The sequence below is a fragment of the Camellia sinensis genome, chromosome 15 (assembly GCF_055761805.1).
Source record: "Camellia sinensis isolate YWXY chromosome 15, ASM5576180v1, whole genome shotgun sequence".
NCBI lineage: Eukaryota > Viridiplantae > Streptophyta > Magnoliopsida > Ericales > Theaceae > Camellia > Camellia sinensis.
The window spans coordinates 76,203,504-76,347,682 of record NC_138975.1 but is presented as its reverse complement, the minus strand read 5'-3'; the positions used below and the strand labels follow the sequence as shown (position 1 = coordinate 76,347,682).

Below are 144,179 nucleotides of genomic sequence, written 5' to 3'. Positions count from 1 at the left end.
CCTTAAACAAAAAGACTGACTCAAGACAATGAGACAGACCCAAAACAAAACAAAGAACTGACTCGACACCTAAGCCAGAAATTACAAAACTGCATTCGCAAATGCTCCCAACAGTGCGTGCCAAATGCCACATCTGAAATACACCGGGCGCCGTCCGCAGGTGGTCCACCCCCTAATCACATACTTGCAGTATCCTCAAAATCCAACAATTCAACGGTGACAAACTTTGCTGAGGTGGGTGGGAGGATGACCTCATTGTCGATCAAATCTTGCACCTCGTGGCGAAGGCGGAAACAACCGTCAGTGCTGTGACCGGTTTGCTGGTGGTACGCGCAGTACAAGGCAGCATCATGTGTGAGAGGAAGATTCTTCGGGAGAGGTCGAGGCTCGAGGGGTTTAAGATGCCCTTTTTTAGCCAAAATTTGAAATGCCCTAGACAAAGGCATGTAGAGGGCATGAAAGACTGTGTGCCTTCGAGGCAGTACTTCGAAGTCTGAGGGTTCTTGCTAGACGCACTAGCGAAAGGGTCGGCAGGCACTGCCCTGACTTTCCGATCTTTTCCCGATGCAGAGTTGAGATCGGGAGAAACTGTCTTGGCATGACGAGGCCCATCCTGATTTTTCGCCTGGCTTGAACTGCCTTCGGTTGGAGTGAGAAAAGCATCATCCACAGCTTTAGCCACAACTGCGAATACTTGCTGCTTATTCATCCCCCCGGCTTTCAAAGCCTCGACTGCCCACAGCAGTTGCTCAACAGGATCAGCATCTGTTCTCACTTTATTCTTACCTCTAGCCTCAGCCTGATCAAGGGTTTGGGTTACTACATCAGAGCGAAACCCGGTTGTTGTTGACACGTCGTTGCTGTAGCTGGAGGCAACCTCTGGTTAGCTGAGCTCGATCACAATCCGCTCCAATAGTTCAGCCCAGACGGAACAGACATGACTGAATAACTGTACTCCACTACTGATCACTGTTCCCCAAAATCGCTGTCCCAAAACTGAGTCTGATACCCGTAAATATAACTGATTCCCTAAAACACTAATACTGATGCCCTCAGGTCTGGTACTCAAACTTGCAAACTGATTCGCGCATTCCCCTGTAGAGATACACTCTAAAAGCACATAGCAAGTAAATGAGAACCAAAACACCCCTATGCTGGGGTGGGGTTTCCCTGTCCTATTTTGTCAGGAGCTAGGGTTTCACTACGCACGCAGCGGTTTCAAACAACCTAACATCGGGTAAGCAACCTGTCCTAGTTTGGAATGGTCACTACGGATTTCGATATGCACTAGGTCGAATGGTCAAAAAGGGTGCCCCGGTAAAAACCGGGGTTTGTGTTCCCATACTGGCAGAGCCCGCAACCGATCAGCCTTATGGTCATGACTTGACAAGGCAAGCCTCTGGCAAACCGCTCAGGAATATCAGATGGCAAACACGGTGTCCTAGGCGCACCAATGCACATGCAATGCAAAGAAACACATAAGTGTAGTCAAAACAAGATATCATGAATTCGAGTCAAGTTCTCTAATCTCCCCAGCGGAGCCACCAGAAACCATAGACGTCCCCGAACGCCCCGAGAGGGTGAGTCCCGTTCTGTTCATATTGGGTTCACTACAGTTCAGGACTCTCAAATTGTCACGGTTCTTAATCTGAACCAAAGAGTCCAAATCCGGCAAATCGTTTTGGAAAACAGATTTTTAGAACAGAAGTGCCAAACATGGACTGCTTTGCCAGATACAGAGTCGCCACCTAAATATTTTATTTTGGAAAATTTAGGAAACCCTGACTCAGTGCCAAAGGCCACGTGTCCGTCATCGCCAAAGTTGCCTCGGCTCGGGAACTTGGGTACGATTGGGAAAGGTCAGCTATGAGCACCCCCTCTCGCCCGATCAAAGATCGATCTCTACTAACCGTGATATCTTGTTTTGAAAGCATTATGTGTTCCTATTCCGGTTATTAACCTAGAATTACTATGTGATGCGCACAGCAAAACAAGTATAGACTAAATTGCCTAAGTCGGAACAAAGTATCGCATTTCCGTTTGTCTGGAAAATGATTTGAATTTTGCTACTCGCTAGCAGGCTAAAATACGGATTTCAATGAATTATCCCAATTCAAACAATCCAACCTTCACCTACAGGCACTCATTCAGTAATATCACATAAGCACATAGCCACATGATAAGCATGCTGTCATGTTAATATTCACACTCATGCGAGATGCTAAAGCATAAATACTTACATCGTACTCCGTGCCAAAACAATGAACTAGTTAGTAATCATGCATGATCCTAGTTCATGTTAAAGTGGCTAATGCATCACATACAAAAATGTCATTAGAATGGGCTCGGCTAATCTAAGGATGACATGTGAAATACGAGAAATCGATGCACATATTCGAGTTTGGAATTGAAATACTATGCGGTTAGCATGATGCGCCGAGCCCGATGCACGCAAGACTGATAAATGATGCATGCATGCATAGCACAAGGTATGCTAGATTAAACGTGCCCTAATACTAACCATCAAAAGCAGGTAAGTAAAAGGGAGAAAGAAGTGGGGGTTGGAAGACATGCACACACGCACCCACACTTATTACAAATTCGCCCTCGCTCGGAGGGACCAAAAGAATAATATAGATTTAACTAACCTACAAGCTAATTAAATATTACAGACCACCCAATTAATTAACAAATCAATTAAGTAAAGAAAGTGATAAAACGCCTCGGGAAGAGGGTCCAATGCGTGCTCGGATTTGCTCGGAAACCCGTCGCCATGCACAAGTTGCCTCTGTTTTCCCTGCTCTGCTCCTCTGAAAATTGCAAAAGTCCCAAGGAGCACTCTATGGACACTGTGGAACACCACCGGCTAAGACAAATGGTCACCGACCATGGCAGGATGGTCATCGACCATTGATTGAGCTCTCGGCCACAAACTTTTTGTCGATCGGCACTCTATGTAGTCGACCGGCCATCTTTGTCTGCAGAAACCTGTTTTGACAGCAGCAGAGGGAAAAACATGGCATGGCAATGCATTTCAAGCAATGTTTGCACTAACCACACTCCTTATCATATTCATGACTCAAAGGAGCATGGTACTTGATTCTCGGACCACCAATTGCGCATTTCAATGCGTGATGGCCCAAGGAACCAAGTTGTGCATTTTGATTTCAAATGTAATGGAAACCAAACAAACAAATGAGGCCTAACTTCTATCATACTCAATTCAAGAGGCAAGGCATGCATGTCAAATACAACCTAAGCATGCACTCTAAACATGCAACATGAGCATGCAAATGAACATGCAAGGATGCAACTAACAAGCATGCAAAGTGTAATGTCAACATGCACACATGCAAGGCATATAACAAGTTAGACAACTTAGCAAGAGATGCATGCCAAACGCAACACTATTCAAGCATGCAACAACATGTCATGAACCAAGTATCTAAACATACAATCATGCATGCAAACATGGTTCGACACTTAAGGACAAAGAGGCAACTTTAAGCACACTTAAAAGGAGATAAACATGGGCATATAGCAAGCATGCTAGGCTCTGAAATTGCATAAAATAGAGGTGCCAAAGCAACTAATTTAAAGCAAGCAAAGCCAAAACTCAAGACAAGCCAAAGATGTATTGAACTACACTTAGCAAAATCAAACATGACATGATTTGAACAACCAAAATCAGAGTCTTAGCATGTTAAAACAAAGCCAAAAACACATCTAGATGGCATCTAAATGGTCTAAACATGCAAGCATACAAAATAGGCCAAACATGGAGCATAAGATGACAACCTTATAAAGCATTAAAGGGACATCAAATGCAAGCACACAAGCATGCCATGAGGACTGAAAGGATGCTATAAGTGGTTCTAAGCCACTGAAATGATGCAAGGATAGCATGCTAGAGGGTCCGATACTTAAGGCCTACAAGAGGGATTACATGGAAACTATACAAAGCAAATCATGGATGACCTAAACAACCAAAAACAGTCCTCAAGAACACTAAAACACGCAAAAAAGCTTCACAAAGCTAAGCCAAAACAAGTAAGCATAGTGGTCTAAATGCTAGATACATGTTAAGGCAATTTCATGGCATTGCAAGACAAGTATGCAAAGCAAGCATGGTGTGTTTGAACCAAGTAAAAACAGTGCTATATCATGGCAAAATAAGCACAAATAACACTTAAGACATGGCCAACATGAACTTAAAAAGGATGCTCACACATGAGGCAAAAATGGCCCTTTTTAAGGACAACAAGGAGAGGGGGTGGCCCTCTCCTTCTTAGGACCTCAAGGCACCATCCTCACCACTGAAATCGATTTCAGTGGTGAGGAGGCCCAAACAAGGTGGTCTTGGAGCTCACCCAAAATAGCACAAAATGGGGCCAAATAAGTCCTAAGAGGGGTCAAACGACCTCAAACAACAAAACACTCTCAAACAACTATTTAGAGCAGGCAAAAACAAGACTTTTATGTGTTATACACAGAGACTAAAAAAGGCTGCAAGATAGGAAAAAAGGCTATGCAAATATGAGATAAAAAGGGCAAGAATCTTACCCTTGTTGACCTTCTTCAAGAATGATGCTCCAGCAGCTTCTTCAAGCTCAAAACCACCCAAAAACACCAAGAACAGCCTTCTGGTCCCTCAGCAACCAAGGGAAGGTGTAGGACTAGGTGTTTGTGTGCAATAGTAAGACTAAACACACACACAAGGCAAAAGAGAGGGAGAAATAGAGATAGAATAGATACACTATACTAACCCTAGAACCAGAGCTCCCCTGGGATTTTTTGTCTAACCCTTATGGAGGGAGAAGAGGCTCCCTCTTATAGAGCTCACTCTTGCAAAGCTTCTCAAGTAAGCTAGTCAAGAGGGAGATCCCTCCATACACATGTATGGAGGGGAGCAAAGTGTATGCCAGCTAGCACAGCTGGCATAAAAATATCTGCAAAAGCAGATGAACAGTGGTCGGCCAGCCAAAAATGCAATTTGACCAAAATACATGGTCGGTCGACCATCTATAGTGCCGGTCGGCCAAACATTTGGCCGATGGCAACAAAACACAGCCGGTGGCCTCAAGCCATGGCCGGTTGAGTGTGGGGATGGCCAACAAGCCATTCCCTGCCCTCCAAAGCAAAAACACAAGTGTTTAGTGCGAGACCAAACACAAAACAGCTGAGTTGAGAGATCCTGAGGCAAGGCGCGCAGCCGAGACCTCAGGGAACTCAAGACAAACACAAACAATGATGATCACCGAGTGTTCAAACGGTGACGTCCAAGTCTTAAGGACGGTCAAAAATGGGGTGTCTATAGTATGCCAAAGTAAGGTACGATGCTTGGCCTAGGTGTGGGATCTAAGCAAGAGTAGTCTCGAGGACCACACTTAGGCAAATGAAGTCTGGAAACCTGGGTTTCCTCTTTAAGAACATGAAGAACATAAACATGAAGAACATGAATGCTAAAATCATAACTTCTTATTCAAAATCTGAGATTTCATGCTATGAGTTCAAAAACATGGACTTGGGTACCCATACTTCAAGATTTCATGAAAACAAACACAAAAACATGGAACTTGATACAAACTTTCGGATCAAAACATGATTTTCTTTCAAGAACACAAGAATATCACTTTCTCTTTCTAAAACAACTTTAAATCAATGCATGGCTCACGAATCATGCTAGATCATGCAATGTGATCATATCAATGTAAAGAACAAGAGTAGATCAAGAATCTAACCTCAAGACACGGATCAAACGGTTCAAACTCTAAGGTCAAGCTTGGAAATCTAGTTCTCACTCTAAAAACTCATTCTTCCTCTTTCCTGGAGCTTCTCTCTCTTCTAGGGCAAAGATATAGCAAATGATATATTTTCTCTACTGCCAGTTGACTTAACCCTCTGCTGGGACACGTGGCAACGTCTGGTTGGATCTCCTTAAAAAGGTGCCAGAATGACAAGACAAGAGTATGACAAAGTGTGTATAACAAGTAAGGTGGCATGAGCACTCTGACAAGGCACTGATCTCGGATTAGGACCTAGGCGTCGGCAAGTAAGGTCTCACTAATCTCGGCCAGGAAGGATAACACTTGGCCTAGCTGTCCCACACCTCGGCCTAGATGTGCCACACCTCGGCCTAGGTCATACCAGTCCAGGAACAAGATCACTAGGTGCAAGGATCAAAGATCTAGGACGCCTAGTTGATAACATCTCGGCCTAGATGATACACACCTCAGCCTAGGTGATGCACACCTCAACCTAGATGATGACATCTCGACCAATATGCCAGGGTGAAGGTGGAGGTCGACCAAAGTGGTTCCAAGGTGGTCCTACGTGTTGGCGTGCAATGGCCTAGGTGTAAAAGGCACAAAGGTATGACCTAGGCTTAACACACCAAGCAAGGAACAAAGCATACAAGCAACACTTAGGCAAATCACATAAGCACAAAACAAGACAGGGACCTTTACTTAGGCAAATTAAGTCAAAGTCCACAAATGCAAGCTTAACAACACAAAATCATGCAAATGCACATGAACGTGACTAGGACAAGAATGAGGGTTATTACATGAATTCTCCGCAAATTACTGTGTAAATTCCAAATAAATTTTCAGTAAATTACTCAGTAAATTTCACGTAAATTCTCTATAAATTGCTAAGTAAAATACTTAGTAAATTCTCAGTAAATAACTCAATAAATTAATTAGTAAAATACTCAATATATTATCATAAAATTCTCAGTAAATTTCCTGTAAATTTTCAGTAAATTACTCAATAAATTCCCTGTAAATTCTCAATAAATTACTCAGTAAATTAAAAATAAATTACTCAGTAAATTCGTAATAAATTCTCAGTACATTAATCAGTAAATTCTTAGTAAATTACTCAGTAAATAACTCAATAAATTCCTAGTAAATTCTCTGTAAACTCTTAGTAAATTCCTTATAAATTCTTAGTAAATTACTTGGTAAATTCTCAGTAAATTACTAAGTAAATTTTTAATAAATTAATTAAAAAATTCCCAGTAAACTACTAAGTAAATTCCGAGTAAATTCTCAGTAAATTACTTAGTAAATTACTCAGTAAATTTTCAGAAAATTCTCAATAAATTGCTCAATAAATTACTCAATAAATTCCCAGTCAATTCTCAGTAAATTACTAAGTAAATTTCCTGTAAATTCTCAGTAAATTACAAATAAATATTCAATAAGTTACTAGTAAATTATTCATTAAATTCTCAGAAAATGACTCAATAAATATTCTCAGCAATTTAATCAGTAAATTCAAAGGAAATTCATAGTAAATTACTCAGTAAATAACTCTGCAAAATCCTAGTAAATTATCAATAAATTACTCAGTGAATTTTGAGTAAATTTTCAGAAAATTAATAAGTAAACCACTCAGTAAATTTCCTGCAAATTCTCAATAAATTACTCTGTAACTTTCCAGTAAATTCTCAGTAAATTACTCAGTAAATTCCGGGTAAATTTTCAGTAAATTCCAAGTCAATTCTCAGCAAATTATTCAATAATTCCCAGTAAATTACTTAGTAAATTCCCAATAAATTACGCAGAAAATTTCCAGTAAATTCTCAAAAAAATTCTCAGTAAATTCTCTATAAATTACTTAGTAAAATACTTAGTAAATTTCCAGTAAATTCTTAGTAAATTACTCAATAAATTCTGAGCAAATTGCTCTGTAAATTCTAAGAAAATTTCTACCAAATTCTCAGTAAATTTCCTGTTAACTCTCAATAATTTACTAAGTAAATTCCAAGTGAATTCTTCGTAAATTACTGTGTAAATTTCAAGTAAATTTTCAGTAAATTACTCAGTAAATTCCACGTAAATTCTCTGTAAATTACTAAACAAAATACTCAGTAAATTCCTAATAAATTCTCAGTAAATTTCCTGCAAATTTTCAGTATATTACTCAGTAAATTCCCTGTAAGTTCTCAATAAATTACTCAGTAAATACCTAATAAATTCTTAGTAAATTACTCAACAAATTCAAAATAAATTACACTATAAATTACTCAGCAAATTCGTAATAAATTCTCAGCAAATTAATCAGTAAATTCTTAGTAAATTACTCAGTAAATTTCCAGTAAATTCTCTGTAAACTCTCAGTAAATTCCTTGTAAATTCTTAGTAAATTACTCAGTAAATTACTGAGTAAATTTTCAGTAAATTTTTAATAAATTATTAGTAAATTCACAGTAAATTACTGAGTAAATTCCTAGTAAATTCTCAGTAAATTACTCAATAAATTTTCAGAAAATTCTCAGTAAATTGCTCAGTAAATTACTCAATAAATTTCCAGTCAATTCTCAGTAAATTACTAAGTAAATTCTCTGTAAATTATTAATTAAATTCTCTGAAAATGACTTAGTAAATTCTCAGTAATTTAATCAGGAAATTCTCAGTAAATTACTCTACAAATTCCCAATAATTTATCAATAAATTACGAGTAAATTCTCAAAAAATTAATAAGTAAATTACTCAGTAAATTTCACGTAAATTCTCAGTAAACTTCCTAGTAAATTTTAAGTAAATTATTCAGTAAATTTCCACTAAATTCCTAGTAAATTCTCAATAAATTACTCAATAAATTACCAGCAAATTACTCGGTAAATTCTCAGTAAATTACTCAGTAAATTCCCAGTAAATTCCAAGTCAATTCTTAGTAAATTATTCAAAAAATTCTCAGTAAATTATTCATTGAATTCTTAGTAAATTACTCAGTAAATTTCCAGTAAATTATACAGAAAATTCTCTATAAATTACTAAGTAAAATACTTAGTAAATTCCCAGTAAATTACTCAATAAATTCTGAGCAAATTACTCTGTAAATTCTAAGTAAATTACTCAATAAATTTTCAGCAAATTCTCAGTAAATTTCCAGTAAATTCTCAATAATTTACTCAGTAAATTTCACGTGAATTCTCCGTAAATTACTGTGTAAATTTCATGTAAATTTTAAGTAAATTACTCAGTAAATTCTCTGTAAATTACTAAGTAAAATACTCAGTAAATTCCCAATAAATTCTCGGTAAATGACTCAGTAAATTAATTAGTAAATTATCATAAAATTCTCAATAACTTTCCTGTAAATTTTCAGTAAATTACTTAGTATATTACTCAGTAAATTCCCTATAAATTCTTAGTAAATTACTCAGTAAATTCAAAATAAATTGTACTATAAATTACTCAGTAAATTAATCAGTAAATTCTTAGTAAATTACTCAGTAAATAACTCAGTAAATTCTCAATAAATTCTCTGTAAACTCTTAGTAAATTCCTTGTAAATTCTTAGTAAATTACTCAGTAAATTCTCAGTAAATTGCTGAGTAAATTTTTAATAAATTCTCAGTAAATTACTAAGTAAATTTCTAGTAAATTCTCAGTAAATTACTCAGTAAATTTTCAGTAAATTCTCAGTAAATTGCTCAGTAAATTCCCAGTCAATTCTTAGTAAATTACTAAGTAAATTCCCTATAAATTCTAAGTAAATTGCAAGTAAATATCCAGTAAATTATTCATTAAATTCTCTGAAAATGACACAGTAAATTCTCAATAAATTACTCTGCAAATTCCCAGTAAATTACTCAGTAAATTCCGAGTAAATTCCCAGAAAGTTAATAAATAAATTACTTAGTAAATTTCTTGTAAATTCTCAGTAAATTACTCTGTAACTTCCCAGTAAATTTTCAGTAAATTACTCAGTAAATTTCCACTAAATTCTCAGCAAATTCTCAGTAAATTCTCAGTAAATTACTCAATAAATTACTAGCAAATTCCTCGGTAAATTACTCAGTAAATTCCCGGTCAATTCTCAGTAAATTATTCAATAAATTTCCAGTAAATTACTCAGTAAATTCCCAGTAAATTACATTTAAAATTTCCCGTAAATTCTTAGTAAATTCCAGTAAATTCTCTATAAATTACTAAGTAAAATACTTAGTAAATTCCCAATAAATTCTTAGTAAATTACTAAGTAAATTCTTCATAAATTACTCAATAAATTCTGAGCAAATTACTCCGTAAATTCTAAGTAAATTACTCAGTAAATTTCCAACATATCCTCTGTAAATTTTCAGTAAATTCTCAATAATTTACTCAGTAAATTCCAAGTGAATTCTCCGTAAATTACTGTGTAAATTCCAAATAAATTTTCAGTAAATTTTCTGTAAATTACTAAGTAAAATACTCAGTAAATTCCCAATAAATTCTCAATAAATGACTCAATAAATTAATTATTAAATTTCTAGTAAATTCTCAGTAAATTACTCAGTAAATTATCATAAAATTCTCAGTAAATTACTCAGTATATTACTCAGTAAATTTCCTGTAAATTCTCAGTAAATTCCCAATAAATTCTTAGTAAATTACTCAGTAAATTCAAAATAAATTACACTATAAATTACTCAATAAATTTGTAATAAATTCTCAGTAAATTAATCAGTAAATTTCTAGTAAATTACTCAGTAAATTACGAGTAAATTCTCTGTAAACTCTCAGTAAATTCCTTGTAAATTCTTAGTAAATTACTCAGTAAATTCTCAGAAAATTTCAAGCAAATTCTCAACAAATTATTCATAAAATTACCATTAAATTACTCGTTAAATTACTAAGTAAATTCTCAGTAAATTTTCAGCAAATTTTGAGAAAATTCTCTGTAAATTATTCAGTAAATTTTCAATAAATTTTCAGTTAATTACTCATTAAATTACTCAATAAATTCTCAGTAATTACTTAGTAAATACCCAATAAATTACTCAATAAATGCTCACTAAGTTACTCAGTAAATTTCGAGTAAATTCCCCGTAAATTCTCTATAAATTACTCAGTAAATTCATCGTAAATTTTCTGTAAATTCTCAGTGAATTACTCAGTAAATTCTCAGTAAATTCTTTGCTAATTACTTAGTAAATGAATCCATAAATTACCATTAAATTCTCAGTAAATTCCCTTTAAATTTTTCGTAAAGTACTCAATAAATTATTCAGTAAATTCTCAGTAAATTATTCAATAAATTCCCAGTAAATTCTCAGTAAATTACTCAGTAAATTCTCTGTGAATTCTCAGTAAATTCCTGGTAAATTCTCAGTGAATTACTCAGTAAATTCCCAAAAAAATTCCCAATAAATTACTCAAAAAATTCCCAATAAATTCACAGCTAATTACTCATTACATTACTCACTAAATTCCCTGTAGATTACTAAGTAAAATACTCAAAAAATTCCCAGTAAATTACTCAGTAAATTCCTAGTAAATTCTCATTAAATTTCTCAGAAAATAACTCAGTAAATTTCCAGTAAATTTTCAATTAATTACTCAGAAACTTATTCAGTAAATTACCAATAAATTCCTAGTAAATTACTCAGAAAATTCTCAGTAAATTACTCAGTAAATTCCTAGGAAATTCTAAGTAAATTATTGAGTAAATTCCCAGTAAATTTTCAGTAAATTCCCTGTATATTACACAGTAAATTCCCAATAAATTCTCTATAATTTCTCCGAAAATTATTCAGTAAATTACTAGTAAATTGTTAGTAAATTACTCAGTAAATTTCAAGAAAATTCCCTGTAAATTTTCAGTAAATTAATTAGTGAATTCCTAGTAAATTAATCAGCAAATTATTTAATAAATTCCGAGTAAATTCTCAGTCAATTACTCAGTAAATTTCAAGTAAATTTCCTGTAAATTACTCAGTAAATTCATAGCAACATTCTCGATAAATTACTCAGAAAATTTCGAGTAAATTTTCAAGCAATTATTCAGTAAATTCCCAGAAAATTAATCAATAAATTCTCAATAAATTACTGAGTAAATTACTAAGTAAATTCCCAGTAAATTTTTCTGTAAATTCCCAGTAAATTCTCTATAAATTACTCTGTAAATTATTTTGTAAATTACTCAATAAATTGTAACTAAATTACTGAGTAAATTTCTAGTAAATTCTCAATAAATTAATTAGCAAATTACTCAGTAAATTCCCCGTAAATTCTGATTAAATTCTCAGTAAATTACTAATTAAATTCCCTTCAAATTCTCAATAAATTCCCTTCAAATGCTCAGTAAATTACTCGGTAAATTATTCATTAAATTCTCAGTAAATTCATAGTAAATTACTCAGTTAATTCCCAGTAAATTACTCTGTAAATTCCAGTAAACTATCAGTAAATTACTTAGTAAATTCTAAGTAAATTCTCAAAAAATTAATCAGCAAATTACTTAGTAAATTACTCTGTAACTTATAGTAAATTTCTAGTAAATTCTTAGTAAATTATGAGTAAATTCTCAGAAAATTAATCTGTAAATTTCTAGTAAATTCTCAGTAAATTCCCAATAAATTACTCAATAAACTACTTAATAAATTCCCAGCAAATTACTTAATAAATTACTCAGTAGATTCTCAGTAAATTGTCAATAAATCACTCAGTAAATTCCAAGTCAATTATCAGTAAACAACTCAGTAAATTACTCAGTAAATTCCCAATAAATTCTCAGTAAATTCTAATTAAATTCCCAATAAAATATCAGTAAATTACTCAGTAAATTCCCAGTAAAGTTTTTTTAAATTACTAAGTAAAATACTCAGTAAATTCCTAGTAAATTCTCAAAAAATTACTCAGTAAATTTCCAGTAAATTCTCAGTAATTTACTCAGTGAATTCGCAGAAAATTACTCAACAAATTCCAAGTAAATTACTCTGTAAATTCTCAGTAAATTAATCAGTAAATTTCCTGTCAATTCTGAGTAAATTACTCTTAAAATTTCCAGTTAATTCTCAGTAAATTACTTAGTAATTATTCATTAAATTCTTAGTAAATGACTCAATAAATTCTCAATAATTTACTCAAGAAATTCTCAATAAATTACTTTGTAAATTCCAAGCAAATTCTAAGTAGATTATAGTAAATTTCCAGTAAATTCTCAAAAAATTACTCAGTAAATTCCACGTAAATTCTTTGTAAATTACTAAGTAAAATACTCAGTAAATTCCCAATAAATTCTCAGTAAATTACTCAGTAAATTCTCAAAAAATTCTGAATAAATCCTCTGTAAATTTTCAACAAATTACTTGGTATATTACTTAGTAAATTCCCTGTAAATTCTTAGTAAATTTCTCAGCAAATTCTCAATAAATTCTCAGTAAATTACTTAGTAAATTGCAAATAAATTATTCAGAAAATTCTCCGTAAATTAAACAGTAAATTCCTTGTAAATTCTCAGTAAATTCTAAGTAAATTACTCAGTAAATTCTCAGTAATTTCTCACTAACTTACTTAGCAAATTACTGAGCAAATTCCTAGTAAATTCTTAGTAAATTACCTAGTAAATTCTCAGAAAATTCCAAGCAAATTCTCAATAAATTACTCAGAAAATTACTCGTTAAATTGCTAAGTAAATTCCATATAAATTTTCAATTAATTCTCAGTAAATTCTCAGAAAATTGTATGTAAATTACTCAAAAAATTACCAGTAAATTACTCAGTAAATTTTCAATAAATTAATTCTCAGCAAATTACTCAATAAATTCTCAGTAAATTCTTACTAAATTACTCAGTAAATTTTGAGCAAATTCCCTGTAAATTCTCAGTAAATTACTCAGTAAATTCACAGTAAATTACTGAGTAAACTCACAGTAAATTATCAATAAATTCCCAACAAATTCTCTGTAAATTACTAAGTAAAATACTCTGCAAATTCCTCACAAATTCTCATAAAATTCTAAGTAAATTCCCTTTAAATTCTCAGTAAGTTACTCAGTAAATTCCAAATAAATTATTCAGTAAATTCCTAGTAAATTCTCTGAAAATTCCCAGAAAATTCTCAATGAATTAGTCAGTAAATTCCTAGTAAAATACTCTGTAAATTCCCTATAAATTCTTAGTTAATTACTCATTACATTACTCAGTAAATTCCAAGTAAATTCTCAGTAAATTCTCCGCAAATTACAAAGTAAAATACTCAGAAAATTTTCAGTAAATTCTCAGTAAATTACTCAATAATTCTCATTAAATTCCCTGTAAATTTGTGGAGACCCTAATTTTTGGTAATTGCACTTGAAACCCTAAGCATTAGGTTAATTGCATTTTAGTCTCAAATTTCATAAAATTTTACAAAATGGCCCAATAAAGAATAATTTTTCTGTACTTTATTTTGTATTATAATTAAATCCTAGAACACCACTTTATAATTGGAAATACTCTAAAACTTGGTTTTTATTTATTACCTCCTATTTTTGAAATTAATTCATACATTTTATTTTGTTTTAGCCTATTTGAATATTAGTTATTTGAATCTTTAATTATTTATTTGAGAAAATAAATATCTTTATATAAATATTTTTATTATTTATTTTATTCTTTATTTGAGCCAATTAGTTGAACACAAAATATCTAGATATTTATTATTTTCCTTAGTCATTAAGCAAGAGGGTAGAATGGCCTTTTTAACCCAATTCATGGCCTATAAAATGAAAGTCTTACCTTAATTCCACACCCATATTTCAGCAGCCAAGGAGAGGGTGAGAGAAGGAGAGTGTAATTAGAGGGAAGTAGAGAAGAAGAAAAAAAAGAAAAGGAAGAAAATTGTGCCTTCTAGGGTCAAGGTAAGAACACGCCCCTCTCATGTCTTCTCCAATTCTTTCACCTATCTCATCCTATTGTCTAGTATGTCCTCTTGTGTTGCATATTAATGGTAAATAGGCTTTTTGATGTGTATGAAAGTGTAGGTATGATCTAGTATCATTGTCTTGCAAATTTGTCAAATTACGCACTGCTGCAATTTCTCTAATTTAGAAGAAATATCAAATTTATTTATTTCTCAATTCTAAGTTTAGTGTAGTATATTTGGTGTGTTTAGAGCTGGTGATAATTTTATTAGCCCCTCATTGTGTGTTTTTAGGGCTTGGATATTTTATTTAAAAATCTGGTCCTGAGTCTCTGAAAAACAGTCCACTTCTTGCAATTTTATAAAATTCCAGAAATATCATCTCATGTTGGTTCTTCTGTCAAAATTTAGAATTTTGAGTCCTCTTTCCAATGGAATTTATTTGGGTGAAAATCATTGGGTAGATTGAGAGGAAAGCAAGTTTTCCCAAAGGGTAACAAATCTGGACAGGTTTTTGAATATAGCTTGTAGATGAATTTCTGGAGGTGCTGTGCAAATTCTAAGAATTGGAATTGAAACTAGACAAGTTAATTATTATTTTTGTACAATTTCAGCCCCTAATTTGACCTAGAAGTATTTTTCCCAAAGCATTCTTGTTAGCCCTGCAGAACCGAACAGTGCTGGAAATGGTGTTTTATTGTGTTATTTGTCTCTAAGCATTTCCAAGCATGCCTAATGTTATTTGCTTGCCTTACCATACCTATGTATGACTATCATGGGCTATGTTTCCTCTCTTAGGTTTGTCTCATGCTCTTTTATATTACCGAATATGACTAACTTGCTTGGGAAAAGATCTAATAAATGGAAAATGGAAAGGAGTTGGTAATGGGTGATGTTCACCCTTGTGCTTTAGAATGATTTATGTAATATACATGTGAATGGGATTAAGACCAAATGAGTTAAGTCTTGCGCAAGTGGTCTAAGCGAGCCCCTAGGTTGACACGGATGTATTCAGACTCTATGCGGTGGTTTTAGGGTGTAAGCGAGCCCTTTGATATGGTATGTGTAGGGTGTAAGCAAGCCCTAGGCACGATTTGGGTGTAAGCGAGCCCACTTGTTTGACCGTCCCTTTTGAGGTCCATCAATGTCACTGACCGGTAAATAACCGAGATGTGGGCATAGGTGGTAAGGTTTGCAAAGCAGCAAAAGGGGGAGTTCTGAATAGTCCGATGTTCAATCCTTGTGGTTGGGTAGAAGGATCTCGTTGGGGGATTCTAGATATCTAGTCTAACTACTAATTCATAGAACCTTATTGTAATGTTGTATGTTATGTTACCCGATTTGTTCTGTACATGGTTGATTGGTTGATAAAAGATATGGGGTTGTGTGTGTTTTTATTGAGCATTCCAAGCTCATGGCGTGTCATGCTAGGTGATGAAGCAGTTTACAATGGTGAAGGTTAATTCGAAGGCAAATAAGATGAAGTGTTGGAGCTGTGGTTCATTTGAAGACTTAAACTAGTTGTTGTTTTTTTTTTCTTTTTGACTTTTGGTTTGGCAATTTTTGCTAATCCTGTAATGGAACGTAAACGAATTATCTGTGATATTAACTCTGGTTATATATGTATATTAAGATGTTTTGGTTATCTATTCTACTGGTGTTGTATTATTGTACGTATTTAATGGTTCAAAAGTTGGGGCGTTACAAAATTGTCATTAAATTTCTCGAAAAATTATTCAGTAAATTCCAAGTAAATTCTCAGTTAATCACTTAGAAACTTGTTCAGTAAATTCCTAGTAAATTCTCAATAAATTCACTACAAATTACTTAGTAAACTACTCAGAAAATTCCCAGTAAATTCTCAGCAAATTACTTTGTAAATTCCCAGTAAATTACTCAGTAAATTCCAAGAAAATTCTCAGAAAATTCCCAGTAAATTCTTAGTAAATTATTCAGTAAATTGTCAGTAAAGTACTCAATAAATTAGAAGAAAATTTTCAGTAAATTCCCAGTAAATTGCTCTGTTAATTCCAAGTAAATTCCCAGAATATTCTCAGAAAATTACTCAGTAAATTACTTAGTAAATTACTCAGTAAATTCTCAGTAAATTTTTTGCAAATTACTCAGTAAATTCCCAGTCATTCTCAGTAAATTACTTAGTAAATTATTCATTAAATTCTCAGTAAATTACTCAGTAAATTTCCAATAAATTCTCTGTAAATTACTAATAAATTCCCAGTAAATTACTCAAAAAATTACCAGTAAATTCTCTGTAAATTACTAAGTAAAATACTCATTAAATTCCTAGTAAATTCTCAGAAAATTACTAAGTAAATTCCCAGTAAATTCTCAGCAAATTACTTTGTAAATTACTAGTAAATTCCCAATAAATTATCAGTAAATTACTCAGTAAATTACCAGTAAATTCCTCAGTAAATTACCAGTAAATTCTCAGTAAATTTCAAGTAAATTCTTTGTAAATTAGTAAGTAAAATATTCAGTAAATTCTCAGTAAATTCTAAGTAAATTATTTAGTAAATTAAACAGTAATTTCTCATAAAACTACTTAGTAAATTCTAATAAAATTCTCAGTAAATTCCCTGTAAATTTTCAGTAAATTACTCAGTAAATTCCAAGTAAATTACTCAATAAATTCACAGTAAATTCTCAGTAAATTCTTAGTAAATTCCCAGTAAATTCCTAGAAAATTCCAAGCAAATTCTCAATAAATTACCTAGTAAATTACTCATTAAATTACTTAGTAAATTCCTAATAAATTTTTAGTAAATTCTTAGAAAATTACACAGTAAATTTTTAGAAAATTCTTAGCAAATCACTCAGTAAATTCCCAATAAATTCTCAGTAAATTTCTCAGTAAATTACTTAGTAAATTCCCAATAAATCCTCTGGTCATTACTCATTAAATTATTTAGTAAATTCTCAGCAAATTACTCAATAAACTACACAGTAAATTCCCAATAAATTCTCAGTAAATTACTCAATAAAATACTCAGTAAATTCCCAGCAAATTTTAAGTAAATTCTCAGTAAATTATTAAGTAAAATACTTAGTAAATTTCCAGTAAATTCTCAATAAATTACTTAGTAAATTCTCAGTAAATTCCCTGAAATTTCTCAGTAACTAACTCAACAAATTACTTAGTAAATTCTACGTAAATTCTTAAAAATTACTTAGTAAATTCTCAGTAAATTTCTAGTAAATTCCCAAAATATTCCCGGCAAATTCTTTGCAAATTACTCAATAAATTACCAGTAAATTCTCAGTAAATTACTCATTAAATTACAAAGTAAATTCCCAGTAAAGTTTTAGTAAATTCTCAGTAAATTCCCAGTAAAGTCTCTTTAAATTACGAAGTAAAATACTCATTAAATTCTCAGTAAATTCCCAACAAATTCTCAAAAAATTTCCAGTAAATTCTCATTAATTTACTCAGTGAATTCCCAAATAATTCTCAATAAATTACTCAATAAATTAAGAGCAAATTACTTAGTAAATTAATCATTAAATTCTCAGAAAATGACTTAGTAAATTCTCAATAATTTACTCAGTGAATTCACAGGAGATTCTCAGCAAATTACTCTGTAAATTCTCAATAAATTACAGAAAATTACTCAGTAAATTCCACATAATTTCTCTGTAAAGTACTAAGTAAAATACTCAGTAAATTCCCAATAAATTTTCAGTAAATTAATCCATAAATTACTCTGTAAATTCTCATAAAATTCTGATTAAATTCCCTATAAATTCTCAATAAATTTTTCAGTAAATTACTCAGTAAATTCTATATAAATTACACAGTAAATTTCTTAGTAAATTCCCAGTAAATTTGGAGTAAATTCTCAGTAAATTAATTAGTAAATTCTCTGTAAATTACTCCGTAAATTCCTAGAAAATTCTTAGTAAATTACCCAGTAAATTCCAAGTAAATTCAAAGCAAACTCTTAGCAAATTATTCAAAAAATTACCAGTAAATTACTAGTTAAATTACCAAGTAAATTCCCAGTAAATTCCCAGAAAATTGTATGTAAATTACTCAGTAAATTCTAAGTAAATCTCTCAATAAATTACTTAGTAAATTTCTAATAAATTCTCAGTTAAGTACTCATTAAATTACTTACTAAATTTCTAGTAAATTCTCAGCAAATTATTTAGTAAATTCTCAGTAAATTACTCAATAAATTCGTAGTAAATTTTCACTAAATTACTTAGTAAATTTCGAGTAAATTCCCTGTAAATTCTCAATAAATTCACAGTAAATTATCAGCAAATAACCGAGTAAATTCCTAGTATATTACTCTGTAAACTCCTAGTAAATTCTCAATAAATTCCCAGTAAATTCTTTGTAAATTACTAAGTAAAATACTCAGTAAATTCCTTGCAAATTCTAAATTAATTTCTCAGTAAATTCTCAGTAAATTCCCTTTAAATTTTCAGTAAATTACTTAGTAAATTCCCTGTAAATTCTTAGTAAGTTACTCAGTAAATTCCAAATAAATTACTCAGTAAATTACTTTGTAAATTCTCTGTAAATTACCCAGTAAATAACTTAGAAAATTCTCAGTAAATTACTCTGTAAATTCTCTGTAAATTCTCAGTAAATTCCCAGTGAATTAGTTAGTAAATTTACAGAAAATTCTCAGTAAATTACTAAGTAAATTCCCAATAAATTCTTACTTAATTACTCATTACATTACTCAGTAAATTCCTAGTAAATTCTCAGTAAATTACGCAGTAAATTCCCAGTAAATTTCTAATAAATTATTAAGTAAATTACTCAATAATTCTCAGTAAATTCCCAGTAAATTCTCATTAAATTTCTTAGAAAATTTTTCAGTAAATTCCTAGTAAATTCTCAGTTAATTACTCAGAAACTTATTCAGTAAATTTTCAGTAAATTCTCAATAAATTCACCGCAAATTACTCAGTAAATTACTCAAAAAATTCCAGTAAATTCTTAGTAAATTACTCAGTAAAATCCAAGAAAATTCTCAAAAAATTCCAAGTAAATTCTCAATAATTTCTCAGTAAATTGCAAGAAAATTCTCAGTAACTTCTCAGTAAATTAATTAGTAAATTCCCAATAAATTACTTTGTAAAGTCCTAGTAAATTCTCAATAAATTCTCCGCAAATTACTCAGTAAATTCCCAATCAATTCTCAGTAAATTACTTAGTAAATTCCGAGTAAATTCTCAGTAAATTACTCAGTAAATTTCCAATAAATTCTCTATAAATTACTCAGTAAATTACTCTGTAAATTCCTAATAAATTCCCAGTAAATTATTTAGAAAATTCCAAATAAATTCTCTGTAAATTACTAAGTAAAATACTCAGTAAATTCCTTGTAAATTCTCAGAAAATTACTCAGTAAATTTTCAGTAAATTCTCAAAAAATTGCCCATTAAATTACTCTGTAAATTTCTCTTAAATTTCCAGGAAATTACTCAGTAAATTCCCAGTAAATTACTCAGTAAATTACTCAATAAATCCTTAGTAAATTACTCAGTGAATTCAAGGTAAATTATTCATTAAATTTTCAAAAAATTATTCATTAAATTCTCAGTAAATTACTCGGTAAATTCTCAGTAAATTCTTAGTAAATTCCCTGTAAATTACTCAGAAAATTACTCTGTAAATTACCAGTAAATTCCCAATAAATTATCAGTAAATTACCAATAAATTCTCAGTAAATTACTCAATAAATTCCAAGTAAATTTTTTGTAAATTAGAAAGTAAAATACTCAGTAAATTCCCAATAAATTCTCGGTAAATTATTTGGTAAATTAATCAGTAAATTCTAATAAAATTCTCAGTAAATTCCCTTGAAATTTTTAATAAATTACTTTGTAAATTCTTAGTAAATTACTAAGTAAATTCTGAGTAAATTACTCAGTAAATTCACAGTAAATTCTCCGTAATTTCTCAGTAACTTACTCCGCAAATTACTCAGTAAATTCCCAGTATATTCTTAGTAAATTACTCAATAAATTCCCAGTAAATTCCTAGAAAATTCAAAGCAAATTCTCAGTAATTACCTAGTGAATTACTCAGTAAATTACTTAGTAAATTCCTAGTAAATTTTTAGTAAATTACTCAGTAAATTCCCAATAAATTCTCTGTTGATTACTCATTAAATTATTCAGTAAATTCTTAGTAAATTCTGAGCAAATTACCCAGTAAACTACACAGTAAATTCCCAGTAAATTCTCCATAAATTTCTCAGTAAATTACTCAGTAAATTTTCAACAAATTACTCAGTCAATTCCCAGAAAATACTTAGTAAATTTCTAGTAAATTCTCTGTAAATTACTAAGTAAAATACTCAGTAAATTCCCAATAAATTACTTAGTAAATTAATCAGTAAATTCTCAATAAATTACTCAATAAATTACAAATAAATTACTCAGTAAATTCTTAGTAAATTATTTAGAAAATTCCCAGTAAATTCTCAGTAAATAACTCAGTAAATTTGTAGTAAATTCTCGGTAAATTACTTTGTAAATTCCTTGTAAATTCTCAGAAATTTCTCAGTAACTAACTCAGTAAATTCCCGGTAAATTCTTCAAAATTACTCAGTAAATTTCCACTAAATTTCCTGAAAATTCCCAGCAAATTACTCAATAAATTACCAGTAAATTCTCAATAAATTACTCATTAAATTCCTAGTAAATTTTCAGTAAATTCCCAGTAAATTTTCAAAAAATTACTTAGTAAATTCCTAGAAAAATTTTCAATAAATTATTCAGTAAATTCCCAATAAATTCTCAGTTAATTACTCATTAAATTTGTAATAACCCTCATTCTTGTCTTAGTCATATTCATGAGCATTTGCATGATTTTGTCTTGTTAAGCTTGCATTTGTAAACTTTGACTTGTTTTGCCTAAGTAAAGGTCCCTATCTTGTGTTTGTGCTTATGTGATTTGTCTAAGTGTTGCTTGCATGCTTTGTTCCTTACTTGGTGTGTTAAGCCTAGGTCATGTCAAGCCTAGGTCATCTCAAGCCGAGGTCATCTATCATTGCCGTCTCAAGCCTAGGTCACACCTTTGAACCTCTTACACCTAGGCCATTGAGCGCCAACACCTAGGACCATCTTGGAACCACTTTGGTTGACCTCCACCTTCACCCTAGCATATTGGTCGAGATGTCATCATCAAGGCCGAGGTGTGCATCATCTAGACCGAGATGTGTATTATCCAGGCCGAGATGTTATCATCTAGGCGTCCTAGATCTTTGATCCTTGCACCTAGCGATCTTGTTCCTGGACTGGTATGACCTAGACCGAGGTGTGATACATCTAGGCCGAGGTGTGGCACAGCAAGGCCGAGTGTTGTCCTGCCTGGCCGAGATCAGTGAGACCTTACTTGCCGAAGCCTATGTCCTAACCCGAGATCATTGCCTTGTCAAAGTGTCCATGCCACCTTACTTGTTATACACACTTTGTCATACTCTTGTCTTTTCATTCTGGCACCTTTTTGAGGAGATCCAACTAGACGTTGCGACGTGTCCCAGCAGAGGGTTAAGTCAACTGGCAGTAGAGAAAACATATCATTTGCTATATCTTTGCCCTAGAAGAGAGAGAAGCTCTAGAAAGATAAGAAGGAGTTCTTAGAGAGAGAACTAGATTTTCAAGCTTGATCTTCACACCATGAACTGTTAGATTCGTATTTTGAGGTTAGATTCTTGATCTACTCTTGTTGCTCTTTACGTTGGTATGATCACATTGCATGATCTAGCATGATTCATGAGCCATGCATTGATTTAAAGTTTGTTTTAGAAAGAGAAAATGATGTTCTTGTGTTCTTCAAGAAAAACCATGCTTTGATCCGAAAGTTTGTAACAAGTCCCATGTTTTTGTGTTTGTTTTCATGAAATCTTCAACTATGGGTACCCAGGTCCATGTTTTTGAACTCATAACATGAAATCTCAGATTTTGAATAAGAAGTTATGATTTTAGCATTCATGTTCTTCAAGGGGAAACCCAAATTTCCAGACTTCATTTGCCTAAGTATGGTCATTGAAACCCACTCTTGCCTAGATCCCACATATAGGCCAAGCATCGTATCTCACCTTGGCCTACCTTTCATGATCACTTGCACCTTAGTCTATCTTGCATGCACACCTAGGCCGACCACCACGCACTTAGGCCAACCACCACGCACCTAGGCCGACCAAGGTACATCTCAGCAGGCAACCGCACACCTAGGCCTAGGAGACCACACCTCGGCCAAGACTCCGTAAGTTCACCCAGCTAGGCCATTTTTGCCTAGATCATCTCTGTGCATCCATTCCAAGACCTGGTTGGTACCCAGCATGCTTTTCCAAAAAGAAAAAGAGTGTTTTAACTCCCAGCATATTTTCCCTAGAAGAAAAATAGTGTTTTGACTCCCAACACATGTTTTGATTTATCTTGACTTGGTTTTGGAAAGAAATGTCAGGATCATTTATACTCATGTAAAGCTTGTTTTTGAGAATGCATTTCATACCCATCTTTGAGCATCTCTTCTTGTCTTCTTGAAGTGCATTCAATGGGTTTTATTATATACTTGTAGGCCTTGGATCCTTGCTTTAATCCCCACACCCGAAGAGATATGTGAGTGGTATTTTTAATAAAGTTATGTTATAATGTTTTGATAAAAGCTTTGTTTTGCTTTGTTTTGGAAAAGTATTTGATCAAGTATGAATGATTATCCCTTAGTTTTTGTATCAAGTATTATGTTTGTTTTGATGACATTCTTGGAAAGTCCTTAGTGATAAGGGACTATAATGCAACTAGTACCCTTGTTTGAGATATCTCCCTTGCCACTGACGGTTTTGTACGGGCGGGTTTGTCTAATCGATTCCGGGTCGATTATTTCCTAGTTTTTCCACCGATGGTTTTCTGGGTAGGTTGTCTAACCGATTCCGGGTCGGCCACCGACGGTCGTGAACGGGTGTGCTTCGATTCCGGGACGGTTATTGTGATAACCCTGTTCCGTATTATGCTAATTGATCTTTATTATGAATGTGATTATGTGTTTGATATGATTTTGAGTGCCATTTATATGAATATATGTGGTTTTGAATTTCTATCTGTTTGCCGTAGGAAAATCTATTCAACTTACTGTTATAAACTGAAAAATTGAAGGCCTTATCGGCCACAGAAACTGAAATTGATTGCGCCATTGTGATTAGCGTAATTTTTAGAGCCTACGGTGAAATTTAATCAAAAATTGATTTGGATCAAATTAAATAGATTAAATTGATGAAATAGTGCTAAATTAATTAGTGTTAATGGAATTTGATTAAGAGAGGCTATAAAAGGCCCATTATACACCTACATTCCTTTAGTTTTGAGCTCAAAATTAGATTTTACACTCTAGAGAGGGAGAGGGTCGACTCTAGAGAGAGAAAGGGGGAGAATTGTGCAATTTTGGCTCAAGGCTTAAGAATTGGAAGTTAAACTCAAAGAACTTGAGTGTTTGAAGCTCCTAGGTGAGTAATCAACTCTTAATTTATGAGTTGAATATGTAATTTTGTAAATTCAAGTGGTATGGTAGCTCATGGCAAAGATTGAGTTGAATATGAAGTTAGAACGCACATGCATGCATGAAATTACTATGAATCACCATGAATTGCCATGAAATTGCATAAGCTAGCATGAATAATGTTGAACATGGAGAATTGGGCACCAATCTTCACATGCATGCATAATTTTCATGGGTTTCATAATAATAAGTGTCATTTGTAAGATTTGAAAGAGAAATGAAGTCAAAAATTGACATGCATGTTTGATTATTGAAGATATGGAGCTTATATGAGGTTTGAATGCATGAGTTTTGATTATACAAAAGAAATGTTGAATAATTTGAGAATGTGACCAAGATTTTGAATAATTGGCCTCATATTGCTTACATCCTTATGCTATACATTGTGTTTCCACGTTTTTGGCCAAAAAACATAAATGTTGGACCTTTGAATATCAAGGTTGCACTTGAAGAACAATTCTGGAAAACCCATAATTTGGCATGTCCGCTCCAGTAGGGAAAGCGCCGCCCGAGCGTGAAATGCGAGCTCCCAGAATTTTTGCAGACATTGATATCCGCTCGAGTGGGGACATTCACGCTCAAGCGGAGAGCCATGTAGTGTGCCTTTCAGCTCGAGCATCCGAATTCACGCTCGAGCGTAAAAATGAGGCAACCAATACTTTTGCAGACCATGAGGGTCCGCTCGAGTGGCGGAACCCACGCTCGAGCGGCGACCCCTATTTTAGAAATTTTGTAAAGGTGTTCTGTGTTTCATTTTTCCGTTCTCTTTCATTTCTAAGCACTCTTAGGCATGCATTGAGCATCATAAATGAGTTAAAAGGATAAGAAAGAAGCCTAAGAGGGATGTATGAATTAAGAACGGATTGAATCGTTTATAACCCATTATGTTCATGAAATGTGTAGGGTCAAACACGAGGGCAAATCCATCAGCAGATCACTGTGAGTAATATCTTAATAAAGATATTTGAAGTATGTTAATTGTCCAATTGCTTACTTCCATCTAAGTCTTATAAGTTTGTTAAATCGATTGGGCCAAAGGCCGTTTGACATGAATGATTGGGCCAAAGGCCGTTTGACATGAACGATTGGGCCAAAGGCCGTTTGACATAAATGATTAGGCCAAAGGCTGTTTGACATAAACGATTGGGCCGAAAGTCGTTTGACATGAATGATCGGGCCGAAGGTTGTTTGACATCAACGATTGGGCCGAAGGTCGTTTGACATGAATGATTAGGCCGAAGGCTGTTTGACATGAATGATCGGGCCGAAGGCCGTTTGACATTAACGATTGGGCCGAAGGCCGTTTGACATGAATGAATAAGTAGGTCGAAGGTCATTTGACATGAATGAATGAATGAATGGTCTAAAGGTCGTTGGATACAATTGATTAGGCCAAAGGCAGTTTGATATACATGAATGAATTGGGCTCGAGGCCGTTTGTTAAGGAACGAAGTGGGCCAGAGGTCGTTTGATATGTTCGGGCTTGGATCGCCTAATGTACCAAAATGATGCACTAAATAGAATTCTACATGGGTCCAAGGCCGTCTGATATATGTGAATTTCATTCGCGTACCTTCTTTATTTGATATTATTCACTGGGCTTTCGCTCACGCTCATTCATGTTTATGTAGGTGATCAAAGAGATGTCCAAACCCAACCCCGGTGAAGTCTGTGAGATTGGTCAAGTTTTGAGAAGTTAGCCTTAGCGTCTCAGGCACGAGACTCGTCTTCGCCCTTTTGTTCTTTCGTTATGTTATATGTTGGCGAAAACAATGAATCACCTTTGTATATAAGTTTTGGCTTGGCTGACTGACTTTTGAATGATCCTGCGTATATAGAACTTTGTGTTATTTTCCCTTTTGGTGTGAGCTATTAATGAATACAGATATGTGTCATTTGATGTGCCATGTAAGCACGGCTCTATGGACAATTTGTAAGTTTGCTTCTGTTTGGCCCCTTAACTCTGATGGATTACGTTTTGTCTGGTTTGAGGCCGCATGTAATCCCTTGATTACTGGCTGGTTATGACCTTAACCCATAGGGGCGGGTTCAGGCCATGACAGAGTGGTATCAAAGCACGAGTTAATAACTCACACACTTGTCCAAATGAGCAATAAGCGTCTAGAAAAGATCTAAGATGCATTAATGTGTTAAGTATGCATATGAAAACATCGAGAATATACTTGAATGCTTCAATGTGAACGATTATGTGTTATAAGTTTGTGATTTGCTTGCATTCCGAATTACTTGAATATGTATGCTCTTTTGTATATGTATACTTGTGAATCCCTTTGTATAAAGTATAATGCAAGTCTAATTAGATGGTGAGAACAAGAAGTGATGAAATAGAGGAGTTTTCCACGGCTAGAATGGAAAGACTGATTCAGGAAATGGCAGAGACATTAAGGCAACAGCAACAGTGGCAACACCACACCCTCCGTCTCCTCCTTCTGTGCCACCTGTGCTAGACAATCAGAATGATGACCGAATAATAGCCCTCACCAAAGAATTTAAGAAAATGAAACCGCCACAGTTTCATGGAGGATTAGATCCGTTGAAGGCCGAAGCATGGGTTCTTGGCATTGAAAAACTATTTGAAGTGTTTCCTTGTTCAGAGACACAGAAAGTGCTTTTAGCCACTTTTACTCTTGAAGATGAGGCAAGAAGGTGGTAGATGCTAATGCGTGAAAATAATAAAGACATTGGTTGGACACCGTTCTTGGAAATTTTCTATGACAAGTATTTTCCATAGTGTGTTCGTGATAGAAAGGTGTTGGAATTCATGGAACTTAAATAGAACAACATAACTGTAGCTAAGTATGAAGCCAAGTTCACTGAATTGGCTAGGTTTTCACCACATGTGGTTGACACTGACTACAAGAAAGTGAGACATTTTGAAGGGGGACTCCGGGATGACATCTTAGAAAAGGTAAATGTTCTCAAACTGGAGACCTATATTGAAGTGCTAGACCGGGCCATAATATCAAAAGCCAATATAGCCAGACAAGCTAAACCAACGACTGACTAGAAAGGTAGCAAAAGACAAGGCTTCTTTTCAAAGAAGAAATTTTCAAAGAAGCAAAACACGGGCTCCTCAAGTATTTCGAATTCTTCCCGAGATACATCTCCTATGTGCAATATTTGTAGTAAAAGGCATCGTGGAGTTTGTTATCGTGTGTCAGGAGCCTGTTTTAAATGTGGTAAATAAGGGCACATGGCCAGAGATTATAACCAGAACAATGGAAAATTAGCTATTAGCTCAACAGCATCTATCCCGAAACCGGGAAATACTATGAGATCTACTACCGCCGAAGATACCGTGAGGCAAGGGAGAGTTTTTACGCTTGTTCCAGGATACACGGAATGTTGAAGCCGTTGTCTCAGGTACTATCTCTATATGCAATCAGGATGCTTTTGTGTTAATTGATTTTGGATCAACACACTCTTTCGTAACTTGTGCATTTGCATCTAGACTGAGTAGACCCCTAGAATCATTACCATATTTGCTGTGTGTGTGCGCTCCATCTGGGAAATCCGTGTTGTGTGCATCTGTCTATCAATTTTGTGACATGCGTATTGGAAATGCTATCCTATATGTAGATTTGTTGCCCTTGAACTTTAGACATTTCGATGTAATCTTGGGCCTGGACTGGTTAACTAAATATTGTGTCACCATTGATTGTGTAACAAAATGGGTTGTATTTAAACTACCAGAACAAGAAGAAATTGTGTTTGTAGGTAATGGGGTGGTGCCTCCACCTTACTTAATAGCTGCAATGAAAGCATGTAAATTGATCAGGAAGGGGTGCCAGGGTTACTTGTGTTATGTGTTATCTGAACAATCTTTGAATGTTGAATTGAACAGTATCCTTATTGTTAGCAAATTTCCAGATGTGTTCCCAAATGAATTGCCAGGGGAATTAGTGGATAGAGAGATAAAATTTACTATTGAAGTTGTGCCAGGCACTCAACCTATTTCTAAAACTCCCTACCAAATGGCTACCACTGAAATGAAAGAACAGTTGCAAGATCTGCTTGATAAAGGGTTTATCCGACCTAGTACTTCACCATGGGGTATACTCATAGTCAATCTATTTATATACGTACCCCACAAAAATTTTGATGAGAAATGCTACAAGCAGAGAGACTTACAAACAAACAAAGTTTTATCTTTTTAATGTCACCTTCTAAATAAAATGGTTTAGCCTCCTATACTAGTCCAAATTAAAAAGTCAAAATTATAAAGCATCAAGACCAAAAACAAGAAGTGTAAAAAGGATCACTTACTCCACATAATTGAATAGAAGTTGTCTCAACATGAGAACCTGCTAGTGATATGTAATTCTTCACCTATCTTAAACAAGAAAAAGAAGAGGCCATAAAATTAAGTTTCATATGCAGACCAGAAGTCAGTTCCATGCCAGGAAAATATGGGGTGCCAGAAGAAAGCAATGAATTGCAGCAAAGATAAGGTAATGATTAGAATATGTATAAGAACTCTTCTATTCTGGAGGTGGGTGTCAAGTAATTGCTGAACCAGACATTTTTTTTTTAAAAAAAAAATTGTAGAGTCGAATTATGGAGAAACTGAGTTAGTGTCTCAACCAAACCTCCTGTACAGATTATGTAAAGTTCTTGTTTATATTGTGGTTTGACTGGTTTCTCAACCAACAATTCTGAAATAATTTTAGCAACATGAAGAAAGTATAATGTACCTCCAATATCCTTTCAATTTTTTTGATTCAAATTTTTTCAAGTAAAAATATGGAAGCAGAACTTCTTTAACCTGATTGCATACATGAGAGCCAACCTATTAACTAGAGGCAGACCCTTACACCAAAGATACTTTCATCACTAAAATGTTCCGTTTTTTCAGTGCTTATTATCCAATATTTGTGATGGTAATGTTTGTGTAATCCAAGAATGTGATGTCATCCCCACCATTATGGCAAACCGATCAAAGTTTATCCTGTAACAATACCTCAAGTGTCACCAACATAGTGATGAACACATCCACACTTAAACTAGATTTTGGATACCTTTCTTTAAAGCAAAAAAATAAAGAATAGAATTGGGAAGAGAATAGAGTTTGAAATGTTTTTTGGTAATTTGTTATTGTTAACACATAAACATCATGCAGATTTTCATTATTTATAGTGAAATTCGCACAATTAATTTCATTATTTTAAATAACTTCACATTAATACATGTTTGCACACATAAACTATCTATATTTCAGTTTAAATATCTAAATGTTCACACGTGCATGCATACACACACACACAGACACATACAGAGAGATGGGGAAAGAGTGGGTGCGGAGGACAAAATTTGATTAAAAAAATGAGAAATCATATTGAAAATGCATAGACAAGCAGCTCAACAATGATGAGAATAAAAAGGATTTGCAAATAAATATTGTGCCAAAGCTTTTAATGAGTTAACTTTACTGGAGGTCCTCCATCACAAAACTCAACAACCCCTCAGCCAACCATATTTCCCTGGAGTATAGAATCAATGTTATCATCTAATCTTTTGACCCCTGCAATATAGAATCAATAGAGTTTCCTTCAAATTTATGTACCAATATAGTATAATTACTCCGATAAGAGCCAATATTGTTATCTGAAATATAGTTTGAAGCTAAAATAATTAATTAGAATAACAATCCACTTCCATTTCCTTTAAATGCCACCAAATTAATATGTGCATAAACGATTACCACATTTGATAATTGGACAACTGGTTGCATCGTGTTCTTCTCTACAAGTCGTGTTTGTTATATATGGAGTTGTGCTGCTTAGTACTCCAAAGCTGGAACATCATAAATGTTCTCTGACAAAAACCACCTATTAACCTAATCAAACTTTAATGATAATTTTTACAAAAAAGAACTGTGGGAAAGAATGTTTTCTTTGGGTTTGTCTTGATTTTCTTGAATTGTACTTTCCTCCAATCCTTTTTTCTAAAAACTAGGGTTTTTGATAGAGAACCTGTTACTAGTTCAAGCAATTCTTCAAACTCAAACAATGACATTGAATTTGGTTACCATAAGAGAAATTCAGCTTCCAAAAATGAAAACAATGCTATAGTAAACAAATTTATTTTAGTTAAGCATGAGCAGAAGTACTACTTGCACAACTAAATAATAAAAATATAATAGATTGTAGGGAATACAATACAAAAAAGAACATCTCTTATAACACTAATAAAAATAGGGTTAAATATATATTAAGATAGAACATGAACACAACTACCTCAAAAATCTGGTGCTGGAAAGAGATGATTCAGTGGGGGATACGATCTTCCTTCGCTGAATTTCAAACCATACAACACTTCTTCTTTCATCGCCTTTGAAATGTAATTGCCTATAATGATAGACATGTATGCAAAAATTACCATTTTATAAGAACCATGTAAAATGGAGTTTTTGCACAAGTACTATTGAAAGCTTGTAAACAACACATAGCTTTACAAACTCTCCCAAAAAAAGAACTTATCATATATATTTTTTATAAAAAAAACCCATATATGTTCAATTTTTGTCAAAAATGAACTAGTCCAAAAAGCTTAAAATCATGAAACATACCTGTTAAGCTTTGTAGGGACTGCTCAATCTCCCAGCAAGCCATTACTACTTCCATTGTGTGTACACAAACATGTTGTTGCAGCTGTTCTTTAAAAGGATAGAGCAATAGCACATAATGTGCCTACATTATAAAGAGATAAGAGATTAGAATTAAGACCACATTATAAATTATCATTTTCTTTTGAACATAGGATATGTTTATCTATCAAAATATATCTCAAAGTTGGCGGAATGGCTTCATGTCCATCAAGAACTCATCAAAACTAAGGCATGGAAAGAATAATAATAAATAAAAACCAAAACACAATCAACCCAGCCACTTCCAACACCTAATCTCAAATACAAGCTCTAATGTTATGGAAGTTAAAAATAAAGCTGCTCATTGAGAATTCCTTGAAAAGTGGTTTCGCTTTCACCCAAAAAGCCACATAATTTTTTATTTTTTTATTTTTTTGTGAAATCTGATCCCACTCGCTTATCCCACCATTGAAAACCATTTCATTTCTAAATTTCCACAACACCCAAAAGATTGCTGGGATAGATAACCAGATTGCTCTGACTACTAAGTTGATGAACACTTGATACAATAAAACAACACAAAAACACATAAATTTCTCACAAATTCAGCAATTAGGCACAATGTTGATCAAAAACCCACTTCACAAAAGCTTATTAAGAGTAATCAACATTTCAACACAAACTTGTATAAGTAAATAAACATAGAGGGAGAGAGAGAAAGAGAGAGATTTGGGGAAAAACCTTAAACATATACATAAAGACGAATAAATGATGTTTAGAGACCAAATAAATTCTGACAAAGAGATCAAATAAAAAAAGAACAAATTCTAATGAAGAGATTATAATATAATAATCAGTGACATCAATCTCATTCTTCAAGTAATCCAAAAGCCTAGTGACGAAAAAGAAAATGTAGGAACTAAACAAATATATGAAATTGATAGTTTAGAGATGAAATAGAACAAATGGTAATAGTTTAAGTGATAAAAGGTGAAATTAATTCTAAAAGAAAACAAACTTATCTCAGTGAGGGTTTGACAGAGTTTCACAAGCAGCTTAATCTGCCTTCGTCCAATCAACAACTCTTGATTGTGGTGGTTTCGAAACCCTAGCTTCGTAGAGAGAGAGAGAGAGAGAGAGTAAATGAACGAGAAGCAACGACAGTTTCCCAAAACAAGAAAGAGAAGCAATAGCAAAGAGTTGAAATCATTTGGTGAATCGCTTTTTCGATGAGACGATTTAGAGGAAAGAGAGGAGGAAGTAGTGTACCAAGTAAATACCCTTCTTCGATGAGACGATTGAGAGAGACTGAGACTGAGCTCTTTCAAATTTGCTCCATTAGAACCCCCTCTCTTAGTTTTGCCCAAGTATCTTCTTTGAAGCCTCTCTCTTCTCCACATCTTCCCAGTTTCCATGTACCTTTACAATAGAAGCCAAATAGTTGTGTATAATATATTTTTGGGTTTGGGGTTTGGCGCCAGATTATTTCATTTTGCCGCCTATTCTTATTTCGATCATATTATTCACGACAATCACAAAAAATATACAATCACATAAATTAATAGTGTGAATAAAAAATATACATATAATCACATTTAATTTAAAAGTGACATAAAAAATAAATATTATCATACTTAATCAAATTAAGTGTGATTAAAATATCAATCTAATTTTTTTTATCACACTTTCAATAAAAGTGAGATATTTTTATTTGTCAAAGTATGATTTTTAACTATATTTGTAGTAGTGATATAATCACACTTTAATTAGAAGGTGTGATTAAAAAATATATAAATAATTACACTTTAATTAGAATGTGTGATTAAAAAATATATATATAATCACACTTATTTAAAAAGTGTGATTAAAAAGTAGTAGTATATATATAATCACACTTTAATTAGAATGTGTGATTAAAAAATATATAAATAATCACACTTTTAATTAGAATGTGTGATCAGAAAATATATATATAATCACACTTGTTTAAAATGTGTGATTAAAAAGTAGTAGTGTATATATAATCGCACTTTAATTAGAATGTGTGATTAAAAAATATATATATAATCACACTTGTTTAAAATGTGTGATTAAAAAGTAGTAGTGTATATATAATCGCACTTTAATTAGAATGTGTGATTAAAAAATATATAAATAATCACTTTTAATTAGACTGTTTGATTAAAAAATATATATATATAATCACATTTGTTTAAAAAGTGTGATTAAAAAGTAGTAGTGTATATATAATCACACTTTTAATTAGGTGTGATTAAAATATATATACATATAATCACACTTAATTGAAAAGTGACATAAAAAATAAATATTATCACACTCAATCAAATTAAGTGTGATTAAAATATCAATCTAATTTTTTTTATCACACTTCCAATAAAAGTGAGATCTTTAACTATTTTTGTAGCAGTGAAAATTTGTTTTGGGATTATTTGCTTACGAAATTTTTTGAGTTTGTCTTTAATCGATTTTTTTGGGTCTATATTTTACCCTGTTAAAAAAAATTTAGGCTTTAAAGGTTTGTTTTCAATCTATTTTAGCGGTTTTTTTTTTGAGTTTCTTTCTACTTTTTTTTAATTAAAATTTTGGGGTTATAGGATTTGTTTTCAATTAGTATTTTACGGAATTTTTTTTTTTTATATTTGTTTTCTACTCTTTCTTTTACTAAAATTTTGGGTTTGTTTCAATTAGTATTTTTGGGAATTTATTTGGTTTGTTTTCTACTCTTTCTTTTTCTAAAAATTTGGGTTTAGGTGGTTTTTTTGGGTTTATTTTCGACTCTTTTATTTACTAAAATTTTGATATTGTAATGTAAGCTTGTTGTGTAGATGCCCTCTGATATTCATGAATTTTGTGATGAATTTTTGTATTTAGGACAATGGCTGATCCCCTGCTTCATGACATACTAGTACACTTTAATGGTTCTGTGAGTCAGATTTTGAATGTTAATCCTTACAAGTATAACTACATGCAATCGTTGGCTGATGCTTGTGCAGCTACACTCACTAATGTACTTGGGAATTTTGATGTGGGATTAAATTTGTACTTTACAAATACACACACTAAGAGTAAGTGGAGGTTAAATCTGATTACGATGTCATTGAAATGTTTAGTTCAAATTATGGTACAAAGTTGATTAATATTTTTCTGGAACTTGATCAACTTTTACCTTCATTTGTTATAACTGATACTCCTACTAGTGGAGAGGTACACGTGAGTAGTAGTGGCACAAGTACGAGAGGTGGTGTAGGTAGTAACATTGGAAATAGATCGGTAGTATTTGATGATTTATTTAGTAATGTGGATGACTACAATGATGTTGATTGGACTGAGTTAGGGGATTTTGAATTTAGTGAAGTAGATGCTGATGAAGAAAATGCTTATATCATTAGTGATGAGGATGATGAGGACACTTCAGATAATGATAAAGGTAGTAATGGGTCAGATGAACCAATTGAGGCTAATGATGAGCGGATATCAGACTATGAATCTGATGATATAGGAGGGAAATATTCTATTGATGATGAAGATGTGCAAGGTGTTAATGTTGACAGATATATGAAGGGAAAAATGTTTGAAATAAAGGAAGGGGAGAAAATAACATTGGAGAAAGGAATGATATTTGATGATGTGTATCACTTCAGGACTATGCTCCAGGAATTTGCAATTGAAAGAGGTTTTAAAGTGATTAAAATAAAAAATGACAAGAAAAGAGTGACTTGCATATGTGCTTCCTTGATGTGTGAATGGAGGATTCATGCTTCTCCATTACCTAATGGGGTGACATATAAGATTAAGACATTGGGCCCTAACCATACATGCGTTAGAGTATAAAGGAATATTGAAGCAACAACATCTTAGATTGCTACGAAGTTTGAAAAAACTCTTAGAGGTAATCCTGGGATCACTTTAGAGGCAATGCATGATGAAATAGCTGAAAATTATGGATTGGAGACTACAAGGATGCAACTGTACAAAGGAAAAAGGAAAGCCATGGAGGCAATTAAGGGAAATCATGCAAAGGCTTACACCAAACTTCCAATGCATGCTGCAGAAGTGTTGAGGACCAATCTTGGTAGTTTGGTCAAAATTGAAAGGGAAAGAAAGCCACCATCTAAACCAAACTTACCCCCTCCCTTACCAACATTCATGGCAATCTTTGGTAACCCCTAACATTAAGAAGAAATTAAATGAAGTGGTTCTTCAGTCTAGGCTTTGTAAAGTGACTTTTGCAGGACAAGAGGAGTATCAAGTGGTTGAAGGTGTGGTGTCTTATATTGTGAACCTACAAAGAAGGTCATGTTGTTGCAGGATATGGGACATAAGTGGAGTCCCTTGCAAGCATGCCACAACTTGCATTACTCATTAGAGGATGAACTTGGAGACCTATTGTGACATAATGTACTACAAACACATTTATTTTAAGGCATATGAGCAAATTATACATCCAATGCATGATGAGAGTTTATGGGGTCTAGTTCTTGGAGATGAGTTGAAGCCTCCACCTCTCAAGAGGATGCCCGGAAGACCTAGAAAAAGTAGGAGAAGAGAAGTTGATGAGGCTGCACCATCAAAAAGATTATCCACTGTGAAGTGCATCATTTGCAAGGGGATTGGGCACAATAAGAGGACATGTCAGAGGGCACCTATTAGGGGTAGGGAAATGGGCACAAATGAGTCTACTCAGAGAGGAATTGGTACTGTTGTTGAAAGGAGCACTATTGGAAGGTCCATAGCTACTGAGAGGAGCATTGTTGATGTATGTGTGAATGACAAATGATTATGTTATGTTATTTTATTTTTCCACAAGGAATTTGAGGCCAACTAATCCAATTCAATTTTTAGGATCAAGGACAAGATGGGGTACTTCCAACTCAGTGGAGCATGACTTGAACCATAGGTATGCATGCAATTGCATCATGCATGACACTTAAAATATATTCATTTGTGTTTATTAATTTGTTGTTCTTTGATTTTTTAATTTTCAGGTGATGCTTTTTGTATAGGGGATGCTGGAAGGAATTAAAGACTAGGGTATACTTTTTTGTGTAATTAGTGGGTATAGTTTTCTAACAATGATGTCTTCATATTAGCACATATCGGAAGGCATGCATCCTTGCTCACCATAGGTTTTTGAATTGGGTGGGCTACTACTCTTTTATTGACTTGCAAAGTTTTTGTTGGACAAGAATTTGTAACTAAGGCCAAGTTTGGCATCCTATAAATAATTCATCTTTTTATCATCACATCATCTCTCTACTTTTTTACACATCTTTTGGTAAAAAGACAAAAAGTACACTTATTTAGATCATCCTAAACAACCCATAAGATATAGTATTGCAAGGTTTATTTTGGTGGACATGAATATGTAATTAAGTTAATATTTCAGACTTGTGTATCTGAATTTTTAAGCTAATATTTCAATTTCAAGCTACTTGAGTGCTCTTTCTCCATTCCTTCCATGTTGAAGAGGATTCCATGGTATTTATTTATTACCAAAAAAATAACTATGAACCCAAAAAAAAAAACTTAAAAAATAACAAATTAACTAAATAAGTTATGAATACAAAATTAATTGATTTAATAATTTATGGAATGCAAAATTAAAATGGAAAAACACTTATTAGCTGCTAAACATGTCGTAAATTTAACAAATAATTAAATAAGTTACCAACGTACGAAATGATTTATTAAAAGATTCTTAGGCTATGTATGGTTTGATTTTTAGAATTTTTTTTTAAAAATTAAAAATTAATTTGGTTAAGAAATAAAAAATAAAAAATAATTATCATTTTTATATAATTTTATCTTTCGAGTTATTTGAAATATTTTTTTACAAATTAAATATATTTCTTTATATTTATTTTTATTAAATTAGTTTTTATTTCTTTTAAAAAAGTTTGAAATGTTTTTTTAAACAACAAACCAAAGGGATTTTAGGTTAGTTCAGGTTGTTTGGTTGTATTCAACAAAAAATAAAAAAGAAAAAGAAAAAAAAGATTGTTTGGTGCTTTGGTACTAATTAAGTTAGGTTGCCTGGTTGCGTTAATTTTTTTTTTTTTTTTTAATAAAAAAAGGTTGTTTGGCACTTTGAAAGGTCCCAGGGGTAATATGGTCCATCAACATACATTTTGCTGATGTTAACACGGGAGACTCTATTTACACACCACTTTCCCTCTCAAGGCAAACCACTTTTAAAGACACACCATAAAGAATTTGCAAAAATAAATATTTTTCTCATCACACACCACAAATTTATATATTTAACCTTACTCACACACCGATCGACAACAATATACATACAAAGGTCCATCTTTGCCCCCACACAGCCACACACCCCACACCCACGATATTCATCTCCCCCTCCATTCTCTATTCACATCGATGAACACCATTGCTGAAAACACTCATCAAGACGTCGTTGGTGGTGTTGCTGTTGAACAGATGTAAGTTGTTCGATTGTAGTTTGTCGAACATATGTAATTTGTTCAATTGTAGTCTGTTGAACAGATGTAAGTTGTTCTTCTATTCGATTATAGTTTGTCGAACATATGTAATTTGTTCAATTATAGTCTGTTGAACAGATGTAAGTTGTTAGATTGTAGTCTGTTGAACAGATGTAATTTGTTCGATTGTAGTTTGTCGAACAATGATATATCATTCACCTCTAGTTAACCGAACAACGATTTGCCACTCATAAATGAAAACGAAGACGAAAACAACAAAAAAAATAATCTTTTTATTGCTCCATTGTTCCGAATGAGAATTGTCAGATGCATCATTCATTGAATCCAATCAAAATCTTCAATAATACTATATTTTTGATTATTTGTTGAAGGGTTTTTGATTTTGGTTTTAGGGTTTTTGGATTCTTGGCAGAGAAGATACATAATGAACAAGTTTGAAATTGATAATTTATATTATATTGATTCTTGTCCTTTATGGTAAATACACAAATGAGGTGTATCATAACTTGTCCTCTACAGTCATTTCACTTAAGGCTAAAATTGTAATAAAAAATAAATTAATTAATTATTTGTCTTGAGAGGGAAAGTGGTGTTTAAATAGAATGACCCTATCAATACACTTCTGTAATGGTTTAGTTCACGGCAAGAGTCAAATTGTTACGCGAATATAAATCTTTAGGGACGAGATGTAATTTTTAAAACTTTAAGAATATTTATAATTTAGTCAAAATTCAAGAGCTATATATAATTTATCCTAAATTATAAAAGAAGAAAAAAAAAAGTTCACATTCGAGACGAACTTCGACAAAGGTTGAGAAGAGCAAGAAGGGCTGTCTTCGGAGTCGGAGCGTAGCACGAGAGGCGCGACGACGGAGGAGAAGGGTAGTAAATATCCTAGACTCCCCTCGCTTCTCATTTGCTTTGTAGCTCTCTGCGCTTCGCGCGGCTAGGGTTCTGCCTATGTATCTCTCTCCGGCGATCTCTCTGGTTCAGTAAGGTTAGAGCTCTGCTCTGTTTTCTTCGATCTCGTGTTCCTATATATGTTGTTCGATATTTATAAGTATATTTTCTTGTTGATGGATTTGGAGTGTGTTATTGTTGAATTGTTTGATTCTTTTTGTTTCTTTCCGATTTTGTTTAATTAATCTCTTATGTTGTGGATCGATTGAAGTATAGATGTGTCTCAGTGTGAATTGATGGAAGTATTAATGGATTTGATGTTCTATAGCAATTGCCTTGAGGTATTTTCATATGTTTCCATTATTGAATCTTCCCTTTTCTGCTGAATTTATGTGTAAAGATACTCATGGATCTATTAACTATATATATACACGTATGAAGAGATTGGGATTAATGCTCTTTTGGCTTAAACGTAAGCTCACATCATTGAATTGTGGTATTAAATTGGAAGTCTTTGATGTTTTGTTGTTTCTGATTTATTTAGTTAATTCACACACACACACACACACATATATATATATATATTTATTTATTTTTATTTGAAGTGACCCCATTTGATGGGACTTCAGGCAAGGCAAGGCTTGGTTTGGTTTGGTTTGGTTTGGTTCAGTCATATATTTTTTTGAAATCAACATGCCCTGTACCTGGCTCTGTTTGCTGGAAAGATTTTCACCTTCTGACTTTTGCTTCCCTCTTGTAAAATTGAGGTCAAGCAATAATATATATATATATATATATACATGTATACATATATATACTAGGAAAAATGAACCTAACAGACAGTGTGTGCGCTCATTTGATGTATGTAGTTAATTTTTTCCAAATCTTTTATATGTAAAATCTGCCAAATCCACAACAATTACTTACTATAATGGATTCCATATAAATTTCATTATGGGCAAATTACACCGGTGATCCCTACCCTTTGTGTCATTTTGGTTTTTATACTTTCAATTGACTTAATTTTGACTCTTATAATTTTAAATTTTATGTCAATTTGATCTATTAGATAATATCATTAGTGTTGAGTTTAGCAAGTTTATAATTTTTTTATGTACATATTTTTCATAAAAAAATGCTAAGAGTTGTAATCAATTAGGTCAAATTGAGACAAAATCATAAATTCAAAGTCAAAATCGAACCAATTGAAATTACAGAGACTAAAATGAAACAAAGATCTCTTCCATTTGTTGCTAGGAATGGACTGAGTTTGGTTGTAGGTTGATGTACCAAGTGAAGGTTGTTCCAGTTAGAGAGTTTGTGAACAGCCTCAACTTCAGGAAATCATTCTTTCCTATTTCGCCACATTGTATAGTAAACCTGACAATATATTTATCCAAAAAAAAAAAAAAAAAAATAGTAAACCTGACAATATGCTCAACAGTAGAATGATTATCTTTACCAGAAAATAAAACAAAATCAGGAACTTTGTACCCTCTAGGAAACTCGTGGGCTTTGTTGATTGCTTCTGGATAGGGTTTTCGATAGATGGGCCTGCTAACACGCTTGAGTGTAGGACTGAATTGCTCCTGAATGAGATCCATGACCTTATCCTTGTTCATGGCCAGATTTAGTTGATATGCCCCCTGATAAGCTCCATGTGGTGGTTGATTGTAGAAGGTCTGACCTCTTGGTTCAGGAATCGGAACAAAATTCTACCCTTTTTGTTCCGGAATCGGAGCATAGTTATGCCCTATCAGTTCAGGAATCGAAGTAAAGTTTTGTCTATTCTATTCTGGAACAGTGAGCAAAGGGTTAAGTTCTAACCAACCTCCTTGGGGCTGAGGCTGACCGTTTCGCATAGGCCTAGGAGCAACTCCTTGAGCATTCTGTTGATGTTGTTTCTGAAGGTTTTGGTTCTAGAAGTTCTGATTCGAGTTCTAGAAACTCTGGTTCTGAGGATTCTGATGTTGTAGATTCTGGGGGTTATGAGGAATCTGGCCATCTTTGATTTCATACGGTTGAAACCTAGGAAGTTGTCCAACAAGTTCAACGCCGCCCCCCCCCCCCCAACCCCAAGTTCAATACCTTGTCCTCCTTGCCCTCCAAGCATGGGGTTATTAGAGGAAGAGGCTGGAAAAAACTCCTGGAGGTGGTTGAGAAGTACCAACTGACCTGCTTTGAGGATTCTGTTCTGCAAGAGTATTAGTCAGTTCTGTTGCAAGTAGAACTAGAGCTAGTGGGGGCCGTAGAAACCCTGTCTCTAAAAGTTGCCATCATGTCGGTGATAGCTTTTACGAAATTGGTCTGGGATTGCCTCATTTCTTGTAACAGAGTGACCAAGGAATAAAAGAGTTCTTAGGACAACTCTTTCTGTGTTGGTTGTGATTAAGTAGTTCTTTAGACTTTCTGCCACATTGAAGGCCCTCTTAGGATTGCGTGGCATTCTTGAAGGCCTGGATTGTTTGGATCTTGGGCTTTCAGGAGGCGACACTGCTGACTGGCTTATTGCATTCTCCCTCTACCTCTACCAACCATGATAATGTGTGATAAAGAAGACATCTAGCGTCCCATTGGACGTGCCAAAATTGTTTACCACTTAGAAAAACAATAGGGTGAACACGTAGGCTGTGTTTACTAGGATTTGGTGCGGGTGTGCCAGGACTTGTGGATGTAGTCTAAGGTTAGGAATGTTTGGATATTTTTGACTTCTAACACAGAGAAATGATTGTGTGTGGTTCAGAGGAATTGCCACATGTTCGAATCTTGCCTTAATGAAGAGAACTTTTACTAAATTTGCTAGGTGCAAAAGGTAACTAAATTAGAATTGTACTTTCATTGATTGACAAATGAAGTACAACAACTAATCTAAGGATAATTTGGATAAACAACTAATTGCTTGGAATTGAAATTGCTTGAATGAAAGACAAAGCTGTAAGAAGCTAAGATAAAAGTTATGAAAAGCTAAGTTGAATTGTAGATAGACTCTTGGTAGAGTTCTTGGTGCTAGATCACTTCAAATGTTGGCTTTAGAGTCCTTTTTATAGTGTTGGGATACCCCCATTTTTGCTTGACTGCTACGAACATGGCAGCCCTTCCTTGTGGCAATTGTCCCGTGATCCTTGGCTTGATCCTCAAGTATAGCAACCAGTAAACCACTAACGGCTAGTATCCCTCCTTCGTAGCTTTGAATTAATCCACCAAGCTCCCCAAGCTGCCACGTGTACTATCCACAAGAAACCTAAAATCCATTATGCAGTACTTGGGGAAAACGGTTCCTTGTAGCCTATTTGTTGATTTGCCAAAACCCATTAAGTCCCACGTGTGATCTCCATGAGCAGCCGCTTAGCAAGAATCAAGGGATAAGGCACCTTTTTAGGGAGATGGGCCTCAACCAACTCATATTCCTTGGGAAACGGTTGAGGTCCTCCATATCTTCCAAATCTAAATTAATTAATTAACCCAACAACTTGGTTGACTTAATTAATTAAAATAAAATTAAAACCCTGGCCACCATTTTGCCTTGATGGGTCCCCCACAAATCCTCAACTCTTCATCTTCCATCACCATGTGGCATTTCATAAATTGGGGAATTGCCACGTGGCAATTTTTGCTAAAAAGGGTACAAACAAATATATCTATTGATTCGAATATAAGAATCTAACTCTTTCTCAAAAAAGTGATTCAAGAAAGAATGAATCAAACATACAACTCATGCATTTGAATATATACAAAACAAATCATGCATTTCATATACCAATCATGCCATTAACTTATGAAGTTGTGTAATTAACTTGAAATAAACCCTAGCATGTTTCTTCCTAGAACCCCTACCTTTACGCGAAGCTTTCAAACAAATAATGGGAAATGAGGTAGGAAAGGTGAATGCTCCAAGAACACATCAAGTCTTGAAGTTTTGATCTACAAATCCAACACCAAAGTGTGTTTCCAAACTCACCAATCACTCTCTAAGTGTTTGTTTATGGTTTCTAACTCACCAAATCACCCAAGGTCCAACAATGGTAGAACTAGGGTTAGAGTTTTAAGAGCATGCAAGGAAGAAGATGAAGAAAATCCCAAAAAAAAAAAAGAAAAAGAAAAAAGAGAGAGGATGACAGAGCTCTCGGTGTGGGTAGGGAAAAATAGGGAAAGTTTCTTCTCTTTTTCTCTCTTTGGCTTGTGTATAACTCTTGCAAAAGATGACAATTTAACCTCTTAATTAATCCAACTTAAACTTTAATCCAAAGGCCCAAAATACTTCTAGCTGTAATGAACTCAATCACAACCCTCCATTTTGAATAATTATACATATATAATAGGACCATATAGGTTAAAGTGTGATTGGCACAACAAATGATGCCTCATTTTGTCACGACCCCAACCTGCCCTAAACAGGATGGTGCAGTGGTCAGCTAGTGGTCCTTGACTACCAAAGACCTAATTAAACAAAAGCAAGTTGGACACTTGTAATAGCTAGGGCAAAATTTTCAATTACAAGTGCGGAAGCCATTATTTCTTATATTGAATCCATTTGAAACATTCATCCAGAGCAGTGCATAATTATATGAAATGAAAGTATACATTCCTCTTGGGTTATTGTCTTGCTTTATTGCATGTTCTATACATCAAAAGTAAAATACAGTACTTATGACATAACTTTACAAAACCAACAGAAGCATAGGATACCAACTTCTAATCAACTTTTCTTGGTAATTGAGCTCTTCATCACCTACATATACATATAAGGGAGAGGGGTGAGCCATTGGCCAGTGAATAGTAATATAGTAAAGCGGTAAATGAATGAACACCAATGAGCTTTATAAACATAGCATCAAATCATAGTTTGAACATAGCTTTAACTTGAGCAAGACATTGCATAACCTGGCTTGCAAACATTTACATAATGATGAACATATCAATGATTGTAAGGTGCTTAACTGGCCCAGATACCGGCTAAATGACACACCTGAAGGTGGCAAGGTGAGCTTGGCCATCAAGACATGATTGGTTATTCCCCAAATATTGGGTCATGATCTGTGTAAGTAAAGGACCAAGTTGTGTAAGGAAATGGTATAAAAGAGGAAAAAGATGAGACAAAGAGGAGAGAGAGAGAGGGCTGGCTGGTTGACCCCTTGTGGACACCAATTTTTATACATTTTGCATTAATTAAAGGTTTTGGGCTTCCCTCCAAAATCCTAGCTCAAAACAATAAAGTTTGGATACATATATTATACGTTTTCTATACTAGAATTGCTTGAAATTCGTAGGGATAACTACAATAAATTACACACAGATAAATAACACAAAATTAATAATTACTGGCCTCAGAGAGCTCATGTCTTGAATCTCAAATTGAATTGATCCTGCGTGTGCGCATAATGAGACAATTTGTGCATTAGAATTCCCTGTCATGGGTCGAATCAAATTCGATTTGTCTAACATGCTACCATGAGGCTATGCGCTTACTTGAGATATCTCTGTTTTTGCTCATTGATTGGAGGTTGTCTTGCCTAAGTTGGGATTGCTTTGATCTTTTTGCAAATGAGCTTTCTTTCTTTTTATTTGGATCAGTCATTTCAAAAACTCTTTTCAAAATGCAAGAGATCAAAGTGTTCTAAAGTAGGTGATTCAGTTTTCCTTGTTTGCTCCATCTAGTAAAGTTAGCATTAATAATAGGAACATGAGCATATTTTGGTAATGAATCTCATATAAAGAATTAGTAGAGGCCAATTTTTAATCGTGTGAGTGGGGGTGCTCAATTCATGACCTTCCCTCCTCATACGTAAGTTCCCAAGCCAAAACATTCTAGTTATGATGGACAGTGCGAGTCAAGGTTTCCTAATTTCTCCAAAAAAATTAGGTGTTGACTTTAAGTCCAGTGACGTGGTCCTGGTTTGGCATTTCTTGTGATTAGTAGATTTTCTATGGATTTGCCATATTTGGACCCTCATTCGTTTCCCGTTGTACATTTGTAAATCAGACGGGGAGTGAATTGTCAGGCGCATTCCCCTTTTCGAGGAGATCCCGCAGCTATCATAGAGGATCTTACGCTTGTCTCTGATCTTGAGCTTTTGGATTACTCGGACTATCAGATTCCTAATTTGAGCGAGTATTAGGACTTCACGTGTTTTAAATTATATCAGTGTCTCCATAATTTAGTATTGTGTGTGTGAAGTTGAGTGTTCTTACAGTGAGATCGTGAAAGGTTATGTTTCATTTATCTCTGTAATTGTTAAGCTTTATAAGTGTAACTCTAGTTATGTTGACTATCAGCCCGTATAACTAATTACTAGTTTATTTAGTTTGTATATGAGAATTAAGTTAAAAATGTCAAATATTAGGTTTCGGTGACGAAGTCGTGCATAATTGTTCTAGTTTTACAACTGGAAAATAATTTTTGTTTACCAATTTTCTAGAAAAACTAAAATAAAAAAATCAAATCATTACCAAACGGGAACAATAATGACATTTCAATTTGTTGACAATAATGGTTAATGATACGGTTATTATCAAGTGTGCTTCAATTTTATTTTTAGTCCGTACACTTCAGTTGAAATATTAGAAAATGTTAATGTTTTCATGTTAGTTTTTTTTTTATTTAAATTTTTTAATTTTTTTTAAAGATTTAAGTGTAAAAATGTGTTTTGTAAATACGCTTTATAAAAAACTAAATATGTATTTACAAAATCTGTTTTGCACAGTGATTTATAATTTTCATAAGAAACATGTTTACAAAACTCGTTTTTGATTAATAAATGTTTGAACATACCTTAATAGAAAACATGTTTGAAAACACATGTTTATTATAAGATCATTTTATTATTATTTTAATCAATCTTATAATAAAAAAGAAGTTAAAAGCATATTTTCAAAACCTAACGTAAAATCGGAAAAAACATAAAAAATGTATTCGAAACCCATTTTACTAGCAATAAAGCAAAAATTCACCCATTAAAATTGTAGGAATGCCGTAAGCTACAGAAATGGGCCAAATGGGGGAACCGCAAGCTCCCAAACCAGAACTCATCGACAAGAGCTTGAAGAGGTCAGTGGCCTCCAAAGTCGTCATTTTAGCTGACCTCAACGTTGATGCCCCTGAATCTGACGGCACTGATTCCTTTCCTGACCCCATCCTCGTCTCCGCCTCCACTTCAGATGTTTCCAGGTATGTTATGTTACTTTTCCCCTCGCCTCATCAAGTCATTTCTCAATTCCTTTTTTTTTGGGGTTCTTTGGTATGATTATAAAAGCATATGCATTTCGTTCTTTGGTACATAAAAAATATTTTTCTTGTAAATTGATTTTACACAGGAAAAATGTTTTATTTTTGTTTTTCGGCGTTAAACTTGAAACAAAAATATTTTATTGCCTAAAAGAGAAATTTTGATTTAATAAAGTATCATTTGACTTTTTAGTGAGCTAAGATATTTATTTAAAAAGGCTAAATGTGTTGAAAAAGTAGTAAGAGTCAACTTTGTAAAAATTGACTTACGGAATTTTAAAAAATGTCATTTTTGGGAATATGATGCAAAAATATTTTCCTTAAAAAATGTTTTACTTATTGTTTATTCAACCAAACAACGGAAAATGAGTAAAAATTTTTGACAAAAACATTTTACGTCCTCGATGTCATCTGATGTTTTCCCGAAATGACTTTTGAAAACTACTCTCTCTCTCTCTCTCTCCCTTTTCCACATTTTGCTGTTTAGGTTTAGTGGGACTGATTCGCTGGTGTTAACTTCTGTAATACTGAGGAAAGAAAAACATAAAAGATGAGTTCTTGCAACATTTTTGAGGCTTTGTTAAGCAGATTACTCGTTAGATTCAAAATTTTGAGTTTTCTGGACCTAACCAGGGAATTGTAACTATTGCAACAAATTGCAAGCAAGAAAAACAGGGACAATGTATTTACTCAACAAATGACATTACAAAAACTACCCCCACATTACAATTCAGCTCCTTTTTATAATCTCCTCAACACCAAGATTAACAACTAACCTTATCTATCTCTAACTGCCCAAACGACCACTGTCCAATTCTCATCCCTCTAATACGGCTTCTAACTAATCAAATTGACAAAACTACTAACAAATCCTAGCTGAAACAACTAATTGTGATCAATAAAACGACAACATCATTTTAAAGTAATGAAACAATGCTGTCCCACTGTGCTCTTTATTAGCTTGTAACATTTTTCTATCTACATTTTCTCAGCAAACAAGCAGAAAGAAAGCAAAATTAATAGATTAGGTAGGATTTGGGAGTATTGATCAAAGTGCTTTTTGTTTTTTATTTTTAATATACGTATAAAGAGGATCGAAGTGCTTACTTGCAGACAATGAGAAATGAAATTGAATTTTCACAAGTAACGACTATTTGCGTGTACTATAATGTATAGTATGTGTGTATATGAGTGTGTTGCTGGGGAGAATACAATTTCATGTTGTGTTAGTCAATTTACTGTTTTTAATGGTACTGGTAGTTTGAGCTATTGTTATTTTTGCAGTTAATTTTTGACAAAGATTCATGTGTTATGTAGGTTGGTTAGTGCGGAAAGTAGTCAATGTAAAGGCACTTTAATGAGTAAAGATATTGATATTGTTGAAGGAGAAGGTAAACAGTTAAAAAAGTCAGCAAAATGCCGTCCAAGGATTGGTAAGGTAGAGTACCCTCTTGACTGTGGAGCTGATGCAGATGCTGATCAGCATGGTCAGGGGGTCTCCTCATCACGCGAGGAAAAAGTGAGCAGCCTTAAAACAGTGAGTTCCCTTGTTACCCCTTCATTAATTTAATTTAATTTAATTTTTAATTTTTAGGGAGGGATTTTATTAATAAAAGAGAAGAAATGAGAATAGGACAAGTTGTCCACTTCAAGTCCAATAATCATTACGCCAATTAATTCCAAAAACAAAACTCCTATACATCACAGATCGCTTTCCAATATCTAGAAATGAAAAAGAACAGTACCCCTTTGAAAGCTGAAGAAATAGATTCCCAAAATGAGACGTCCAATGACACGTTCTCCCACTAGTCGACATCCGTGAACTTATCCTAAACAATCATTGCATTCCTTTACAACCAAATGCCCAAAAAATAGCGAAGATTGTACATTGCCACAACACTTCTGCTCTCTCTTTTTTGAACCAAGTGCTTTGAAATCAAATCGAAACATATGAGCAGATTCTCCCAGAGTCACTCACTGTGAATCAGCTAATAAAGTTAAGTGGTTCCATAGATTCAATTCCCCACTCCTACACATAATGCACCATTGAGGACAAAGATGGCGATTGGGTCTCCTCGATTGTAGAACATCATTTGTCAAGGTACTTCCATGAACCAAGGACCACCTAAAAATTCTCACTTTGAGAGGCGTAAATGCTTTCCATTTCGTTGATAAAATGGCAATGATAAAACATTGGATTTATTGACTATTTTATCAAAGAACGAATAAACTTGAAAAGATGGACGAGGGATGAATGAGCCAAAGCCGCTTGTCTCTTACATTTGGAGCCAGGGAAACACATTCAAGCAAAGATAACAAAGATGCCCATTCCAGATTCTCCCAATTACTTCTAGAAAATTTTAAGTAACAAGAAATTGGCACCACACTAGAAGATGCCAAAGAAGCAATGAAAGCAAAATGGGACCTAGCCACCTTATAAGAACTTGAAGCGCCATCCCCTGAACTAGAAGAACTTGAGACGCAGTTTTCATGCCTCAAAAATGAAGAAACAAATATGGGCACCTTGTTCGATAGAATCACTAGAAACACCTAATTCTTCAGTATTGATTGAGTTAGACATCTTCTCACAAACTCCATCCTTGATGCGTTTCTTGTAGGTTGTTGGGGTATAATCCTCTTCATGAAATAAAGCATTGAAATCCTGATCAGACTCATCATCTTCCTCCTGTTCCTTTCCTTTATAGTTTATATCATCTTCCAATTTTGAACTCTTAGAACCATACTCTTCCAAGGCATGCAAAACCTCTTGAGGATCAAATTGTGCATTCTCTAGATTTGAAATCAATCTTCCAATCCCTCCATCATCACCCAAAATCTCATTCCTCGCCATTGAATTTTTAGTCGCTTCCTTGTTGAAAGCATAGGCTTCTTTTCTTTGATGTCCATCTTGAAGTAGTTCTCTTCTGGCTCTATCAACAATATCCCCCCAATCAGGCTGGATCTCCTCCAAGTTCAAGCTCTCCATTCTTAACTGGGATTTGCCAAACCTACAAATTGGGCCTCACCTTTCGTGAAAACTTTCTGTGAGTCACCATGAGAGTTGTCGCCATCAATCACTCCAATACCTTCGTTGGGATTTCCCTCTTGATTCTCGTATTGTCAACATTGGTAACATAACCTTTGGATCGTCGACTGAGTAGCCCTAACTGGAGAACCCATCAGACCCGATCTTTCCTTTGACCTGCCTCTTTCTTAGAATTGAACCCTGCCTAGATCCAATGCCCCACTTGTCTGTGCTTGGCTTGCTCTTCTTAGACCTTGTGAATAGGCCTCAAGGTGATTTTGGGCCCTAGTACATAACCCCTTCTTCTCTTTAGACACTATTGTGTCCAAAGCTTGGTTTGAACTTATAGTTAGATGTTCTTGAATTATGAGACTGGACCTGAGAGTGAAATTGGGCCATGTCCATCTTTCCATTTAGTGCAAAGTTTTCAAAGGCGCAGTTGAGGTGCACCTCAAGGCGCATGTTGAGGCGAGGCACAGCAGAAACGTACTGATGCATGTATTTTTAGGCATGACTCCAACTATGTGCAAGCCTCAATAGCATAGGCGTACGACTCTCTCACCAAGGGGGGGGGGAGGGGGGTTGGGGGGTTCGGGAGAGTCCTGGCCCCTACAAGCTTTTGGGAATACGCTATATATTAGGCATCTTTTATATATTCTCATGGTTTTGCAGTACCTGGCCCCTCCAAATTAATTTTAGCCATCCATTCCTTGTCTAGGTGACTGGCCCAAAAGATCTCCACCTTGCATTTTATCTTACTTTTTGTTGTTTTTCGTAGGTACTCTATACTCTCAAAGGAGTTTATTAAACAACCCATTCTTCATGTACTTTGGATCAGCTTTATACCCTTAAGAAACCAGCTTTATACCTTTTTTTTCATTATAAAACAATCGAATTTTTCATTTCAATTAGTTTAGCAATCTTACAAACTCAGAAAAATATTTAGAAAAAATGAAGAGTCTATATTCATTGTAAGTATGACCTGCATCTCATTAATTTTAAATTTACATCACATATACTTTCTGGATAAAATTCAAGGTTAATTTTCTCATTTCATAACATTGTGTTTCTTTTTTCCTTACCTCTGTCCCTTTTTAGTCTTTTCCTTCTCACTCAGCAACACACATCTTGATATTGCTATGATTCACATTCATTCATCACTGATTTACATTTTTATGACTTTAAATTTCAAGACATGCTATATTTATCACCACATTTATTTTAAACGTTTATTTTATTTTCTATATGTATTTATATAATAATGTAATGTGTATATGTGAGGCGTATCATATTAAAAAAATGATAGAACCCATCATGCTACATGAGAAGTTACATAGAATGTGAAAAGTATTTAATATATAACAACCCTTTTTTCTTTTGTAGTATGTAAACAATTATTTATATTTATTTGGTTCAAACTTTATTACAAACAAAATTGATCCAACTAAATTCGTTTGCCTGGTGGGACTTGTCTCGCTACCATTATTTTGGGCCCCTCAATGATCCAGCCCTGGCTCCGCCCCTGTCTCTCGCATTTTTTGCGCTTTTAAGCTTTCAAAGCTTTTGATTTAAAAATAAAAAAACAGATACAAAAGGGAGAAAAATGAAAACTTGCTATATACAATACTTCGATTAAATAGGATTCGAATAAAGAGAAGATATAAATACCATGCGTGGACGATCGATCTCAGTAAATTAGAGTCCAAGTTCCAATCTTAGTTGCATGAAGTGGGAGCGGGAGCAGGAGCCGGAGCGTGGAATTGTAGACATTTCAAGAATTGTTGGTTGGGAGCATTTGTATATATTTTAAATAATATATAAAAATATATTGTAAGATTATATTTTTTTCTCTAAGATAATGGAAATATATTTTTCAAATATATTATTATATGAATATGAGTTAAAAAGTTGTCCCAATAATTTTTTCATATAAATTTATAGATCAAACACATGGATATAAGTTAAATTCCAACTCCTTAATTAGTATTAGGCCCAAACATGAGAAGCTCATGTAAAAGCCAGTCAACCCAATAGCATAATAGTCCTTTTTGGGGAATCTAACTTTTTTTGGTAGTACAATTATTGCACTTTAAAATATTAATTTTCTAAAATTACCTTTTGATAGTGCATTCTTTTGGAAATATCAATTGTCATAATTGTACTTTTTGTGTTAATGAATTTAAAAGAAGGGCAAAATAGGAAATTCATGTTATTTTAGTTCTTGATTTTTGAAAAGGACTAATATTTTGGGACAATAAAAAATGAAATAAGGGACTAATATTTTGGGACGGAGGGAGCAATTTTTATTATAAGGCCTATGTTATTAATAGACTGAAGTGTAGCCTAATGTCACGACCCCATCTTGCCCCATATAGGATAGCGTTGTGACTGGCCAATAGTTCTCAACTATTGAAGGCCTAACAAGACAAGACTGGACTTACAATACTTGGGGCTTATGCAGAATCATTTGTCCATTAATTACTAAGAGTCCATTCAAAGCATGTGCATAAGTCATGAAAACAAGCATACATCCTTCTTGTATTAATATCTTATATTAGTACAAAGTCCAAACAACAAAAGAAAGGAAAATACAACATCTGATACAAGTTTACAAGCCAAAGCACATATACAATGCTGTCTTCTTAAGGGTACATCTCTCGAAAGAGCAAAAACAAAAGCAAAAGGAAAGACTTCTAAGTCGACTTCTCATTAGAACCCTGATCTTCTTCATCACCTACATACATATGGGGGAGAGAGGTGGGTCATTGCTTAGTGAATAGTAATATAGTAAAGTGGTAAATGAATGAACATCGATGATCTTTAATAAAACCAAACATGGAATCATAGTTTGAACATAGCATAATTTGATCATGAAAAAACAAAGCTTAACTTGCAAGCATATATGATGAACATTCCAAGGGCTTCGAGAACATCAAGACCCACACAAAGGTGGCAAGAGGAGCTCAGTAAGCAAGAGGTTATTGGCATGATTTCCCAATAGCAAAACATGTTCCAAGGTGTCATCTTAATACATGATACAAGAATATAGGATGTTCATTCATGACAAAACAATAGCTTAACTTTCATAAACATAGCATAGGTTTGCATTTGAAACATAGCTTACTAAACATAACTTTACTACACTACTACTTACAGACGGCTCTTTGAACGAAAGGGTTTTCCTCCGTGTTAAGTATTATTGTATAAGGGTAGTTAAGGATAGTTATGTCTTTTGTTCCTTTAGTCTTTTATTATAAGTATGTGTAACCCTAATAGGTTTATGAGTGTGAATAATATACAGTTCTCTTCCTTTTCTTTCTTTTATGCAAATCTAACATGGTATCAGAGCATCATCTTCCTTCTTGAAGATTCGTTTCTTTTTCTTGTTTCTTTCGTTCTTCCTTGTACACAGAAAAAATCAGAAAAAAAAAAAAAAAAAATCGAAAAAAAAAAAAAAAAAAAAAAAAAAAAAAAAAAAAAAAAAAAAAAAACTTTATGGTCGAAATTTGATGGGTTTTCACCCTAGATTTTTATTTTAATTTTTTGATGAGTTTTTGAGTGTTTTTCCAATTTTTGTTGATTTTTGGAAAAAACGATTGATTTTTTTGGAAGCCCCTGCTGCGGCCTGTTTTTGGCTGTTTTTTCCCTTCCTCCCTCTACCTTGGGAGCCGACTGGGACTGATCTAGGGTTGGGAGGACTGGTTTTGATGATTTGGCAAGCTTTCACTCTATTTTTGTCAATTTTCCTCAGTTTCAGCACGTTTTCTCTCAGTTTCTGACTGGTTTTGGTCTCTCCAGCCCCTGTTTCGGCTCTGTTTTTGTCTCTAGAGGTAACTATTGTCCCTAAGTTGAGTTGGTAGATTGCCTCTGTTGGTTTTTGCTGTTTTTCGACTGGTATTTGCTTTTTTCCTATTGTGGGCATTTAATTTTCAATGGCTGAGGGTGAGACTAAGGATACAATTAGTGATGAGGGTGGCCTCCGTCGTGTTATGACTCTTACCGACAATCCCTCTCTTCAAATTAGTCCTGTTAAATTGGATGGTTCCAACTATTTGATTTGGTCCCGCTCATGTGGTCTTGCTATTGCTGCTCGCCGTTTGACTGGCTACATTACTGGTTCTCTTCCCCTACCGGATGGTGATGCCTCACTCCATACTCAATGGATTTCTGAAAATGCTCTTGTTATGACTTGGCTCATCAACTCTATGCAGCCCACTATTAGTCGGAGTTTCCTTTTATTAGATACTGCTCATAAGATTTGGACAGCTGCAGCCCAAATGTACTCCCAACAAGGTAATGATGCACAGGCGTATGAGTTGAGGAAGAAGCTTCGGAGCTTAGATTAGAAAGATAGATCACTCGCAGTCTACTATGCTGAGTTGAGTAGTTTGTGGCAGGAACTAGACTATTACCAAAGCTTCCAGGCTGTTTGTTCTCAGGATGCCACGTTGTTTCAACAAACCGTTGAGAAAGAGCGTGTGTATGACTTCCTTGCTGGCTTGAACTTGGAGTATGATCAGATTCGCGTCCAGGTGTTGGGTCGTTCACCTTTTCCCACCCTACGCGAGGCTTATGCCCTTGTCCAGCAAGAGGAGAGTCGCCGTAGTGCTATGGTACATTCCTCTATTCAGGATCGTTCTGCTTTAGCTGTTGCTCCTCCTCCTCGGGCTCCTCGGCCTAGTCCAGTTCAGTCTGGGAGTCAGGGTACACTGGTTGATCGAGATCGCTTGAAGTGTGATTATTGTGGGAAAGACAGACATGATCGAGAGCATTGTTGGAAACTGAATGGTCGCCCTACTCGGGGTCGAGGTCGTGGTAGTACAGCTCGACCCCAAGCACATGTGTCCGAGATTGCTGTGAGTCCTTCTGAGCCCAACACTCTTTCCCAGGATGAGTTACACACTCTCAGACGTTTGATGGCTCGACTTGACTCTCCTTCTACCACAGTTTCTTCTACTTCTGCTTCTTCCAATTTTGCCAACACAGGTATTCCTGCTAGTGCTCTTAGTACCTTATCATCGCCTTCTTGGATTATTGATTCCGGTGCCACCGATCACATGACAGGTGCCTCTAGTCTTTTCTATTCTTATTCTCCTTGTTCCGGCCGAGACAAGGTTCGAGTGGCTGATGGCACTTTATCCTCTGTCTCTGGCAAGGGTTCAGTTCATTGTTCATCTTTGCTTTCTCTTTCCTCTGTGCTTCATGTTCCTACTTTTTCCACTAATCTGCTTTCTGTTAGTAGTCTTACTACTTCTCTAAATTGCTCAGTGACATTTTTTCCTACTCATTGTGTCTTTCAGGACCTGGCTACGGGGAAAACGATTGGCAATGGTAGAGCACAAGGTGGGCTGTACTTTCTGGATGCCGTTCCTCCTGTCGTCCCATCTCAAGCTCTCAAGTGCACTATTGGCTCCTCTCTTTCTCTCCTTCATCAGTGGCATCGTCGTTTGGGTCATCATTCCTTTAATGTTTTAGAGAAACTTTTTCCTTCTTTAGTTCGTGATTGTCCTAGGAGTATTTTTGGTTGTGATGCTTGTGAACTTGCAAAGCATAAACGTACTTGTTACCCTTCAATTAATAAAAGAAGTACTTTTCCTTTTATGCTTATTCATACTGATGTGTGGGGCCCTTCCCCTGTGGTTTCTACTTCTGGGTATCGATGGTTTGTTACTTTTATTGATTGTTTTTCCCGTGTGACTTGGATTTACTTGCTTCGAACTAAGAGTGAAGTTTTTTCTTGTTTCCAAACTTTTCATAAAATGGTGACCAATCTTTTTAATGCTCAAATCAAAATTCTTCGTAGTGATAATGGGACTGAGTATGTTGATGGAGTTTTTCGGGCATACTTAGAGGAGCATGGCATTCTTTATCAGACTAGTTGTGTTGGTACTCCTCAACAGAATGGGGTTGCCGAACGCAAGAATGGCCATCTTCTTGAAGTTGCTCGCTCTCTCTTGTTTACCATGAATGTCCCTAAGTCTTTTTGGGGTGATGCTGTTCTTACCGCTGCTTACCTTATCAACCGTATGCCTTCCAGTGTCCTCCAATTCCAGATTCCTCTTCAACTGCTTCCTGTCGCATATCCCACCTCGTCTCTTCCTCCTCGGGTGTTTGGGTGTGTCTGTTTTGTTCATTTGCAACCTCGTACTCGTGGGAAACTCGATCCTAAGGCTGTGCGTTGTGTCTTTATTGGTTATTCTGCTACTCAGAAGGGTTACAAATGTTATGATCCTCACACTCGCAAAGTGTATGTCAGTATGGATGTCACTTTCCGTGAAGCTGTGTCCTTCTTTCCTTCTCCTCCGCCATCTCCTCCGGGGGAGAGTAGTGGTATGGATGAGATTGCGGATGAGGAGATGGCCTATCAACACGAGTTGTCTTTTTTCCTTCCTAGTCAGCGGACTATTATTTGTGGTGAGGGGGAGCCTAATAGTTCTCTTGATGTGGAGCCTGACATTAGTGGTCGTTTGGACAGGGCTGATTTTAAGACTTATTCTCGACGTCCGAAAGAGCAAGCATCTCTTGTGCCACCAAACCCATCATCATCCCTCATGCCAGTTCCAGGTAATGCATCTCAGTCTATCCCTCTACCTGTAGTTGAGAGTCCTGTTGTCAATGATTCGAGTCTTCCTATTGCTCTTAGAAAGGGGGTTAGGGCATGTACTCAACACCCCATTTCTAAATTTGTGTCATACGATTCATTGTCTTCTACATATCGTGCTTTTGTTTCGTCTTTGTCTTCTGCATGTATTCCCCAGGGTTGGACAGAAGCTATCAATGATCCTAAGTGGAAAGTAGCTATGGTAGAAGAGATGCAAGCTCTAAGCAAGAATAACACTTGGGAGTTGGTTTCTCTTCCTAGTGGAAAAAAGCCTGTAGGGTGTAAATGGGTGTTCACCATCAAGCAGAAAGCAGATGGAACAATTGAACGGTACAAAGCACGGTTAGTGGCCAAGGGATTTACTCAGACATATGGAATTGATTACCAAGAAACCTTTGCTCCTGTGGCGAAGATGAATTCCATTCGAGCTATTCTCTCATGTGCAGCTAATTTGGGATGGCCTTTACAGCAGTTAGACGTGAAGAATGCATTTCTCCATGGTGATTTGGAGGAGGAGGTATATATGGATATACCACCAGGATTCTCATCTCAGTCTACAGTTGGGAAAGTTTGTAGGTTGAAAAAGGCGTTATATGGTTTAAAACAATCTCCTCGGGCTTGGTTTGACAGATTCCTAAAGGCTATGTTGAGGTTCGGGTATAAGCAAAGCAATGCAGATCACACAATGTTTGTCAAACGTCACGCAAATAAGGTAACTGTGCTTATAGTGTATGTGGATGACATAGTTGTGACAGGTAATGATGAGGAAGAAGTGACACATCTTAAGATGCTGTTGGCCAAGGAATTTGAGATCAAAGACCTTGGTTCATTGCGGTACTTTCTTGGGATTGAAGTTGCCAGATCTGACAAAGGCATCTTTCTTTCTCAGCGAAAGTATATTCTAGATCTTCTTGAGGAAACTGGCATGTTAGGCTGCCGACCTGCTGATTCTCCAATTGAGGCTAATCACCATCTTTGTAGTGGTGTTGGTGATCTTGTGGAGAAGGAAAGGTACCAGCGACTTGTTGGAAGACTTATATATTTATCCCACACTCGTCCAGATATTGCCTATGCGGTTGGGATAGTGAGTCAATTTATGCATGAGCCTCGTGCCCCTCATTTGGATGCAGTGTATCGTATTTTGAGGTATCTTAAATCTGCTCCTGGAAAAGGGATTTTATTTTCCAATCATGGTCACTTGAGGTTGGAGGCATTCACAGATGCTGATTGGGCTGGTTCTATAGATGACAGGCGATCTACCTCCGGTTATTGTGCATTTGTGGGGGGAAATTTAGTGACATGGCGTAGTAAGAAACAAACAGTGGTGTCCAGATCTAGTGCAGAGGCAGAATACAGGGCTATGGCGCATGGTACATGTGAATTGATGTGGCTCCAGTCCTTGTTGAATGATATTGGGTTTGTTTGTAGTGAACCATTGACACTGTACTGTGACAACAAAGCTGCCATTAGTATTGCTCACAATCCTGTTCAGCATGATAGAACCAAGCATATTGAGATTGACAGACATTTCATCAAGGAGAAATTGAATAAGGGTTTCATATGTATGCCTTTTGTGAAGTCTGCAAATCAATTGGCTGATGTCTTTACTAAGGGTCTTAGTAGTAAAGTTTTCCATCCTATTTGCTGCAAGTTGGGCATGAGAGATATCTTTGCACCAACTTGAGGGGGAGTGTTAAGTATTATTGTATAAGGGTAGTTAAGGATAGTTATGTCTTTTGTTCCTTTAGTCTTTTATTATAAGTATGTGTAACCCTAATAGGTTTATGAGTGTGAATAATATACAGTTCTCTTCCTTTTCTTTCTTTTATGCAAATCTAACACTCCGAAATGCTTAACCTACATAAACAGGCATACAAGTGTTGATGAGGCGTAATGCAAAGTAACTTAGGTTCATGGAACTCTAGTTTTTCTTCTCTAATGAAACATATTTTAAGCTGGTTTCTAAGCCTTATTCATTTCTATTTTGAGTTTCAAAAGAGTATAACGAGGTCCGGTGCATCAAAACTAGCAAAAAGGATGAAATCGAGTAAATGTGTTGGCAAATCCGCTTGTGCGGATTTGTTAAGCCTGGAAAATCTGCTTGTGCGGTTCGAGACAGTGACCTCTATCGATAATGTAATTTCAATACGCTCATGTGGAATTTTTGGCTGCACGGGCGGTTTCAAGCAAGCAAAACGGGTTAGTGTGTGTTCTTGGTGTTTTCTTCCATTCTCTCCATTCCAAAGCTTCAAATCTTAACTCTAGAAGTTCCAAAACATGAAAAAGGCGTTATATGGTTTAAAACAATCTCCTCGGGCTTGGTTTGACAGATTCCTAAAGGCTATGTTGAGGTTCGGGTATAAGCAAAGCAATGCAGATCACACAATGTTTGTCAAACGTCACGCAAATAAGGTAACTGTGCTTATAGTGTATGTGGATGACATAGTTGTGACAGGTAATGATGAGGAAGAAGTGACACATCTTAAGATGCTGTTGGCCAAGGAATTTGAGATCAAAGACCTTGGTTCATTGCGGTACTTTCTTGGGATTGAAGTTGCCAGATCTGACAAAGGCATCTTTCTTTCTCAGCGAAAGTATATTCTAGATCTTCTTGAGGAAACTGGCATGTTAGGCTGCCGACCTGCTGATTCTCCAATTGAGGCTAATCACCATCTTTGTAGTGGTGTTGGTGATCTTGTGGAGAAGGAAAGGTACCAGCGACTTGTTGGAAGACTTATATATTTATCCCACACTCGTCCAGATATTGCCTATGCGGTTGGGATAGTGAGTCAATTTATGCATGAGCCTCGTGCCCCTCATTTGGATGCAGTGTATCGTATTTTGAGGTATCTTAAATCTGCTCCTGGAAAAGGGATTTTATTTTCCAATCATGGTCACTTGAGGTTGGAGGCATTCACAGATGCTGATTGGGCTGGTTCTATAGATGACAGGCGATCTACCTCCGGTTATTGTGCATTTGTGGGGGGAAATTTAGTGACATGGCGTAGTAAGAAACAAACAGTGGTGTCCAGATCTAGTGCAGAGGCAGAATACAGGGCTATGGCGCATGGTACATGTGAATTGATGTGGCTCCAGTCCTTGTTGAATGATATTGGGTTTGTTTGTAGTGAACCATTGACACTGTACTGTGACAACAAAGCTGCCATTAGTATTGCTCACAATCCTGTTCAGCATGATAGAACCAAGCATATTGAGATTGACAGACATTTCATCAAGGAGAAATTGAATAAGGGTTTCATATGTATGCCTTTTGTGAAGTCTGCAAATCAATTGGCTGATGTCTTTACTAAGGGTCTTAGTAGTAAAGTTTTCCATCCTATTTGCTGCAAGTTGGGCATGAGAGATATCTTTGCACCAACTTGAGGGGGAGTGTTAAGTATTATTGTATAAGGGTAGTTAAGGATAGTTATGTCTTTTGTTCCTTTAGTCTTTTATTATAAGTATGTGTAACCCTAATAGGTTTATGAGTGTGAATAATATACAGTTCTCTTCCTTTTCTTTCTTTTATGCAAATCTAACACTCCGAAATGCTTAACCTACATAAACAGGCATACAAGTGTTGATGAGGCGTAATGCAAAGTAACTTAGGTTCATGGAACTCTAGTTTTTCTTCTCTAATGAAACATATTTTAAGCTGGTTTCTAAGCCTTATTCATTTCTATTTTGAGTTTCAAAAGAGTATAACGAGGTCCGGTGCATCAAAACTAGCAAAAAGGATGAAATCGAGTAAATGTGTTGGCAAATCCGCTTGTGCGGATTTGTTAAGCCTGGAAAATCTGCTTGTGCGGTTCGAGACAGTGACCTCTATCGATAATGTAATTTCAATACGCTCATGTGGAATTTTTGGCTGCACGGGCGGTTTCAAGCAAGCAAAACGGGTTAGTGTGTGTTCTTGGTGTTTTCTTCCATTCTCTCCATTCCAAAGCTTCAAATCTTAACTCTAGAAGTTCCAAAACATGAATAAATGATATATTATTCATGAAAAACTCATTTGAATGCATGCATGAATGTGTTACCAAAAAACACTAATACCTAAGCGAATTATTTATTGATATGCACGTTCTGAAACATGTATACTTTCGTTCCAAAATGGTAAATTTAGTGATCCGAAGAAATCTCCAAAATTTGTTTTAATATATTTTCTTAAATGTTATCTTAGGAGGAAAAAAATCAAATATAATGAATTAAAATCTAAGGTGACTTAAGTTTTGACAACACAAGCATAAAAAATAATATAAATATTATTGGATTCGTAATAGTTAAAAGGAAGCTACTCTAGAAGTACCTTAAATTCTTAAGCGTAATATATACAAGTCTACCACTATCGTACTGCATTTTACATTCCCGTTCCCGTTCCACGTACTGAAATGATCCACGTTCCAGGGAGCATATCAAACCATCCAAAAACACGATTTTGTTCAAGAATTTCTCAACCTAGTTTCTTTCTTACACTTTCTTTCATTTCTTCATTTTCAATCCTTCAAAACAAGATTTTAAGACTTCAAAACATGAATAAATGATGTGGGTTTTGTAGAAAAACATTCATATGCAATGAATTCAAAGTTTAAACCAATCAAAACATGATTTTCTTGCAAATTCTTCAATCCCTTTTTATTTTCCAAAACTTTTTCCAAGACTCTTAACTTAAATCCTTCAAAACCTATCCTAGATGATTTTCTAGCTAACAATAATAAAAGATGGAGGGTAGGATTTCTTACCTAGAAATAGTTTTTCCTTGATTTTCCATGCTTAAATCTTTAAGTTCTTTTGATTTCTTCCTTTTTCTCTTCTTTTTCCTCTTGTTCTTGTTCTTGTTCTTGTTCTTGTTCTTCTTCTTCTCTAGCTTCCTTCTATTCTTCTCCAACTTTCTCTATTATTCTATTTTGTTTGATGAAAATTGAGTTGTGTGTTTGCATCACCAAAAATTAATTAGTTAACTAACCAAGCTTAACTCTAATCAATCACATTTAGTCCTTAATCTCCATTAGTCTATTAATCCTACTTAGGCTTTAGTTAATCCTACTTAACTCTTGCTAATCCTATTTAATTTTTAATTTAGTACTCATTAAACTCTACTTGTTATACTAAGATCATTAAGCTCCTCACTTAAGGTATTGTGAATCATCTAAATATTCAATATCTAAGTTCAAGATAACTTCCTTAACTCAACACAAAACTAATCAGTGTGTTTGGTTTTAATTTTCTGAATTCAATTTTCTGAAGATTGAGTATTTTGTTTTTCGTGTTTTTGTTTTTGTTTTTAGTGAATATTTTTAAAGTTTTACACAATTTTTTTACTTTTTTAGATGCACCTTTTTTAGATGTATCTAAACCAAACTAAACCAAACCAAGCTTTAAGTCCCATCAAATGGGGTCGGCTACATAAATCCTTCTTTTCCATGCGGCTCTATCAAATGCCATTTCGTTAGTCAAATAAAGTAAATCCATATCTCTATTTACAACGCTAGCCAACATTAATTTAAGCCTACCCGGTCCCCTAACATTTCCATCTACCGTCACTGTATCGCATCTCTTCACTACTGCCTCTGTTAGTCTCTGTTGAATATGTCCAAACCATCTCAATCGATTGTGTTAATTTATCTTCTATCGGTGCTACTTCTACCCATTCCTGAATACACTCCTAATTTTGTCTTGTCTAGTCTTGCCATACATCCACCTTAGCATCCTCATATCAGAACTCATCTTATCTACATGTTGTTTCTTGGTTGCCCAACATTCCGTCCTATACAACGTTGCTGGTTTAATAGCCGTTCTATAGAATTTACCTTCTAGTTTAGTGGGTATTCGTTTATCGCACAGTACTCCAGATGCACTTCTCCACTTAAACCATCCCGTCTTAATCTTATGGGCCACAGCCGCATCAATCTCCCCTGCTGTTGTGATAAACGACCCTAAAAAATGAAAAATGTTCACTCTTAGATAATTCTTGGTTCTTAAACTTTACTTCTCCTCTGCTTTCATTGTTACTGTTACTGTTACTAAATTTACACTTTATGTACTTTGTGTTAGTTCTGTTTATTCGGAATCTTTTAGATTCAAGTGCTTTTCTCCAAATCTTCAATTTTGTGTTAATTTCTTCTTTAATGTCATGCACTAACACAATATCATCTGCAAAAAACATACACCATGGCATGTCATCCTGAATATTTCTCGTCAACTCATCCATAACTAAAATAAAAAGATAAGAACTTAGGGTAGATTCTTGGTGTAATCTTACAGTGAAATAGTAAAGGCCTTGTTTGGTTTGTGTTTCTCAAAAATTTTTGGGAAAAATTCTCTACAAATAAGTTTTTAAAAGTAATCAAACCAAACAAATTTTTCCAAAAAAATTTCCCAAAACTTGTTTGGTTTACAAGTTTTCCAAACAAATCTCTCTCATACACATCAAATCAATCACTTTTTTCAAAACTCTCTCTCAAAATAATTTTCCAAAACATCTTTTGAAAAAAATCAAACCAAACAACTTTTTGTACTTTTTATCTTTAAAACTTATCTCCCAAACTCAAACCAAACATACCCAAAATATTTGTGAAAAAATATTTTAAAAAATTAATAAATACACAAAAATATGAAAAATGTACTGAATTTTTGTATTTTTTTTTTTGGTATTTAGTGAATTTTTTAAAGATTTTTTTGCACAAATATTATACTTTTTAAGTGTGTTTATTTAGGTGTGTCTAAAAATTCATTGAAAACAAAAAAATACGGAAAATAAAAAGTAGAATTTTCTGAAAAGTGTTTTCTGGAAACCAAAACCAAACAAATTTCTTACACTTAATGTTAGAAACTAACTTCTTCTCTTTTCTAGTTTATAGCAAGCCTTAATTCACATAAACATATGACACAAGGCATGAATGCAAGAATAATGATATATATGTCATGCAAGAATGATTGGTTTGCCACACCAAAATAAGACCGAAAGCCCAAGAATAGTAAATGCCATTATCTTTTTAATAAATGAAAGTCTTTTCATCTGACCACTGAATAAAAAGTGAGAGTTAGAGCTCCAATATAGGAGTTTTTCTTTTGGCAAGAGTTCCAAAAGGAGTCCCAAAAGGGAACAACGATATAGTGAGAAGATTGATCAACGTCGGAGTCTATGCTGTTTGGAGAGAAGCTTGATTTTCTAAATTTCGTCGTTTTCGCGAGCTAGGTCTCTCTCTCTCTCTCTCCCCTTCTTGTTCTTCTTTGTTGTTGCCGTGAAATATAAATCCTTAGCTTGAGCGTTCTCATCCAGTTAGATCTACGATTCTATTTCAATAGGGATGCGATTCTAACATGATTCTTGGTACGAATCGTTTAATTGCAAATCTAGACGAAAATCGTCTTCCCTTCCTCCGATTCTTGCTGCTAAGGTTCCAACAACTTCGAAGAAATCAGTTTCTTCTCCAATGAACTAGGGTTTTGTGGTATGAATATCTCTTTCTTGAGTCCCCTATGTCTGTCTCTCTCTCTCAGCTTCTCTATTTTTTGGAGTTCGTATATCTTTGACTGTATGTATCTATCTATAATATATATTATATACTTTTATTTTTTTTATTATTATTAATGATGGGTAGATGGAACGATACAAAGAAGAAAGTCTCTGACTGTATGTTTCTCAATTTTTATATTATTATGATTTTGGTCTTATTTTCTTATGTTATTATTATTATTATATATGTAGCACGGACACGGACACGGGACACGATACGGACACGACACGGACACGCGAAAAAGCAATTTTTCAAAAAATAGGGGACACGATACGCTGAGGACACGTTTAATATATATAATTTTATTTATTTATTATATGTCTAAAATAAAAATAAAATCATTAATTCTTATACAATCAAAATAATAATAAATATATTTTTAAAAAAAATTAATAAAAAATGAGTTTTTTTAAATAAAAATAATTTATTTTATGAATTTTAAGTTTAACATAAAAATAAGAAAAAAGAAAAAAGAAAAAAAAAAGAGGGGGAGAGAGAAACGTTGAATCAAAAGAGAACAAAAAAATATAAAAGAGAAAAGATAGAGGAGAGAGAAAGTGAAGTCAAAAAGGCAGAGGGAAAGAGTCAGAAAAGGGAGAGATGAAAGGGAGGAGGAGAGGAAGAAAATGAAGAGGAGAAGAAGAACAAAGATGATTGAGATAGAGAAGTCGAAGAGAAGAAGGAGAAGAAGAAGAATACCTCAGCTTTAGCTTCAACTTCTTGGATCTGAGCAGGTTAGCTTCTCCTCTCCCTCGATCTCTTTCTCTCTTTCTCTGTCTTCACTCCTCCCTCGATCTCTCTCTCTTTCTCTGTCTCCCTCGATCCTTTTCTCTCTTTCTCTGTCGATCAAGGAAAACAGTTAGGGCTTCTTCGATACACCTCACGAGTGTCCGAAAAGTGTCCCGCCGTGTCCATGGCGTGTCCGACTGGAAGATTTCAAAAAAAAAAAGGAGACGCATTAGAGAGAGTGTCGGACATGTGTCCGACGCTTGTCCGACGCGTGTCCGTGTCCGACACGTGTCCGTGTCCGACACTCGTACACAGAGCCTGGGAACGTGTCGGTGCTTCATAGATTATTATTGTTGTTATTATTATAGTTTCTACATGTATTTATCTAGTATTATTGTATCTATAGTTTCTGTATGTACTTAAGTTATTTTTTGATTATAGTATTAATGAGAATGACTTAGAAAGCTCTTACAATACTTTAATTTATTAATTAATTTTGGTTTTATGCTTGGAATGACTTTTATGAATTTTATATGCTAATTCTTATTTTTTTTACTCTTTTATACTATATTTAATTAATTTTGTATTTTATAAAACTAAAAAAAGTTCAAAATTCAAAAGGCTTACGCCTTAACGCCTCGAGGCTTACGCCTCACCTCAACAAGGGTAAAATGGCTCGCGTTGCGCTTTTGCCTTTAAAAACTTTGATTAAGTGCCTACTGCCTAGCCCTGCTATAGTCAACATGTTCTGATGCTTCTTGTGTGCCCCTTCCACTTCCACATGTTCCTTGGAACCATGGAGACCCCTTTTCCACTTGTCTCTATTCCCTCCACATCGTTGCTGTCCCCCTTTTTCATGTTCGTGATTTGCACTCCTAAGAGATTTTCTAGTGCATATTATATGAATTATGTGCATAGTGATTGCAATTGATTATCAAATCCCACCTAGATAAGGCATTATGTAACAACAATACATACACACCTGCCAATAATTCATCCTCTTTACTGATATTTAGATCGTCATGAGGGTGCGAAATAATATAACGATTTACCTGGTAATGTTATTCAATGAGATTTCTTAATCCATTCATGAGGTAATAGAATTAGCATGCCTATCTGGAAATGTGTGTGCTTGTGGGAGTTGGGTTGCATGGTAATATGCCAGTTATGTGCCAATCAGTTTGGTAATGGGAAAAAAAACTTTTTCTCATCCAAGTTTCCATGTTCAACTTATCTTCTGGATTATGCAAAATTAATGTATGTGAGGAACACACTTTATAAGCTACTTTTCAGTTTTAAATGTGATCTGTCGAACATGGTGCATGCGCGTAGGGATTGGTACATGTTGCAAGGAAGATGCCCAAAAATGCCCATGCTCATTTTATACTAGGATTAATGTATCAACGGATGGGTCAGCCACAAAAGGTAGCTTTTGTATCTTGCCTAGTTCTTTCTTTTGATTAGGATTCATGCTTTTAATTTCAACATGAGTTTATTTTAGGCAGTTTCGGCATATGAGAAGGCAACAGAGATCTTACTTCGCAGTGATGAAGAGATTGACCGACCAGAGTTGCTTTCGTTGGTTCAGATTCACCATGCACAGGTGCACTATCTGTTAATATGTTGATACATTGCCATTGTATATACGTAGTAGATCTTATTTCAGTACGATGAATGTGGTGAATGGTTCTAATGATTGTCAATCTGGAATAAATGTTTCATTCCTCTGTAGTGCCTACTGCTAGTAAGTTCAGGTGATTGTAATTCAGAAAGAGAACTTCAGCCTAAAGAGTTTGACGAAATTCTTTGTAAGTTGAAGGAGTCGATGAAATCTGATATTAGACAGGCTTCTGTTTGGAATACATCAGGCATGATACTTCTTAAAACTGGCCGTTTGCAGGTAAAAGTACCCTAAGTTTTTTATTCATGTTGTAAATTATTTTATTATTATATTTTCATTAACTAATATGGCCTCTTTGATTTTCTCTAGAATGCTATATCATTGTTGTCTTCTTTGTTGACTATTGTCCCTGACAATGTGGATTGCCTTGGAAATCTTGGGATTGCTTACCTTCAAAGGTAAGAGGCTATCATATTTTTCCTTTTATGCTTTGTTATTATACTCATTCCGTTCAAGGTTTTGCCTACTTAATAATTATAGTTACTAGCAAGTGTGGACTAGGAGAAGAAATAGAATCAGGAAGCATTTATGACAAGTTTGAGAATTACTCTGCAAGTGTCATCTCCACAAGTGTAACTGTCATAACCTATGTGTGGTAGTAGATAAGAACAGGGAGACATCTGGAATTAATGAGAAAATAAAATGGCTAATTTTTGTATAGAACTGAGAACTTGCCACAATAAAACTCAATTGGGTGAGTGATTCACTAAATTGATGCAAGAAAAAGTAGGATCTTGTATGTCCTCATTTCAAGGCATCTTGTAAATTGATCCATCTTGGGCCAATTGGCTTGTAGTCCGTGCCACTGATTTGAATCCATTTTTATTTATTTGGCATTATCACTCTATTCCTTGTTCGAGCAGTGATTCAAATTGCACTTGCCTTCCTGGCCAGTTCTCTCTCTCTCTCTCTCTCTCTCTCTCTCTCTCTCTCTCTGTCGTGCATGTGTGTGCAGCTACATCATGAAGCTCGTAAAGCTTTGCATCAATCAAGGATTTTGTGCGGGATAAGAGTCGTGGACCTAAATTTTGCATTTTTTGCATAAAGTGACTGCTCTCAGATTCGACCTGCATTCTCATGCTTGGATAACGCATTAAAATTTTATTATGAGGGGATTATATTGAACATTGTCTTCATGCCTTATTCAGAGCCCACATTACTTCTGCTTTTTCTTTCCTCTTTCTTTCTTTCTTTCTTCTTCTTCTTCTTCTTCTTCTTTCAAATTTTATTTAAAACTTTATATCCAAGCATTTTCCTTTTCAGATAATTGAGAATGACACTGTAACCCAGGTTTTAAATTTTGGCCGTTACATAACAGGATTTTGGCCTTCCAATACCGCTATTCACTAATATATTGGCTGAAACCGTCCGATATCGGCAGATATATAATCGTATCACCAATACCGATACATGCCCCGATACTATTATTTAAAACCATGTTGTAACCTGTGCCCTGTACAATGGTTTCACAGCAATTGACCGTTTAAAAAACACATCACAGCAATCTGTTATTGGGTTAAAATTGATAATATGCATGCATTGAGCATAATATGTTAAAAAAAGACATCCCAGAAAAGGTGTCTTAAGACCTTTTCACCTTGATGTTTTTCTGATACTTATTTTTACTATCAAATCTATCTTCCAGTGGGAATTTGGAGCTTTCAGAAAAATGTTTTCAACGTCTGATTTTAAAAGATCAGAACCATCCTACTGCGCTAGTCAACTATGCTGCTCTTCTTTTGTGTAAATATGGTTCAGTTGCTGGAGGTATGATCTTGATTTTTCCGAGCCCCTGACTTACTGTTTTATAATAGTGTTGGAATTATTTTATTTTTACATACTGTCACTTTATCTTTGTCAATTTGCAATGTTAAAAGAAGAATCACTCAGGCAGCTCCCTCTTATTACTCAGGTGCTGGAGCAAATGCCGGTGAAGGGGCTCCAGAAGATCAGGTTTTAGCTGCCAACGTTGCAAAGGAATGTTTGTTAGCTGCTGTAAAAATGGACCCAAAAGCAGCGCATTTATGGGCAAATCTTGGTAATGCATATTATCTGACCAGTGATCATAAAAGTTCTGGCAAGTGCTTGGAGAAGGTCTGATTGCTTTACAATCATTTCTTACTTCCCTTTTCAGATTACTCTTTTCTTTTCTCATTTTATTGATAAGTTTCTTGTTGGATTTTCCAAAAGCATAATGTGAACATATTTGTTGACTCATGCATTTTTCTTTTCTCATTCTATTGATAAAGTTTCTTATTGGATTTTCCAAAAGCATAATTAGAACCCATTTTTTGACTCTTCTATATGCATGCCTTCTCTTATGATGTCAGAGTTGCTGGAGGTTTTCTGGTTACATACATATGTAATATGTTGTTAATGGTAATATTTTTTCTTTTCATTTCTTCTAATAGACCTTTAATTTTAGTTTCTCTTTCCTTGTCTCTTTAGGCAGCAAAATTGGAGCCCAGTTGCCTGGCTACACGATATGCTGTTGCAGTTCATCGAATCAGGGATGCGGAAAGATCTCAAAATCCTGCTGAACAGCTTTCCTGGGCTGGAAATGAAATGGCCTCTATTCTTAGAGAAGGTGATTCTGGTCTGATTGAGCCTCCCATAGCATGGGCCGGGCTGGCAATGGTTCACAAGGCCCAACATGAGATTGCCGCAGGATTTGAAATTGAACAGAATGAATTGATTGAGGCTGAAGAGCGTGCCATCTACAGTTTAAAGCAGGTAACTATTTGGTTTTCTGCTCTAGCTTGTGTGACATAATTTTTTGGGTAAATTACAAATACACCTCCAAAGATTTGCTTAAAATATGGATTGCTCTCTGTGATTTGAAAAATTACAAATACCCCCTTGTAAGAATTTTTTATTTAACAGAATTAACCAAAAGTCCTAATTGCTCTCCTATACAATGATAAAATTACTTGAATTATTAATTGAAATAAATTTCTAACATCATTAAAAACTGTTAATTGATTTGATAATTTATTAATAAAAAGGGGTCATTTGTTATGAAATTAAAAACTTAAAGGGGCGGGATGTAATTTCTAAAACCATAGGGAGCAAATCGTATTTTAAGCAAATCTTAGGGGGTTTATTTATAATTTACATTTTTTTTCCCCATCATAATACAATTTGCATGAGGTGATGGGTATTATGGTGAATGAGATTTGAAGCCACGATATTTCTTGCCTTAGCTGGTTCCATTCGCAAACCATACTGCTTCATATGGTACAAATTTTTGAATATAGTCCTCAGTTTTTAAGTTTGATGCATATGATGAGGCAAAAGCTACATATTACTTCATTCTTTTGCTATCTACTAGCGATCTTCTAGCTATCTTCCGTAATTTATAATTAGCTCATGCTTGTTTCTACTTGCAAAATTTGAAGTCCAAAGACACCTGTATCTTATTTTTAATTGCATGGACTGTTCAATTTGGAAAGGCTTAGCTGGGTTTGTGGAGAGCGAAGTTAAAATGTTGAACCAATTTTGTTTCTATATTGCACACAATGAAGCTCAAATTATTTAATCAGGTCTACAAGTGCCGTATATATATGGCAATAGGGTGCATCTAGTTTAGACGTCCCACTGATATGCATGATAAAGGGAGAGTTAATCAAAAGTGAAAGACACCCTTATTGTACCTTTCCTTATGATAAATACATATTTATTGTGATAGTTAATTTGTCATTAGCCTGGAAAAACCTCTGCAAAAAAGGGTAATAAGAGAATTACGAGAGATTTCCAACATGATGGGTTATTGACCTGGGATGTTTCCGGTTTGGGGGGGGGGAGATGGGTCCACGATGTCGGATCCTTTTCCTCGGTGGTCGCTCGTTCGAGTTTGAGGGGGGCGGTAGTAGATGAAAGGGGTCATCGACGTTTAGCGATTGTGGAGCGTGGGCAAGGATTGCGACGGGAAGTGGTGTTGGTCGGCTTTGAAGCCCGATGGGTAGGAATGAAGTTGCGGATGGCTTCAAGAAGTCAAGAGAGTCAATCGTTCGTCGGCCGTTTGGACGAGAGACGACGGAGTGGTAGTTTGGATCCGAGGCGAGGACAATGGGGCACTTAGTTCAGATTGTGGTTACGGCGGCTGGCAAATGGACTCAGGTTTTTCTTCCTATTTCTGAGTTCGGTGACGGCTAGGAAGGAGTGGCGTGGGTTGTAGAGGGGTTTACCTGAGGGAATGGTTGGGTGTCACGGAGGGGCGATATGAAGGGGGGGCAGTGGCGGATCGAAGGGGGGTTACGGCGGCAATGGGGGTCTCGATTCCCAAGGATGGTAGAGGTGAGGTGATACAAGTGGTGGCAGAGGAGGGATGGTCTGATTTGTTGGGCAGGGCCTTGGTGGGTAGAATAAGTGAAGTGGGGGTGAAGGGGGTTGGTTTTGCTGCTATGAAGGAATGGGTAGGCCGGTGGTCGCAGCCGTTGGGGGCGGTGGAGATTCGACCAGTTGGGGGCCAAGACTTCCTCTTTGTGCTCCCCTCATGACAACACGCTGAGAATGTGCTCCAGCAACGGTGGGTCATTAACGGCTGTGATCTACACTTGAGCTGGTGGTCATCGATAGTTCTTTGTGATTTTGGGAACTTGGCTTCGCTAGAAGAGTATGTGTGGGTGAGGGTGATGGGTTTACCCTTAGTTGCACGAAGCGGGAGCGGGGGCGGGGGCGGGAGCGGGAGCGGGAGCGGGGAAGTGTGAGCGGATAGAAGTTTCTTAGGTTGGGAGCGCCTCGGGAAGCGGTTATATATATATATATATATATATATTTTTAATAGTTATTTCTAAAATATATTTATTATATAAAGGTGAGTTTAATAATTATTTTTAAATATATTTATTATTTTTATCTTAGATATTATTTTTATAGATAATATTTTTAATTTGTTTATATATATTTTTTAATTTTTAATTGATATATATTATAAATAAAAAACAGTAAAATAATAAAATATGTTAAAAAACAGTAAAGTAATAAAAAATAGTAAAATAATAATTTATTTTATAAATCTTATTAGATTTGATTTAATTAGATTTATTATATTATTATATGACAAATTATATTATTTATATAATAAAGTATATTATCTATTATATTATTATATAACAAATTATATTATTTATTATATTTATTATATGTTAGAAACCATGGTTATCAGAATCCCGATCCGGATCTTACGATCTTACGATCCATTTGAGTACAATCGATCCGGATCATGTAAAAAACTCTTTGTAGGTAGGATCTTTCGATCCTAGTAGTGGGATCTTATAGGATCGTGGAATCCCGATCCGAATCCGATCCTATCCGATCCAATTTATAAGCCTTGTTTTGTATTGTATGACATATTTTGTTGTAAATTTTATGTTTGTTGTCTAAATACCAATTTATGTCGTCAAAATAAATATTAAAAATTAAGTAGTATTGAATCAAATAGACTAAGAAAAACAAACTAGGAAACAAACATTCAAATATTGCGGTGATTTAAGAAAATTAAATAGTCGGAAAAACAAACTTAGCTTTAGCGGAGTCTAAGAAGGGTAAGATGATTGCAACTTTATCCCAATTTCTGGAGAAATTATTTTTGTGACTCGAATCCGCTCCACTAGGGATGCTAACGACAAACCTTATCATTCGACTAAGCTATTCTTTTGAGTTCTTAATCTATTTTCATTTCCAATATTGTTAAATATTTTTTCTTCACTTTTTATGCATTATTGTACATTGTAAAGTATTTTGTTATAGAATTCTTCTTCTTCTTCACCTTCTTTTTGATAAAATACAGAATTTTTACCGTCGAGTTTTCTATTGCATAATATTATGTGTACATTTTACATGGAGTATTATATTTTTCACAATATCTTCACTTCTTTTTAATAGAATATAAGTTCATTTTGTGTATACTTTATAAGAAATATTTATTTAAATTAAATTATTATGTAATTTGTCTTTTTCGGTAGGATCTTACGATCCTCGATCCGATTCTACGATCCGATCCTATAAACACCTCCAACGATCCAACGTAGGATCCCGATTTTAACAACCTTGTTAGAAACGGCAGCAGCACAGATCGAAGAGAGAGAGAGAGAGAGAAGAAGAAGAAGCAGAAGGAGGCGAGCTGCTCGAAGGCGAGATCGATCGCGATGGCGATGGTGAAGGCGATGTGGAGAAGGCGATGGCGATGGCGATGGCGATGGCGATGGCGATGGCGATGGCGATGGCGAAGGTGATGTGGAGAAGATCGACCGCGAGCAGATTGCGAGAGCAGATCGCAGGCGATGTCGAAGGTCGATCTCGAAGGTCCAGGCGATGTCAAAGGAGAAGGTAGCAGCGAGTTCAGGTTTCTCTCTCTCTCTCTCCCCCTTGCGATCCCATCTTGGACTGGATCGCGTTTCTGTCTCCACAGAAACGCGATTCCTACACGTTTCTTTCTAGGAAGCGTGGAATCGCGATTCTGACTCCGAATCGTCACCAGGTTGCACGATTCCTGCAACTAAGGGTTTACCCATCCACCTTCGAGGGGTGGCGACTTCTAGGGCCATCGGGGAGAGGTGTGGTGGTTTTGTGGAGGCCGACACGCTGTTGGCGGACCTAGGTACTGTCTGAGTGCTAGTCCGACAGGGCGGCAACATCCCATCCAGGGTTTTGCTACTTAAGGAGTCATGGAAGCACACGATCTCGCTATGGCTGGAAGTTGGGCCGACAGTTGAAACTTCTCGGTTGGCGATGGGGTAGCCTGAGGGATTTCGGATGAAGTGGGGAAGTCATGTTTGGCTGCGCGATGAACGACGGATTGCACAAATTGGAGGGTTTGGGCTATCTCAATCTCGATTTGGGAGGGAGATGCCAGGGATTGGGCTTCGGGGCAGATCTTGGCTAATAAGGAAAGGTGTGGGTCCTATGTTTGTCAAAAGGAATCAAGTGGGCGGGTGGTCTAAACATTTTGGGCCGTGGGGGTGAGACTGGGGCCCAATCATCCATGAGCTAACTTAATAGAGTAGTGTTGAGGGATGGCAAGGGATGTGTGGGCTTGGAGCTGGACCAAAGCTGTTTAAGCTCACGATTGAGGTAGCCAGTCGTGGATCGCCCAAGGAGGACAATAGGTCAACATTTCAACCGTCCATAGACCGGGTTTTTGGTTCGTTATGAGATGGTTTCAGGTCGCGAGGGTAGAACGACAGTATTGAGGCAGTTCTGACAGGAGGGAGGGGGTCGCAAGCTTCGTCAGAGGTTGTCTCTCTATCGCGGCCGCCTCTGGGCCAGGGTCAGTCGACGCCGCAGGCTGTGACTTTTATAGCCGAGTGTCTTCATGGGGCAGAAACAGCAAGTTTACGGCTTTGCGGCAGTACTTTCTGGGGCTGTGTGTGGGACTGACTGGGCTGAGATGGGTGATGGTCTAGTGATGGTGGTGCGGCCGGTAGCTGTGGAAGCTGGGCATTCTGGGTTTTCATACACGGATCTTGCTTCGGAGGATGAGTTGGTGGTGGAGTTTCAGAAGGATCAATTACCTACTGCAGATGAGGTATCTAACTGGGTGTTGTCTCGTATATATGAGGTTAGTCAACTTTTGGGTGTTTCTTTTGAGGGACATGAGGGTGACGCTCTGAAATTGTTTTTTGCAATTGAGGCATCAAGGAAATGGAGTAATTTGGCAGTTTTAGACTTACAGATGGTTGGCTAGAAGGACAAAGGGGCTCGGGAACTACGATGATTGGAGTGTTCCATAAATTATGATTGAAACATGAAGGGGGTGATCGGCAATTCAGGAAGGAGCATGGGGATCAACTTTTGTTACCATGCGTTTGAAAATTTTGATTTGGAATGTGTGGGGTTTAAATGAGAGAGGGAACAGGGCGGTGGTTAAATCCTTATTGTAGAGTGCCAAGGTGGATGTGGTGTGTCTTCAAGAGACCAAAATGGTGTTCGTGGAAGGGGGGTAGTGTAGGAGTTGTGGGGTGGGCGGCATGTGGAATAGGCTTTCCAACCAGCATTAGGGATGGCTGGTGGTGTTCTCATGTGCTGGGACAATCGGGTGGTGGTGAAGGAGGGGGAAGAGATAGGGGTTTTCTTTGTCTTGTTTGTTTAGAAGTGTGGAGGATGGTTTTCGGTAGGTGTTTACTGGAGTGTATGGGCCGGTGAGAGGGATGCTTTTTGGGAGGAATTGCAGGATGTTGCATTTTGTTGGGGGTTGCCTGGGTGTGTTGGGGGTGACTTTAATGTGGTACGGAGACCGGAGGAGAAGTTTGGTGCGAGCCAGATGGCGGGGTCTATGAGGGTTTTTTCTGCGTTTGTTGGTACATTGGGGTTGATTGATTTGCCGATGCAGGGTGGGGACTTTACTTGGTTTGGAGGCTGGGCTGTGTCTCGGATTGATCGATTTCTAGTTTCTGGGGATTGGGAGGAGCACTTTTCTCAATCGATTCAGTTGAGGTTGCAGCGTCCAATCTTTGGTCACTGGCCAGTGTTGTTAGATAGTGGGGGAGTTCGAGGTGGTCCCTCGCCTTTTCAGTTCGAGAATATGTGGTTACAAGCAGCGGGGTTCCCGGAGATGGTGGGTGGATGGTGGAGGAGTTATAGGGTGGTAAGGATGTCGAGTTGTAGATTGGCCCAGAAATTAAAACTCTTTAAGGCTGACCTGAAGAGTTGGAATGTAAAGGTGTTTCACCATATTGAGGTTCAGAAAGCGAATATTTTAGCAGTCTTGCATGGGCTAGATGAGAAGGAAGCTGAGGGAAGTTTTGCTGCGGAGGATGCGATTTGCTGAGAGGGGGCTCGGAAGGAGTACGCATAGGTTGCTCGGATGGAGGAGATCAGTTATCGTCAGAGATCCAGATATTTGTGGCTGAAAGATGGGGATCACGATACCAAATTTTTTCATCGAATGACAAATGCTCATCGGCGGGCAAATCAGATAGGGAAAGTGCGAGTGAATGGTGTGTTCTCCTCAGAGGGGGAGGTTAAGGCTGGTATAGTGGGTTTTTATCACAATCTTTTTCGGGATGAGGGGGAGGTGTGGAGGTCGATGTTGGATGGTGTTGGATTTGATTCTATATCACAGGTGGATGGCTTGGTGCTGGAGAGTCCATTTACTGAGGAGGAGGTGTTGGGTGCATTGGGGTATGCCTGGTGATAAGGCACCAGGGCTAGATAGTTTTTTTATTGCTTTCTTACAGCATTGTTGGGGGGTGGTGAAGGGGGAGGTGATGGCTACGTTTGAGAAATTTTATCACACGGGGCAGTTTGAGAAGAGTCTCAATGCCACTTTCCTAGTTTTGATCCCTAAGAAGGGAGGGGTGGAGGATATTCGAGATTTCTGGCTGATTAGTCTGTTAGGCAGTGTTTATAAGTTATTGGCTAAAGTCCTGGCTAATAGACTTCAGGCAGTTTTGGAGGGGGTGGTGTTAGAGTTGTAGAATGCTTTTGTGGGTGGTCGTCAGATTCTGGATGCTGTGATGGTGGCCAATGAGTGTGTGGATTCACGGCTTCGTCAAAAGAAAGGGGTATCATTTGCAAACTGGATATTGAGAAGGCATATGATAATGTCAATTGGAAGTTTTTGTTGTATGTGTTGGAGAGAATGGGCTTTGGGGAAAGGTGGAGGTCATGGATGTAGTTTTGAATTTCCACTGTGCAGATGTCAGTCTTGGTGAATGAGACGCCGATAGGTTTCTTTTAGACTTGGAGAGGTTTACGGCAAGGTGATCTTTTGTCTCCGTTATTGTTCATTCTAGTTATGGAGGCCCTGAGTTGTCTTATATCCAGAGCGGTCCAAGGTGGATTGTTATCAGGGTTTGAGGTGGGGAGCGGGTTTGCCTCTTTGCTGGTTTCTCATCTTTTCTATGCTGATGATGCGTTGATTTTCTGTGAGGCAGATGCGGATCAGATTGGTTATTTGCGATGTGTGTTGTTGTGTCTTGAGGCAGTGTCGGGGCTTCGGGTTAACTTGGCAAAGTTAGAATTGATTCCGGTGGGTGAGGTGGAGCATGTTCCAGTGTTGGCAGCTGTTTTGGGGTGCAAGATGACCATGTTGCCAGTTTCCTATTTGGGTCTTCCATTGGGGGCTTCTTTTAAGCCTAAGGTATGAGATGGGGTGGCGGATCGTGTCCAAAGGCAGTTGGTGAGGTGGAAGCGTCAGTACTTGTCCAAAGGAGGGCGGCTCACTTTGATCAAAAGTGTCCTCTCTAGTATTCCAACGTACTTCATGTCTGTGCATGTAATTCCAGCAGGGGTGGCTACGAGGTTGGAGAAGTTACAAAAGGATTTCTTGTGGAATGGTGGAGGGGGGGCTTTCATTATCATTTGGTGTCTTGGGAGAGGATTTGTACTCCAAAGGAGGAGGAGGAGGAGGAGGAGGAGGAGAAGGGGGGAGGGGGGGCTAGGGATGAGGCGGTTGGTGGTGTTCTATCGTGCTCTTTTGGGGAAGTGGTTGTAGCGGTTTGCGATGGAAAGGGAGCGTTTGTGAAGGAGGTTGGTGTTGGCCAAGTATGGGATGGATAGAGTGGGGTGGTGTTCAAACAGGGTGTGCCAATCCTATGGTTGTAGTCTGTGGAAGGGGATTTGGTTGGGGAGAACGGCCTTTTGGGATAGGGTTCGATTCAAAGTGGTGGTGGGGATCACGTTCGCTTTTGGGTAGATAGGTGGTGTGGTGAGTTGTCTCTGGCGGCCATGTTTACATTGATTTTTGCTATTACAGTTGATGTGGAGGAGTTGGTCGCTTCGGTTCGAGTGCGGCAAGGGCAGTCATACACACGGAATCTTCGTCTTCGTCGCAATGTGTAAGATTGGGAGTTGGACCAAATGGTGGGTTTGTTGGGTTTTTTTGTATTTGGAGGGGATGGCGAGAATACGTTATTATGGGAGGATCCGAGGGTTAAAGGGGTTTTTTCGGTGTCGTCGTTTTATAGGCTGCTTGAGGGGGGTGGAGTTGGGGTGTTTCCTTGGAAGAACATTTGGGCGGTGGGATCACCGTCTAAGGTTGCTTTCTTTATTTGGATAGTTGCTTTGAACCGCATTCTGACCATTGATAACTTAATTCGGCGGCGGCACGTGTTGGTTGATTGGTGTTGTATGCGTTGTAGGGATGTGGAGACAGTGGATCATTTGCTTGTTCATTGCCCGGTTGTGTCTTGGCTTTGGAATATGATTGTTGCTTTATTTGGTTTGGTTTGGTTTGGGTGCAGCCAGGGTCTGTGCTGGGGATTCTACAAAGTTGCGGTGGGGCTAGGGTGGGCAGGAGGCGTCGGAAGGCTTGGGCACTTGCTTCTCGTTATTTGTTTTGGTTGATTTGGTTAGAGTGTAATAGGCGGGTTTTTCAGATTTGAGTCATTCGGCTTTTTGGTTAGAAAGTCGATTACTCTTGGTCATGTAGAGTTGGGTGAAGGGTTTGGTGGATCCCGATATTTTGACTTTTGTTAATTTGGTGGAAGATTTGTTTAGTTAGTTTTGTGCCCATTGTGGGGTGTGGGTTTTGCTCTTGTATTTTTTGCATCGCCTTGATGCTTTTTTAATAAAGTTTGATTATTTATCAAAAAAAAAAAAAAAAAAAATTCAGAATTTAACTACCTGGTGTTTATTAAAGACGTGGTGTTTGCCACTTTACGAACTAAAAATTATATTGGATACCAGGCTTTTCAATGTGAAAAATAAAAAAACTAGCTAGGTCCAAAATCAATGGTACTTGTATAAGTTGTATGGTAAACAAAATTTTGGATTTCTTCTCCAATTTTTTCATAACGGAATATTCTATGCTTCATTATTTTGGCAAGGATACTGTCGACTTGGAAATATTTCAATAATTTTTTTTCCCCCCCCATATTTCATGCCTGTGTTTCATAATCATACGAGGTGTTTACCTTACATTTATTATCTTCTGAAAATCATGGGGGAGGGTGGAGTAAAAATTAGGACAAAAAAATAGTTTGTAGAAATGTGAACACAACAAATTATGTGAATAAATATAAAAGAAAAAATTAAGTTAGAAAGACAACTTAGGTTAGATCTTGAGTATCATTTTCTCCGTGGTATGCTTTAGTCAAATATAATTCGACTTCGATAAAAAAAAAAAAAGAAAAAAAAAAAGAAAAAAAAAAAGAGAGAAGAATATCCGTTGCACAACTTTCTTGATGTTATGTGTTTAGTATTCTAAGGGGTAATTGTGTCCTTTGGACAACTTTAGTCTAAATACTTGGGGAGCTTCTATTTTTACACCACACAAATGCTTAGTACACACTGCATTCTTAGTTCTTTTTTTGAACAACACTTTCTTAGTTCACACCACATATATTTTGAATTGTTTGATATTCTCCTAGATCACACCATCAATTTTTGAAAAAAATCCAAAATACCCTCATCTTCTCAACTCTCCAATCCTAACCTAAATCCATCCCTAACCCAAACTTCCACCACTGGTGGCTGCCTCCCCTCCCACCACCGCTGGGGCAGCCACTGCCGCTGCCGCCTTTCCCAACCTTCTTTTTCTTCTTCTCCAACGATGCTTATCATAGGAATGGCAATGGATAAGCTTCATGGAGACCAGACCTGAATACAGGGGGTTTCCTCGTTTCTTTTCTTCCCTTCAGGGCGGGTAGATGGTATTGTTTAAATGTCCATCGGGGATGGGTAGGGAATGGGTACCCGCCCATTTTCTCATATGTTTTGACTACCCTGTTTAGAATGTAGATTCTAGAAGAACTCTCTATCAATCTACGCTTCTCACTTGTCAATTCAATCTCACACTCGATTACATAGGTATTTATATATATATAGTCTTTACACTCGATCATAGAATTGAGGTATTAAATTTGATTAAGAAATCATAAAAACATCATAGTTTAGCATGAGTTCAATCCAATCGATAACATATTTAGTTTCATTAATTTAATTTAATCAATTCAAACACTACTTTGTAACAAATACACAGTAACACACATAAACATACATCCATAAAAATATATATATATACATATATATATATATATATAGAGAGAGAGAGAGAGAGAGAGAGAGAGAGAGAGAGAGTTGACCTCTAGGTTGAATCGTTGGACGATGCTTCGGTTCTCCGACTCGCCTTTGCAATGTGCCAGACAAACAGTTACAGAGACTACATTTTGAGAGAGAGAGAGAGAGAGATTTATGTGTATGTATATGCGTGAGAATGTATATGTATGTATGTAAATGTATAGAAGAAAGGCCAGGATAGATAGGTGAGGATTGAGTTGAGAAATGAAGAATCCCAAAGTACCAAAAAAAAAAAAAAAAAAAAAAAATTATGAAAGGGGAATGGGGATGGGGAATTAATATTTGTCCCGTTGCCTCCCATTGCCATCCCTACTCATCACTCCTTGCTTGCCCATCCACATCACCACCAGCTTCCTCGTTCCTTTTCCACCTCGACTTCGCCCCACAGCCATCTCCAGCCACACAAACTCTCTCTCTCTCTCTCTCTCTCTCTCTCTTGTGCGCAATCGCGATCTTCTCTCTACGTCGTGCAATGGCGGTGGTGCGATGGTTGTAAAGGTTGGTGCGGGTGGATGAGGGCAGAGGAGGGTTGAGAGGGATGACCGGGAGTTACGAGGTAATGGTGGTGGCTGCAGCTGTGGCGATAGCGGTGGGGAGAAGGCTCATGGTGGACGACGGCTGAGCCATAAGTTGAAAGTTCATTGTTCTGGAGCGACGAGACTTACGGGACGCTTGGCATTTGAGCCAATGCGTGAATGCCGAAGTTAGGGAGTAGCTAGCGAAATAGCAATGGCTATGGTCGGCGGGGTCTGGTGTAGCGTGTGTACTTAGAATTTCGTTTAAGGGGCATAAATGTAATAGAAAAAATTAGAAAGATGCTGTGTACTAAGCTGGATGGTGGTGTGCAAATAGAAGCTCCCACATGTGTTTATGAGACGAAACCCTAATTTTGGGGTCTCTCTCAATAGCCATTTATTGTTTCTTCTTTTTCTTTCCTTCATCTCTCGTAGTGTATCATTGTTTACTCGGCACCAAAGCTTATCTTTTTGAAATTGTAAGAAAATATGGTTCTTTGTTTTTTCTTCATCAATGTGTAAAACTAGTCAGTTTGAATATGAGAGGAGAACCCACATGTAATTTTTCCATTTTTTTAAAATTCATCTGATATATATATATATTCTGTTTTCCTTTGTTTTTTGAAAAATGGTTGATCTTTTAGCTTAATTTTTATTGGTCTAGATTTTGCTCGAACCAATGCATGCAACAACATTGGTAGGTGCCAATTAGGGCTTCTTGAGTATTGCCTAGATCTGTTTTTCGTGTTTTGGATGATATTTGGACTCCTACACTTGGTTCTGTTCTGTTTTTTTTTTTTTTTTTGGGTGCTGTTTTTCAGTAAGTTTCTTTAGTTGCAAGCCTATTCATGGTGTTTATGATTCAATAAGCTTTTTTTGTTCATTACGTCTGCGTTTGTGAACATTCCTTGAGGTTTGTTTGTTTTATGAGTGCTTTTGGATCAGTTGGGTAGTAGTCTGTTGTTATTCTGTGGACACGGCAGAAGGTTGTAAGGTCCCCAAGGGTAGTGAGGAGAGTGGGTTCAGCTGTGTTGCGACTCTTGGTTAGAGTCTGTCTCTTCAAAACAAGTGTGGGTAAATTTGCAAAGCCCTAGTCGGCACTTAGATGAGGGATTCCAAGCATTGGTTCGACCAAAACTAGTCTTATCATAGATTCAAAACATATACCCATTGTTTTTGGGGAAAAAAAAAAAAAATCAGGAAAATGTATTAAATGAAAAAGAAAAAATTTCGAAAAATTACTAGTTTGAGATCTCTTTTCCAACAATACAAATAGAGAGGAGCTCTAATACCAAGTTAAAAGTCATATATAGTAAGAGAGAAGGATGGGAGGGAAAAAAAATAGAATAGAGAATTCCCAAAAAATTAGGGAGAATTCCCAAAAAATTAGGGTTCACTCCCATAATCACTTTATTTATATTAAAAAGGTCCAAAATACATAATTACCCCTAAACACAAAACACTTAATAGTTTGTGATGCTTGTGAGCTTGCTAAGCATAAACATTCTTATTATCATTCGGTTAATAAAAATGAAGTCCTTTTCATTTATGCTTATTCATACTAATGTGCGGGACCCTTCTCCTGTTATTTCTCTTTCTGGTTATCGTTGGTTTGTTACCTCTATTGATTGTTATTCTACTGTTATTTGGGTTTATTTATTTCGTGCTAAAACTGAGGTATTTTTTTTCTTGCTTTACAACTTTTTATAAAATGGAGTTAAACTCTCGAACCGACTGGGGTTGCTAAAGGAAAAAAGGCCATCTTCTTGAGGTTGCTCAAATGTTCCTATGTCTTTTTGGGGAGATGTTCTTAGTGCACGTTATCTCATTAACAATATGCCCTCTAGAGTTCTTTAGTTTATAATTCTTCTTGAGTTTCCTCTCCTGACTTGTACGAATCCTATTCCTCCCATGGTTTTTGGGTGTATTTGTTTTGTCCATATTCAGGAAACATGTTTATGGAAAACTTGACTCTTAAGGCTTTTTGAAGTATGTCTCTTTATTGGGTATTCTGCTTCTCAAATGGGATGAGTGCTATGATCGTCAATATCGCAAAGCGTATGTTAGTATGGATGCCACATTTTGTGAATTTGAACCCGTATTTCTTTTATCTCAATGATTTCTTCATGGGGAGTCATACAAAGGGTGAGATGTCATTCGTTTGTATCCTACTTGGAGGGCTGTTATTTGCGTGGACTGGGAAGAAGTGATGTGTTGAAGGGAGCTTCAGCCTAACTTTGGTAAGCAATTGGATTTTGGATCTCAAAACCTATTACCAATGTTAGAAAGAGCAACCTCTAATGTGCCACCAAGCTAATTGTCATCCTCGATACTAGTTTCACCAGTTTTAGATCCTCTCATTGACTCTTCTACTAATGAATCTCCTATTATTACTTATGTTAGAGATGATCGAGGTGATGGTGATTTTGACCTTCCTATTGCTCTTACAACGGAAGCTAGGATTTGTACTCAACACCCTATATCTAAATTTGTTTCCTATGATTTATTGTCGCCTTGATATCGTGCATGAGTTTCGTCTCTATTCTCCCGTGTGTAGTCCACAAGGTTGGAAAGAAGTTGTCAATTATCTTAAATGGAAACAGGCTATAGTAGAGGAGATGAAAGATTTGAGCAATAATGACACCTAGGAGTTGGTTTCTCTTCCTGATGGAAAAAGACTAGTAGGCAATAAGGTGGTGTTTACCATCAAACAAAAGGGGGGAAATTGAGAGATACAAGGTAAGGCTTGTTGCTAAAGGGTTTATTCAGACCAATGCCATTGACTAGTAGGAGTCATTTAGATTGGCCACTACCTATGAAGTACGAGAGTACTTCAAAAATAATGTTGTACTGGGTATTTACTAAGTCCTGGTACATGTACCAATAGGGCTACATGTGTACCACCAGGTACTTGAAATACGTACTGAGTACAATTTATACGTTCTTTGGCAGTTGGGTACATGATGGGTATCGGAGGTACACGAAGCTATTAGACATTGGTGGAGATACGTTTAATTTATTAGAGAGTTTTGATTTACTCGAACGTGCAAATCTGTTGCTTGATGTGCTAGAGATGAAATATGTATTATTCAATATGAAGTTGATGGAAGTGAAAATTGAAATTTCAAGTTTTCCAATTTTGCTTAGCTTGCTTTTGGAATGAAAATTTATTTTGTAATTTGTCCTATTTAATGGCATTGAAATACCTTATGGAATTTGCTTTGGTATTGATATTGTTGAACTATGATTTCTTCTTTGGTTTTGTAATTTTTCCTTTTAGTTTTGGTATTGAACTTTAATTTGTAGATTAAATCTCAGAACTATAAAATATATAAAAATAAAAAATTTATTGACGTAGCTCCAGTCGTACTCGTACCCTATGTTTTTAGGCCTTATCTATTGGCGTATCTGTACCAGTATCTCTACCCAGACCCATGCCTCATAGGCCACTACAATAACTAGGTGTCAAGACTATGCCTTCAGGATTCACATCTCTGTCCATTGCTGGAAATGTTTGTAGGTTGAAAAAGGCTCTTTATGGGTTAAAACTGTCTCCCAGAATTTGGTTTGACAGATTTCTTAGAGCTATGTTGACATTTGGATACAAGCAGAGCAATGCAGATTTCTCATTGTATGTGGATGACAGTAGTAATTGGTAATAACTTGGAGGAAATAACTCAACTCAAGGTTAGCTGAGGAGTTTGAGATCAAAGATCTTGTTTCTTTGAAGTACTTTTTCGGGATTGAATTTGATGGATCAAATAAGAGCATCTTTATTTGCAGAGAAAATACATTCTTGATCTTTTTGATGATACATGCTTGTTGGGTTGTAGAGCAGTAGATTTAACAGTTGATACTAATCATCGTCTTAGCAGTGTTGTTGGTGATCTTGTAGACAATGACATGTACTAAAGGCCTGTGGGGAGAATTAATTATATATACCCGTCACATACTCGTCCAAACATTCTATCTGAAATGGGAGTTAGTCAGTTTATTCAGGATCCTTGTTTAGTGTATCTAGATGCAATATATCGCATTTGAGGTATCTCAAGTCAGCTTCTAGGAAAAGGATTTTGTTCTATAACCATGATCACTTGAGATTTTAGGCATTTACCGATGCGGATTGGGCAAGTTAAATTGATAACCCGACAATCTACTTCTGGCTACCCTACCTTTGTAGGGAAAATTTGGTTACTTGGTATTGCAAGAAGTGGACAATAGTAGCTACATCAAGTGCAAAGGCATTATGTTTAGGGCTATAAATCACGGCACTTGTAAGCTTATATGCTCCAATTCTTACTAGAAAATTAGGTGTCTATGGTGGTGAGCCTGTGAAGTTATATTATGATAACAAAGCTTCTATTCAATCCAAAAAAAGAAAAAAAGCCGCTGTTATGTTGCTTATAATCCAATCCAAAATAATAGAACTAAGCACGTTGAGATTGACAGACATTTCATCAAGGAGTACCTGAAAAAAGGATTGATTTGTACGTCTTTTGTGAAATCAGAAGATCAATTGACTGATGTTTTCATTAAAGGTTGTAGTAGGATTTTCCACCCTATTATTTGCAAATTGAGTATGAGAGATATATTTACACCAATTTGAGGAGGAGGGTTAGATGTTATGTGTTTAGTAGTCAAAAGGGTTAATTGCATATTTTGGACAACTTTAACATTAATACTTGTGTTTATTAGAGGAAAGCCTAATTTTGAGGTTTCTCTCAATAGCTGTATATTGCTTCTTCTTCTGTCCTCCATTTCTCACAGTGTATGAATTTCAACTGGAGCAAAGAAATGAGATAATACTACATGGATGAAAACTGTAAATGAATTTGAGAATGAGAGATAGATATTTTGTTGTATTGTGGTAACAGTTAAGAATGGAATGAATGAGAGAAATTGATAGTTAAGTGTGTGACGTACAACAAATACAACTACAATTTCATCCCTGAATAACTTGCTCAATTCTAATGGCAAAGGTTGATTATTTCTCTCATTATGAAGGTTGTGTAACTATGCCTCGCTGGACAATAATTGTCCAGTCTGATGTAATTATTCTCATATTTGTAATTAATCTCTTACGGATTGAAAAATTAGGAAAATCGTGCACAATTTTAATAGCTTGCTGCAAAAAGGAATGGGCATTTGTATTTCTTACCATGGATTCAAAGAAGATAGAATTTCTTCATAAAGAATTCAACAAGTTGAAAATATATTCAAGAGATATTTGAAATAGTATACAGTATAATACCAATATGACGTGGCATATGAAATGTAAAAAGAATGAAGCTCCGACGTTGGCACTCCATGTTTGGCTTTAACAATATATATATATTTTTTTGACAATTGGCTTTAACACTGCTTTTGTGCATATGTGTTTAATATTATCAGAAAAGAAATATCTTCATAATACCCATTTGAATGGGTTAAATTAAAGGTCCGTATTGTGAGAAACAGGCCTATAATAATAAAAATAAATTAATAATAATAACAGCACGTTTGTAGGAAGTGTAGGTACTTGGCATTTTTGTGGAACCTAGTACTCTCATTTGTTCTGATCATGTGTATCTTCATTTGAATCAGACAATAGCAGAGGACCCAGATGATGCTGTACAATGGCACCAACTTGGCCTTCATAGTCTTTGTACTGGACAATTCAAAACATCACAAAAGTACCTCAAGGCTGCGGTTGCCCATTTAAAGGATTGCAGCTGTGCATGGTCAAATCTTGGTAGCTATAACTCGCTTACTATTTTTTGACATATTTTCATTTTTTTGTTGGTTAAATTCTTGATATCTTTCCTTTTCTCTTGTCTTGCAACTTAGGTTCTCTTTGCTTGAATATTGCTTTATGGTTTAATGTTATCGATTTGCATCATCACTAGGTATCTCACTGCAACTATCAGTGGAGTCATCACATGCCGAAGAAGTATATAAGCGGGCTTTGTCATTGGCAACAGCTGAACAGGCGCACACAATATTTTCCAACCTTGGAAATCTCTACCGGCAGCAAAAGAAATATGAATGTGCCAGGGCAATGTTTACCAAGTCTCTTGAATTGCAGCCTGGCTATGCTCCTGCATATAACAACCTGGGCCTTGTATTTGTAGCTGAGGGTAGATGGGAGGAAGCAAAGTATTGCTTCAACAAGGCTCTCGAGGCGGATTCACTCTTGGATGCTGCCAAGTCCAACATGATTAAAGCAGTGGCCATGTGTAGAGTGGTGTAGCATCTTGCGCTCATGTCATTTCTCCAAACAAATGTTGGTGCTCATTTATCTGGATATTTGGGTTGTAAAATTAGGGTTACACCTGCTCTGGTGCCTGCTTGTTATATTATATATCATAGGGAAAAGGTGTATTACAATTGTAAAATTGTACATAAATTATTTCTATGGTAAGTCAAGAATCACATCCTTCTGTTTCTGTCTACTTACATGGTTAATCTCCACGCTCACCTGCCCAAAAGCTCCACGACAACAAATGGTTTGATTAACTTCCAATAGTTTTGACGACGGGACCAGCCATTTCTGGTTGGTTGCCTTCTTTCCCAGCTTAAGGCCTCCTGCCCAGAATATAACTCCGGCCAGCCATACTGTGGGTGGTGCATTGCAATACAACATATACTCACTCCAGTTCATCAGACAGAATGCTTAGCAAGTGATCCATCAGGAGAGAAAAGTCATATGGTGAGAGAGAGAGAGAGAGAGGGAAGTGATATGCTTAGCCATTCTTTTTTGAATTTTTTCTATTCCGATTGCTCTGCAAGTGATAGCTGGTCTGGTCTGGTCTGCCATGAATTGATCTACTCAAATTCTTAACAAAACTCATACAAAGCCATCCTAAATTATGTAAATTCATCATTATACATAGAAATATGATTAATCTTCTATTCATTTGCATTTTAACTTCAAGATTATTTCAAAATCATCAAGAACTCAACTTTTCTTTTTCATAGAACCTAATTGAATAGTTCAAAATTTCTTAAAAATTAATTATATCAAGGTTTTCAAATTCAGACCCAATTTAATGAAATCTTAAAATTATTTTCCGTGATTTATGATTCTAATTTACCTTCGTTTCTTTCTTCAAAACATGAAATTAAATTTCAAACTTTTCTCTTTCTTTTCAAAACCTAAAATTGAAGTTGTAAAATTTCTAAAAACATATGTGCATGTATGTTATTAAAATCATAAGTAATTATATGTTCCAAAATCAAATTATAATTAAATCCCCAATTTAATTCTTAATTTGTCCTAACTTAGATTTATCAATTTTTCTTCATGTACAACCCAAAACATAGATTATGATCATAAAGGTTCTAAATATGTTTAAATTGAATAAAATAAAACTCTTAAATTACATTTACATGCATGAATTAAGGACCCAAAATCAAACCAATTCCTAATTTTCAACACAAAATCAAAACCTTAATTCCTTAATTTTTTTAAACCTAACTCAATTTCTTCATCTTTTTTCTAATTTCTTTCTAATTACACGAAACTAAACCCAGTTATTTCTTTATTTTAATTATTAGATAATTAATCTAGAAGAATCAAGTTTGACTTTCTTACCTAAAATCTTGAATTTGATGAATTCCTCTTCAATTCGTCACTTTCCCTAGTTTTCCCTCCTTGGTTCTTCTTCAAAGTCCTTCCAGCACAAAAACAATTGATGAACCCCTCTCTCTCTCTCTCCTAATTGTTCTTCTTTGAATGACTCCAACAAAATATAATAACGAAGCTCCCTTTCTCTCCTCAGCAAACTGAATGAGTTTTTCCCTAGTCATTTTCCTAGACTTCTTCGATTCCCAAGAACAAATGAATACACACCCCCTTCTCAATAACTCAAGAAAAGTCCACAACTTTCTCAAATTTTTTTGTTTTTTTTTTGGGGGGGGGGGGGGGGCATCTTTTATATTTCTTTGAGTAGGATTAGCTTAACTTATTAATTATACATTAACTTAATTAATCAAATCTTATGGTTAATTAACCATGTTTAATCTTTAATTAAATTAATCTAATTAATCACAATTAACCCTTAATTTGATTATTCTCAATTCTTACCAATTCCATTTAATTTTTAATTAAACTCCCAAAAGATTTTACACATCATCCCAAACCTATTAAGCTTCTAATTAATTAAGGGTTCTAAATTAGATAGACATTCAATTTCTGATTCAAAACAAAATCTCTATTAATTTAATTTCTTCTATTAACTCATTAATCTTGATTCAATTTAATTAATTAAGTTTAATTCTTCACTACCTAATTAATCTCAATTAAGTTAAATTAATCTCGTCTAATTTCCATTAATTTGATTGATAAATTTCTAAAATATTATGAACATCAAAGTAAAGTTATTAAGTTCTTCAATTAAATTTTCTAAGATGCCTAAATATTTCAATGTCAAGTTTGAAATTATCCTCTAACTCAATTTTATTTATTAAAAATTTAATACAAATGCTTTTTAAAAATTGATCCAATTTGTTTAAGTCTCGTAATTTTAATCGCATATGTTTCTTGGGGAATTTTTTTTAAGGTCACTGGTATTAAGATTTTACAGCATAATAATGTCTAAGGTCTCTCAAGTTGATCTAGAGAAAATTGGTCCAGAGAAAATTAATCCATAGAAAATTAGTCCAGAGAAAATTGATCCAGAGAAAATTCACGTCACAAAGAAATTTCCCATTGTAAAATTCTCTGGACACATCACAGAGAAGTTTCAAAACAATATTTTAGGCAGTCAGTTGGAACTATCAAGTGCACATTGGTTGAAATACTAGTGACGTAGTTTGGTTGGAGACTCCAACAACTACAATCAAAGATCAACAGGTTACATCCTCACAAGAGATAACTACTGTGGAGCATGTTCAAGAAGATATGTTTGTGTACATATATAGTCTGCAAATGGTATGAAAGATGAAGCCTATTATCATACCCCACCAATATCAGGTCCACCACGTTTGCTACTAATAGTATCTATCTCATTAATGAAAATGATAGAAGGTGCAAATGATCTGGATTATCTGTGTTTTAACCAAATTTCTCTAGAATTCTGAATTTCTCAGAGAAATTCAGAATTTCTCTGGATTCTCTGTCTGTGTTTTAACCAAATTTCTCTAGACTTCAGAATTTTTCTCCAGAGAAATTCCGAATTTCTCTGGATAATCTAAGCACAATGGGAGCTGTTTGCTCGGCTGGGACGACTATGAAGAAAAATCCAGAGTTCCGAGAAAAGAATTTAGACACAAACCCAGACCTCTCTCTCTCTCGGGTGGGAGAGACAGCATTGTTTGTGAGACACATGCATGATCTCTCTATCTATCACCTTCTCTCTCTCCACAGGGGCAAAACCTAGCTTGCTCATAGCCCATGGCAGTGACTCTAGGCGCCGTCGTCATCACCGAAGCCCAAGCCACCTTTCACACCATCGGCGGCCATAGCTTCTGTTACCATTAACGTCGCGACAGCTCTGGCTACCATCGGTTCACGCCGATACCATCTCCACCTCATCTTGGTGCTTCACTTCAGACTATCACTTGACCAACCCTGGCCGATGAATGATCTCTCTACACGTCTCTCTCTCGCTCTGTGCAAGCGTCCATGGCTTGTTTCTCTACAAATCAGCTTCGTGATCGATGCAGCAACAGCTGGAGGAAACCCGAAACAGAGCTGCTTGAGGAAGAAGAAGCTGGGTCTCTTGATATAGAGAGAAAGAGTAGGCTCAGATTTTCTTCAACGAGAAATTATTGGGTGGATTGACTTGAGAGAGTTAATTTTCTCTGTGATATATTGGTGTGGAAGTTGAGGGACCTTAGACATCATAATATAATATTGTGGACTTCTTCCATTACTAAAATTGATAGAGGGACCTTAGACCAATTTTCTCATGTTTCTTTTGAATTCTTTACTATTATATTTATATTCAAACATTTTATTTTAATAATTCATATTTCCATTTCTAAAATATTATGCAATTATTAAATTATAATACATGTATATATTTGTTTATATTATATAATACTTTATTCAGTGTGGCATTTATTTAGTTTGACAACTTAAGAAATAATTTGTTTTTAACTTTTATCAATTGACAATAAAATTGGTACGGTCAAAACTTATTATCTATATTCTTTTTCAAACATTAAGTTAACTATTTTATATTATATAAGATGACTAATTTGACTTAAGACATTCAATAATAGATTATAATATAATTTTCATAAATATTGCTTGGTTCCATCTTCCGAAAACACTTTTTAGAAAATTTTACTTTCTTGTTTTTTGTGTTTTTTTTACTGAATTTTTTAAATATTTTAAGTAATTTTTTATTTTTTATTTTTTAGACATACCTAACATAAATACACCTAAAAAGTAAAAAATTTATAAAAAAAAACTTTTAAAAATTCACTAAATACCGAAAATATAAAAAAATATGAGAATTCAGTATATTTTTATGTATTGATTAATTTTTTAAAATATTTTTCATAAATTTTTTACTTTTTAGATACATCTAAATAAGGTGTATCTAAAAAAGTAAAAAAAAAAAAATTAAAATTTTAAAAATATTCACTAAAAAAAAAAAAATTACAAAATCAAAAAACTCAATTTTTAAAAAACTTAATTCAAAAAACTCAAATTATACACGCTTGTTACTTCGGCTATTATACTGACATTCGCATCCTCGGACAGTCGTATTCCTTCTTTTGCACAGCCTATCACTCAAAGGTACGTATATACAACCCCATATATATAACATGTACGTGAAAGCTCTGTTCAGATTGTTGTTCTTAGATGTTTCTATCTTGTTAGATCTCCACTCGCAACTGCTAGAATTCAAACCCGTAGTAATGGTTAGGGTTTATAGTAACATGGGCTTGTTTTTGCTAGCAAATGAGTAAAGGGTAGGAGGGAAATTCTGGGTAGCCTTTAACATTTGCTTTGCTGAAATACTAAAAAGCTATATTTATTGTATATATATATATATATTTTTTCCTTCATTGAGTGTTTGATCTTTCTGTTAATTTCAATTCTTGACCCTCAATCAAATAAAATCTTTCAAATCATTTTTTATTGTATTATCTTTTTTTTTTTTTTTTTTTTTTTGGTGCGCTTCGCTAAAAGTTGTCGCTGAGCCTTTTCATTTATTTATTTATTTTTCGTGCCACATTTTCTTTCCTAAGATTTTATAATGATGTGGTAACAGTTGTAGGGGTTGGGTTGAAAGTAAGGATAATCACTCAAAAACCTGTAGATTAGTAGATGAAAGGACACACTTTACTAAAGCCACATTTGAAAATCAAACCAAAGATTGTTTGTTTAATAATTTTACCTTTTCATTATAGTATATTGTTATCTGCAATTCTCTTAATCCTGTTTAATCTGATATTGATGCAATTTTTATAATGCTATGTTGACCACTACGCAATCATCAAATCATTGGTAATGGCACAGAACAATGTTGTTGATGAGTTGGACAATGCTGGTTGGAAGTCGAAAGTGGGGTGCCATTTGTTTATGAACAAGCTACATATGAATTTTATAATACTTATGCAGAAAAGGTGGCTTTCAGTATTGGAAAGTCCTATACCAACACAGACCGACCAAGGAAGTAACTTCAAGAAACTGTGTGTTACAAGGAGGGATGTTGGGGGCGTTGACAAGAGAGATCCATTAGTCAAAAGCCTAGACAAGAGGTAAGAAATGGTTGTGGAGCTCGACTTTTGTGACAATTCCGTTCTGTGATATACTGTTAATCTTTAATTATCTTTGCAATTGTGTACTTAATGTGATTTTGGATGCTAATCATGTGATTATATATGTCTTGGAATTTCTTTCTGTCCATTGTAGAGATATCTGTTCTATATTCTGCCATAATATGAAATTGAGGGATGTAGAGGCGGTAGAAACCAAAATTGACTGTACTATTGTGATTAGGATAATTTTTAGAGTGAAATTTAATTAAAAATTGATTCGGATCAAATTAATTAGATTTAGTTGATTAGAACTAAGTGGAGATGATTAGCTCTAATTAAACTTAATTAAAGTAAGCTAAGTACCTTATATATATAGAGTGTCAAACACACTTTGAGCCCATCAAACGTTGCAAAACTTGCTGAGATAGCATATATATATATATATAGAGAGAGAGAGAGAGAGAGAGAGAGAGGTGAAAATTCAAGGGAGAAAGGAGGAAAACTTAAGAATTGGCTCAAGGAAATTGAAGATTTGTGAAGAACAACTCTAAGCTCTTGCTAAGTGAGCTATATTGAAGTTCCTAGGTGAGTGTTTGCACCATAATTTACGAATTTGAGTCACTTAATTGTAGATTCAAGGTGAATATGTAATTAAGTATATGAATTGAGCTAAGATTGTAAGAATGGAGAATCATAGTGTCTCAAACAGAGCATTTTATGACAACTAAAAAAGTACAGATTAACTTATGCCTAAACAATATTCTGACATGTTGACTATTTAATATTTTACATCATACCACATGGCAATAAAGAAATGATAGAAAATCTTTCTTGTGTACAAGAAAGATAAAGGCACTAAGGTTATGAAACATGAATGATGCTAGAATGAATAGCTGCAGAGTTCTGTAAAGTGTATATTTATCTTTGTTTTTGTTATTCACATAAGGCGTTGAATATATCTCAGTTCTAGTTAAGGGCCGAAGAATCCAGATTGTGGTAAGTAAGCTCTGATTGGTTAGCTACTCAAATCACAATAATATCACAAATAAAGCCCATAAAGAAGTAAAACATAATTTTATTGATTTTGAAGTTTTCAAAGAAGAATGAGCACTTGTTTGAGTTACTAAGAATCAAAATTCATTTCAGAAGAAATTTTAAATAACTTTTTAACACTTCAGAATTTGTATAATTTTTTGTACTTCATAGTTAAATATGTTGTGTACATGCTTATTTTGATATTTCATTTGAATTGTAACATAATAATTTCTAAATTGTGCAGAACTACACAGTGAGCATCAAGTCACTCACTCACACATACATGCATGCAACAAGCAAGTTTAAGACACACAAAATGTGACGCCCCGATTCTACACTATAGGTTACAGTCAAGGGAGAGTCACTAGTGAGTCCTATGGCCAATATCCAAGTAAGATCCCAGATCGCCGGAGGAGTCAAAATAGCCTTCCTTCTAAGTCCAGCTTTCTTAGGCAGCGCACTACCTTTTTGACAGATCTTACAAGGCATTGACACAAGGTCCCATAAGCAATGATAAGGTTCATACATAGAATATAAATACATAACAATCACAATTATACTTGATTCAAAAAAATTGTTCCATTACATTACATCTCGAAAAGAAAGTTTTAAACTTCAAATGAGTCTTACAAAATATCCAAAAGGAAACTTCTAATATTCTAGGATAGCCAAAGGTCTTCAAAGGTTTCAGGTTCGACGTCTCCAGCTATGAGTTCCTCTTCGTCACCTGGCATGATACGCCGTGAGTTTTGAATGCCCAGTAAACACAAACACACACCCCACCCATTTTTCCCAGTCCAATACACAATCACAAAATATAACATCAAGTAGTAAGGCATGATACTCCAATAAATAAATAATTAAATAATTAAATGGTTAAGTTAGATGTCAATAAACTAGAAATCCTCCAAAGAGATTCCGTCCTCCCAGCCACAAGAATCGGACGCGGATTATTCGGTATGCCCCCTCTTTTGCTGCTTTGTTACAGAACTAACCTCGGATGCCTACCAACGGTTATATACCGCGTGGCGCCAACCGCAGGGCTTCAAAAGAGACGGTGAAATAGGGCCTTGCCCGAATCCCTCCTCACACCAAACCACCTAGGGTCCGAATACAACCGCTCCATTCAAGGGTTCCGAAAACCATTTGCGCAAGACTCTAACTTCAAATAGGGAACGCATCCCAACAATCCATATGACATATATTCTCATCTTTTCATTTCTCAAGTGCTCGAAAACCCAATACCCTCCCAATTAGGTTTCCCGTTGAATTAAGTGTTTTAAGACAAGGTTAGCTTAACTTATAAAACAATAATATCCATATAATCATGCATTCTTAAGATGGGAAAGGTAATTAACATAACCACAACACATATTATCAGGTCAAGTTATAATTATAAGCTACAAACATTCTTATAAGAAAGGTAAATAGCATAACCACAACACATATATTATCAGGTCAAGATATGATTATAAGCTGCAAACATTCTCATGAACTCAAAGGTACAGGATATCCACACCTAACAAAAATTTCCAGATTTAATATCGCATAAAGATTAAAATGAAAGAGCTATTCTAGACCCTTTACTGGCTTGGCCTTCCTATGGCTTATAGAGGATTCGATCTGGTTTATAGAACATTTTCGGAATTGGGGTTGTTCTTCTAGATTCTCAATTATTTAGAAAGTATTTCAGCACTGTCCAGAATCTGCCCAGATCCGTCGACTGTTACGAAAACTTGATTTTCTTGCAAACCGCTCAATGTTTTTCGATGAAACCAATTTTAGTTGAAAGCTAACTTCTAAAGGAAGGTTTTTACATAAAATAGAGGTTTAGAATATTTTTGTACATTTTTCTGGAATTTTTGAAAGTTGACTGCAAAAACAGGTTTTAAGGTAGAATGCCCAAAACAAGAAAATTTATAAAAAGGGGGTTCCACCATGGGAAAGTTTCATTTATTTTGTGAGGAAAATATGCTAACTATCACATGTTTAACTCAGAAATTTGTTTGAAAGAGTGCCATTGAAAAGTTGAGAGATTCGTACAAAAAGAAAATGGTTTGTGCCAAAATGGGGAAAATACAAGAGGGATGAAATCAATACACAACCCTTACCATTTTTTTGACATAAGAACTGGATAATAACAGATCCGGAACATTATTTAGAAACTTTAGAACATGCATTAGAAAAGGAAATGAAGAGAAGGTTGTGTTGGTGGCTTATCTTCCAACTTTGCACAAGAAACTCTTTTCTTCCTCCCTCTTCTTCTCTAGACTTCTCTTCCTTGCTCTCCCCCCTCTTTCTAACCAAAATGTGTGTGTGAGTGAGTGTGTTGTGCGAGTTTGTAAGCTAGGGGGTGTGGTATATTTATAGGCAATTTTGGTGTAAAAGGACATAAAAGCCCTTTAGTTGAAAATGGATGGGAAAGCTAGGATTTTGGTTGGTGTCAAATGGGATAGGAGTAACTAAGGTGCTAAATCATAGGTTTTGGCATCAATTAGTTGATCTTTAGTTGAAAGGTGTTTGCAACCTAAGTCTAGGTCACTAGGTTTGGATTTCCTAGAATATCTTAATCATAGTCTTGGGGAAGTGTGATGGGTTATTATTTTAATTAATTTTGGTCCTAGGCACATCCCTCAAGGTGTATATATACCTATATATATATATATATATTGCAATATTGATGGTATACCAAGGTACAAGGTACAAGTACTAGTTTGGGGTAAATTTAGAATTTAAATAAAGAAGTGAGGGCTTGGAATTAAACTCATGTATTGGAACCTTACTTATGTAGAATTAAATTAAATTAGGTTAGGGAACCTAATCCGGCTAGTGTAATTCCTGTTTCGATAAAAATTGAAAATGCTATCTGGCAAGATTCGAAATAGTTTAAGAAACTGAGGGGCTTTAAGGAAATAATTCAAATGTAAGTTTTTTTTTTTTTTTTAAAGAAAATACATTTTTTCGGGGCTTCACATTAAATGTAATGAAATGAGGAGGATTAGAACCTTAATGATGTATTTAATTATGATCTAGTTAGGTCTAGGACGAATGTAAATATCTTCTAGTTAGAAGTACACACATATATATAGCAAATCTTTATAGGTACCAAAGTCATTATTGCTCCAAGATTTCAAGAGATTTTAAAGTATAATGATTATAGCCTAGAGGGGTATGATGGCTAGCCATGTGATGGTAAATTGATGGACATGTTATATATATATATATATATATTGTACAAATCTTGGAAATTGTAAAATATATTATTAAAAAAGATTTTTGGGTAAAAGTGTATAGATATAAATATATAATAGTACTTATTTGGGGTCAATTTGTGATTTAATAAAAATGTGCGGGCTTGGGTTCAATTAAAGTATCTATTTCAAGTGTAAAATAATTCAGTTTGTATTATCTTGCTTTGAATTTAAAGGTAAATAACCGAACGATGACTGTAAAAATTGAAAGTTGAGGTTTAGAGCGATTAATCTAAAATTTGAGAGTTAAGTAATTAATATTAGAGTGTTAGAAGTGATTCCTAAGCTTCCAGGATCGATTAGGGTTTGTATGGATTCGCCCGTGATGCGTTTTCAGTCCTAGGGCTTAATTTGCGATTAATCGACGAACTAAGGGCTTTATTATAAAAATTCAAAATTTAGGGACCTAATAAGGTTTACAAAAAATGTCAAGGGCCTCACACAGAAACAACTCAAAAATAGTAATCTGCTATGTACCTTCAGCAGCAATATTAGCCACCACCTTTACATCATGGATTTGGACATCGATATCTCCAGATGTTAACAATTGTAATATTTTTTCAAGCCCAACTGGAAGCATGAAGTATAAAATATTGCAAGTTATCTAAAAAGGAGGGAGGAATTGTTGAACTTTATATGGTTTAAAAAAATTTCCCTGAGAGGCTTGGAATAGGTGCAAATGCAACCTTTGGCATTATTTGAACAAAAAGTTATTTTACATGTATACAATCTCTTGAATGCCATACCAAAAACTTGGGTTCAAGTGTTCCTAGCAGCTTGGTCACCTAAAATTAATGCCTAACTATTGCATAGGGTGAATGGAGATAAATAAAAAATAAAATTTCTTGCCTTCTTCACAAATCTTTGCAATTGTGGCCCTTTAATCGGAAATTGTTTCCCTTGATTGGTTTGATTTATGTAAACCCAGTGGTTTAACCATATTCTCTTTCATGTATGATTTCTTGTCCTGTGGAACATAAGGTGTAAATCCTTGGAACATTGTTGAGGATATAAATAATAAAGTTCTTCCTCTCTTTGTTAGCTTAGGCTTTTAGATGAGTTGGTGGTCAACAATTGAATATGGTATCAAAGCAGAGCAATAGATCTCATGTTCAAACCTCACTACCTACCCGATAATTAAAAAATATTTGCACGTGTTTGTCCACTTATGAAAAAGAGCCTGGCTGTGTGAGGGGGCGTGTTGAGGATATAAACAATAAAGTTGTCCCTCTCTCTAATAGCTTAAGCTTTTTAGATGAGTTGGTGATCAACAATTCAATAAACATGGATGACATATCTCGTGAATACGGAACATTGAACCACTTACCTCAAAGTCATCATGATTTTCAGGCACAAGCATCTTTGATTTAAGAAGCTCAGTTTCAAATGATTTCCTCTGTTTTTCCTCAATTAGAAGGCTCTGCCTCACAGCATTAAGTTCTTTCTTCAATGTTGCCTTAATAATTCCAAATTTACAGGGAAGAAAAAGGAAGTCTTGTTAGTACAATATCAACATTTCAGCTAGGCAAAAAACTCATACCATAGAAGAGTGTCAAAATGAGAATGCTTAAAAGTACATTGATTTCAACTTTACACATGGAAATACTATTTGTCAACCATACCTTGTCTGTCAATTGAACTTTATATTCTGCTTTCAAAGAGTCTAGTTCATTCACAGTCTTCTGATGCAGCTGATGACTTTCTTGTAGTTTCAGCCTAAGCTCATCAATCACCTTTTGCCCCTGAATCTGGAATTAAGAAAAAGAAGAAAAATATCAGCGAATAGTAACCAATGATAAAAATAGCAACAATAGCAGTAATAATCATTAACAAAAAAAATTGTTAGGTATTATTGTTATTATTATTTAAAAGCAACAAGTTTTGGTTATCATATTTATTGAATAATTCATCTGCTGAAATATTTATCCTCCCTCTTCTCCCTAAATCACAGTCCAAAAATATGGTAATTAGTAGGGGAGTTTAATGACTAGGCACAAGTGGACTCATGTAGCCTTACCTTTTTATGGCATTTAGGGAAGATATTGGTGAATAGCACTACATAGGTTGTTTTGTATAATATAGATCCATATATTGAACTAGTTATTTTTATTATTTTATTTTTTATTAAGAATAAAACAAATATAAAAATCATGGACCAAAAACTGAATCATAAATCAGTTGATTTACCTTATGGGGTCCTACTAACAACTGCCTAATGGGCGTTCATTAAGAATCACAAAATTTCAAAAAAAAAGTTACATTTTTATATTTTTTTAATACATTTTTCACATATTTTAATACACTTGACCTGGTTTGAGTTTTGATGATCTCTTAATTGCATCTTCGTTATATCCAATTCTTCTTCTACACCTTTAAAACAGGCATGCCCATCATCTAGTTCCTGCTTTAATTCTGTTATTTTCTTCTCATACATTTGAGTGGTGTCTGAAAGAGCCTTCTGATATGTAGAATTTTCCTTTTAATATTGCTGGTGAGAGAGAGAGAGAGAGAGAGAGAGAGAGAGAGAGAGAGAGAGAGAGAGAGAGAGAGAGAAACAAAAACATCAGAACTAAAGTCTCTTGTTAGCTGAAACTAGGATTCTAGGAGCAACAAAAAATTGAACTATTAAAATTTTATCACTGACATGGCTTAAAATCTATTATGAAGAGATTTGACGTGTTAAAACGCACATAAACAATTCTTGCTATAAATTCTGATTTGGAGCTTTAAAGTACCAAGAAATCACTGCTTTAATCTTTTTACAAGATTAAAAGACCAATGAAGACTCATTATAAATTGATTATTGGAATTAGAGGTCTAAGAGGAACGTTGTCCTTTCCATATTTAATGAGATGGTTAACCTGCATTGACTTTTGATGATCAGTTAGCAACTTCTTCATCACATCTAACTGTTCTTCAGCACTTTCAGAGTAAGCCTGCTACTCCTCTAATTGCTTCATTAACTCTGCTATCTTCTTCTCATATATTTGGGTGGTATCTGCAAGTACTTTCTGATACGTCGAACTGTCAAGCTGTTATTGCTACTAGCAGACAAACCAACACAGTTAGTGTTTGTGTGATAACCCTGTTCCGTATTATGCTAATTAATCCGAATTACGATTGTGATTATGTATTTGATATGATTTTATGTGCCACTTATATGAATATATGTGGTTTTGAATTTCTATCTGTTCACCGTAGGAATATCTGTTCAACTTACTGTTATAAACTGAAAATTGAAGGCCTCATCGGCCACAGAAACCGAAATCGACTACGCCTTTGTGATTAGCGTAATTTTTAGAGCCTACAGTGAAATTTAATTGAAAATTGATTTGGATCAAAATAATTAGATTCAGAACGATTAATTAAGCTTTATTATTTAACTCTAACCAAATGTGATTAGTGAGAGACTATAAAAGGAGCTCTATTATACTTATATTCATTTATTTGAGCTCAAAGTTAAAAATTGCTCTAAGGAAAGAGAGTGACGGTCGGCTAGAGAGAGAAAGAGAGAGGGAAACAATTGGAGATTGAGCAAGAGGCTTGGAAATCTTGAAGATTAACTCAAGAATTAACCATAATTTGGAAGATTTGAGCCTCTAGGTGAGTAAATTCATGGATTTTAGTTTGTAACTTTGTGAATTCAAAGTTGAATAATGATCAAGAACAAGAATTGTGTTATAAGTGATGAAATTGAAGCTAATATGTACATGCAAGTATAGAATTACCATGAATTGGCATAATCAAGCATGTATTAAGTTGAATATGGGAATATGAGCATTGAAGCATACATGGAAGTATAGTTTTATTGATTTTCATGCTTATGAGCATCATTGGTGCTATTGGAAAGGGAATTGAAGTAAAAAATTGACATGCATGTTTGGTTGTTGGAAATATGGAGTTTACATGAGGTTTGAGGGCATGAGTTTGATTATACAAAAGAAGTGTTGAATAATTTGAGAATGTAACCATGATTCTGAGCAATTGACCTCATCTTGCTTGTATACTCATGATATATAATGTATTTGCATGTGTTGAAACCAAAATTATGAGTTTTGGACCTTTGGAGGTCGAGTTTGAACTTGAAGAACAATTCTGGATTTTCTAGAATTTGGCATGTCCGCTCGAGCGGGGAAAGCGCCGCTCGAGTGGGAAATACGAGCTCCCAAAATTTTTGCAAGCATGGATGTCTGCTCGAGCGGGGAGATTCACGCTCGAGCGGGGATCCATGTACTGAGACTTTCAGCTCGAGCGTCTGAATTCATGCTCGAGCGTAAAAATGAGGCAACCAGTACTTTTGCAGACCTAATGGGTCCGCTCGGGCGGGAAAGTCCACGCTCGAGCGGGGACCCCTGCTTCAAAAAATTGGTAAAGGTGTTCTGTGTTTCATTTTCCGTTCTCTTTCACTTCTAAGTACTCTTAGGCATGCATTGTCCATTATGAATGAATTAAAAGGATAAGAAAGAAGCCTAAGAGGAATGTATGAATTAAGAACGGATTGAATCGTTTGTGACTCATATGTGTTATGTAATGTGTAGGGTTGAGCTCAAGGGTGAATCCACTGGCAGAACACTGTGAATAATATCTTAATGAAGATATTTTGAAGTATGTTATTTGCCCAATTGCTTATTTCCCTATCAGTCTTATAAGTTTGTTAATTCGAATTATGGACAAATGTTTGCTATGACATGAATGAATGGGCCAAAGGCCGTATGACATGAATGAACGGGCCGAAGGCCGTATGACATGAATGAACGGGCCGAAGGCTGTATGAATGAATGAATGGGCCAAAGGCCATATGAAAGAATGAATGGGCTAAAGGCCGTATGAAAGACTGAATAGGCTAAAGGCCGTATGAAAGAATGAATGGGCTAAAGGCCGTATGAATGAATGAATGGGCCGAAGGCCGTATGAAAGAATGAATGGGCCGAAGGCCGTAGGACATGAATGAATGGGCCGAAGGCCGTCTGGCATGAATGAATGGGCCGAAGGCCGTCTGACATGAAAGAATGGGCCAAAGGCCGTTGACACGAATGACTAGGCCAAAGGCCGTCAGACAAGAACGATTCGGCCAAAGATCGTCAGATATGAATGAACTAGGCCCGAGGCCGTTTGATGTGTATGGAACCGCGGTCACTTGACCTATATTTATATATATGTACTAGATAGAAATATGAATTGGGCCCTAGGCCGTCCGATGCATATTGTTCTAATTAGTGTTCGTGTATCTTCTTTACTTGATATTATTCACTGGGCTTTCGCTCACACTCATTCATGTGTCTGTAGGTGAGCCAAGGGAGGTCCAGACCCAGCCTCAGTGAAGTTTGTGTGAAACAGTCAAGGTTTTGAAGAGTCAGACCAAACATCTCGCGCACGAGACTTGTCTTCGCCTCTTTTGTTCTTTTGGTGTGGTTTGTTATATTGGCGAAAACATTGGATCACTTTTGTACATAAACTTTGGGTTTGACTGACTTAGACTTAAATGATCCTGTATATACAGAGCTTCGTGTTACTACATATTTTGATTTGAGTTATTAACATGTATACATATGGATTGTTATGTTGTGCCATGTAAGCACGGCTCTATGGACAAAAGTTTGAAATTGCTTCCGTTTGGCCCCTTTACTTTGAGGAGCTATGTCTTGTTAGGTTTGAGGCCGCAGGTAATCCCTTGATTACTGGCTGGTTATGTCCTTAACCCATAGGGGCGGGTTCGGGTCATGACAGTTTGTGCACATGTAGACCCAAATAATAGTAACCAAAAGTAAACTGTTTTCTAAACTGTAAAGCCAAAACTTTAGATCCAAGGAACAAATACAATTTAAAACTAGGAAACAATAAGAAAACCTGCACATAGCAAAGGTCTTGACAACCATATAGATGAAATTGATCATAAGTTTACTTTTCTTATAGTAATTTAACTGGGCAGTAAGAGAGAACTATATAAAAAGGTTTTGAAACACCTAACCACCTAAGTGTACTCAAATTGGGAGTGTGGGGCTCGTTCATAGTTTACCAGAAGACTAGAATATACAAAGAATAAAAACGGGAGGAAAAAGAAGAAAAGAAAAACAAGAAACTGTGTGTTTCATATACCTTGTTGTGTTTTAGACTCGTTTCTAAGCGTTCAACTTCATCATGCATAAAATCATTATGATCTTTTAGATGCTTCAATTCATCTAATATACCCTTCATCTTTATTTCCAGATGACCATTCTCTTTTGCTAGAAACTGCAAACAAGTGCAACATATTTAGATAAAGTAATTTGAAAAATAAACAAAGAATGCTGGTGAGCAGAACATATTGCCATACACACACGCACGCATACGCGCACACGCGTGCGCACACACACATACACACACCTAAAAAAGACAAAACTAGAGCACCAATAGCTCCAAATAAAATGAATAAGCTGGAAGTTGGAAAGTGTGAACTGAAACACAGGCATAATATCATCAAATCCAAACTCTAAAACGTATACCAGTAGGAGAGACAACTACCTCAAACCTTGTAACTAAACTCTTTTTAGCTTTAGCAAATGATTTTTGACACTCTCTGAGGTTTTTTGCCATTTCAACTCTGTCATAGTCCCTGAACTTTTGTTGTCTATCAATCTCCACAGTTAGATGCTCCACCTGATTCTCAAGCTTCCGACAAAAGCTTTCATAATCAGATTCTTCCTTAAGCTTTAACACGTTTACAACTTTCATGGCCTGCAAAAGAAATAAACATTAAGCTGCCGTGATTAAGACAACTATTCTACAAAGTTGCTCAAAAGAAAAATATTCATAAGAAACATATAAAACTACATTCTAAGTTCTTTATGATTTGATTGTAGATGTCATACATTTGAAAGACTATTTACCATGGCATCACCAACCAATGGACCCTTTTAGCCATAAAACATAGAGGGGAGAAAAAAGGAAAGAGGCTCCTTGATGCAACTCAATTGATATAGAACCCATGAAAAGATGATACATTGATGACTAAAGTAGTTAGTCTTGTTAGGATTCTTTCAATTAATGTTGATGTTTTCTTATTTCTTTAAGGACATTTTAATAGCTTTAGTGATAGGGTTTAAATCTATTTGGAAACACATAAGAAACTTATAAGGAACGCATTTCCTTATATTTCTAGTTTTTATGCTTCCTGTTCACAATTTGCAATATTACAGAGTTTCATATCAATTTTGTCAGACTTTTCTCTGGAAGTTTTTCCATGCCATTTAGTATCAAATTTCAGTTAGCTTCCTATTTCCCATGATTTGTTACCAAATTTTTTTGCTTCCATTTCTCTTTGCGTTTTCCATTCCACTTCCCACTCTAGAAAGGTTTCCCTTGTTTAAGTACCTTGTTAAGTATCTTAAGTTGCCTTGTTCTTTAATCTATTTCCCAGATAGCAACTCAAATGAAGTTTCTTGATTGCAAAATATGATAATCATTAACAACTTTGGCGATGCAATGCATATTTCCCTTCCAAACACACTTTCCTCTCCAAAGACAATTAGACCAATAATGGCACAGCAGATGACATCGTCCTCTATCCACTCTCAAAATTAGCAACACCAGACAGTCAGCGGCAACATACACCTATAGCACTGGATTGAGAGGTCAAATAAATAGAAAACATGTGAATGTCAAATAGATGGAAACAACAAGAAACCTGGAGGATGTAAAGTTTTATGTTAAAAACAGATAATACCAAACATTAAGTTGTAAGTATCACACTATTTGAAAGTTCAAAATCAAGAGAATGTCAACAAGATGCAAAGAGAGTGAGTGAACAAAGACATGAAATGATGTGTAAAGGTTATATTTGAATGATGAAGTGCTTTATCTAACTCACCCGTTGTCCAAACATTATGGCGTTTGAGGTTTCAGCATGATGTCGAGAAGATAGCCGAATTGTTACAATAAGTGATGTCCTCACAGAGCCTGTTTCATTAAATAAAGATAAATCTTCATGGAAACCAACAGAAACAGAATGCAAACAACTGAGATATACTCTGCTTCAATAAAATTCCCTATCAATTAAATGAGTTTTTATTTTTTATTTTTATTTTTTTAACCAAGTCTCACAATGAGAACTGAAACCTGGTTGTAGAATCACAAAAACATAAAATGTGCAAATGATTATTAGTGTAACACTTTTGTTTGGAGTTGGAAAATAAATTCTTGTTAGCCTCTCTAGTCCTTGATAAGCCAATGCTTTTAGTGCAATCATTTTTGTTTTTTCTACTAGTGTTATCATTGTTTTCATTTTGACCTTCATGGTGGTGATCACTAGTTTGAATGCTTCAGCAAAATCCAAAGGGCATATGGATAGATTTTTGTTAATTTCCTTACATCCATGTTCTATCTGTACAAGCCTTCATAGATGTAACGAAAATACAATGAGCTTTTTTATAGCAATAATGATTAATTTTTAGTGTTTCAAGGTCAGTCTATGTACTCACCTTTTGTGATATTCTAGATATGAATATTTCCATTGCATGTTAGGGCATGTTATATTTCATATGTGAAAATGCTCTATAATGTTGTTGGACGATGATTAAGTGCATGCTATTTATACACCATTCTTTGGTGTGTAGAAACCCTAACATGGGAAGATTAGCTTAATCGAGGAGTTTAAGTGAATTAAGTTTATATCATTCAAAAACCTATATATTGTTAAATCATGATTACTTAAGTCTATTGTGCTTAGAAAGGCGTATGAAAGTGAGAGTTGTCAGAATGACCTCCAAATGAATCACGAAGCAATCTCGTTAGTTTAGAATCTCTAATAGGAATGTGAGGACTGTTCTCAGGCAATGCATTTATACATTTTCCCAAGGAAGTAATAGAAAGATTAATAAACTTAGCCTCTTCAAGCAAGCGGCCTTTACTGCCTGCACAAATAAAAATAACATTACGTACAAAAAAATAATATATTAGATAAAAGCAAATTACCATTATACCATACAAAGACTCAACTCAATGCTCAATAGAGCACATTGCTATTTTATCATTTTAGTGGGTAAAACTAAGGATTAGAATATTATACTATTAACCCACATGAAGATAATTTTGAGCACTTTGAAGTAAACAAATGGGAGGGGAAAAAACAAGCAAGAGATAGAGAGAGAGAAGAACAACAGTGGAAGAAATGGCAATTTGAAATTCAAGGAGTATTTCAGATATGTGGTATGACAACAAACCAGATTTGTCTAATCTCTCCGATCCAGCAAGATCCACAATCACCAGCTTGCTTTTTCGTATAGTAGGAATGCCATGATCATTAGATAAATCTCTTTTACTGTCTTTTTCATGAAAAGGAGCTTCATTGTTCTCCTCATAGACAGCTCTCCTAAACCTATTGGAGTAGTGGAAGGGGAGAGAGAGAGAGAGAGAGAGAGAGAGAGAGAGAGAGAGAGAGGAAAAGGAAAAAAAGCGGATATGGAAAGTAATAAGTTTCAAGAACAGTCATATATACTCTATAAACTTAAGGATTAAATCAAGAAATTAGAATCTAACATGAGCCCACCATAAGAATTGCATGACTACGAGAGGATCATGGACACCTAGAAAAATAAACAATAAACAATCACACACAATTGAGACACTAAATTTTATGTCGTTCGGCCCAATGCCTACGTCCACGGAACTGAAACAAGAGTTTACTAAAACAGAGCAAATACAAAAACAAGGAGAAAAAACTCTCACTTAACTTACAGTTCTCTATCTCTCAATTTCTGATACAATTCATCATCTCCCTCCCGTCTCTATTTATGCACAAAGAGAAAGAGAGAGAGAGAGAGAGAGTGAGAGAGAGAGAGAGATACCAACCCACCAAAAATTTCTACCCTCTGTTGATGAGAGTCAATAGTGGGAACAACGTGAAAAGAAGGGATAGATGCCCTACTTAGACCTCCTTCTCTTGAGGTGGAAGTCTTCCTACGCCATCTTTGCATGCATGTATTTAGGTTGGATCAAACAATTCTCCCCCTCCCTACCCACATGCATGACTGACTTCTCACTTGAAGTCCATCCTGGTAATGTCTCTGCAAATTTCGGGTTTGTCTCTCGAGACCACCTTTGTAAGCATGTTAGCTGGATTCTTATCTGTGTGGATCTTGATCAGTTCCAATAACTGCTTTTCCATCATTTTGCGTATCCAATGATACCGAACATCAATGTGCTTTGTGCGAGAATGGTACATTGAATTCTTGCTCAGGTCTATGGCACTCTGGCTGTCACAATGTACCGTGAACTTTTCTTGCTTTAGTCCCAACTCTTGGAGAAATCACTTTAACCACAACATTTCTTTCCCAGCTTCTGCTGCGGCAATATAATCTACCTCAGTTGTGGATAAAGCAACACACTTTTGCAGCTTGGACTGCCATGACATAGCTCCCTCTACGAAAGTGAACATAAATCCTGATGTAGATTTCCTACCATCAAGATCTCCTGCCATATCTGAATTCGTATAACCTTCCAAGACTGGTTTAGCATCTCTAAAGCACAAATACATTTTTTCCATACCCTTGAGGTACCTCAAAATCCACTTGATTGTTTCCCAATGCTCTTTCCCTGGATTGGAAAGGAATCTGCTTACTACTCTAACAGCATGAGCAATATCTGGTCGGGTGGACACCATTGCATACATCAAACTCCCTACGACAGATGAGTAGGGAATAGCCCACATCTCTTCTCTTTCTTTTGTAGAGGAGGGATAAGAACACTTGCTCAGCTTGAAATGATTAGCCAGCGGAGTACTGATTGACTTGGCATTTTTCATGTTGAACTTCTCAATTACCCATTCAACGTATTTCTCCTGTGAAAGCCACAACTTCTTGGCTTTCCTGTCACGCACAATTTTCATGCCCAAAATTTGCTGTGTAGGGCCTAGGTCCTTCATGTCAAAGGACTGTGATAAATCCTTCTTCAGTGATCTAATTGTTGTGGCATCCTATCCAATGATCAGCATGTCATCAACATAGAGCATGAGAATGATGAAGTTTCCACCGGGAAATTTCTTGACATATACACACTGGTATGCACCAATTCTCTTGTACTCATGACCCACCATGAATGAGTCAAACTTCTTGTACCACTGTCTAGACGCTTGTTTGAGGCCGTAGAGATTTTTTTTCAATATGCAGACTAAGTTTTCTTTCCCTTTGACTTCAAAACCTTCTAGTTGCTCCATGTAAATTTCTTCCTTCAGATCACCATGGAGAAATGCCGTCTTCACATTCATCTGTTCAAGTTCCAAATTCAAATTGGCCGCTAGCCCCAAAACTACTCGAATGGATGTCATTTTCACAATTGGAGAGAAGATTTCATCAAAATCAATACCTTTCTTCTACCCAAAACCTTTGACAACCAATCAAGCCTTATACTTGACTAGCTTCCCATTGCCATCTTTTTTCAACTTGAACACCCATTTGTTTTTCAATGCTTTTCGACCCTAGGGAAGTTTCACCAAATCATAAGTCTGATTTTTCTGTAAGGACTGCATCTCTTCTTGCATAGCTTGTTGCCAGCTACTCTTCTCCTTATGATTTTGAGCTTCTTGAAAACTTTCTGGCTCCCCCTCATCAGTAAGAAAAATATACTCAAAAGTAGGATATTTTGACGACGGCTTAGAGTCTCTTGTTGATCTTCGTAACTGTGGACCAACAGTCTCTGGCGAAGGGGGTTGTGGCTCCCCCTGCTCAACACACTCTGCTTCTAGATCTTCTTTTTCTGGAAATCCATCCTGTAACTCTACATCATTGACTGCATGTTGCGGTAGCTCTTCTTCATCAGGTGCATGCTGTGATGGTGCAGGATTAGGAATAATTTCTGAAACATCATCAACTTTGGGTTTGGCTGGTTGGCCAAAGTCTTCTAAGGTATGGCCTTCTTGAAACACCACATCTCGGCTTCGAATGACCTTCTTGTTTTTTGGATCCTTCAATCTGTATCAAAATTCTTCATCTCTATAGCCAATAAAGACGCATGGAGTAACTTTATCATCTAGCTTTTGTCTGTGCTCCTTGGATACATGTGCAAATGATTTGCACCCAAACACTCTCAAGTGACAGTAAGAAATCTCCCTTCCAGACCACACTTCTTTTGGAATCTGAAAATTCAGTGGAACTGATGGTGATCTCTTGATCAAATAACAGGCAACATGAACAGCTTCTCCCTAAAATGGCTTTGGTAGCTTTGCCATTTTGAGCATACATCTGACCTTCTCCACAATAGTCCGGTTTATCCTTTCGGCTACACCATTGTTTTGTGGGGTTCTAAGAACAGTCTTCTCATGTCGGATGTCGCGAGTAGCACAGTAGGCTTCAAACTCCTTTGACGTATACTCGCCTCTGTTGTCCGTTCGGAGACACTTCAACTTCTTTTCAGTCTTCCTTTCCACCATAGCATGGAATGTCTGAAAATGCTAGAACACCTTAGCTTTGGTCTTTAGGACATAAACCCATACCTTCCGTGATGCATCATCAATAAACGTCAGGAAGTATTTTCTGTAACCCAAAGATTCCACTTCTATGGGACCGCATACATTAGAGTATACTCTGCTTAACAACTCTGATTGTCTTCTGGATGATGAGTGGAAAACAATTCCATGATGTTTCCCAAATAAGCAGTTGTCACAAGGATTCAATTTCGCATCTTTGGCAAAGGGAATAAGAGACTTCTTCGCCAGAATCTGCAACCCTTTTTTACTCATGTGACCCAGCCTTTTGTGCCAAAAATTTGGTGACGCCTCATCTTCTACTGCGTTGAGGCTATCTGAATTCACCTCCACATGAGTCTTGTATGGTGTGCCAATTTCCTGTCCTCTGGCTACCACCAGAGATACCTTTTTCAACTTCCATATGCCTTTACTGAAGTAGTTTTCATAGCCTTGTCAATCTAAGGCTATCCCTGAGATAAGATTCAAGCATAAATCGGGAACATGCCTAACATCTTTCAATACCATCGTGCACCCAACTTTGGTTTGGATGCGAAAATCACCGATTCCCACAATCTTCGAAAAATTGGAGTTGCCCATCTTCACTGTACCAAAATCTCCAGCTTGGTACGTGCTGAAAAACTCCTTCCGGGATGTAGCGTGGTAGGAAGCTGCTGTATCTACCACCCACTCGGTGTCGTTGTTTGACATATGGAGGCATTCTTCTTCTTCAATAGAGAATAATGCAATATCTTCTGAGACAGTAACTGTAGTGTTCCCATCTTTGATCTTTGGTTGTCTATTGCCTTGTTTTTGTTCTTTTTTCAAGGCATAACAATATTTCTTTATGTGACCCTTCAAGGCCACAATGGTAACACTTGAACCTTGGTCGGCTTTTACCTTCTCTGGAATTCCCTCTGTCTTGAGATCTTTCTCTGCTGCTGTAGACCCGACTTTCCTCGCGCGCCCCCCCTTTTGGAGAGGGTGCGAATTGGTCGTCCTACTAGTTCGGACTCCTATCACGGTTCTGAATCTAATCTCACAAAGTGTAATGTGAGACTGATAAACACCAAAGAGTCCAAATCTAGCAATTGGTTTTGAAAAATCAATTTTGAATCAAAAAGCGCCAAACATGGACTGCTTTGCCAGATTACAGAGTAGCCACCTAAATATTTTGTTTTTGGGAAATTTAGAAAACCTTGACTCGTGCCAAAGGCTACGTGTCCGTCGTCCCCAAAGTTGTATCGGCTCGGGAACTTGGGTACGAGAGGGGAAGGTCATGACATGAGCACCCTCACTCGCCCGATCAAAGATCAGCCTCTACTAAACATGATATGTTATTTTATAAACACGTGTTTTTATTCTGATTATTAGCTAACTTACTATGTGATGCGCGCAGCATACAAGTATAGACTCAATGACAAGAATTGAAACAAAACAATTCATGTTTGTTTTAAAAATGCCACCCTTAAGTGGGCTAAAGCCCGGATTTGCCACCCTCAAGTGGGCTTAAAACAACATGATTTGCCACTTCGGAAAGTGGGTTTAAAACTCACATTTATCGAATTGTCCCAATTCAAGCAATAAAACCTTCATCCACAGACATTCATGCAGTTAATCACTTAAGAAAATAGCCTCATGGCAAGCATGCAAAACATGGCAAAACTCACACTCATGCAAGTATGCTAAAGCATAAACGCTTACAATGTACTCCAAGCCAAAATAGAAAACTAGTTAGAAATCATGCATGATCCTAGCTATGTTAAGATGCCTAATGCAACGCATGCAAAAATGCATCTAAGTAGGCTCGGCTATCTACTATGGCATATGAATGCAACACTTTGATAACATGTATTGAAAGAAGTGTATTGAAATTGCGATGCAGTTTGCATAATGTGCCGAGCCCGATGCATGCAAGACAAATGAATGATGCAAACATGCGAGCATAAGGTATGCTAAACAAAACGTGCCCTAAAACTAACCATCGAAAGCGGTTAAATAAAAAGGGAGAAAGACGTGGGGTTGGAAGACATGCACACACGCACGCACACTTATTTCAACATTGCGCCCTCGCGAAGGAGGGTCCGAATGAATAAGCTAAGCTAATCTAAGCTAAGCTAACTAATTAATCTAATTAAACCAATTAGACTAATTATTACAAACCAATAAAGAAATAACTAAACTAAGCTACTTAATTATTACAACACTTTAACTAATTAACAAATTAATTAAATTACAAATTCAAATGCTAACTAACAAGTAAAGCATCAAACTACAAACTACACTGCCTCAGCTCTGTTTGAAGAAGTTGAACATGCATGCCTCGGTTGCCGCCTCGAAACACCTTCCGGTTTGCTCTTGAGAGGCTCTGTTCGCAGGGTGTCTCTAACAACTCTTTGCTAGACCTTACTAAATCACTGCTAGGGAATGCACCAGTGGCCTGCCGGCCATGAGGAGCTGCTGCCGGCCAAGGATGTGCACTGCCGACCAATGATGAAGCAGTGCTGGCCATTAGTGGGGCACTGCCGGCCACTGGTGTACTGCACCACCATTTTGCAATAGAGCTCAAACTAGAGGAAAATGGAGGGTCTCCCAAGGATATGTGTGTACTGTACCACTCCTTATCATCTCAAAACATCAAAGGAGAGGTACCATTGGATCCAAAACCATCAATTAAGCATGCAATGCATGATGGCCAAGGATCTAACTTGCACAAATTCAATAAATGCAAGACAAACAAGACTCTTGGACCACTACCTTTTCATGGATAATCAAAGGCAATGGAGACATAGGGGATTGACTCATTTTCATCACTTCAAGTATGAAATGAACCAACCTTCCTTGTGTTCAATATAACGTCCGATTGAACACAATGCAATGCAAACATAACATGCTTATCTTGGCATGTTTTACTTGATTCAATTCTTGTTTACACATTTTAGCTCAGCCAACCATTCATTAATTGATTTGTCCAATGTGAGAGTCCTCTAATAAGAGAGAGGTCAATCAAAAGATGACTTAAGACATGAGAGAGACCATGCCTTTGACTAGGAGGAACCCTCAAAAGAGGGTTAAAGCCATTTAAGCATAAGCCTTAATCCCAAGCTTAAACACAACTTAAGACCAACCAAGCCTCAAAGCAAATCAAAAGTGAAGAAATGAGGAGGTGGTAGAATTTCAGTACTGAAATGGCATGAAACACAAGACTTTATCATGCAAACAACTCATGCACAACATGTTAAGAGCCAAAACATTGAAACTAGTGAAGAGCTTTACACTAGAACCTTGCAATACAATGCTCAAATGATCAAACCAGCTATGGACAGACCTAAAGCATGCCAAAACAGTGGCCACAATGTATTAAGATGGTAGCATGGAAAGAAAGAAAATCATGTTCATGCGTTGGCTCATAAACAAGGCATAAGGCACAATTCTCAAACACAATGAAAGAGTGATATGTGTGAGAGTGTGACAGAGAAATATGCTCTGAAATCACATGCTAAATGATGCCAAAACATGCAAACATCACAAGCAAAGCATGCTAAGGGCCTTGAAACATAAGGCTAGTCAAGGCCTTTGCACTACAACCATGCATAACAAGTCTCATATGACCAAAACAACTCTAAACAGAGTTTAAGTATGTTAAAGCAAGGCAAAAAACATGCTGGAGAGGAGCCAACACATGCTAGAATAATAGGCTAATACATCAAGTATGTTAAGCTAGCATACATGATTACACTACAAGTGTAAGAAGCAAGTAAGAGGTGACTCAACCAGCCTAAAATAGAGCTATAACATGTCAAAAAAGTCACAAAAACATGCTGAGATAGAGCCTCAAGGAGGTTTAATACATGCACATATGTTAAGCCATCAACACATGCAAACAAGATACAAGGAGGGGAGGCCACCCCCTCCTATTTTCGACCTCAAAACCAAGTTTCTACCACTGAAAAACCTCTGAGATTCAGTGGTAGAAAGGCCAAGCAAAGGGTGTTTCAAAAGCTTAAGAAGATGGCTCAAAAGGCTTTACAAGCCAAAGAGCCAAGAGAGGGAACCACCCCCTAACCACACAAGGCTCAAACCAACATTTGAAGACCTTAAAAAAGAGAACTTTTTAGAGGCTAAAACCAGCTTTAAAGTAGCACACAAAGATGGCAAAGCAATGAACTAAAACAAAGCTTAAAGGAGGGAAATTCTTACCCTTGAAGCACAACACTAAAACAGCAAGCAAACAGCCAAACTTCTGAGCCAAAACCACTCCAAGGAGCTCAAACAAGGCCTCCAAGAGCTTCAACTCTAAGGTAAAAGCTAAGGGTGCTAGTGCAAATATATAGAGAAAATACACTTTCAAGAACAAAATATAGAGAGAGAGAGTATTCTAGAGAGAGAGAGAGAGAAGGAGAGATATAGCTCAGCACAAACTTTGTAACCCTTTGCATGCATATAGATGAGTTCTATATATAGGAGATACAAAAGCCCCTTGAAGAGATCCAACCATCCACGTGCAAGCAGATGGGCTCATCTGTGCAAACATTTGTCAAAATATCTACTAAAGCATTGGTGGCCGACAGTGGCCTCATTGATGGCCGACAGGGCAAAGCCCATGGCCGGTAGCCCTCAATGATGGTCGGCAGGCCATCAAGGACATCACTAAGCAAAGACCAACACATGGTCCAAATATGAGACAGAATGGAAATAGGGTCTGGAAGGATCAAACCTGGGGCACTCTGTCGCGAAAATCGAGCACTCGATGAGCAATGAAATTTGTTGCTGGATATACCCTGCGAGAACATCTAAGTCTTGAGGACAGTCAAAAATGGAGTGTCTACAGCTGCGTCCTCTACTTTTGCTTCTTCCCATGCCTTTGCCTCTACCTTTATTTTCTGTGATGAGGGCATGGAACTAATCTCTACCCATGTCTTTCTTTCTTGCCTCTTCACTCAATAGAGCATCTTTAACCATGCTCAAGGTCAGTTTTCCTTCTGGTACAGAGTTACGGAGGGACACTGCCAATGTCTCCTAACTGTCTGGCAAAGAACTGAGCAGCAAAAAGGCCTGCATCTCATCATCTAACTCCATTTTGACAGTTGCCAGTTGGTTCACCAGATTTTGAAACTCACTGGTGTGTTTAGCAATAGAGATACCGCCTTTCAGCTTTAAATTTACAAGTCTTCTTATTAGGAGGGCTTTGTTCTGAGCAATCTTTGACTGGTACATGCCTTATAACTTCGTCCAGAGAGCATATTCATCAATCTCCTGGGCGACATGGTGGAAGACACTGTGATCAATCCATTGTCTGATTTGGCCATTGGTTTTTCGATTCTTTCGTTTCCAGTCTTTGTTGTTTTTTGTTGCTGGTTTGACGCCATTAAGCTCAATGGGGTCAAACAAATCTCGACAATACAGGACATCCTCCAGAAGCTATTTGGAAACACAGAAGAAACTTTTGAGGAACGTATTTCCTTGTATTTCTAGTTTTTATGCTTCCAACACCTTTTCTCAATAGTAAAAAATAATTCTTAGTTATTCCTTACAGTACACAATTTACATTATTTACAGTGTTTCATATCAATTTTGTTAGACTTTTCCCTGGAAGTTTTTCAATGCCATTTAGTATCAAATTTCAGTTAGCTTCTTATTTCCCATGATTTGTTACCAAATTTTTTTGCTTCCATTTCTCTTTGAGTTTTCCATTCCACTTCCCACTCTAGAACGGTTTCCTCTTGTTTAAGTACCTTGTTAAGTATCTTAAGTTGCTTGGTTCTCTAATCTATTTCCTAAATAGCAACTCAATTGAAGTTTCTTGACTGCAAAACACAATAATCATTAACAACCTTGGCAATGCAATGCATATTTCCCTTCCAAACACACTTTCCTCTCCAAAGAGAATTAGACCAATAATGGCACAACAGATGACATCGTCCTCTGTCCACTCTCAAAATTAGCAACACCAGATAGTCAATGGCAACATACACATGTAGCACTAGATTGAGAGGTCAAATAAATAGAAAATATGTGAATGTCAAATAGATGGAAACAACAAGAAACCTGGAGGATGTAAAATTTTATGTTAAAAACAGATAATACCAAACATTAAGTTGAAAGTATCACACTATTTGAAAGCTCAAAATCAAGAGAATGTCAACGAGATACAAAGAGAGTGAGTGAACAAAGACACGAAAAGATGTGTAAAGGTTATATTTGAATGATGAAGTGCTTTATCTAACTCACCCGCTGTCCAGACATTATGGTGCTTGAGGTTTCAGCATGATGTCGAGAAGACGGCCGAATTGTTACAATAAGTGATGTCCTCGCAGAGCCTGTTTCATTAAATAAAGATAAATCTTCATGGAAACCAACAAAAATAGGATGCAAACAACTGAGATATACTCTGCTTCAATAAAATTCCCTATCAATTAAATGAGTTTTTTTTTTTTTTAATTTTTTTTTAAACCAAGTCTCACAATGAGAACTGAAACCTGGTTGTAGAATAACAAAAACATAAAATGTGTGAATGATTATTAGCGTAACATTATTGTTTGGAGTTGGAAAATAAATTCTAGTCAGCCTCTCCAGTCCTTGATAAGCCAATGCTTTCAGTGCAGTCATTTTTGTTTTTTTCTACTAATGTTATCATTGTTTTCATTTTGACCTTCATGGTAGTGATCACTAGTCTGAATGCTTCAGCAAAATCCAAAGGGATATGGATTGATTTTTGTTAATTTCCTTGCATCCATGTTCCATCTGTACAAACCTTCATAAATGTAGCGAAGATACAATGAGCTTTTTTTATGGCAATAATGATTACTTTTTAGTGTTTCAAGGTCAGTCTATGTACTCGCCTTTTGTGATATCCTAGACATTAGTATTTCCATTGCATGTTAGGACATATTATATGTGAAAATAATCTAAATAACTTAATAAGATAAAATAATCTAAATAACTTAATATGATAAAATATCGCATTCAAATCATAATCATTTCATTTTTTTCTCTCACAAAAAAATCAAAAAAAAAAAAAAAATATAAAAAAAGTCAAAAATTCTTCCTAAAAGGAACTAGGTTAAATTGGCTAAAAAAAAAACTAAAAAGATAGGCTCAAAAAGTTCTTCCCAAATGAAACTTTTTCTTTTTATATGAGAAAAAAGACATTCTATAGGACATCATAACATCCGTAAGCCTGGACTCTGGGATAGCTGGTTGACAACAAAATTTAACGCAATCCATAGGAAAGAATTTACTACTGGGACAACAATGGACCTTGCTCAACTCTCACAACAAGAGGCAAAGTTCTGATCAAAGTATAATACATTTATCTTGCGAAGTTCATGTCCCTCAGGAATTGAACCGTGCTCTTATGTGTAAAAGGCCAGTGCATTGTCCAAGCTATCACCACACTGGGGGGCCATTTGAAGTCCACTTGATTCATGGTTTTGTGGGCGCAATATTAGAGTTTGTTTAAATCATAATTTTCTTTTTTAAAAATTAGGTAGTTTATTTCTAATATATATTTTTAAAAGTAAATATGATTTAAACATGTAAAAATTGATGAAATAATTAAATAATATATAATAGCTCTTTTGTAAATAAATTGAGTGAGAAAAAAAAAAAAAAGAATTGAGGTTTTCTCTAATATTGTGTTTACAAACCACAAGTTGAATACTCTCAAGAGCTGAAATTTGTGTTCAAGAATCTTAGCAAAAGGCCTCAAGTTTAGGCTTAGGAAGTGTATATATAGTGTATGTCGAAAATATATAGTACAAGATAGGAAGGAAGAGTGTTTGACAAGTCTTTGGCTCTTGGAAAAATTTTCTAATCCCAAACCATGAGGGGAGGTCATGTATTTATAGAAAAACACATTTTCATGTCGAAAATATCTATAATGAGATAGTTGGTGCAAGGCTTGGGCATGAGGACAACTGGCTGTTATAAAATATCTGCTATCACTGAACATGGTTGGCCGACCAATATTTTGTGTGGCCTACTCATTAATTGGCCAACTTGCCAATTGTTTTTGGCCCCACTGCTCACTGAGTGGTCAAGCTAAAAAAAAGGTTTCGGTCCAAATGGGGTGGAAGGCTTGGCTTTGAAGCTCGAAACCGAATTCTTTTGCTGAAGATTCGAATAATTTGCGTAATGTAACTTTCATCATCGAGTGTTCGGATTGAGGTGCCCAAGTCTTAGGGGCCGATCAAAATGGGGTGTCTATAGTTGCCCTTTTTTGACAGAGCTCATAGTCATGAAATGACGTGATAGGGGCCGATCAAAATGGGGTGTCTATAGTTACCTTTTTTTGACAGAGCTCGTAGTCATGAAATGACGTGATAGGGGCCGATCAAAATGGGGTGTCTATAGTTGCCTCTTTTTGATAGAGCTCCTAGTCATGAAATGACGTGAGTGAATGTCAAAACCTAAAAACGACCCATTTTGACAAGGCTGTAAGACTTGGCCAAACAAATAAAATGCAGATGCAATTTGTTCTCGAAAGTTGCCTACGCATCCCTTTACAAACAATCAAACCAACATAGTTCAAGTGCAGGATGCAAATGATACACAATGTAACGAAGTAATCAAACCACGAGCAGTGCCTTCTACACAAATATCATAAAGCAATGAAGATGCAAAATCAAACTACGTTTTACACAAAAAAGGTGCTAACACCCTTAAACCACAATTCCTGTAGAATAAGTGCGTACACATGCAGAACTATGCCTCTTGCAAAAAGGGTACAAATAATTGGGTGGTATGATATAAGTGAGGAATGATTTGCTAGGGAATGATAATGATCCTAAATGTTGAATGCAACAAGACAAAGTACAATGCAATGGATGCAATGAATGAAGTGACTAAGGGGTGCAGACCGAACTACGTCTTACCTAGAAAAGGTATGGACACAAACCAAACCACGTCTAACACAGAAAAGGTGCCGAAACCCTCAGACCACAATTTTTGCAGAATAGGTCCGTACACATGCAGTGCTACGTTTTAACGTGAAAAGTATGAGCACATGCCAAACTAAGCTTAACATGGAAATGATGCAGGCAATAAAATGGTATGATGTAATGGATAGTATGGATGTTGTAGTAGATGCATGCGATAGATGCTATATGCAATATGATAGAAGTAATAAATAATAGATATGATGTAGTAGCTAGAAAGCGGCACCTTTAGCAAGCACCTTATAGGGGCAATTGGCGATGACCCACCTCATGTTGCTGGGGATCTTCATCTTATTTATCTTGCGCTTCCAAACTACGAGAACTACTTGTAGACATCCCATTTTTGACGGCCCTTTAAGACTTGGATGTTCTTGCAGGTACATCCAATGGCGAGTCTAATTGCTCATCGAACGCTTGAAGTCCACGGCAGAACACCACAGGTTTGAGTTTTCTAAACCCTACATCCATTTTGTCTCATCTTTAGACCATGCTTAGGTCTTTTCAGCATGAAGTTGTTGATGGCCTGCCAGCCATGGATTCTGGCCTGCCGGCCATTGATGTGCCTTGCCGACCATCAATCAAGCCTTGCTGGCCATCACTGATGGTCAGCCGGCCATCAGTGTTTCCTGCAGATATTTTGTGATATTTTCTGCCAACTGTTTGCACAGGTTCATGCATCTTCTAACATGTGTGTGGCTGGATCTTTGTGAGGGGATTTTGTATTTTCTATATGTAGGACCCCTCTCTTGCATGTGGAGGGGTTAGAAAATTTGGAAGACAAAAAAATTTCTCTCTATCTCTTACAATTTTGTGCCTTGAAGCTTTTTTCTCTACACTTTTGCATATACTACCTTGATCAAAGTTACTTCTCGTTGAGCTGAGGTTCATTGAGACTTGATTTGAGCTCTAGCAAGTGGTTTGGGCTTGGATTGTTGCCTATTTTGTGCCTTAGCTTCAAGAGGTATAACACTTGTTATTTAAGCTTGCTTTCAATACTTATTTTGCCATCTTTTCCAACTATTTTGGGGCTGGTTTTGGCATGTAAAAAGTTCTGTTTTTGAGACCTAAAAGTGGTGGTTTGAGCCCTTTTGAGTTAGGGGGTTGTCTACCTTTTTTGCTTCTTAGCTTGTTAAGCTTTTGTGCCATATTTTTACCACTTTCAAAACAACCTTTTTGGGCCTTTTAACCACTGAATCTTAGAGATTTTTCAATGGTAAAAACCAACTTTTGAAGTCCAAAATTGAAGGGGTTAGCCTCCCCTCCTTGTGTCTTGTTTGCATGCCTAGTTAGCCTCACATGTTAGCTTATTATTTTAGCTTTTTGTGGCTTGAGTCAAACATGTTTTTGCCTCTGAAATAACCTATTTTGGCTCTATTTTGGGCTGGTTAGTTCAGTTGAGGCTTGTATTGCATAGTTGTAGTTTATTTTCTTCACCAGCTTGATGTTTTAATGCTTTGATCATCATTGTTTTGAGTTAATAGCATGTTTTAGTGTTGTTTTGCACTCCATTTCAGCACTTAAAATCTCTACAATCTTCCTTAATTCTTCACTCTTTTATTTACTTTGAAAGTGGTTTTAAACCATTTGTTTGCCAAAGTGTGAAATTGAGGTGTTGCACCTAATGGTTTAATCTCTTAGGGGGTTCATTACCAACAGTGTAATGCCTCTTTCATGTCCAAAGCACCTTGTGGTTTGAGCCATTTTTCCATTAGAGGACACTTACTAATGGACTTAATCAATTAAAAAATGAATCAGTAATGTAAAATGAGTAAACAAAATTGGACAAGTAAACGAAGTTAGATAAGCATCTTTTGTGTTGCATTGCATGTGTTCGAATCGGACGTTAATTCGAACACAAGGAAAATGGGATATTTCATACTCAAAAGTAATGAAATGTGCCATTTTCCTTGGTCCCCATTGCCCTTGATCATGCATGATAGGGTAGTGGTCTTGTTGGTCATATTTGTGCATTTATTGAAATTGTACAACTTGGATCTTTGGCCATCATGCAATGAAATTGCTTGATTGGTGGTTTTGGATCCAAGTGTGTCACTCCTTTGAGGTTTTGAGATGATAAGGAGGGGTACAATACAAACATACCCTTGGAAAAATCTTGCTTTTGCTCTGTTGCAATATGGTGACTCAAAGCATCAGTGGTCGGCAAGGCTTCTTTTTCGGCTAGCAGTGCACCCCTCTGGCCGGCAGGTGGCTGGCATAAGCCATTCATGGTCAGTAGGCCACTGGTGTAAGCCTCAACAAGTTTTGGTAAGGTGGAGCAAAAAGGTTCTGGATATGCTCAACCCTACAAACAGAGCCTCTCAAGAGCAAAATGGAGGACTTTTCGAGGCGAAAACCGAGCACATGCATCTTCCGCTTCTTGAGGCGGAGTAGTGGCGGCATAGTTTAATAGCTTACATGCTTAGTTAGTGCACATTTATTTTAATTAATTAGTTTACTAGTTGATTAAAGTGTTGTAATAATTAGTAATTAGTTTGCTAGTTATTCATTTGATTTGTAATAAATAATCTAATTAGCTTAATTAGATTAGTTTAATTAGTGTAGCTAGATAGCGCTTATTCATTTGGACCACCCTTCGTGAGGGCATGATGTTGTAATAAGTGTGCGTACATGTGTAAGTCTCCCAACCTCATGTTTTTCTCCCTTTTATTTAATCACTTTTGATGGTTAGATTAGGGACATTTTCAATTAGCATACCTTATGCTTGCATGTTTGCATCCATTCATTTGTCTTGCATGCACCGAGGCTTGGTACATCATTCAAACTGCATTGTCATTTCAATACTTCTTTGAATATGTGTTGAATCGCATGTTATCAAATTGAATCATATGCGATATTAGAAGCCAAGCCTATTAATTGCATATTGCATATGTTGCATTAGACATCTTAACATAGTTAGGAATCATGCATTTTCTAACTTTGTTTTCTTTCTTGGCTCGGAGTACTCGGTAAATCTTTACGCTTTAGCATACTTGCATGAGTGTGATTGCCATACTGCCATGATTCGCATGCTTGCCATGAGGCTATGTGCTTAAATGATAAACTGCAAGGCTTGTTGTTTGAATTGGAACAATTCAACTCATGCGCATTTAAGCCCACTTTGTTATGGCAAAATCATGTTTTAAGCCTACTATGTTTGGTGGAAAATCCACATTTCTAAGCCCACTTGAGGGTGGCAAATTCAAACCATTTTTTGCCAACAAACATGAGTTGAATTGTTCCAGGTATTGCAATTAGTCTATACTTTCTTGTGTGCGTCACATAGTAAAGCTAGTCTAATAAACCGGAATAAGAACACGTAATGTTTATAAAACTCATATCATGTTTAGTAGAGGCCGATCTTTTGATCGGGCGAGTGAGGGTGCTCATTTCATGACCTTCCCCCCTCGCACCCAAGTTCCTGAGCCGAGGCAACTTTGGTGATGACAGACACGTGGCCTTTGGCGCGAGCCAAGGTTTCCTAAATTTCCCCCAAAATAAAATATTTAGGTGGTGACTCTGTGTCTGGCAAAGCAGTCCAATTTTGGCATTATTTAATTAAAATCGATTTTCCAAAAAAGATTTGTTGGATTTGGACTCTTTGGTGATTATCAGTTTCACATTGCACTTTGTGAGATTAGATTTAGAACTGCAGGAGTCTGAACTGTGAGGCCTTCTTTTCAATCCCCTTTTCTGAAAGGCAGGGCGCGAAAAAAGGCGAGTCCACACTACTTTTCTCCCTAGCTATGTTTGAAACTTTCCCTATTCTCCAAAAGGGTGACAGACTAGGTTGGTTCAGTATCCAGAATTGAGGCGCATACAAGCTGCCTCAACCTATGGGGCTACCATACAGATTTCAAGCCAAGGATACACCCCTGGGTATTCAAACGAGACTTAGTCTAAAAAATTCCAAACCTTTGTGTTCTAGGCCTCGACCATTCGAACTCTAGTTTTCACTGTCTCAGTTGATCTCCTAGGAACTCACTACAAACACAGTTAGGTGGCTATACCGGACCGCCTGAAGTCATTCGGGCATGACAAACACCAAAGGAATTTGCCCCTTTAGAGGATTTAAGGTCTCCTAGACCCAGTGAGTACACAAGACAGTGCAGGTAAGGGTGCACAAGACATTGTGGGGTGAATGAATGCATAACACAGTGCTATGTGGGTGCACAAGATAGTGCTATGCAGGGTGAATGCACAAGATAGTGCGATGCAAGGTGAATACACAAGACAGTGCTGTGTAGGTGCACAAGACAGTGCAATATAGGTGAATGCACAAGACAGTGCGATGCAAGGTGAGTGCACAAGACAGTGCGATGCAAGGAGAATGAACAAGACAATGCGATGCAAGGTGCACAAGATAGTGCGATGTGAGGTGAATGCACAAAACAGTACAATGTGGGTGCACAAGACAATGCAATGTAGGTGAATGCACAAAACAGTGCTATGTAAAGTGCACAAGACAGTGCGATGCGGGTGCACAAGACAATGCTATACAGGATCCACAAGACAGTGCAATGTAGGTGAATGCACAAAATAGTGTGATGTAAGTTGCACAAGACAGTGCGATGCAGGGTGCATAAGATAGTGCGATGCGAGGTGAATGCACAAAACAGTGCTACGTGGGTGCACAAGATAGTGCTATACAGGGTGAATGCACAAAACAATGCAATGTAGGTGAATGCACAAAATAGTGCTATGTAAAGTGCACAAGATAGTGCTATGTAGGGGAATGCACAAAATAGTGCAATGCAAGTTGCACAAGATAGTGCGATGCTGGTGCACGAGACAGTGTAATACACGGTGCACAAGATAGTCTGATGTCGGTGAATGCACAAAACAATGTGATGCAAGTTGCACAAGATTGTAACGCCCTCAAAATAATAACATTAAACCCATCAAATAAGACATGCATTGACATATAAACTAACCACATTCTTTTATTCATTAGAGTTTTATTACATAAGTATTACATGTTAACATCAAAACAAAATGCCTTACAGGTTTACAGCTTTCCAAGTTAACACTTGGTTACAAACAAAGAGTTCTAACTCGTTTACACAAAAAGCCCTTGGCTTGAAGTTACATGTAATACATCAAAAGTTAAGCAACAAAGCATGCCCGCTACTAGCCTCCCAGCTATGTCCTTGGAGGTGGCATGTTTCCTGCACCTGAAAATGATATTCCCATATAGGGTGAGCCACAGCCCAGTAGAAATACACTAAACCAACCATGAACAATGCCTAAAATTTTAGCAATTGATAGATGGCCAACACTGATACAATCACATAAATCATATATTTATGTCAAACGACTTATGAGTCCAAGTTTCCTTTCATTTTCCCTTTTTCAACGGATAGGCATATAAGCACTAACCACATTCTCAACAGATATGTATATCAACAATATCCACATTCTCAGATAAGCAAATAAGCTATATCCACATTCTACAACAGATATGTATAACCACAATATCTACAGATAAGCATATGAGCTATATCCACACATCACAAAGATAAGCATATAAGCTCTATCTTCACTTCTAGACAAGCATATGAGCTGTATCTACGGAGTTCATCCCCTATCTTCTCCCAACACTAACCGGTTTAGAGGTACATCCCCTATCTTCCCCTAAACCGCGGAGTACATCCCCTATCTCCTCCTCTACACATAACGTATATAAACACATTGGTTCTATATACAATCACCCAATACATACAATTAATGTATTCTATCAACCGTCAAGTTCCATGACACATTTCATTGATTAGTTTCAGCTTGCCTAATCATCATGCATTGTCTACAACAATCACGACTATCCTCCACCGATAGCCCAAAGCAGTTATTTCTAAACAGAAAATAAATGCACAATGGATATTCAATCAACATTTCATTTCTTCATTCTTCTCAATTAATTATCCCAATTAATTAAACAATGTAATTAGGTCAATTCCCATAATTAACATTTCAACCCTTAGGTCCCATTTTCATCAATGATTCAACAATCATTCCATTTTTCTATGCCAAACATGCATCTAGGTTTATTATGAATAAAACCCCAACTTTTATAAAATTACACAAAAGCCCCAAACTTTCACAAAATTACCAAACCAAGCCCAACATCTCAAAATACCAAAATTTAAAGACAAAACCCATAGAGAGGAGTAGGATATCCCTACCTTGAAGTTTTAGCCAAAAAGGAGATGAAGACTCGAAGATCAACGTGCTCCAAATCCAAACTTTTTCAGATTAAATCGAAGCTCTCAACACCCTCTATCTTTTTAACAAAGGCCCTAGGCTAGATTCACACCCTAGGGAGATCAAATCTTAGAGAGAGTGCAAGTTTAGGGAGAGAGAGTGTCGGATTAAGGGTTTTGGATCAAAAAGAAAGTGAAAAAGTGATGTTTTAGACGCTGCTGTCCGCTGATATAAAACACGCTCGCTCGAGCGAAGGCTTGGTCGCTCGAGCGACCAGACACAGAAAACTCTCGCTCGAGCCAAGAAGTTCTCGATCGAGCGAAGAAAAATCCAGACCGCTCGAGCGAAGGAAGCTCGCTCGAGCCAAGAAAGACAGCTCTCAGGTCCAGAACCAGGTGCAACCGCTCGCTTGAGCGAGCCACTCTGGCTCAACCCATCATACTCGAACCCCACTCTCGCTCGAGCGACCAACTCCTCGCTCGAGCGAAGGTCCAAAATTCTGGGCAGCAACACTAGGCTCCCGAACACAACCAACCTGCAACAAACCTGCCTAACACATCCTATAACTCAAATATGAAGAAAAAGGAATGTAAACACGATAATAACCAACTACCAACATCCACGGACACATGTCCGGATCACTGTACAACAAGGGTAAACCCGAGATCGCTATAACCTCCCCCCCTTAAAGAATTTCGTCCCCGAAATTAAGCACAAGTTTTCAAAAACAAGTTTTCCTTCATTTTAAACAATAATGTTACACCTGAACATTCAACAATTCGACCCATTACCGGTCATCCCATCCCTTTAACAAGAGACATATCACAATATGTAAACAACATATGTATTTTCAACATGCATCAACATTATGCACTATCTTGCCAATTTCAACAATATATTCAATATATATAGTGTCACATTCAACTTCCATATGAGGCAAGTTCCAAAACATATTTCCAATAACCAAAACATTTTCAATGTTTCACAACTTAAGACATATATAAAAGCTCTTAAGTTCAACAATAGCTCAAAATTTAAATACAAGATTACATATCAACAAACAAGTCCGGATATTTCTCTCGAACTTCCAACTCACGTTCCCAAGTGGCTTCCTCCACTCCGTGATGTTTCCACAAGACTTTCACCAAAGGAATGGTCTTGCCACGCAGGACCTGATCCCGCCTATCCAAGACCCGAACCGGTCTCTCCTCATACGAGGCATCCTCATCTACCTCTAAATCGGTCCAATCCAGCACATGTGATGGATCTGGCTCATACTTCCGAAGCATACTCACATGAAACACGTCGTGTACTCCGGACAACTGCGGCGGTAAGGCTAACCGATAAGCAACCTCACCTATCCTCTCAAGGATCTCAAAAGGACCAATAAACCGAGGGGATAACTTCCCACTCTTCCCAAACCTCATCAGACCTCGTCTAGGTGATATCTTCAGAAAGACATGATCACCTACCTCAAACGCCAAAGGCCTCCTCCTACGGTCGGCATAACTTTTTTGTCGACTCTGGGCTGTAACAAGCCTCCTACGGATAAGCTCAACTTTCTCCGTCGTCTCCCTAACCAACTCCGGACCCAACAAAGGTGCATCACCCACCTCGGCCCAACACACTGGAGACCTACACGGTCGGCCATACAAGGCCTCAAACGGTGCCATACCGATGCTAGACTGAAAACTGTTGTTGTAGGCAAACTCTACCAATGGCAAGTGCCTCTCCCACGTCCCACTGAAATCCAGGACACAACCCCGAAGCATATCCTCGAGGATCTGAATAGTACGCTCGGACTGCCCGTCAGTCTGAGGGTGATAAGCCGCACTAAAGGTCAACTTAGTGCCCAAGGCACTCTGCAAACTCTGCCACAACCTAGCAGTAAAACGAGGATCTCTATCTGAGACGATCGTCACTGGGACCCCGTGCAATCTCACTACATCCCGAATATACAAATCGGCAAGATGATCTACTGAATCTCTCACGCGCATAGGAATAAAGTGCGCCGACTTAGTCAACTGGTCTACAACCACCCAAATAGCATCACTACCCCGCTGAGTCCTCGGAAGACCTACAACGAAGTCCATAGTGACATGCTCCCACTTCCACTCGGCAATAGGCAAGGGTTGCAACAAACCCGCTGGCCTCTGATGCTCGGCCTTCACTTGCTGGCAAGTAAGGCACTTTGATACGAAAACAGCCACATCTCGCTTCATACCCCGCCACCAAAATTGGCGACCCAAATCCTGGTACATCTTAGTACCTCCCGGATGCACCGCAAGGCGCGAATGGTGAAACTCTCGGAGTACTTCCTCACGGCAAGACTCCGGTACAAACAAACGGTCTCGGTATCTCACACTCAGGTCGGGATACACCGTCAAGCCCTTCTCAACTTTCCCACTGGAGATCTTCTCTCGGAGGGATTCTACCTCAAGGTCACCTCTCTGTGCCTCTAACACTCTAATCACAAGTGTAGGCTGTGCAACAACAGAAAACAAGGCCGCAGCCTCAACAGATTCGCCCAGTAGCAAATCAAACTCGCCGAGTGCTCCCAACATCTCCCATTCCCGGATGGCTATACAAGCTACATCACTAATGGTCTTCCTACTAAGGGCATCGTCCACAACATTGGCCTTTCCCGGATGATAATGCAACTCAAAATCATAATCTTCGATGAACTCCATCCATCTCCTCTGCCTCAAATTCAAGTCTCTCTGGGTAAACAGATACTTCAAACTCTTGTGATCCGAGAATACCTCGAACCTCTCACCATAAAGGTAGTGCCTCCAGATTTTCAAGGCAAAAATCACTGCTGCTAACTCTAGGTCGTGTGTGGGGTAATTCTTCTCGTGTATTTTCAACTGACGTGAGCCATAAGCTACCACTTTCCCCTCTTGCATCAACACACAACCCAAACCCTCTCGTGAGGCATCACAATAAACCGCATAACCCAACCCTCTCTCCGGAATAATCAACACCGGAGCGGTGGTCAATCTAACTTTCAACTCTTGGAATGACTTTTCACAAGTCTCACTCCACACAAACTTGACTCCCTTCCGAGTCAGTCTAGTCAACGGTGACGCTAACCTGGAGAAATCTTTCACAAACCGACGGTAATACCCAGCTAATCCCAGAAAACTGCGGATCTCAAACACACTCTTAGGCTGTGCCCAATCTTGCACTGCCTCAACCTTGGATGTATCAACAGACACCCCTTCCCCGGATACCACGTGGCCTAAGAATTTGACTTCCCTCAGCCAGAACTCACACTTCCCAAACTTGGCATACAGCCTATGGGCTCTAAGCAACTCAAGCACCACTCTCAAGTGTGCCTCGTGCTCCTCCTTTGAAGGCGAATAGATAAGGATGTCGTCCACAAAGACGACCACAAATCGGTCTAAGAACTCCCGGAAAATCCGGTTCATCAAGTCCATAAAGATTGCCGGTGCATTGGTAAGTCCGAATGGCATCACCAGAAACTCATAATGGCCATACCGCGTACGGAATGCTGTCTTAGGAATATCTGCCTCCCTGACCCTCAACTGGTGGTAACCCGATCTCAAGTCTCTCTTAGAGAAACAACGGGAACCCTTCAACTGGTCAAACAAATCATCTATACGGGGCATAGGGTACTTATTCTTAACCGTAGCCCGATTCAGCTTCCGGTAGTCAATACACAATCTCAAGGCACCATCTTTCTTTTTAACAAAGAGTGCTGGTGCTCCCCACGGTGAAACACTAGGGCGAACAAAGCCCTTATCTAGCAATTCCTGGAGCTGAACTTTCAACTCAACCAACTCTGCTGGAGCAAAACGGTAAGGTGCCATAGAAATCGGCGCCGTGCCGGGCACTAAATCAATAGAGAACTCTATCTCTCGGTGAGGTGGCAAACTAACAAGATCTTCGGGAAAGACATCCGAATACTCACAAACCACCCTCGGCAATACATGCTGGGTCTCACCACTCTCACCACTCTCAAAGCTGGCAAGTAGACTACTAAGCTCACTTCGCCCTCGCGAATCATACCCCGGTGGCAAAACACTACCAACCCGGTCTCCCAAGAAATGGAACCACTCCCCGCTCAAGGTACATAACGTAACCCTCTGGCGGTAGCAATCGATAACAGCCCGGTATGACGATAACCAGTCCATACCCAAAATAACATCAAAGCCCTTCATGGGCATGACAACAAACGGAAAAGGAAGCCTATAGTCGGCGACCTCTATATCACATCCTCTAACACCCTGTTTCAGAATCAACTCACCACCCAAAGGCGATACCACACAAATAGGAGATGCTAACCGTGCTAACTCCAATTCCCAAACAGATGCAAATGCAGCAGATACAAAAGAATGAGATGCACCCGTGTCTATCAACACATTAGCAACTGAGTTGCAAAACAGAAAAGTACCTCTCACTACTGATGGAGCCGGTACTAAATCCTGCGCGGTAACAGCATACACGCGCCCCGTAGGCCCCTGGTCTACCTGCTCACCTCTCGGAGCAAAAGACTGCTGCACAGACTGGGATGACGAAGCTCCCGGATTGGCCCTCGAGGCCTGCACAGACTGAGCTGGCTGAAAACCCTGCGTCTGCCTAGAACCAGACGCTCCCGAAGTGGCACTCAACTGTGGGCAAAACCTCTTCAGGTGCCCAGGCTGTCCACACTGATAACAAGTCAAGGGCTGCCCCCTGCCCAAACTCTGACTCTGCGGTCTAGCTGAAGAAGAAGCAGCTTTCTGACCCCCACCCTTCTGCGGGCAAACTGAAACCTTGTGACCCAGCTGGCCACACTTGTAACAAGTGAATTCCCCCTGACTGCCTCTCCCCGAGCCTACACTCGGCACTGGAAAGGTCGATCTAGAGACTGCACCCTGAGACTGCTGAGGGTTATAACCCTTCTGTCTCCTGCCATCACTCTGACTATCTTGACTCCTCTTGGAGCCCCTCTGTTCTTCCTCCTCCTCCTGCATCATAATCTCCATATGAGCAGCAGCATCAACTAGGTGTCTATACTCTCGGATGTAAGATCCACCAACTCTCAACTTGAGGCCCCGCCTCAACTTCCGCTCAAACTCATAGCAACGGCGTTCCTCAGACGCCACCAGTTCCGGTGCAAACCTGGACAGACTGGTAAAAGTAGCCTCAAACTCGGCCACTGACAAGCCCTGCTGTTTAAGCCAGCTAAACTGATCCCTCAGCTACTCCCTAGCTGCTGCAGACAAAAACCTCTCCTGAAAAGCATTTATAAACGCCTCCCAAGTACCGCCCACACGAGCCTTCTCGTACTTCCACCATTGACCCGCATCTCCCTTCAGCTGGAAGGATGCCAAGGTCACTTTCAGTGCTCCGTCCTCAATGCCAAGCATCTCGAACGTCTTACTCATCTGTTCTAACCACTCATCAGCCTTCAGTGGCTCCTTCGGATCCCCAATAAACTCATCCGGATTAGACCGGAAGAACTCCTTCTTCAAGAAAGAAGGCCCTGTCTCAGCTACCTGATTCCCAGCTCTAAGAATACCCAAAGCTCCTGCTATCTCTCTGGCCAAGGCACCCATAGCCTGCTGACCTACTGGCTCGGCCACATTGGCCTGCCCAACTCCCTCCTGCACTGCCGGAATCTCACCCGGTAACGGTACTTCCTGCCTCGCAGGCCTACCACGCCTAGCTCCTCTTCCTCATCCTGACATCCTAATAAAGGCAACACAGAACGTTAGCACATTCATAAATGTGCCGAAACTAAACACTCACGTCCCAATGCAAGGACAACTGTAATTCACTCCACATAAGCACATAAACACATAAGCACTTTCGAATTTCATTTCCGGATAATGATAGTCCCGAGACGTTACTAGAGTTCCGGTTAGAAACAGCATTGATCAAGTGCTTTTCCAACAAGACTCCCAGAAACTCAAGGATCCAATCAACATCCCAGAAATTAAATCCCATACCCACATAGTCACATAAGCATGTTATCAAATAAGCACATAGCATATGGTACTACATCTAAGTCTCTATCAAGCGAGACAAACCCATTGTGATACTAATCACTTCCCACGTACCCAAAGTATTTGAACCCAGTACGCTCTGATACCAAGTTGTAACGCCCTCAAAATAATAACATTAAACCCATCAAATAAGACATGCATTGACATATAAACTAACCACATTCTTTTATTCATTAGAGTTTTATTACATAAGTATTACATGTTAACATCAAAACAAAATGCCTTACAGGCTTACAGCTTTCCAAGTTAACACTTGGTTACAAACAAAGAGTTCTAACTCGTTTACACAAAAAGCCCTTGGCCTGAAGTTACATGTAATACATCAAAAGTTAAGCAACAAAGCATGCCCGCTACTAGCCTCCCAGCTATGTCCTTGGAGGTGGCATGTTTCCTGCACCTGAAAATGATATTCCCATATAGGGTGAGCCACAGCCCAGTAGAAATACACTAAACCAACCATGAACAATGCCTAAAATTTTAGCAATTGATAGATGGCCAACACTGATACAATCACATAAATCATATATTTATGTCAAACGACTTATGAGTCCAAGTTTCCTTTCATTTTCCCTTTTTCAACGGATAGGCATATAAGCACTAACCACATTCTCAACAGATATGTATATCAACAATATCCACATTCTCAGATAAGCAAATAAGCTATATCCACATTCTACAACAGATATGTATAACCACAATATCTACAGATAAGCATATGAGCTATATCCACACATCACAAAGATAAGCATATAAGCTCTATCTTCACTTCTAGACAAGCATATGAGCTGTATCTACGGAGTTCATCCCCTATCTTCTCCCAACACTAACCGGTTTAGAGGTACATCCCCTATCTTCCCCTAAACCGCGGAGTACATCCCCTATCTCCTCCTCTACACATAACGTATATAAACACATTGGTTCTATATACAATCACCCAATACATACAATTAATGTATTCTATCAACCGTCAAGTTCCATGACACATTTCATTGATTAGTTTCAGCTTGCCTAATCATCATGCATTGTCTACAACAATCACGACTATCCTCCACCGATAGCCCAAAGCAGTTATTTCTAAACAGAAAATAAATGCACAATGGATATTCAATCAACATTTCATTTCTTCATTCTTCTCAATTAATTATCCCAATTAATTAAACAATGTAATTAGGTCAATTCCCATAATTAACATTTCAACCCTTAGGTCCCATTTTCATCAATGATTCAACAATCATTCCATTTTTCTATGCCAAACATGCATCTAGGTTTATTATGAATAAAACCCCAACTTTTATAAAATTACACAAAAGCCCCAAACTTTCACAAAATTACCAAACCAAGCCCAACATCTCAAAATACCAAAATTTAAAGACAAAACCCATAGAGAGGAGTAGGATATCCCTACCTTGAAGTTTTAGCCAAAAAGGAGATGAAGACTCGAAGATCAACGTGCTCCAAATCCAAACTTTTTCAGATTAAATCGAAGCTCTCAACACCCTCTATCTTTTTAACAAAGGCCCTAGGCTAGATTCACACCCTAGGGAGATCAAATCTTAGAGAGAGTGCAAGTTTAGGGAGAGAGAGTGTCGGATTAAGGGTTTTGGATCAAAAAGAAAGTGAAAAAGTGATGTTTTAGACGCTGCTGTCCGCTGATATAAAACACGCTCGCTCGAGCGAAGGCTTGGTCGCTCGAGCGACCAGACACAGAAAACTCTCGCTCGAGCCAAGAAGTTCTCGATCGATCGAAGAAAAATCCAGACCGCTCGAGCGAAGGAAGCTCGCTCGAGCCAAGAAAGACAGCTCTCAGGTCCAGAACCAGGTGCAACCGCTCGCTTGAGCGAGCCACTCTGGCTCAACCCATCATACTCGAACCCCACTCTCGCTCGAGCGACCAACTCCTCGCTCGAGCGAAGGTCCAAAATTCTGGGCAGCAACACTAGGCTCCCGAACACAACCAACCTGCAACAAACCTGCCTAACACATCCTATAACTCAAATATGAAGAAAAAGGAATGTAAACACGATAATAACCAACTACCAACATCCACGGACACATGTCCGGATCACTGTACAACAAGGGTAAACCCGAGATCGCTATAAGATAGTGCGATGCGGGTGCACAAGACAGTGCAATACACGGTGCACAAGATAGTGCGATGTCGGTGAATGGACAAAACAGTGCGATGCAAGTTGCACAAGATAGTGCTTTACACGATGCATAAGATAGTATGATGTGAGGTGCACAAGACAATGCGATATAGGGGAAATATGTATGGTTTGTAGAGGGAAATGAGCAGTACATAAAGTAGTGCATCATGTACCTTATGAAATGAGTGTAAGGTAACTTGCCACAAATTGAAATGCCACTGGAAAAACACCAAGGGAGGCAACTCAACGAAACATTGTTAAGTATAGAACAAAGTCAAGAGCGAGAGTAACCAATCACGTAGTTCAAATCAACCAGAGTGTATGAGCATGCATGCACAATCCAAAGCACATGTATTAATCAGAGGGAAGATGGCAATCCCAAGAGTGTTTTGAAATGGTCGGAGACAACTTTCAGAAGCCGAATCATATCAGAATCATCATGGAGGTGAGCTCACCCTAACCTTGGGACAAGTGCCCAACAAATGGCTTTGAGCGCACTAAGAGAAAGGTTAGGTTCATGCCGTTGTTCAATTGATGGCCTGACTAGATGCACTGAAAATTGCCCCTAATGTCCAGTCACTAGCCACCTTTTTCAACATTAGGTAGGCATGTGTGATGGGGAACATCAGATCTTGGAACGGTTGCTGACCAATCAAACTTATGCTTCTCTTCTTTACTGACATGCTGAGAACTTACTCTAGTCTCCTTCAAAGTAGTAACGGATTCCTTACATGCATTGATCATGAATGTGATGCCCCATGTATGGGCACTCTTAGTTTCTTATGAATTCCACAGATGGACTTGTTTTTGAGTTTGGAGCGAACATTTGTGTATGGAATTTTGACCAGGCCACTCTGTTGAACTTTGAGTGATAGACACGCTATGGTGACTCAATGAAGGTGCATACCAAGACAAATACTGGGCATGACACAATAGACCTTACAATTGACCCAAAAGCAGAAAAAGACTCAAGGTGACTGATCATTCATAATGCCCCTATGCTCCCTTTAAAACTCAATTCGCAAAACCTGAGTTTCGATTCCTTTTTTTTGTTCAAGTTAGAGACTCTACTAATAAGTTCAAGTATTGAAAATTTCTCCACTTTTTGATTCAAGCTAGTTCTTTCTTACCCAACGCAAGTATGTGATATGCACAGCAGTCGGTGTAGCTCATGGATTAATGCGAAGTTGTTGACGTGAATTGGGCAAGGTTATTGGGTCGAGATGGATTAGATGGATATGGTTGAGACCAAACTTTAGGATAAAGTTGCCTATGTATCCCAAGAATGGGAATCAGGTCAACATAGTTCATGGATAAGGTGCATTCGGTTGTTGACACTCTCCTTTTGCGCTCTAACTTTTGCTAAAGTCATCTCTTTGGGGTTTTCAACCTTGCAAGCTATATTTGTTTGATTTCTCATTTTTCATGCTCTACCTTTTGCCGAGGTTGCCCTTTCAAGTTTTCGGCCTAGCGAGCCTCTCAAGGATAGCGTTACAACACTTGTGGTGAATTTGATCAATAGTCATCCTTACCCTAACACTGGAACTGGCTTCGCCTTGATTTGAGTTTGGTTCTCCATTGTCTTATGCATGTCTTTTTCATTTCTTTTGCTTCATTTTCAAAGTTGGTTCTTCTTGCAATGTGGTACTTCCTCACATTGGCTTCCCCGAATTCAGAAAAAAGTTCCATTCCTCACATTTGATTGGATTTCATTCCAATGAATACCCCTAGCTTGATGGTTGACTTCTTTTCCTTTTCTTTTCTTTTTTCCTTTCTTTTTTTATTTTTCTTTTTTCCTTTTCTTTTTTTTCCCTTTTATTTTCTTTTTCCTTTTTGGTTTTTTTTATCTGTTTCTTTTTGAAATAATGAAAACACCAGGGGGATAAATTCTATGATTGTGAGGTTTGAAAGCCGTCTTGTGCTTGCCAAAATGATCGCCAAGGTGAAGAAAAATCCCAGGACAATGTAGAATACCACGCATAATTCTCTGAACCTATCTTCACAATTTTGCAAAAGAAACAACTTAAAATCTTGAATTCATGAAGGACTTTGCGCAGATAATTCAGAATCCCCTCAAACCATTTCGGGGATCCTTCTCAACACTCGAGCTTATTAACAAAATCTCATTTAAAAAAACATTTTCAAAGTTTTCCTAGTTTCAAAAGGTCACACATGAATTACTATAGGCACAATAAAATGATCAAAAATTTGACTCCCGCTTTCTTATTTAGAAAAATGAAGACCTGAGGGTACACGAGAGTGACACAAGGAAAAAGACTCAACTGATGCAACAACGCAAGAAAAGACAAAGAAAATAAAACTCAAAACTTAACTATTTACAGGACACAACTCAAAACAAAATCAGTACTCTTGAGACAAAAGGGGTTTTCACTCTCCATGTCCATCTGCATAATTCAAAAAAACTTCAGGTAGCTAGCGGGGAGGGTTCAAACCTACTTTCAATTCAGCAATACGAACATCCACACCCAGTAGGATTGATTTCAGACTTTCAAACTAAGCCTCACAAATTGAGCCTCACAACTACCCTAGTTGTCCCACGCATCTCCTTGATCGAAACTATTTCTTTTGACACCATGCCCCTAGTTCAGAAGGTCCTTTTTCAAATGCTGTTGACAATTCCCCTAGCTAAGACTAAGGTTCATCATTCCAACCATCATCGCTGACATCAGTTAAGGGAGCCCACTGCTTTATTTCAACATCATCAAACTCAAGATTGAGTAAGTTTTCCACCTCTCCATAGAATTTATTCTTTTTTCTTTTCTTTCTCAAAATTTTTAAGGAGGTAGAGATTGGAATATTCAGGAATAAACACAATGGGTTTGGGCTCATTGGTGGGTATGATGTCCTGGCTAGGGTCAAGGTTGGTTGTTGGCAAGTCATGGATGGGATTTATGTTATAGGGGTGGCAATCTATTGCGGTCAGGGAGAGGTTTATTAACAACTTTGGGATTTTTAGGTGGGGTGATGACCTTATTGTCAATCAAGGCTTGAATTTCATGGCGAAGACGAAAGCAACAGTCAGTATGGTGACCATATGCAGCTTGCTTCGTGCTCCTTTCGGATATGACTAGCTCTACAGTTCGGACTCCCATAGTTCTGAATCTAATTTCACAAAGTGCAATGTGAAATAGTGAAAACACAAAAAGAGTTCAAATCCGGCAATTCTTTTAGAAAATCGATATTTGAATCAAATGCCAAAAATGGACTACTTTTCCAGATTTTAGAGTGGCCACCTAAATATTTTTGGGAAATTTAAGAAACCCGAGACTCATGCCAGAGGCCACTTATCCGTCATCACCAAGGTGTCTTGGCTCGGAAACTTAGATACGAGAGCGGAAGGTCATGAATTGAGCACCCCACTCGCCCAATCAAAAATCAGCCTCTACTAATCATGATGTGATTCTTAATTACATTATATGTTCTTGTTCCGTTTATTAGACTAACATTATTATGTGACGCACATAAGTATAGACTAATTTGCAAAAGTTAGAACATTTGATTTCATGTTTGTTTTAGAAAATTATTTTTGATACTTGTCACTTGAAAAGGTGAGTTTGTACATTAATCAATTTGTCCCAATTTAAGCAATTAACCTTCATCCACCAACATTCAAACAGGTATATCATTTAAGCAATTAGCCTCATGGAAAACATGCTTGACATGGCAACCCAAACATTCGATGCAAGATGCTAAAACAATAAATCCTTACCTAGTACTCCAAGGTAAGCCAAACAAAGCAAAATGATTAGAAAACATGCATGCTCCTAACTAATGTAATATGACTAAATGCAACGCACATGTTATGTAATTTTAATAGGCTCGACTATGAATATGGCGTATGATTCCATTCAAGACATGTGATGAATCACATATTCAAGCAATGAATTTAAACATTTGGTTAGTATGATGAGCTGAACCTTAGATGCATGCAAGACAATGGATGCAAAGCATAAAGATGCTAATTTGAAAAATGGTTATTTACACTACCATCATAAGCAAATAAGTAAAAGAGAGAAAGACGTGGGGTTGGGAGACATACACGTTATTACATATTTGCCTCGTGCAAGTGGGTGCGAATCAATGTCCGAGAGTCTGAATTATACTAATTATTACAAAATCGAATGAATGAATAAGTAACTAACTAGCTAAGCTATAATTAACTAAACTAGCTAAACTATTACAAGAAAATAAACTATCTAACGAATCATTGCTACAACAATATTAATTACAATGCTAATAACTATAACCATTTTGAGATCATTAATTTACAATTTACAATGAAAGCACAAGGACGGCATACACGTAGTGGTTTCAGAAGTAACTCTGTCTAGCTTCCTTAGAATCTGTCTTGTTTCACCTCAATCACTGCCCTCTGCTTCTGCAAAACACACTGCCTTACCAAACATTGTTGGCCGGTCGGCCCTCAATGAAAGCCCGATCGAGCCCAAATAAGGTCGGCCGTGCCTTAATTTTATGCAAAATCCTATTTTTGTGCTTGTAGCTCGACTTTTCGTGCTCCTTTCGGATATGACTAGCTCTATAGTTCGGACTCCCGTGGTTTTGAATCTGATTTCACAAGTGCAATGTGAAATAGATAAACACAAAAGAGTCCAAATCTGGAAAATCTTTTGGAAAATTGATTTTGAATCAAAATGCCAAAAATGGACTACTTTGCTAGATACAGAGTCGTTACCTAAATATTTTTGAGAAATTTAGAAAACCCATGACTCGTGCCAAAAGTCACGTGTCCGTCATCACCAAGATTGTCTCGGCTCGGGAACTTAGGTACAAGAGGGGAAGGTCATGAATTGAGCACCTTACTCGCCCGATCAAAGATCGGCCTCTACTAATCATGATGCGATTCTTATTTACATTATATGCTCTTGTTCCGATTATTTAGACTAACTTTACTATGTGTTGCACACAAGTATAGACTAATTTGTAAAAATTGGAATGCTTTGATTTCATGTTTTGTTTGAAAATTGTTTGAATATGTACCACTTGAAAAAGTGAACTTGTATGTACATTCATCAAATTATTCCAATTTGAGCATCTAGCCTCCATCTACAGGCATTCAAGCAAGAATATCAATTAAGCACTTGGCCTTATGGCAAGCCTACTCGACATGACAACAATCACACTCATGCAAGATGCTAAATCACAAAAATGCTCACCTCGTACTACAAGGCAAGCCAAAAGAAACAAAGAGTTAGAAAACATGTGTGCTCCTAACTAATGCAACATGACTAATACAATACATGCGATATGTAATGGGCTTGGCTACTAATTATGACATGTGAATCAATTTGATAGCATGTAGTTTAAACACGTATTCAACAAAGTGATAAATGGAAATGCTTGTTGTTAGAATGATAAACCGAGCCTCGATTGTGCAAAAGAAGTGGATACAAACATGGGAAATGCTAAAAGAAACATGATGTTCTAAACTACCCATTATAAGCAAGTAAATAAAATGGAGAAAGACGTGGGGTTGGAACACATACACATTATTACATGTTTGCCCTCGTGCAGGAGGGTCCGAATGAATGAATTAGCTAACTAATTACCTAATTAACTAACTGTTACAAACCCAATGAATACTTAACTAATTATTACAACAACTAATTAATTAACTATTCTAGCTAATTAAATAAATACAACACGAAACTAATAACTATTCTAACCAATTAGTTACAAATTCACTATTCTAAGCATAACACTAATGTTACAACATAATTTAAATGGGCCCTGAAATGCTAGGGAAGGCTCATGCATGAACGCGAATTTCCATCCGATGATGCTCTCCGTTTTGCTACTGGAATGCCTCTGTTGCACAGTTAGAAAATTGCCCTGTTTTTCTACCTCAGCCTTTGCTCTGCTCTGCTAGAAAAAGGACATTGTCTGCCTTGAAAAAGTGGTTGGCAATCCAGAAGTAGTGGCTGGCAGGCCACTAATAGTGGGTTGCTATCCAGTAAAAGTGGCCTATCGGCCACAGATTTTGGTTCTTTCCTGTAGCAACAGAGGACAAATAGAGCACAAAACAGAGTATTCTCAGGGGATGTTTGTCCACTCTGTCTCTCCTTATCATCAAACAACTCAAAGGAGGGGTAGGCTTGATTTGCAAATCATCAATTGACGCAATTTCATTGCGTGATGACTTATGAATCAATGGAGACAATTCAATAAATGCACAATTTAAAGACTCATGAACCTCCTCCCTATCATGATATTTGGCCAAGGAAAGTGGTTGACATTGACTCTTGAACCATTTACATCACTAACAAGTATGAAATGACTCAAGACTCAATGGGTTCAATTAACGTCCGATTGAACCCAAGTTGATTTTATTATCTTGCATCACTTTTAGTCCCATTTTTATTACTTCATTTTAATTACCTTCCATTCATTAGTCCATTTAAGTCCAATAATGAGCTTTAAGTCCTCTAATGGAAATGAGTACCAAACCAAGTGTTGTTTTAGGCATGATAGAAGTCTTATGCTGTTGGTAATGAACCCCGAAAGGGATTAAACCATTAAGCACAACAACTTCAATCTCAAGCTTAAACAAGCAAATAGTTTGAAACAACTTTCAAAACAAAGAAAAAGCCAAGAAAGGAGGGAGGTTGCAGAGGTGATTAGAGATGAAAACAAGTTTGGAAAGCTTGAAATAAATACTATCAACTGAAATAGGTTGGTGTCTAATGCCTAAAACACCAAGCCTATGAGGACAATTACACTACAAGCATGCTATACAAAGCTCAAATGCAATGAACAACTAAAAACAGTCCTAAAATTGTTCTAAATAGTCCAAAAAAAAAAGTGCTGGAACGAAGACAAAAATAGCTAAAATATTGAGTAATTAAAACTAGCACACAAGCACAAGGAGGAGAAGCTAACCCCACCACTTTTGGGACTTCAAAACATGATTTTTGCCTCTGAAAAAACCCTAAAAATCAGTGGTAAAAAGCTTAAAAAAAGTTAGTAAGAAGGTGGGAAACACGCAAAGGCCTTAGAAGCAAGGTTCAAAGAAGGGCTATCAACCCCTCTACCTTTAATGGCCTTAAATCACAAGTTTCAGCCCAAAAATATAGGTAATAAACAACTTAAAAATAGCAATAAAAGATGGAAAACAAGTGGTATAGAGATGGTACAAAAGGACTAGAAGGTATACCTCTTGAAGAGGAATGCTTCCTTGAGTCACAAACCACCAATTTCACACTCTCAAGTACCTCGAGAGCTAAAATTCAAGACCAAATCACCTTAGCAAGGAACTCTCTAGGTTTAGTTTAGAGTGTTTGAGCAAAAGCTATGTAAGTTGCAAGAGAGAGAGAGAATTGTAGAGAGAGAGAGAATTTCCCAAAATTTTGCTCTTCTAAAAATATTTTCTCACTCCTAAATTTTTCTAACCTTTAAACCAAGAGGTGAGGTCATCTATATATAGAAAACCATGTGTCTATCTCGGAAATATCTGTATAGGAGTAGCTAGTGCAGTGTGGGAACAGCTGGCAACAAATATCTGCAAAAATCTGGCTTTTTACATCGGCAGGTAAAAATCTGTTTCCAGGCCCGGCTTCAAACGGAATATCTCCCTCATCTGGAGTTGGTTTTAGGTCATTCTTGAGTATAAATTGAATCTCCCGAAGTCTACTTTCCAATGGTGCTAGCCTCACATCTAAATTCTAAGTGTGAAAAGAGATATATCTATTTTTGTGAAGGCTGCTCATTTATGTTCTAATGGATTGATGCCCAACTTCTTCCCCCACTAGTTTTCTTCCCTCCCCTCCTATTTTCTTCAAATCCAAACCTATAAATAAGTTGTTTTAAAGATTTTTCAAAGAGTTCACCTCTCTTTCCTTTATTTCGACTTTGTCCTTACTCAGTTTACCGAAAAGTATAACTTTTTCACCGAAATGCGAACCTCGGAACATCATAAAAATATTTGGAAAAATATTTTGAAACAGAGGGTTTCAAGGTCTAAAATAGTTTTGGTCCAAAAATAGGGTGTAAGGTTGGGATTTAGAAGCTCCGCTTGCTGAAGAAATCAAACGTTTGTACAACATAACTTTCATCATCGAGTGATCAATCAGTGGCGCCCAAGTTTTAAGGGCCGTCAAAAATGGGGTGTCTATAGTACTCTGAGGTGAAAATAGTGTAGACAGAATTTTTTGAGCTCTGTTTGTCCCTCTTATCCTTCTCTGTCATGGAAAGCCTCAAGAGAAGGACAAAGTCATTTTCGAAACCATCAATGAGCAATTTGCTTGCTTGATGATTTTGGCTATGATTTGGACAAAAATCAATGAATGCAATGAATAACAACCACCCCTCCCCTTTATCATGGAGTGAGCTCAAAAGGGAGGAGTAAAGACTCTTTAAGGGTCATCAAAATACCATGGATTAATGTGTGACAACTCTAGACACAATAGACTCGACATAATGTCCGGCCGAGCCCAAGCAATATAACTCATGTTCTTTATGTTGGTTGGTTCATTATAAGCCAAATTCATTAGTCCTTGCCATTTTTTAATCCATTAAGTCCTCTAAAGATTACGTCCACTAAATGAGAAGCATGTCAAACGGGAAGTGATTCTTAACATGAAAGAGAGACTATGCCATTGGTGATGAACCTTTGTAGTGATTAAGCAATTAAGCTTAGATCTCTAGCTCATGTTTTGAACAACTATCAACCGGTTAAAACAACTCTCAAATGAAAGAAATGAATGGTGAGTTGATTATTAAAAAGAGGCTATTAACATGGAATTTAAACAAAGAAAGGCCAAGAACAACATACATCAAGCTATATATGCGAACTTCTAATACAATGAGTGAACTAATCAAAGCTTGAATCAATTAAACAACCTAGGACAACCCTAAAAAAGCCCCTAATAGGTGAAAAACAGTGATTCAAAGTGCATGAAAAGAGCCCAAAAAGATAAACAACAAACAAAGAAAATAAGGCTAGTAAGCAAGAACAAGGAGGGGTGGCTAACCCCTCAACCTTTGAAACCTCAAAGCATGACTTTTAGCGTCTTTTAAACTCAAAAAATCAATTTGGAGAACAAAGAAAAGGGTGTAAAATAAGGATTTGAGCTATAGGCGAAGGTGTAAGAAAGAGTGTTAACTCTCTTTACCCTTTGGTAGCTATCCAAACCCAAGCTTAGACACTTGAAAGAGGATCAAAACAATACAAAAATACAAGAACTTGATAGTAAATGATAGAAATGAAAGCAAGAGAGAAAATGGTAAGCTTATACCTCTTAAAGAAGGTAAGCTCTTTGTTTGTGAATCAAACTTGGTCCAAACACACTCTCAAGCTTGAATTGTGATGCTCAAGGCTCAACCAAAGTTCCAAGGTTAAGGTGTGAAGGTGTATATGGTGTATGGATATAGGTTAAGGGTGATAAGCTTGCTTAAAGGTTGCTTGCATAAGAAGAAGGAGCTCTCAAGAAGGTGTATAAGCTTTTTAGAATTTCTTCAACCCTCAAAATAGAGATACGTACACGCGCCCTTAGGCTTCATGCTACAGTTCAGACTCAAATGTCACGGTTCTTAATCTGATCTCACAATGTGCGATATGAGATTGATAAATCACCAAAGAGTCCAAATCCGGCAAATCGTTTTGGAAAACTGATTTTTAAGAAAGAAGTGCCAAACATGGACTGCTTTCCCAGATATAGAGTCGCCACCTAAATATTTTATTTTGGAGGAATTTAGGAAATCCTAACTCGTTGCCTAAGGCCACGTGTCCATAATCACCAAGTTGCCTCGGCTCGGGAATTTGGGCACGAGAGGGGAATGTCATGCAATGAGCACCCCCGCTCACCCGATCGAAGATCGGCCTGTACTAAGCATGATATTTTGTTTTGAAAACATATGCGTTCTTATTCCGGTTATTAGCCTAAAATTACTATGTGATGCGCACAACACACAAGTATAGACCGGATCGCCTAAATTGGAATAAAACTTTTCATGTTTGTTTATTTGAAAATGGTTTGATGGTGCTACTCGCAAGTAGGCTAAGACGTGGATTTGCTACCCTCGGGTGGGCTTAGAAAACATGATTTTTGCCACCCCGCAGAGTGGGCTTGAAACTCGTATTCAATGAATTGTTCCAATTCAGGTAGTCCAACCTTCACCCACAGGCATTCAGGCAGTCATATCACATAAGCAAATAGCCTCATGGCAAGCATGCTATCATGGCAACACTTACACACGTGCGGTATGCTAAAGCGTAAACGCTTACCTAGTACTCCGAGTAAAAACAATAGCTAGTTAGTAATCAAATGCATGATCCTAGTTCATGCTAAGATGGCTAATGCAACATATGCAAAAATGCAACTAGAATAGGCTTGGCCAATCTAAGAATGGCATGTGAAATGCGACAACTCGATACACGTATTCAAGTTGGAATTGAAATACTATGCAGTTAGTATGATGCGCCGAGCCCGGTGCATGCAATACAGATGAATGATGCAAACATGCGAGCATAAGAATTCTAATTGAAACATGACCTAAAACTAACCATTGAAAGCAGGTAAGTAAAAGGGAGAAAGACGTGGGGTTGGAACTATTCACACACTCACGCACACTTATTACAAAATTCGCCCTCTCGACGGAGGGTCCGAATAAATAATACAAACCGAATAATTAATCAACTACCCTAGCTAATTAAATATTACAAAACCCTTAACTAGTTTAAACAAATTAACTAAATTATGAAACTAAAGATGCCAGCGCACCTCTGCCTCGGAATGATTGAATGATGCATGCTCAATCGCCTCACTTGGAAACCCGTTGCCATGCCACATGTTGCCTCTGTTTGCACTGTTTTACACCTCTAAAAACTACACAAGTCCCAAGGATGCTTCCGAACCACTCCCTGAGCATAGTGGGATGTCACCGGCCAAAATATAGGAACATTGGCCATGTGGAATTGGTCATCGACCATTTGTGAGGATCTCGGCCAACAATGTTTAGCCGATCGGCATTGAAGATAGCCGATCGGCCATCTCTTCCTGCAGGATACTCCTTTTGCTACAGCAGAGGACAAACATAGGAATGACAATACATTTGCAAGACAATGTCTGCACCAACACCTTCCTATTATGTCATGAGCTCAAAGAAGTGTAGTGCTCGACACTCGGGCCATCAATCACGCATGTCGATGCATGATGGCCAAAGGAGCCAAGTGTGCGATTCAATATGGAATGAATGCACAAAAACACATGAATGCCTAGAACTCTATCATGTTGGATCAAGAGTATCGGTGAGCGAGAATTGAGGCACATTTCGTCACTTCAAGTACGAACGTCCCTCGGTCCTCGTGTTTGGTTCAACACCCCAAACCAAACACAATGCAATGCAAGTATACCGAGTACAATGCAACATGGGGACATTTATACAATGCAACAAGACTAATGATGCAATATAAACATGCAAGCAAACATGAAAACAACCCAAGCATGCAACAAGTATGCATTAATGTCATGAAATGCAACTAAAATGCAATAGACATGCGCCCTAAACATACAAACATGTAATATGCTAAGCATGCACAATGCAATGCAATCTAAGCATGCAAACAAACAATGCAATAAGCACGCAACAACATGCAAACCACATACCCAATGGACTTATACCGAAGATGGACAGACCTCAGCCATGCCCAAAATCAGTGGCCATAAGTGCTAAGATGATGGTAAGAAAAGCATGAAAATGCAAGACAATCATGCATACCAATTGGCCCAATCATTAAGGCATAAAGAGGACAACTCTTAAGCACGCTTAAAGAGTAGCAAACATGGATATATTACAGCACCATAAGCTCTGTAATGATGTTAGGAATGATGCCAAATCACACATATAACACAAACAAAGCATGCAAGAAGGCTTAAAGCTTGAAGCTAGCCAAGAGACTCAAACCATGACCATGTAAGGCAAGCCCCAAAGGGCCAAGGGGACCCAAAATAGTCCCAAGGTAGGTCAAGATGAGACCAAAACCAAGCTTAAACCTAGCCAACACAAGCTAGAATACAACGCCAAAAAGCATGAGGCAAACAAGGCTACAATGGGGTGTTACACTACACCTAACAATACCAAACATGGCATGATTTAAACAATGGAAAACAGGGTCATGGCATATCAAAATAATCCCCAAAACCCACTTAGATGGCATCCCATAGACCTAAGCATGGAGACATACACAATGGTCCATTCATGAGGCATAAAACACCAACTCTTCAAAGCTTTGAAAGGATGGCAAATGCAAGTATATGAGCATGAAAGATGGATTGAAATAACATATTAGATGATGCCAATTCATGAAAAAAGGTCCAAGTAGTGCATGCTAATGACTTGGACATTCAAAGCTAGTAAGCGAGGATGTATGGTAGTTATACAAAGCAATACATATATGATCAAAACAACACCAAACAGAGCTTTAGCATGCTGAAATATGACCTAAAGTTCCTTTGAGTTGAGCCAAAATATGCAAGTATGATAGACCAAATGTTAGATTCATGTTAACGCAATAAAGGGGATTACAAGACAAGTATATGGTGCATGCAAGAAGCCATTAAACCAACCTAGAACAGAGGTATATCATGACGAAATGACACCAAATACTTGCTGAAATGAAGCCAAAACATGCTAAGCAAACATGCTACCATTATGAGCCAATTACACAAGCATATGAGACACAAGGAGTCCTATACAAGACTCTAAAACTACCTTTCCACCACTGAAAATCCTCTAGATTTCAGTGGTAGAAAGGTTATGCAAAGGCAAGAACAAAGGCCAAAAGAGGTGGCTCAAAACAAGGCCAAACCAGGCCTAAGAGGGGGTAGACAACCCCCAACCAAAAAGTGACCTCAAACAATCATCTTAAGTACACAAAAATAGAACTTTTTCAGTTTATAGTAAAGCTTAAAACAATATGCAAATAGGTCTAAAGACTTAAGCCAAAATGGGGAAACAAAAGGTAGTTTGCTCACCCTTGAAGAACACCTTCAAGAACAAAACTCCAGCAACTTCCTTGGATCAAAACCAGCCCAAGAACTCTGAAACCAACTTCCTAATGCCTCAGCAACCAAAGGATGGTGTTTTACTAGGTGCTCTAGTGCAAAAGTATGAACAAAATACACTTTTATGGCACCAACACACACACAAATATAGAGAGATATAGAGAGAGAGGGATATATGAACTCTATATCAATTTTGCTGACCCTCTGGAAAGGGAGGGGAGGCTTCCCTCTTATAGGAAATCAAATTCAAAGCTTTTTAGAGAAGCTAAGTTTTGGTTCATATCCCTCCATGTATGGAGGGGAGAGTCTGTGCTCACCAGTTGGCACAGCTGGCATGCACAATGCCTGAAAAAGGCAAAGAAAAGGCCTCGGCTAGAAAATATGGCCAATCGACCAAAATAAGTGCTGACCGACCAACAAAAGTACCGACCAGCCAACATTTATGGCCGATGGCAAGGAAACAAGGCCGATGGCATCATGCCATAGCCGTTGGGGTGTGGGGATGGCTAACAAGCCACCCCCTCCCCCTTTCCTCCGAAGTAAAAACACAATTCCTTGGTCCACAACCAAGCACAAAACATACGAGTTAAGAGATCTTAAGGCGAGGCACGTAGCCGAGACCTTCGGGAACTCAAAACGAAGACGAGCATGGATGATCATCGAGTGTTCAAACGATGACGTCCAAGTCTTAAGGACGGTCAAAAATGGGGTGTCTACAGTTGTCCCTCTTTGACAGAACTTGAAAGTCATAAGATGACGGGAGTGAATGTCAAAGCCCAGAGACGACTCATTTTCAACAAGGCCAAAGACTTAGACAAACATACAAGATAATAAAGAGATGCACCCGCAGGCAGGGGCAAGATGCAAATGACATGCACAACGCCGAGCATAACTTATGATCATGTAAAGAGAGCTGTAATGAAGCATAACATGCAACGATTTAAGCAAGCGAATAAG

The 144,179-nt window shown here is 36.8% G+C and overlaps 1 protein-coding gene, 1 long non-coding RNA gene and 1 pseudogene across 5 annotated transcripts; 1 reads left to right on the top strand and 2 right to left on the bottom strand.

Moving 5' to 3' along the window:
- Positions 1-29,428: 29,428 nt before the first annotated feature.
- Positions 29,429-31,130, bottom strand: LOC114298198 (uncharacterized). Its single transcript, XR_014356890.1, has 3 exons — positions 30,753-31,130; positions 30,421-30,531; positions 29,429-29,705 (listed from the first exon to the last, which is right to left on the bottom strand). It is a non-coding gene; the product is annotated as an uncharacterized LOC114298198 (long non-coding RNA).
- Positions 31,131-37,996: 6,866 nt separating this feature from the next.
- LOC114285271 (tetratricopeptide repeat (TPR)-containing protein) lies at positions 37,997-84,899 on the top strand. 4 transcript variants are annotated; one of them, XM_082909070.1, is made up of 12 exons: positions 37,997-38,252; positions 45,119-45,320; positions 46,695-46,914; positions 64,582-64,674; positions 64,751-64,852; positions 64,982-65,149; positions 65,240-65,328; positions 66,576-66,697; positions 66,843-67,024; positions 67,379-67,663; positions 84,052-84,199; positions 84,354-84,899. In XM_082909070.1, the coding sequence occupies exons 2-12, from the start codon at positions 45,139-45,141 to the stop codon at positions 84,695-84,697; spliced, it is 1,935 nt and encodes a 644-aa protein (XP_082765196.1). In that variant the 5' UTR covers positions 37,997-38,252; positions 45,119-45,138; the 3' UTR covers positions 84,698-84,899. The 4 variants fall into 4 exon arrangements, with proteins under 4 accessions (XP_082765196.1, XP_082765198.1, XP_082765197.1 ...); XM_082909072.1 differs by lacking the exon at positions 45,119-45,320 and having other exon boundaries at positions 38,019-38,252; XM_082909071.1 differs by lacking the exon at positions 64,582-64,674 and having other exon boundaries at positions 38,020-38,252.
- A 10,021-nt stretch (positions 84,900-94,920) lies between these two features.
- Positions 94,921-104,649, bottom strand: LOC114297706 (kinesin-like protein KIN-UC; annotated as a pseudogene).
- Positions 104,650-144,179: the final 39,530 nt, after the last annotated feature.

Excerpts from the sequence above, each read along its gene's own strand:
- LOC114285271 (XM_082909070.1), top strand. The coding sequence starts at position 45,139 with ATGGGCCAAATGGGGGAACCGCAAGCTCCCAAACCAGAACTCATCGAC. Across the intron at positions 67,664-84,051 it reads CCATCTACAGTTTAAAGCAG|ACAATAGCAGAGGACCCAGA; the intron begins GTAACTATTTGG and ends CATTTGAATCAG. Across the intron at positions 84,200-84,353 it reads CTGTGCATGGTCAAATCTTG|GTATCTCACTGCAACTATCA; the intron begins GTAGCTATAACT and ends CATCATCACTAG.